The sequence below is a fragment of the Panthera leo genome, chromosome A1, assembly GCF_018350215.1.
Source record: "Panthera leo isolate Ple1 chromosome A1, P.leo_Ple1_pat1.1, whole genome shotgun sequence".
Taxonomy (NCBI): domain Eukaryota; kingdom Metazoa; phylum Chordata; class Mammalia; order Carnivora; family Felidae; genus Panthera; species Panthera leo.
Window position 1 is genome coordinate 169,129,329 of NC_056679.1, and position 144,179 is coordinate 169,273,507.

Consider the following 144,179-nt stretch of genomic DNA (forward strand, 5'->3'; position numbering starts at 1 on the left):
AATGTAGTAAATTTGGCAAGTTGACAGTGGTGCTTACTCCCTGTCAAGCCTTTAGTAAGATAGTTTTTAGGGTATGTTAGTTCCCACATGGTTACCAAAATGTGTAAGGTATCTTGCCCCAGAGGCTACACAGCCAGCAGGAAAGCAATGCTTCAGAAACGCCTGCTTTATGTACCAATTTCAGGGTAAAAACACACTGGATGCTTACTTGTAAATGCCACAGAACACATGGAGTAGGAGGGAAAAGTAATAAAAGTAGAGCACGGGAAATAAGGTAAAACACTTTTAGGTTTTCTTCTTCCCTCCATTCTGCTCAGCCCCATCTCTGGAAGATCAACTTTCCAACTTCCCTGGTTGTGAGATATCACGATCTGCTGGGAGTCACGGGGCCAAAACCTCCTAAGAGATCTTCAACCTACAAACATAGCAACATAACTATAGATTCCTCAGGCTTGAGGGTACTTGGAATAGCTAGTCAAAAGGAGGAATTATTTGTTGAGGCCAAAGACTGGTTGGTCAGGATGATGGTATGTAGTGAAGCCCCTTATAATAGCCATTAACACTTGGGTTCTATTAACAACAGCAACATAAGTAAAAGACAAATGGAACTAGGGCATAGCTTAAGTGCCTGGAAAGAATTTAAAATAGCATTTAAGGATTGAAATCAAAAGGAAACGCTCTGTCAAATGTCTATTCCTACTGATGAAACCATTTGTGGGTAGGTTCTTTACTCTGACGTGATTACAATTGTTCAGGGAATTAAGGAAAAAATCCAGAGACTTCTGAAAAGGGTAGGGCTAAGTCACTTACAGACAGGTGTCTACATTAGTGAGGTCGCACTGGCTGAAGAGACAAGAGCATGCCATACATCTCAGGCCAGAGTCTCGGCAGGATAATTTAAGGATCCCAAACTGTCAGGCAGCTAGGAGGTTCTCATCAGATCTTAATGATGACTAAAAAACTTTACTAAAGAGGACATTAGAGCTTTAGTCAGCAGTACATTACTTAAGGCAAAAATATCTCTCTGTAACAATTTACCAAAATAATATGGCAAGGAAAAACGAACAAAATACTTTCTAGAATTTTCAACAGCTCCCCCACTCCATTTTTTCCCTCATTTTTAAAACTCAGACTTCATTTCAAACAAATTACCTAAATATTAACAGTGATCAGATAGGTTGCTCCTATCCAGGAAGATGGCATGAATTATAAAGAATCCTTGAGCTCTTAAGAACCAGGATTCAATTTTTTAATTTGTAGAGTTGGAATGAAACAACCTTCCCTGCAGATTCATTATGAAGATGAACTAAAACAGAGAGCCTGAACAATGTCTAATACTTAGCATGTCGTAAGTGGGAACTAGTCTTATAATGTAAAAATGCATTTTTTCCAATGAATTTTGTTAACAAGAAATGCTGCGTTATAATGAAAAGAAATCATAATGGCTTGCAGAATTTCTCTTACTGACAGTGACTAAGAGGTGGAATCTTCCTGAAAAGATAAAGACCTTCCCATCTTCAATTTTCACTATAAAAACTGCATATTGATTATAAACTAAGAATACAAGATGGAGGAAACTGCCATATCCAGGCATGAAGCCTTTTAGTAAAATTATTAAATTCTATTTAATAAAGTTCCCCTGTCAGAATCTTTCAACTTCTGAAAGGTGATTAAGACGCTTGTAAGATTTTCATCTGAAATGTTCATCAATCCTAAAAGGTAGTACCAAAAATCAAACAGTGATGGAAAGCAACCATATTTCCCCATGACTTTGCGTTATCAACAGAGAACATTTTTTTCAAACCTTTTCCCATGCACAAACAGTAGTACTGAACCTATAATTTAGATTCATTACTTTATAGAAAAAACAGAAGCAGAACAATTAAGTGACTTGTCAGGGTCATGTTACATCAAATATCACAATTTTTGAGAGGAAAAAATGGTAGGTTCTAAAAATTATAAAAATGAGCTTGACACTTATCAAATTCCAGGGCAGATAAATAAACAGACAGTCTGTGAGCAGTCGGAAAAGGAGGTACTGTGGTTTCAGTAAGAATATGGCACTTTCTTGGGGCACCTGGGTGGCTCAGTCAGTTAAGACTTCGGCTCAGGTCATGATCTCGCAGTTACTGAGTTTGAGCCCTGCGTTGGGCTCTGTGCTGACCGCTCAGAGCCTGAAGCCTGCTTCAGATTCTATGTCTCCCGCTCTCCCTGACCCTCCCATACTTGCTCTCTCTCTCTCCCTCTCTTTCCCTCTTTCTCTCTCTCAAAAATAAACATTAAAGACATTAAAAAAAAAAAATAAGGCATTTCCAGCTAACTTCATTTCCTTTCTTGATTTAATGTATTAGTAAGTAGATTAGGCTCCTTCCATAGACAGTGCAATCAGATTGTCAGCCAATTTCTTATGGTGTCCTTTTAGGCAAGATGAAGAACCATGAACACCTAAGTGACTGGTAGGCACTTCAACAACTGTAAAGTACTGATTAATGGATCAAAGTTGCCTAGAGTACAGTCTAGTGGTTTTCTTAAGAGGGTCTGTATTTCATCTTGTTCTATTTAATATTTATGAACAACTTTGACAAAGCCACTAAATAACTAAAGACATGCTTCATCAAAAACTGAAACTGACACAAGGCTAAGAATCAGAATTCATAAGGATTTTATGAGTTAAATTTAATAAGGATGAATGCAGTCCTTCAATTAGGTTAAGAAGAAATTGTGTGAGTAATTTTAGGATGGACTTGGCTTATTAGCAATGACTATAAAGTCAGCAAGACAATAGATATGCTTGCCTAATGATGATGGTGATGATAATAGGTAACATCAACATATTCCAATCATAACAGTCATGAGAATCACTTTGAAGCTGGCAATAACGCCTCTGGACCATACTCTCATCACACCACAGAAGAACTGTGTTCAGTGCTGAGCAACATATTTTAAGAGAGCGATTGAAAGAGCCAATGCCAGGTTGGTCTGGAAGGGTATCATGTTAAGAACTGAGAAAAACGCGAAGCCTGAGGGAAAGTATGAAGAGGTGACCACACAAAAGAGACAGGACCTTTCTGTCTAGTGTCACATGTGTGCTGTTTTAGGAACATTTGGGTGACACTCTTCTAACAATGAAATCCATCCCTTGTAGGAGTGCTGAGTGGCTCTAACTCTGGAGGCAGTGGGTGAATGAAAATCATATGACACAATTATAAAATGATTTGGCACTAACAAAGAGATGTAGCATTCCTTTCTTGCTCTGAAACTGTATTTTTCTAGCACACGTTTATTCTATTAAGGGAGAATCATAATTCTAAACATTCTAAAGCTTCTAAAAAGAATGATTAGTTTTCTAATGTAATGTGTGCATATCTATCAGCACTCAATTTACCTTTCTGAAATGGGTGAGGTCTGTGAATCCTCGGGAAGTCACGGGGAATGTTCCTAAACAGGTAGACTTGGTAACAGTCCTATGCCTGATTTGGAGGAAACCACTGAGGAGAGGTGGACCTCTGTCCTGAAACTTTGAGGGTTTCTGCAGTCCTGAGTCAGTGTGGAAATCAGGCTCTGCTGAACCCACAGGATTGCTAAGATTATTAGGCAGGAGAAGGCAGACACTGCTCCTTCAGAGCCCGTCCAGAAGTCCACCAACTACTTCTGCACAGCTGGGCTCTCTGTTAGGGCCTTCTTAGGTCACAGTTCAAGGACTAAAAAATCATGTGCCCAGGAGCCTATTCCAGACTCTCTTAATAGCTGTGTTCTTTGCCATTAATGCTAAATCCTTCAGGGGTTAAATTATAGAAGTGATGTGACTGCACAATTAAATATTAGAAAGGACCACTGAGTACATCCTGTTTATTGTTTATGATTTACACGGAAAATGATGGACTGGGGTTGTTGAACAATAAACCAATCATTACATTTAGACTTGGGCTTTTGAAAAACTTGCATTCCATTTTAACAGTTCATACATATTTAACAGCTTATATATAAATCCAAATCACAAATAATCTTAAGAGTTAGTTAGCTCAGAGATAAACAATTAAGAAACACAACAGAAAACCACATGGATCTACCTTTAAATATCAGCATTCATATTACAAGGAAGAAGAAAATGTTAAAAAAAATTATTAGGTCAAGTCACTTAACATAGAGAAATAAGAGAAACAATACTTTTATCAATATTTATACTTATTCCTAATTTACCTTCATATATTCCTTAACTTTTCCAAAAGGATCCAAACAGTGTTTCAGAGAATCAAACTGTATTTTGGTATCTGAACTTTTCCGCCTCAGCCTGTATCAACTTGTTACAATGAAAATCCTAAAATCCCAATTTTCTTGAAGAAGATTTTTAAGCCAACTCTAATTCAACTTTTCTCCTTCATAGCAGCTGTTTACAGATAGTAGGGAGCCAAGAATGAAGGATAGGAACAGATGGAAAGCAAAAAGTACAACAGTTATCTTAAGTTCAGCTCTCAACACTGCTGGTTGAGTTTGGAACCAAAACCTCTTAACAACTGGCAGATAATAGCTACATCTTAACAGGCAAAGAAGAAATATTTTCTTTGGGACAGCTGCTATCTAGGAGAAGAAAACTGACGTCCCTTAATACTGCCTAAATATAATGTGTGGCTTACTTACTACAGAGGAATCTGTAGCAATGTCAGTTTAACGAGTGTCACAACTGATCAATATTACTTAAAGGAAGGAAACAACAAAAGAGAAAACAAGAAAAAGAAAAGAAAAAAATTAAAAATCACACCAGCCACAAAGTTCCACAATATACACATGAGAATTAATTTTAATCTGATTTGACTCTTTGACACTAACTGATCATCAATGAAATATGGTATGGAAAGATCACAGAGTAGAAAACAAGCAAAGATTAGTTTATACAACAGTGACTATATACATCAGAAGGAAAACATGCTAGCTAATGCAACATTAAGGCCTGAATGTAAGCACTTCCAAAGTCACAGAAGCCCCAAAGAACCCCTAAATTACAAAGTCACCACATTACATGCATGCAATGTTCAGTTTTGTTTTACCCATAAAAGGATACACAGTATTTTGCTGTAAATACCAGACACACATTTACAATATATGCAAAAATTAGAATGCAAGTGTTATGTTCCTTATATTTAAGCCTCAAATGTGCCAACAGTGAAAATTCATTTAAGAATGGAGAAATGAGATGGAATATAAATACTCAGAGAAAATTACACAAATAAAACGTAATTTTGCATTTGGGAAGCCATAGAAATACTCCTTTTATGTGTCCAAACTAAATTATCAACGTACTACTCAGATGGATGTACACTCATGACGTGCTTTACAATTTTACTTGCTCAAATGTGGCATTCTAACACACATCATTCTCTGGTGCTGATAGCAAATCACATCTGTAAGTTAAATATTATGTCCTTGTTTGTACATTATTTGCCTACTGGGTGTGATCACCTAAATGGAAAACTGTGCAATCTTATTTTGCGGTTATATAATTATGGATGACCCCAAGTGTCAACTTTCCCATAAAAACAACTAAGGAAAGCTCATTTCCTCACTTTTATAGAAATATGTGAACACAACCCTTTCAGAGGGCAAATCTGGGGTCAGGATCTTCTTTTCTCTATTTTAGAGAAAGACAAATAAGAAAGGAACTGTGTTACATGTTCAGTCCTGCTCATAGTCACTAGGTGATCATATAAATCTACTTCCTTTTCACCCAGGGCTCATTGTGGCTTACTCTGAAACTACCTATTTTTATCATTTATTTCCAGGTGAATAATTTTATTAGAATAAATTAGTGTAAAGAAATAAATGCTAAAAATGTAGTATGAATAATCCTTGTTCAGGAATTCTCTAAAGGAATAAATTATAACACGGTAAGGTTTAGGTATATTGTAAAAAATGTGGCCAAATCTTTTCTGTACCCCATCAATTTTATCCTTTATACAAGTTGGTACAATTAACCTTCTAGTAAGGATCAGATTTCCCCTCAGGATACAACAGAATGGATGTTGAAACACTTTATGCTTGTTTTCAGACTTTCTGAAGTATTTCAGAACCAAGGTTATTTTAAACTATAATATTTATAAATTTATAAATAAATACATATACTTAAATGTATTTACACTTACACTTATTATAAATGTATTTATTTATAAGTTTATAAATTAAGAACCAATATTTATTAAACAAAGGTGCCATGTTCTCAAGTATAACTGTAACCAAGTAGAAAGGATTTTGTAAGGCCATCTAATTCATCTCATCACACCAAGCACTAAGCACGCCAGATTGTTCATAAGCTTTACTAACCTTACTTCAAGCACCAACCACCGTAAAGCACTCACGCTTTACTAACCTTACTTTTAAGCACATCCGCCATTTAGGGAAAAAAAAGTTCATTTTACTACCTAACCATTCCAGGGGGATTACATTTAAGATTTAAACATTTTGTCATATTCTAGCTAAAACTCTGGCTTTTGTTTGGCATTCTAAAAAGTCCTAATTTTAAACAAGGATGAAAGAGCAGACACCTTCCTAAAAAACCACTCAGTATTATGAACCAAGAGGTTCTGATGTAGCAAAAGCAAAGGGACCAATGAAAAAGCATGTTTTAGAATTCTCTTTATTTCCAATGAAACCAAATTTTACTACTGTTGTGATCACAGTTTTCACATTTGATGCAAACAGGAGAGCTTAATTACAATCACTTAGTGGCAGTACTTCAGACAAAACCAATAATGTGTGCCACATACGTGATTATTTCTTCCGGAGAGGGTTAATTGGTAAGCTTGACTTTACAATTAATATCAACATATGCAACTAAAGAAAATGGATGCACTGCTTCAACATTCAGCTTGAAAATGTTTAGTACTTTATGCGAACCTAAATTTAGTTTAGAAAGGTTAATATTCTTCTTTCTAAACTATGGCATAGACTATATATAGCATTTTAAATTTATTTATATATAATTATTTGCACATCAGATTTAGAAGGAATTTGCAGATTTACTTTGATAGAATGATCTCATTCAAGTGTTGAGATTTAGGGGGCTTCCGCAGAACTGTCGTTTGAAGGTGGGGCATCCTGGTCAGGCTCGGAGGAAGCAGAGGCAGATGCTTCGATGACGGCAGGTGGGAAATGGCGGCGGCACACGGGGCATGTTCCGGACTGGAGGGGAAAGAAAACAAGTTCAGAGCCAAAGGAAAGGTCTTACCTGCCACACAGTATCTTCATCAAGTAAAAACAGTATCATTATCCTAAAAATAAACCAAATAACTTAAAAACAAAACTTCAAATCCACACAAACCAGAGAGGCAAAATTGTGATGCAATTTCCTCTTCATCCCAATCAGATTCTAATTTCTTTGAGGGTGAATAGTGTCTCCTAATCATGTTTGTATCTTTCAGGTCAGTCATATTTCATTCAGTATTAACCAAGAGTCTACTACCCTCCTTGCTCAGCACTGGTGCTATGGTAGAAAGTGAGCAAGAAGTCACAGGGCATGTCCTCACCTGAACTGAATTAACTTTATTATTTGATCCATGATGCCTACATTAGAGAAACCACGGACCTAACTAATCCACCTATTCATGACACCAAATCATCTCCTAGGGCTTCCCTTACATACACTGAAGCCTTACTTTAGTGCATGTCAAAACACATGGAGCTCAGACCTTCTTTATTAGCCATATAATTCCTTTTCAAAAAGATACGGAGAGTTAAGTGCCTTTTAAATGATAAAAGAAATCTAACTAGGAGGTTAGATAGGACAGGGAAAGCAGTCATACTAAGAGTACATTTTTGGACCAAAGATTATAGGGATGTATCATCTGGTGATAGATTATCCCCTCACAAATCTGTTTTTTTCCCCCCAAAGAGATACCCTGATAAAAGTAGGCTGAAGAAATCATGCTGATGAAGGACAAAAATTTGTATCCTAGGGATCTTCTCCCCAGAGGAGAGGCTTCACACAGAAGCCTCTTGACAGAAAGAGACCAAGGAGATTATTACCTTGGGTTATAGCCAAGTCAATGACAATTCAAGGCTGTACAACATATATATATATATAATGTTTACAATTCAAGAATTTAATTTAGTAAGCATTTATTGTTCTTGTTCACTTGCCATACAGACTGGGACCTAACAACAACATTTTATTTATTTATCTTTTTTATTATTGTTTAACGTTTGTTCAGTTTTGAGAGACAGACAGAGCATGAGCAGGGGAGGGGCATAGAGAGGAGACACAGAATCTGAAAAAATAAAAAAGAGAGAAAGCAAAGAAAAGGAAGGGAGGAAGGAGGCGGAGGAAGGGGGAAAGGAAGGGAGTGGTTGTAGGGAAGAGAGGGAGCTATATCCTTAAGTAAATAAGCTGTGAAAGTGATTTGGCAATTTCTACCTTACTGTCTATAAATGTCCTTATGCAAAAATAGAGATCAGAGAGATCATTTAAGTAAAACTCTTTCTTTTTTTTTTTTAAGTAATTCAAATATCGTTAAAAATTTTTGGGTAAATATTTAAGGACAGTATATAAAGTTGGAATAGGAGGTACCTGGTAGGTTATTATACCATATTTCTCATATACATTTTCAGAGACATTGATCTGTATTAGCAGAATATCTCTACATTATTACAGTACTTTGAGTAATGCCAAAGGCTTTTTGCTTGCAATACTTTGGAAAACACAAATTTCAGGGATATGATGGGAGATCTAATTAGCTTCAGCATAAAATAATTGCTTGACATATTTCATCATTCTTGGAAATGATGAAATATGTCAAGCAAGTATTATCGCCTATATTGTTTTTTAGACAATGTTAGTAAAGTAAAATAGTTTCATGTTATCATTAAACTCTAAATGTTAAAAGGTAATAAATTTTTAACACTTAATTAAAAATAAATATAAATATGTAGCTGACTAAAATAGGCTTAAAAGATACTATCACCAGTAACTTTCGGGAGGAACTATTAAAATATTTTTTAAAAATGTAAAAAAAAAAACCTCACCTTCTGTAGCCAAATTGAGACACAAGGTTTGTGAAAGAAATGGTGGCAGGGTAGCTCTGTTGCTATATCATCCTTAATATACTCACTGCAACAGATTGGACAGCACTGCTCTTGACCAATTGCTGAAAACAACAAACGATCTGATCAATCCCACAGAGTTCAATTTTAATAAAACTGAAAACCAACATATTAACTCACAGGTGATACCAATGACAGACAAAAGAACCAGACTTTGATTAATTGGCAAACATGTTTCTGCAATACATGACAATTTGGAATTTAATAAATACTGGTTTTGTAGAAAAGCTGACTGGGGAACATTTATTCTAGCCCATCACTTAATAAATTAAAAATACTCTTCTACTAGATGAAAGTTTGTCAGAATCTGGTTTCACAAAAAACTAATGAGTTTCTAAAGGTCAGTATTTTATCTTTCAGGTGCATTGATAATATACTTACACATGTAATGTGTCATATGACATTAGAGACCAACTTTGCCCTTACCAGTATGGTCTTCAAGAACAAGGGTCTCTGGAAGGCCATCAATGCTTTCCTTACTGGCTGGTGGATTAGCCACCTCAACATCCACTGCAAGAGACTCTAAATGTGCCAGTGCAGTCTGAAAAATAAAAGTCACAGTTTCTTGTTAGAACACACTTAATTGTTATTATTTTTAAATTTCTCCCCCCACCTTTTTAAACTTACATTTTAGTTAACATACAGTGCAATATGGGTTTCAGGAGTAGAATTCAGTGATTCACTACTTACATACAATACCCAATGCTTGTCATAATGAGTGCCCTTCTTAGTTCCCAAGACCCATCTAACCCATCCCCCACCCACCTCCCTCCATTAACCCATAGTTTGTTCTCTATCATTAAGAGTCTCTTTTGGTTTGTTTCCCTCTCTTCTCTTTCCCCTCGCCCTTCCCATATGTTCATTTGATTTGCTCCATCAAATAGCAACTAGCTCCATCCACGTTGTTGCAAATGGCAAGTGTTCATTCTTTTTGATGGCTGAGTAATATTCTACTGTAGGTATGTTTACATATATGTATAACATATATATAAGCATACATACATACATACACATACACCACATCTTCTTTATCCATGTATTAGTCGATGGACATTTGGACTCTCTCCATAATTTGGTTATTGTTGGTAATGCTGCTATAAACATTGGGGTGCATGTACCCCTTCAAATCTGTATTTTTGTACCCTTTGGGTAAATACCTAATGGTATTTGCAATTGCTGCATCATAGGGTAAGATCTATTTTTAGTTTCTTGAGGAACCTCCATGCTGTTCTCCAGAGTGGCTGCACCGGTTTCCAATCCTACCAACAGTGCAAAAGGGTTCCCCTTTTTCCACATCCTCACCAACACCTGTTGTTTCTTGTGTTGTTAAGTTTAACCATTCTGACAGGTGTGAGGTGGTATCTCATCATGGTTTTGATGTGTATTTCCCTGATGATGAGTGATGTTGACCATTTTTTCATATCTGTTAAGCCATCTGGATGTCTTCTTTGGAAAAATGTTTATTCATGTCTTCTGCTCATTTCTTCACGGATTGTCTTTTTGGGTGTTGAGTTTGAGATGTTCTTTATAGATCTGGATACTAACCCTTTATCACATATTGTTTGCAAATATCTTCTCCCATTCCATAGGCTGCCTTTTATTTGTGCTGTTTCCTCCACAGCACAGAAGCTTTTTATCTTGAAAAAGTCCCAACAGTTCATGTTTGCTTGTTTCCCTTGCCTTTGGCAACATGTCTAGAAAGAAGCTATTCTGACCAAGGTCAAAGAGGTGCTGCCTGTTTTCTCCTCTAGGATTTTGATGGTTTCCTGTCTCACATTTAGGTCTTTCATCCATTTTGAATTTACTTTTGTGTATGGTGTAAGAAAGTTGTCCAGTTTCGTTCTTCTGTATGTCGCCATCCAGTTTAGAAAACACTTTAAAACAGTAATAGAAAACTATTTTTTAAGGTGTTATCCAACATTATATGTACCACAATTCTCTTCCTGTTAATTTCTACTGCTTCAGTCCCCTGCCCTTTAGCCTCCTTCTAAAAGGAACCACCATCAAACCAAAACATCAAAAAACAGCAAGAAAAGCACCCTACTTTTCACAAGAATGGCAAAAATCTATCTTGTCTCAATAATATCTACTTGCCCATCATATTTATATTTTCAGAAGAGTGGTTACCTCTTTCAATTTATCAGTTCCTGTGTGGAATCAGTAACATGAAAGAAAGTAAACATTTTAGACAAGCTCAACATATGAAAGACAAAATATGATTAGGGTTACCAGATCAATATTCAAGGTATAGAAGCAAATAACGTAATCCTGAATGGTTATATCTACTACTGGCATAGAACCAGCACACACACACATGACTAGCTCACTAATATTACTAGGTTACCCGGGATGTAAACCTTATTTAGGGGTTCTGTGTCTACATAAAGTTACTATTCTAAAGAGGATGAAAGGAACAACAGATCATATGACCACCTAGTATAATCCTTTTGTGCCTTGATTAGCCCTTCTGGCTACAATAAGATTAGAACTACAGGTGGGACTTGTAGAAACCCAAGTATCCATCAATAGATGAATGGATAAACAAAATATGGTTGGAAAAGGTACGTACAGAGTCAAATTCAGAATATTCAGTGATTACTCTAAATGTAAATAGACTAAATTCTCTAGGGAAAAGGCACAGAGTGGTGATTGGATTAAAAAAGCAAGACCCAATTAACTATATGCTGCCTACAGAGACTCACTTCAGCTTTAAGGACACAGAGGCTCAAAGTAACGGGATGGAAAAAGATATTCCATAAAAATGGAAACCAAAGAGAGCAGGGGTAACTATACTCCTATCACAAAAAATAGACTTCAAGCCAAAAAAGGTAACAAGTGACAAAAAAGGTTATTATTTAATGGTAAAGGGTGAATTCATCAAGAGGATATAGTAATCACCAACAAATATGCACCCAACATTAGAGCACCTAAGTATATTAAGCAAATAAGTGTAGATCTGAAGTGAGATTACACAACAGTAAATAACAGTAGGGGACTTTAATACCTCACTTTAAACAATGGACTATCCAGATAGAAAATCAAAAACAAAATATTAGACTTGAGCTACACTTGAGATACAATGGCTCTAACAGACATACAGAACATTCTATAAAACACAAACAGACTATACATTCTTCTCAAGTGCACACAACATTCTCTAGGATAGATCACAGTACAGGTTACAAAACAAGTTTTAGCAAATTTAAGAAGACTGAAATCATACCAACTATCTTTCTGACAAAAATGGCAAGAAACAAAAACATCAACAGGAAGAATATTAGAAAATTTATAAGTACATAAAAACTAAACAACACACTCATGAACAAACTTACGGGTCAAAGAAGAAATCAAAAGATATCTTGAAACAAATGCAAATGGAAACAACAACATGTCAAAATTTATGCGATGAAGCAAAAGCAGTTCTAAGATGGAAGTTTATAGCAAAAAAATGCCTACATTAAGAAAAAAGATCTCGAATAAACAACCCAATTTATACCTCAAAGAAACAGAAAAAGAAAAAAAAAACTAAGTAAAAAGTTGGCAGAAAGAAAGAAATAATGAAGCTCAGAGCAGAAATAAATGAAGTAGAAATGGGAAAATAAAAAAATAAACAAAAAGCTGTTTTTTTGAAAAAATAAACCAAAATGATGAACCTTTAGCTAGACTAAGAAAAAAAGAGACTCAAATATAATCAGAAATGAAAGAGAGGTTACAACTGATACTATAAAAATACAAAGGATCAGAGGAGACTACCATAAACAATTATACATCAACAAATTGGATAAACTACAAGAAACGGGTAAACTTCCAGAAACATATATTTACAGCATACTGACATGAAGAACAGAAAATCTGAACAGACTAACATAAGAATATTGAATCAGCAATATAAAATTTCCCGACAAAGAAAACCCCAGGATCAGATGGTTTCCCTGGAAAACCCTACCAAACATTTAAAGAATTAAAGCCAATCCTTCTCAAACTCTTTCAAAAAACTGAGAAAGAGGCAATACTTTCAAACTCATTTTATGAGGCCAGCATTACCCTGATGCCAATGCCAGATTAGGACATGAAAAAGAAAATTAGAGCCCAATAACCCTGATGAACACACAGATGCAAAAATCCTCAATAAAGTACTAGCAAGATAAACTCAACAGCACATGAAAAGGATCATACATCATGATTAAATGGGATTTATCTCTGGATGCAAGAAAGGTGGTAACACACAAAAATCAATAAGTGTGATATACCACATTTAGAGAATGAAAGATAAAAATCGTATGATCATCTCAATAGATGCAGAAAAAGCATTTGACAAAACATATCATCCTTTTATGAGAAAAGCTCTCAACAAATTAGGTACAGAAGGAACATACCTTAACATAAAATTAAGACATCCATATTTGACAAGGCACAGCTAATACTATAACCAACAGTAAGAGGCTGAAAACTTTTCCTTTAAGATCAAGAACAAGACCAGGGTGCTCATTCTCACCACTCCTATTCAACATAGTATTAAAAGTCCTAGCCAGAGTATTCAGGCAAGAAAAATAAAAGGCATCCAAATGGGAAAAGTGGAAGTAAACTTGTCTTTATTTGCAGATGTGATTTTTTTATATAGAAAATCCTAAAGACTCCACCAAAAAACTGTTAGGAATAATCAACAAATTCATGGAAGCTATATAGTACAAAATCAATATACAGAAATCACTTGTGTTTCACACTAATAATGAAATATTTGAAAAAGAATAAAGAAAACAATCCCATTTGCAATAGCATCAAAAGCAACAAAATACTCAGCAATAAACTTAACCAAGAAGGTGAAAGATTGTGTATACTGAAAAATGAAAGATAAAAGAGACTGAAGATATAATAGAAAGATATTCCATGTTAAGGAATTGGGAGAACTAATATTAAAATGTCCATACTACCCAAAGCAATCCACAGATTTAATGCAATTCCTATCAAAATTCCAATGGCATTCTTCACAGAAATACAAAAAAAAATCCTAAAATTTGTATGGAACCACTAAAAACCCTGAATGGCCAAAGCAAAGAACAATGCTGGAAGCAATACAATTTATTTCAAACTATACTACACAACTATAGTAATCAAAACAGTATGGTACTGGCATAAAAACAGACATACATACAAATGGAAAAGAATCAAGAATCCAGAAATAAATCCCAGCATATAGGGACAATTAATATTTGACAAGGGAGCCAGGAATATTTATTGCAGAAAGGATAAGGTCTCTAATAAATAATATTGGAAAACCCACATAATCACATGCAGGATAACTGCATGCATGAAACTGGACCTCTAACTTAATACCATTCACAAAAATTAACTCCAAATGGATTACCAACTAAAACGTAAGACCTGAAACCATAAAATTTCTTTGACACTGGTCCTTGATACTGATCATGGCAATTAATTTTGGGTATGATAATAAAGACACAGCAACAAAAGCAAAAATAACTAAGCAGACTACATTAAACTAAAAAGCTTCTGCGTATCAAAAGAAACCATTAACAAAAGGAGAGCCCACCTACAGAGTGGAAGAAAATATTTGCAAATCATGTATGTGGTAAGGCACTGATATCCAAAACATGAAAACTCATACAACTCAAAAGTAAATAAACAGATAGACAGATATAAAAATGGGCAGAGGGACTAAATAGACATTTTCCCAAAGAAGACATTAAAAGAGTAAGTACATGAAAAGATGTTCAACATCACGAATCATCAGAGGAATGCAAATCAAAATCACAATGAGCTATCACTTCACAACTGTTGGAATGGCTATTACCAAAACAATAAGAAATAAGAAGTGTTGGAGAAAATACGGAGATAAGCGAACCCTTGTGCACGGTTGGTGGGAATGTAAATTGGTACACCACTGTGGAAAACAGTATAAAAGTTCCTCCAAAAATTGACATAACTGTCCTATGATCCAACAATCTCACTTGTGGGTATATATCTAAAGGAAATGAAATCAGGATCTTGAAGATATCTGCACTCACATGTTCAATGCAGCATTATTCACAATAGCCAAGGTATGGAAACAACTTACGTATATATTGACAGATGAATGGATAAAGGAGATACACACACACACACACACACACACACACACACACACACACACACGAATATTATTCCAGCCATAAGAAAGAAAAAAATCCTGCTAAGTGAAAACAGAACCTAAGTACTATATCATATAATTTATATGTGGAATCTAAAAAACCTGAACTCAGAAACAAGAGTAGAATGGTGATTGTCAGAGCGTGAGGAGTAGGAAGCAGGAAGATGTGGTTAAAGGGTACAAACTTCCAGTTATAAGATGAATAAATCCTGGGGATCTAATGTATAGCATGGTGATTATAATTAATAATACTGTGGTATATAGCTGAAAGTTGCTGGGAGTAAAAATCTTAAACATTCTTCCCACAAGCAAGAAACAGAAATTATATGAGGTGTCACTAGCCCTACAGTGATAATCATTTTGTTCTATATAAGTGCATCAAATCAACATGCTGTACATCTTAAACTTACACAATGTTATATGTCACTTATACTTCAATAAAACTGAAAAAAATGTGGTATATACATACAACGAAATATTACTCAGTCTTTAAAAGAAAGGAAATTCTGGCATATGCTACAATATGGATGAAACTTGAAAGCGTATGCTAAGTGAAATGAACCAGTCACAGAAGGATAAATACTGTATGATTCCACTTATATGAGGTCCCTAAAGGAGTAAACTCAGAGAGATGGAAAGCGGAATGGTAGTTGCCATGAGCTAGGGAGAGGAGGAACAGAGAGTTATTGTTTATAATGTACTTGATGCGAATTAACTGTATTATGGTTAGAAGGGGTAAATTTTACACTATGTGTGTTACCACAATAAAAAGCAAACTGGGCCTCCCTTATAGGAGGAAGATTCTGCCTGACAGTTAACCCTGTGTTGTCTTGGATGGCAAATGTTAACCTTTTGTATACTCTTTAGGATTTAGCCCAGATAATCTCACAATGAATTATGTCTTTCCAAAAAAGGATTTGAGATGACTTACAACAGAGCGTAGGGCCGAGACAAAAGCAAAAAAAAGAGAACGCAAAAAAGGTTCATCGTAAGAGTTAGCAAATACAGTTAATAATACTGAATGCCAATTTGACTCTGGGTTTGCAGAGAGAGCGAAGAAAAAGTGTGCCAGAAATTCAATTAACTCTTAGCTCCAAGTTCACCTTTCATTTCTGTTCTGTGAAATAGATCTGGGCCTTCTGAACACTTTTCCCTTGTCAGCTGGCATGACCTTAGGCTTTGTCAGTAGAGAGCTCTGGACAGACATCCCAGAAAAACTTTGCTGCTTCTTCTAGTGGGCTTCCTGGGCAGGCCCCTGTAGTGTGTAAGGGTTCGCTATTGTGGGCTTCTGCATCACAGATGGCTTCTCCAGCGCCAAGGTCCTCCCGTGCAAGCAGCTTCTCCAGTGCCTGGCTCCAGAAGTACATGCAGTTTCCCCAGTGCCTGACAGCTGCAGTGTAAGGTAGCCAGCAGCTTCCCCTGGCACCCATCTCAGGTGGCTTTGCAGGAGTGTGCTTCCAGTTAGTCACCTCCCTGTGAACAGTTTCTCCAGCACTCCAGTGGGCAGATTTTGCCAAGTTCCATATGGTAGATTTCCAGCAAGTTCTGCCAGCACAGTAGTACAAACATTTCTCTAAGCGCCATGGCTGTGTCCTTCCCAACACAGTCTGGATCTCAGCCCTGGTAGAGGGGGTTGCACTCTATCTCAGCCCTAAGGGTTATTCCTTAGATCTGCTATTCCTGCTCCTGGCCAAGAGGAATGGAATGTTATCGATACAAACCCTGATTACAAATAATCTTATTAATCACAATCAAACTACCACTGTGATCCACTGCAATGAAGTGCCAACTAATACATGTGTCTTGGGAGCCCAGGTGGTTACTGCACTTGACCTTATGGCAATAATGATGACTGTAAAAACTAACGTGGGATGGAACCTTTTTGAGTGCACTTGCTCGCATACAAAGAGAAAAGGACAAACTCAGGCCGGTTAACTCTCAGAGCAAGGTACTGGATAAGAACTAGAAAGTATCCCTGACAGCCCTAAAACAAACATATTATTTCTGAAAATCAAAAACAAAATTTAATTGTGTGAACTGTTGAATTAAAATCAGAGTTTAATTATGTCTTGTGAAGTTTCTTGAAAGTTGAATCATTGACTGGTTAAATCAGGATTCTGAAACTTAGAAATGGGAATATCTGATTGGACTCAGACGAAACAGTGGACTATGCTGAATCTCCAAGCCACTCTGAGCCTCCTTTTACCAGAAGTAGTCTATCCTCCACAGACCAACCTTCCTCCACTTAAAAATCCCGTGATCATCTCACTTGGAGTGTACATGTCTTATTACTTATATACCCACAGTAGTTATCAGGTAAGGACATCTCCCAAAAAGGCATGATGACCGAGTACACATACTCTTCAAAAATGTAGATTTGGGTCACTCCACCAAGTAAAGAATCTTAAGCAGCTGAGATTCTTGCTGAAGGTACAGAAAATATGGAATGGGTGATGGATGAAGGAAACCACAGCTATCAGTTATAGCCCGTGACCAAATATAAAAACAAGGACAAGTAGGCTTTGCATATTTTCTGTTTGTTATGTGTTTATTTGTATCTGCTAACCATTGTCTTTTTCTCTCTCCTTCCCATTTTTATTTCATATAGCAGTTAATTTTACAATTTAATCTTATATAAGAGAATATTCATTGTGACTGAATGAATTTGTGGAGTGATTAATATTTAGTGATAGACATAATGACTCTTGGGAGTCCGTTCACATTTGTTCATTCTGGAGAAAGGGTGAAAACTTCATTTTAAGACTAGCTGTGGGGTGCCTGGGTGGCTCAGTTGGTTAAGCACCCAACTCTTGATTTAGGCTTGGGTCTCAGTTCATGGGATGGAGCCCCGCATCAGGCTTTGTGCTAAGTGTGGAGCCTGCTTGGGATTCTCTTTTTCTCTCTCTCTCTCTCTCTCTCAAAATAGATAAACTTTAAAGAAAAAAATAACAAAAACTAGCTATATCTTGTTAGGTGCAAATAAAGTTGCATTGCTGTTGAATAGAGTTCAGATGTGTGTAGAAAGGTGCATATGGGATCCAAGTAATCAAAGGGATGGACTGTTCTCCAGTTATTGATTACTGCTCCTCAAATCCAAATTAGCTATTTTTGTCAGCTCTGTGAAAAAGGATTTGGGCTATTTAAGTATTTTCCTCTGATACCTGTCACAATGTTAATTAAGCTTTGTTCACAGAGGATGCTGAAAAGACACTGCAGGAGGAAAAGGGCTTTACTTCTAATCCCAGTGAGCCTGTTTCACCCAGGCTTCCATGGCATGCATGGTTTTCTCCAGCAGCAGACTTTCCGACGCCCACAGCTTCTCCAGCATCTTGCTCTTGTAGTGCATGCAGCCAGCAGCTTCCCCCAGCACCCACCTTGGACAGTTCTGGAGCAGAGTGCTTCCAGTGAGACATCTCCCTATAAACAGCTTTCCTCAGCAGCACCCTACAGGGCTGATTTCCAGCAAGTTCTGCCAGTGTAGCACTACAGTGACTTTGTTGCCATTCAGTGAGCCACAGTTGTGCCATCTCCATCAAAGTTTGAATCCGAGCCTTGGAGGCGGAGACTCTTTCTTAGGTGATCTTAGCCTAACGTGTGGGAGCCATTCCTTACATGTGCATTTTCTGTATTCTTTAGAAATATCTTTAATCCTTACTAAGCAAATCTTTGTTACTTTAATCCCCTATTATAGTTTATAGTTCTTTATATTAAAATTTCCCCTCAGGAAATAGAAAATAGAAGGTAATAGCCTATTATTTGTCCCTCCTTTCTCATATAACTATAACCATAAATCTCCTCCAATTCCTTGTGTACTTCTCAAGACAGACTGCAAGAACTCCTCTGTGCTACTCCACACATAAAAAAAGAAGGGATATTATTTACAGTAAGTTCCATTTGGGGATGCTACTTATGCTTCGACACATGTTTGTTGCAATAGGTTCATTATTCGTTTCTGATGATGATTTGCATGTCTGTAGTGTTAATAAATACCTGGAATTTATATATGTAAAAATGATTTATTGCCTTGATACTGACAAATACTTAAGGTGATCTGGAGTCACGTACAAGCAACAAGAGTTAAGAGAGACCATTCTGAAACCACTGCTATGAAATCTGTAAAAATATAAAAATCTATCTACACTTTAGGCAGTATAGTGTATTTTCAAAAGTCACTCCAAGTGTCAGAAAGACAATTAAATAGGCTAAAGAGCACAACTGGAATATATTTAGATTTAAAGTAGCATAATCCTTTGTCAGAACAAAATTTAGTTTTTAAAGAATAAAACACAATTCAGTTTTTAAAAAGTGAAGATTTATAACAAGTGACTTAATACTGATTTTCAATGATCACTGAATCCACATGTGCTAGATGATTACCACCTGGCTGACTACTGATTTGAATAAATCTTTGAATACAGCCATTTATAAGAGAGCTTATCACTGCACCAGCTATTTCGCTAAGTGCTTTATCACAGTGTCACAATCCACAAGGTAAATTTTATTACTCCCATTTTGTAGATGAGGACCTGAAGCTTAAGGAGGTTAAGTGAAGACTGCAAGGTCACAAACCTAAAGTTCATGTACTACCTTCCCAATGTCTATAACCCAGTGTATAGGCAGTGTTCTGTAAGTGTGTAAAGACTTTCTAGGGAGCCAAGAGCATGGAGTCTTAAGAGACTAAATTTCAATTCATTTAACTTTCTTATGTAACCCTTCCTCAAACTGACCTTCTGAAGAATATGCCCGCAAAGTACCGTGCTGGTTCTCTGTTCCCATATTCCTTTTTATACTAACCTTTTCTCCACTTTATAAATAAAAGCATACTTCTTACCCATTCAAAGGGGCACTTTCAAATACTGGGGTCACATTGAACTAACAACTAAATAACAAATTTTGTAGGTGGCTTCCAGTCATCTGCTTTCAAAAAAAAAAAGGAGGATCTAAACAATCTGTCAAGTTGATGTGATTTGGGCAAATATCTCAGAAAAACTAAGTGACAGTGCTATGATAAACTCCTTCCATTCCTATCAATTTATTTATGTGAACAAGGTTTCTCAAGTTTACATTTATAAATATGAAAAACAAATAAAATTGATGCTCGACTAGATCTCATTCTAGGAATAAATAAAATTAACTCATAAAATAATAAGGAAGGAAAAAGTCTCCCTCTATCTTATTAAGAGATATATTTCCAGTAAAATTTTACATTTAAATATTTATCAACATTTAGAAGTCTGTTTTTGATCAGTTAGATGCTAACAATTTTAAATCAATCTAAACTACTTTATTTATATTTAAATTCTTGAACATACTTTTATTGCAAAGAGGTATAATAATGTAAACAATATTACTTAGGGTTTATGCTAAAAAACTTTAAATGTGAACATAAATGTGCAAAGGGAAGTATTTTTCAAAACTTGTTCAAAGTAAAAAGCTTTAATATCATTGTTTCAAACAGTTAAAGATCTTAAGTATTTTGTCCTTTTCTCACTCAAATTTGAGACAAAAGTATAGGCAAATATTTGTTGCCAATATTTTCACCAATAGCCACTACCTGAGATAACAGATCAGTCTGGTATTGGGAAAATAAGAGAAATGAAAACAACCAGTGCTGAAAAGAGATCAGGCTGCTTGAGAGAAAAACAAATAAAAGCACTCAGTTTGTCTTATTGCTTTTCTGTCATTTAAAGAATGCTGTTAAATTTAAAAGAAAATATCATAAATTATAAATTAATATGGCCTCACTTTTCAAAATGATTAAATAACTGCATAGTAGGCAGAAAAATAAAGATTTCTAGAGAGTGATAGGAAGATGGAACTGTATTGATTTTCAGTCAAATTCAAATAAAATAAAGAGCACTAAATCTGAGGAAGCTGCTAAGCTGTAGGGAAGGAAGACACAACACCACTCATTAGTCAGAACAGAAGGACAGATGGTTAAGAGTGACAAGTGGCAGTGTCACTGGGTTCCCAAAGAGCAGAAGTCATGTGGGGACTGTAAGTTCCCTGGACATACTAGTCTTTCTTGACTCTGGTCTTTGCACACACTGCTAGTGCCTTCACACGGTATGATGCCCTGCCCCCGACCAATCCTTCTGGTGCTTCTTTCAAGACACCAACCAAATGTCACAATTCCTACTGGTAACAAGAAAACTTCTATTAAAACTTCTATTTTAATTTTCAAAACATGGACCACTAGCATAATAATGGGAAAAACTATGTAAACACTGTGAAACTAGACTCTAGAATGGATATATTCCATTGTGGTCACTTAAAATTTATTTATCTCAAAAAAGTTAGTGATTCTTCATCTTTACATATTATATTCCTGACACAAGTTATCACACTGTGCCATTATTTCATGTGTCAGAATTGACTAAGGCAAGTTAAATAATCTGGGAAAAGTCCTAAATGTATTGTCTTAATATGTTCTTTCTGACTTTCCTCCTACTACACAGTATTTCTATGGTTCCTTTAAAAAAAAACACACCACACAAAGCATAATCAATCAGTGATCTCCATGGAAGATTACTCAGATGTAAAAAAAAAGTGATCTCACAGCAAAGCTAACTTAAGTGTGTGTGCGTGTACATAAGTGTGTGTAGACAGGTCAGTCTGTCTACCTACCCACTGTATACTTTATGAATCTAAACTGTACTTTCTAACCTCAGAAAATTTCAAGATAAAATGCTGTTATAGTCCCTGAAAGTTCTCTCATTTATTTTTGTTCTCTCACTTTTGACTCATTCACATTATTACTGTTTTTCTACTTTGGAAATCACTTCAGAAATAGTAATTTAAAGAAAAGATTTCTAACAATGAAATCCACAAATGCAGTGAAAGTTCCCAAACACGAAAATGCTTGGGCTTTTGACCTTAGGCAAATACAATCATGAGTATTTGTATTGCAATCAAATAAGGAAAAGAAAGCCAAACAAAATTATGTGCTACATTTATTTAAGTGTATTTGTATATGGAGATAATGGAAATAAAACTGCTATATTCATTAAGCAGCAAGGTAGTATTTAGAAACTATGAGGACAAAAAAGTGGAAGTGATGTATAATATATCCTTAGAGATCTTCAATTTCATTTACAAATATACCTGTGTCTGTGTAAAGCAATCAGATTCAGGGGTGCCTGGGTGGCTCAGTCGGTTAAGCGTCCGACATTGGCTCAGGTCATGATCTCATGGTTCGTGAGTTCAAGCCCTACACTGGGCTCTGTGCTGACAGCTCAGAGCCTGGAGTCTGCTTCAGATTCCCTATCTCCCTTTCTCTCTCTGCCCTCCCCCATGCACTTGTGTGCACTCTCTCTCTCTCTGTCAAAAATAAATAAAACATTAAAAAAATATTCAGATTCACAGACCCAGATAACTTAATAAAGGAAAAGTCTATTTTCTAAATGTAAGCAAAACATTCTCTATTCTGCAGTAAAACCTGGGAAATAATGCAATTAGGCAAACTGGCAGGATGTCTAGTGTGATTTATATACACAAACTAGTGGCAATCATTAATCAGGAAATGCTATTAAAGTGATGAAAAATTATTCACCTTTTCCTAAAAGCAATTAAAAAAGCCTTTAATTTTTATCATTTTGTATCCCACCAACTTATATATAGGCATCAGAGTCACTACAATACCTCCATAGCCTGAGCTAAGCGTTCTTCTAGAGCCATGTAGGTGAGGAACTGAGGATCCACATAGGAAATAGCTTCAGCAACTCCTAGTCCATCTGCAAAGCCGTCAAACAGGCTGGAAAAAAAAAAAAAAAAATACAACCATGATTAGGGAAATCTTTATGGTGAAGACATAATTATATTAGCATACTGATAAACCAATAAATATACTATAAGCAGAAAACCTTAAAATATTTTAACATAAATCTTATGTGGTGAGAGGCAGGATGAACCCAACAGAAAAATGAAATACTAAGCATAAGGAGCTAAGACACCACTACCTCTCCTAATAAGCTGTCACAATCACACACAAAATTTGTGGGAAAATTCTTTTTATGTTTCTAGTTCTTAGTTCCAACTCGGGTGATTGCTTAAGGCTGGTATAAAGGTAGTATTTTTCTCCCCAATTCTGTCTCATATACTTTGTTTGTTTGAGTTTCCAACCTAAATTTAGAGGAGAACATGGTAAAGACAATTACTGCATTTATTTCAATTCTATCATTAGACAAAGCCTCTTTTCCTTCTCTTACCTTGTACTGCTTAATTATTTTGGGCTTAAAAATATTTTATTTTCTCACATCTTTCTCCTTAATCTCTCTTCTATTCTTCTGAAAACTAGGCCTCCTCCATTATTATTCAGATTGAAAAATACTTAGCTCTTGACTGCTCATTTTTATTGTTTCTTTTTACTAAAGGATTTCAATCCCCTTGAAGAAAACATTATGTTTTATTCTGGTCCCAATCTCCTTCCTCCACCGCTAGACATACACAGATTCCTTCTTTTCCTCTAGTCTTGGAGATACCTATTTCAAAATTCAGAAACCCTAAATAACTCCTCAGTCCTCTTCTTTCTAATCTTGCCTCCTTGGCAATGACATTCAAGTCCACGTCTTCAGTTATCTAAACCTCCACCTAATTCCAAACTCCCTCTTGAGCTCCTGACCTACATTTTTAGTTTTCTATGGGGCAGTTTACCTCATTTAACACCCACCACCTCAAATCTAGTATCTCCAAAACTGAGCTTATTATGTCTACCTAAAGGCAACCTTCTGTTGACTTCTACAGTCCTATCAAAAGTTGAATACAGTCAGGAACATCCAGTTACACAAACCAATTCAAAATAATTTTGATGTCAACTTTTGTGCCATCATTAAAATTATAAATCTACTGCCAAGAAATACAAGAGTGTTATTATGAAGATAATAGCTTAGTACCATCTAAAAATCAGCAGACACCACATAGTGCAAAGAAACATCCTCATACCATCACAGATTTTAAAATTAGAATTTAAACCACAAATTAGCAAATCCAACCTTCCCTGCGACACTAGAACCCCTTCACCTAGCAGTGAGACACAAGGCAAGGAAGGAGAGCCCTGGAACCAGTAACACAGGGATTTACCTCTACATTGAACTGAGTCAGAGTCAGATAATGTGAAAATTTTATTTAACTGTTTTTTTAGCTATAAAACAAATGAAATGCATTGATGCACACACACGCCTGGCACAGAGCTGGCACCATGGTCGTGGCATCCAGGAACCAGCAGGACTCCATGTGGAAGAAACACTGCTCTCTGGGGTGGTACATGCTGTGCGGAAGAGCTCTATCAGAAGTATGAAGCTTGTGTGAAGTTAAGTGCTCTAGTTCTGCCTGCTGAAGCAGTGCAAACTATGTCCCCTTTTCCTTTGCAGAAAACTCCTTCAAACGGTTAGAGTCAACCATCTCTAAATTCTTTTCTTCTCCAGACTAAACAAATGTAGACATTCAAAGAATATTATCTGCCTGTAATTTGGTCACTGCAAAATAATCAGCTAACATTAAAAATTCTAGCATCATTCATCTGGCAATCACATAGTAGTAAGTGTTTGAGACAAAAATCACTAATGATACTAAAACCAGTGGATGGAAGTTTGATAGTTTGAGAAGAAACAGGTTATTTAACGTGGTCTCAAAATATCTTCCCACTAAATGCCTATTATTTGTTTTAAAAAATGGCAACAGTACAGTGAGGAAATCTGAAAGATATCCCCTCAAGCAAATGATCGCAATTAACATCACAGAAATGGGACAATTTGGCATCACATGTCTTCTGATACGAACTAAGAAAAATAAAACACCGTTTCTGTGGCGTTCCTGCTAAAAAACTTTTAACTTGAATCTAATCATGACATCAGGAAAATCTACACTAAGAACATTCTAAAAAATAAATGGCCTATACTTTTTAAAAATGTCAAGGTTATGGAAAACAAAAACCGAGAAATGTTCCAGATTAAAAGTGACTCACGAAACATGTTAACAAAGTACAATGAGTAGCCTTGAACTGGACTAGAAAAAAATTTCTCTGGTGACATCAGTGGGACAACTATAGACATTTGAATAATGTCCGTAGACTAGATAACAGTACTATTAACAGTGTTAATTTCCTGATTTCGAAAATTTTACTGTGTTATATAAGAAAATGTCCTTGTCCTTAGGGACTTCATGCTAGACTATGGGTAAACAGGCATCTTGTTTGTAACTTACTCATAAATGTGGGGGGGAAAATACCATAAAATAAATATAGGGAAAGAAAGGAAAGACAGAATGATAACAGAAATGTGGTAAATGTTAATATTTGTGGAGTATTAGTGAAAGACATATGGAAATTCTTTTAAATTTCTGTTATTAAGGGGGGCACCTGGGTGGCTCAGTCGGTTGAGTGTCTGACTTTGGCTCAGGTCATGATCTCATGGCTCATGAGTTCGAGCCCCATGTCAGGCTCTGTTGACAGCTCAGAGCCTGGAGTCTGTTTCAAATTCTGTGTCCCTCTCTCTCTCTGCCCCTCTCTCGCTCATGCTCTGTCTCTCCCTCTCTCAAGAATAAATAAAACATTAAAAAAAGACATTTTAAATTTCTGTTATTAAGCCATGGTTATAGCCACAGGGAATTAATTTCTCACAGCCTTAATAGGTTAATAATTATAACCCCAATTTCTTCCAGGAAAATAGAGAGTTAAGTAGTTATCAAAAAATAAATAAATGGTACAGTTGAGATTTGTCTAAATCTGAAACTCATGTTTTCTCCACATCACCTCCCACCAGGCCATTTTATATAATATTCTCTGGGTATTCTACAACACTTCTGTGATGTCATCAAAACAAATAAGTAAACTTTGATAAAGCATTTTTTCCATTTCCTTTTTTTTTTTTCCCATTTCCTTTTAAAGAATCAAAAAGCTTTACCTTTTTTTTTAAGTTGTGGTAAAACAAACCAAAAAAAAAGTCACGTTTTAGCTCTAGAGATAAGAACTGCTGTTTGCCATGACTTTTCCTTTTAGTTGTTAAAATGACATGTTACTTTAATATGAAAGTCAAATCCTATTTTACTTTATCAATCTGTAGCTACTGCCATATAAATTGACATAGTACCATATAAGCAATAATGAGGTGTTACATACCTACACAAAATTCAAAACAGTAACCTTCAAAAAGTCTGTCTTAAAATTAATGCTAAAATGCTTTCTATGTTAAAAAAAAAAACAACAAAAAAACAAAAAAACAAACTACTGAAGCTCCCCAAATTTGGAGACAATCACAAACATCTCTAAAATCTTAACATAACAGATGTAACCAGAAAGATCATCAATGAATTAGAACCTAAAATCAAGTTTTCAAGTTTAAGTTAAAATTATATTCAAAAAAGACCTCATTATTTCTTCAAATTTTTATATGGAACAACCTTTTTTGAAAGTTATTTAGAAATATATATCAAGATCTTAATAAATACCACTTATCTCAGTAATGTCACCTCTGTTAATCTGTCCTAAAGAAATAACCTGAAGTACAAAACAAGTTATATGAGGGGAAAGGTTCACTGTACTATTTCACTGGGGAAAATGAACAATTAAATTTTAGTGCAACTACAGACTGGAGCATCTACATAATGGAGCTATAAAACATTACTCTGATAAAATTTTGAAAATGTCCAAAAGAAAACATTTCTTCATATTAAACCCTAACTGCCTCCAGACATGCACAGATGATGTTACCTAAATCGACAATTCTGTCATCTGCTGAGCATTATGAGGAATGACTTTGCATAGTGGAGGCATAAGACATCATCAGCATCACAAGGAGTTCAGAAAGAGGGTAATAGGCAGACATAAGAGAGGTGGGGGAGAGCTAGTGGTACCAAGATCAGCAAAACTGGGATCTGGTGAGCCACTGCTCTTCCATAAAGTTAGGAAGCCAGAAAATGGGTTTTGGAGGTAAGAATGTTTAAGATGGAATTACAAATTGTTTGTGTGGCTGTGATAAAACACCACTTCTACTTCCACAAATGGGCAATGAAAGTCTGCTTCGCACATCTAATTTGCTGCCCCCTAGGGAGTGAGAATAGGAAACAGTAAGGAGGATTTCAATGAGATGCTGAGTTTCATATCTGGAACAATTTGGAGAAGCACAAACAAGTAGCTAGACACATGGAAAGAGACTCAAAATCATAACTTCTAGAAATCTGCAGAGTTATCAGGTGATGTAAATGAGTTTTTCTTTATTTTTCTCTATTTTCTGTAATGGAATTTTAGCTGGAAAACCAAAACAAATTCTTAAAAATATTTCTGGGTAGACATGAAAACAAAAGTAGTACCAAGCCATTATTTTCTCCAGAAAAAGTAACAAGAGATCTGTTGAACCATATATCCTTTCTACATCTCAATAACCAGCTACTTCCAGAGGCCGACTGCATGTTTGAAAGATAAATCTAACTATAAGCCAAAACAGTTAAATTCTGACCTTTATATCATGAGACCTAACAATTCAATAATCCACTTAATTGTTATATGCTGCTTTTCCCTGAAGCTAATTATTCTTTGTCAGCATAAACTGAATACTTTCAGCATATCTGGGAAGATATAATTGTCATTTTCCATATTTTGCATACAGAGAAGGATAACTACATTCTTATGATTCTTCTGGTTTAATCACATGTTTTGAAATTCCTCAAGTACTATTTATTAAAGACTCTTCTTTTTTTTTAAAGGATTATACCAAGTGCTATATTTACCATATAGAGCTAAACTTACAGGTTGGAAACCTCAAACCATGAGTTTATAAATAACCAGGATATAAGGTGGGCTTCAAGAGAGCCAAAGGTCAAAGAGGAAAAGAGGTCACTGCCTGGAGTAGTAGGAAGGAGTCCATGTAGGAAGTGACATCCAGAATGAGCTCTGAAGGAGAGGAAGACTAACAAGATGGGAAAAAACACTTTTGAGAGATCAGAGATTCAGTTTTCATAATTTAGAATCATGAACGAATTCTACTCAGTGAACAATTAACCATGGTAATAATACTGCTACATACCTCCAGTCCACATCTAAGTCTTCACTCACACTGGAGTCATCCTCAAGGTTATTGTTACCATCCAGCATGAAAGCTTCTGGCTGTGCAAATTCATTGGCAGGCTCATTTCCCTCATCACTGCTGCTTTCATTGACTTCATTGTACTGTAACCAAGGAATTTCTCCCTCTTCCAAGGATGTCTGTTCCCTAATACAAACATTTTAACGGAAGAAAAAAACATTATTTTAGAACACATCATAAAATTGTTCTCTAAAAAAACAGTTCTAAATATTTAGTGCAAACAGATTCTTTATTCTTTAAGTTCTAAACTCTTGGTACTTACATGATTCTAAAAGTCTGCTTTCTTTAACTGTAAAGTTATTTAAAAGGGAAGCAAATTTGTTATAGGGTCATATGTATGTAGAAATAGCTCCCAGTTACATAAGAACCTATTTATTTGATATACAAATTACCTACGCTCCTATACTTCCTCTTTGTGCAGAAGAAAACTAAGAGAAGTTCATTCTAGACAACTTTAATTTTAAAACACTGCTCTTGAGTAGTTTCCCTTCACAGTTCAAATAAAATCAAAATTCCTCAGCCTGGCCTACAAATCCCTACATCATACATGCTTTCTCCTTAGCCCTCTTCTCCAATTGTTACCTCCCACCACTCTTCCCCCTATTTACTCTATTTCCTATAATTCTTTCTACCTGTGGAACACATAGAGATCATTTCCACCTCGGGGCATTTCCTCTACCTGAAATGTTCTTTCACCAGATTTTTGCTATTCCCTTCTTGATATTCAGGTCAGAGTTAATGGCAGCTCCTCAGAATGCGTGGTCTTGACAACTCATTTTAAGGAGCTGTCCAGTCACTACCACATAACTGTTTATTTTCATTATAGAAATTACTTCACTTATCATTTTCTTACTCGTTTATTGTTAGTCTTTCTCCCACTAGAAAACAATAAGGTCACAGGAACAGGGACAGACAAATGGTACAAGGAAGAGAAAAAAGAAGCATTTCAAAACACCAGAAAAAAATTATTTCATAAATGATATCAGGACAACTGAGTATTCATCTGGATGGAAGGAAGTTAAATCTCTATGTCATTATTTACCCTTTAACAAATTCCAAATCCATATTTTAAAAATGCATGTGCACCCCACCACGATTTCTAAAACAACATGTACATGACTCTCAAGAATCATGAGAAATTTTTACAAAAATCTGTGTCATTGTATGCATGATGCAAAATCTAGAGGCCATAGACAAGATTGTTAACTCATACAACTTACACATTAGAGTTAAAACACCAAAACTTTGGACACAAAGATCAAACTGAAAATAACTCTTTGTAATACATGAGAAACAAAAGTCAAGGCTTCAATGACTGGACAAAAGGTACTCTATGAATTTATAAATAAGACATACTGGTAGCATTTTCTTATTTTTTTTTATTTAACAGAAATAGTATATCAAAGTATATCAAAAGGAAGTTAAATATGACAGCATAGTTTTGGCAAAGCTGAATTTTAGTCTGGGTTTTAAGAAGAAAAATAATGTTATACAATAGCTTACATATTTCAAAAGCAGGTCTAATTAGAATTTTATTCATTCTAACATGCAAATTTAACTTTGGAGATAAAAACATTTATGCAAGAGATGTAGATGATATCCACATATAAGAACACATTTAAAAAAATTTTTTTAATGGTTATTTATTTTTGAGAGAGAGAGAGACAGAGAACAAACAGAGAAAGGGCAGAGAGAGAGAGAGAGAGAGAGAGAGAGAGAGAGAGACAGAGAGAATCTGAAGTGGGTTCCAGGATCCAAGCTGACAGCACAGAGCCTGACGTGGGGCTCAAATTCACAAACTGCGAGATCATGACCTGAGTTGAACCAGACACTTAATTGAGCCACCCAGGCGCCCCTGAATCAACACATTTTACATACACAAAAACTGTAGCTCTCTACACACCTAAACCCATAATTGTTTCTTTAATCTCAGGTCCTAAACAACACCTCAAAATAACAGGTTTGTAAGATTTAGTATCCAGTATCACTTGTCTAGTAAAATCAGAGAAATTAGAATAAAATATGCTTAATTTGTTGAAGGTTTAATATCTACTATACACTTGATCTCAGCCAAAAGGCTGAGAAGCGATTAATATCTACTATATAAAGTGACTGGATATTTTCCTTTCATGCATCATAATTAGGTCCAATGAAAAACTAAACCCAAAATGGATTCAAAATTCAAAATCAAAGTATAAATTCCTAAGCAACAGTTCTTTGTTTACACCATTATGAGAACACGTGCCATACTGTATTATAACTCTTCTAGTGACTCATCTGTGTCCTCCTAGACGGGAGCTTTCCAAAAGCACACACAGTGCTGTCTCTCAACATCGTAGCTTCACCCCTTGTAATAAGTGCCTAGCACACAGTAGGTACTCTATTTGTGTTGCAAATGTTACCAATAAATCCTTGAAAAACAATCTTTTAAAAAACAAATAATTTGGAGATCAAGCCTGAAATAGCCCTTAGGAACTTTTGTTATTTCTGATGTACTCCTACAAAAAAAATGCTCTTCTTTTTCCTATTATACAGATAGCAAGTAAGTCAGTTACTACTCTGTACTCAGACATAGAACATAAAACTCAAATATGTTGGTGAAAATGATTCAGTATAAGAATAAATATTAATTTTTGGGTTTTAATTCAAAGAAGAATAAAACTAAAGAAATTATTCTGAATATAAATAGTTTACAACATGTCATTAATACTTTTACTATATAAGGAATTCTTGGCTACGTATGTTGCTTAAACATTTGATTCTGTCTATAATGACTCATAATAACAGTTATAGAAATAGAAAATAAGTCACATATGGTATATGCTTTCAACCTATTACATAAAGTTCACATAAATTCTTACCACTTAACACAAAATTTACCAGGCTAGAAGAGTGGCACTGTGCTGGGCCAGAGTTGGCTTGATATTACAACAAAACGAATTCTGCTCTTTAAAAAAAAAAAAAAAAAAAAAGATTCTCAACAATAATGTCAAAAGAATCTTTTATTTTCTGTAGCTAACCAAAGAAACAAATATCCCCATGGGAATGTAAGACTATAATGTAAGTTTAAATACTTCAAAAACCTTGGAAATATTTAAAGCAATAGCTCAGTCTTCTTTCTCTCTCCTTATACATACACATTTACACATATACCAGACATACCATGTGTAACAACAAATTCACAAAAATTTAGACCTTCAATGTCCTTTCTGAATCATTTTGGTAATTCAAATATTAACAAGATGCCATTATCATGCTGCACAGTAATTTATGAGATTTAAAAAGACATATTATCTAATCATGTCTCCAATGGTCTATTCCAAAAAAGTATTCCAGTAGATGGAAGACGTGGAAGCTTGTGCCTGCCACAACCACCACTAAAGTCACAGGTATTTCAACTGCGAAGGGAAATTGCCAAGTTGTCCTTTCCTTCTGAGCACTTTCAGCACCCCCTGGAGGAAATCAATGCTGCTGCCCTGAGAAGAAACTGAAAATGCTTCTTAACTTAGCCCCACAACCTACTCCCAGTAGGTGAAAATCTTAGAAAGCCATCAGCATCATCTAATCTGACTACAGGCTACACCGTTAACTCAAAGCTTCAGACAAACAGACAGAAGTTCCCTTTACGATACATGATTAAAGATCCATAGTCTTCAATAATAGAAACTAAATTTAATATGTGAATAGCAATATTAAAATTATCAAAATATACAATAAATTAATATGGAATATTTTAAAGAAATTTTCATTAAAAAGTTTTAGAATATGCTATCATATAACCATGCAACATAGAATTTTCTGTGAAATGAAGAAAATGAAAGGCAGACAAATCACATAAAACCGAGTCGTTTCCTTTAGCTAAATGATAAGCAATTTGAGTATCCATTATTTGCAGCACAAAATTTTAGACCTTTGGGTTAATGCCAACATTTTAAAGAGCTGAGGCTTTCATAAAATAATCTAGCTATATTATAAGAAATTTTATAAAAATCCTGGACAGCATGGTTAAGATTCCTAATTAACTGGTATTCGATTAACCAGTTTTCATTTTATAACTCAAGACACATGTAAGAAACTGCTAAGCTTTAGGTATAAGCTCATTTTTAATAATTCTAATTGTATAGCAAATGGTTAAGATTTCAAACCCCTATCTTGGAGGTAAAGCAGTAAGAAGGGTACCTGGGTGGTTCAGTTGGTTAAGCATCAGACCTCAGCTCAGGTCATGATCTCATGGTTCATGAGTTCAAGCCCCACACGGGGCTCTGCACTGACAGCACAGAGCCTGCTTGGGATTCTGTCTCCCTCTCTGCCTCTTCCCACCCTCAAAATAAATAAATAAACACAAAATAGTAATGAAAAAAAGTAGCAAGGAAAGTAACAGAGGGGCGCTTGGGTGGCTGAGTCAGTTGATTCTCCGACTTCCACTCAGGTCATTATCTCACCATCCATAGGTTCGAGCCCTGCATCAGGCTCTGTGCTGACAGCTTGGAGCCTGGAGCCGACTTTGGATTCTGTCTCTCCCTCTCCCTCTGCCCCTCCCTCACTTGCACTCTGTCTCTCTCTCTCAAAAATAAACATTAAAAAAAATTTTTTAAATAAATAAAGAAAGTAACTGAAATTTTAATTAAGAATCAAAAAAGCCTCAAAGGGAATTACAGCTTATAAAATCAATGGTACTCTGGTTCCATGTCATCCAGTCACAAAGATGGAACCCCAGCACCTAATTTGAAGAAATGTTTCCTTATCCTAATAAATTCAGTGTTAACAGGAAGGGCAAAATATTTATTAAATTTTTAAAAAAAAATTTTAAGAGTAGTTACATAAAGAGTTTGTAAAGTTAACAAAACAGTGGCAAAAACTTAAAAACACGTGTGATGTATTAATTTAAATTCAAAAACACAAATTTTAAATGGACATTGAATATTGTCCAGTAATTATTCAATGTTTACCTAGTAAGTTTGTTGTCTACCTCTCTGAAAGCCTATTTCCAACCTTTTCTTCTTTCCTTCAATTTGACAATCTTCCTATCCTCCCCATCCTCAATATCTAGTAACAATGAGGACACTGAAGTCACCAGAGACTCCTCTTTTCTTCCCACCAGCGAACCTACAGATTTACCTACACTTGTACCTACCTGCTACCTTCCCACTTAATTACACTGCAAGTCTCACCTCCTAAAGGTTCTCTCTTTGAGATATGGAGCCTAATCCTTATCTTCTCAAGGACTTCACTTTATCTTTCCTATAATTATTAGTCAGTTATTCTCTGGAACATTCTATAAGCAAACAATCACGTGTCCAGTGTAGCGAAGTGAAGACAACATTTTCTTAGGCCCAGCATCTATCTATGGCTCCTTCCTTTTGTAAAGAGTTAGGTATGATAACTGTCTCTGCTCTATTACCTTCAATTCCCTTCATTTTTTTAGTTCTTTTCCCCAAATGAAAAAGATAAACAATCGATTTAAGTTATAAAGTACATTATACTGAATATCCATAAACCCAGCACCCAAAGCAGAAACTAGAATATTATCACTGACTAGCATACATCTTGTGCCCCATACCTATCCTATCCCTTTGACTTCACCCCCCCAGAAAAAAAGTACTATCTGAATGCTCTTATCATTCCATTGTTTTCTGAAAGAAGTTTTCACTAGTTTTGTATAGTTTAACAAGATATTTAACTTCTTGTTTTTAAACTTTGTGAAACAGAGATCATACACATTATTTTTCTAGAAATGGTTGCTTTCATTCAATATTGTACCTCTAAGATTCATCCATGTTTTGCATATAAGTGGGGCTCATGCATTCCCACTGCTGTGTAACACTCCCTGTATGAATACACCACTAACTTTTCTCCTGTTAAGTAATATTTGGGTAATATCCAGTTCATAGCTTTCATGAAAAATACTGCAACGAACATTCTTGTACACAACTCCTGGGCCACATGAGGAAGTTTCTCCAGAGTATACACCTAAAAGTGGAACTGCTGATAGTGCACGATGCAAAATGTTAAAATTATTATAGCATTTTAGTTAATATGACCTACTTCACATCTCAACAAGCATTCATATCCTCCAAAACACCTGATATTGTTAAATTTCCTGTTTGTTAATCCAATGGGTAGCTAAAAAATGATACCTCCTTGTGATCTTAATTTACTAATGATCTATGTATCTTTTGATATTTTTATTCATTAATATTTCCTCTTCAGTGAATCATCTGCTCAATTTTTTGAACATTTTGCAATTAGACTATCAGTTTTTCTTCCTGATTTCTAGGAATTCTTTATATCCTGCACATTAACACTCTGTATTCTATAAATACATTCTACTAGTTTCTTTCCTTTTCATTTTCAGTTCCTCTTCTTTTATCTTCCCATCATGCCGTGACCATCAAGATCTCCACGACAATGGCTACTGAAATGGTGCTATGAGCAACACCCTTGCCTTGCTCCTGATTTTGGGGGGCGGGGGGGGGGGGGGAAGTTAATGCTTCATTACTAAAAATTATATCTACTGATTTATTTTGGGAGATATATTTTATCAGGTCAACTGTTCTGATCTTAGTTTCTGAGTTTTTATCACGATGAGGTCTTGAACATTACTAAGTGATTTTTTTTCCTGTATCTACAGAATTTATCATATGAATTTTCTCCTGTATTCTGCTAATGTGGTGAATTACATTTACAGGTATTCTACATTAAATCACTTTTGCATTTCTGGAATAAACTCAGATTGGTAATTGAGTTTTATCTGTAAAGAATATACTTACAAATTCAGATTTCCAATAATTCTGTTTGAGATTTTGACATGTATGTTAATGAATGATATAGGTTTATAATTTTCTTCACATACTCTTTCGGTATTAGGGTTATACTGGCCTTAGAATGATTTGGAGAAATAGTTCTTTTTCTATTATCTTGAAGAGTGGATCCTTGAAAGTTTAGTTTAAGAGAATCTGGCTCTAAAACCATCTGGATTGGGTATTTTCTCCACAGTAAGATTTTAAACTACTAATTACATATCTGTAATACGTATAATATTATTCAGGCTTCCTACAAGTTTTGGTGAATTGTATTTTTCTAAAAATTTCTCAATTTCTTCTAAGCTTTCAAATTTACTGCTACAAAGTTCATAGTACTATTCTTAGTCTATCCAATCTTTAATGTACTTGTGGCTGTATACACTTCGTGGCTGTATACACTTCTATATGTATTATCTATTTGTGCCTTGCCTTTATTTTCTTGTTCACTATCCAAGTGGATTGCCTATTTTTCTTAATCTTTTCAAAGTATCACCTTCTGATTTCTTTGATCCTCTCTATCCTGTTTTCTAACTTATTGAGTTTTGCTTTTATCTTTCCTAATTCTAATTTTTATTCCCTTATTTTCCTTATTTTAATGTTTCTTTTCCATTTTAAGTTAAATGCATGGCTTCTCCATTTTCAAGTTTTCTTCTTTTCTAATGTACGTATTTTGTAAAGATAAATTTCCCTTTACCAATTTCACTCCAATCCGTCAAATTCTGATTGGTGGCATTCTCAAAACCGGTAAGTTATGAGCATTTTAGACTTCAATTGTAATTTCTTTTTTGTTTTTTACTGGTAATTTAGAAGGATGAATAATTTTAAATGCATGGATTTTTAAATTTTTTATATTTTTGCTGGTCTGTAGGATATTGATTCTTTGAAATGTGTTAACCTGTGCTCTGCAGCCTAGTCCATGCTCAGTTTTTGTGTGTTTGTATATTCCATAAACTGGACTGTTCATTAAACCGGGCTTAAATCAGTTGTTCAAATCTGCTAAAGACGGATGAAGTTCTTATATCCATGAATTACAGGCAGTTGAGAAAAGTATTAAAAAGTTTCCCAAAATGATAGTAAATTTGTCAATATTCTCCAGTTTCGTTACATTTTGACTTACATATTTTGAGTCTATTTTATTAGATGCATTCAAATTTAAAACTGTTACATTTTACTGGTAAACTGGACTTACTACATACTGACCCCTCATTCTCGTCAATAATGAAGTCTACTTTGCTAATGCTAATGTAACTGTTCCGTTTTTGTTTAGTTTGCATTTGCTTGAAATACCACTGTCTATCCTTTTATTTTCAGTCTGTATACCTATGCTTTAAGTTCATCTTTTGTAAAACACATTTAACTTAAAAAAATTCCAACTGATTTGAAGCTTTGATTTTTATAAGCAGAGATTAGGCAATTATATTTATTACAGGACTTGTTCCATATTACTTTTACCATTTCTTTTTTTTCCCCGTTTTAATGATTTTTTCTCTTTCTTTACTTTTATTTGGATTGACTGTAAATATCTTTTTCCATGTCTTAATTCCTTTTTTCCTCCTCTACAGGTCTCTAGTACATATACTCTTTATTCTTATGTCAAAAGTTAACTTTGAACCCTCTCCCAAACAATACAATTCAACTTTGATCTTTCCCCTTTCAACTTAAATACCATTGCTGTCCACTGTTTAGTTCTGTCCCCTCACTTTTACTTTTTTTTTTTAAGTGTATTTATTTTGAGAGAGAGAGAAAGAGCAGGGGAGGAGCAGAGAGAGAAAGAGACAGAGAGAGAGAGAAAGAGAGAGAATCCCAAGCAGGCTATGTGCTGTCAGTGCAGAGCCCAATGAGGGGCTTGATCTCCTGAACCTTGAGATCATGACTTGAGTAGAAACCAAGCATTAGACACCCAACCAAATGAGCCACCCAGGCACCCCAACTTCTATTTTTTTTTAATGAATTACTGGGCTTTATTACTGTAGGGTATCAGTGCAAGTAGTTGATGACCTCCACATCACATATCTATATATCTCTATCTCAATCTCTATATATCTCTATATCTATCTATATCTAATTACAGTCCAGGATCTTTTAAACTTAAATATCAAAGTGTCTACTTACCATCTACACTGTATGTCTAAATAGCACTTAAAACTTTCAAAAAAAGTTTTTACTTCCCATTCCTCTCCCACACCTTCTCATCTCAGTCAGTACAGTAATAACTACCTAAGGCTCAAACCAAGAAAACCTGCCATAACTGATTGCTCACTCTCCCTCATCTCACACCCAATCTACCTTATTATTGATCACTCAAAAACATGCTCAAACTTGTTTACTTTTTTTAATCCTCACTACCATCCCCCAGTCTAATACCCTAGGCCAACCTTCCCCTCTTTTGTACTTCAATCTCCACAAAGCAACTAGAGTGATCTTATATAAATGTGTGACAATTAACTCTTCACTTAAAATCTCCCTGCTCTATGAATAAATTCCAGAGGCTATCTATCCTGCATAGTTTGGTATCTGCGCACCTCATCTCATGTCACTCTTCCTTTCACTCATTCACTTCAGTCCCACTACCTTCATACATGGCAAGCCTTTTCATTTTCAGTATCTCTGCTCTTACCTTTCCTTATGCCTAGAGAGCTCTTCCTCAACCACTAATTCTCATCTTTTAGAGCCCAGCTCAAAAGTCAGTTCCTGAGATAAGTAGCCCATGGCCACTCTAATTAATGTAGGCCCTACCAGTTACCTTCTCTGACACAAGGTTTGCTTTCCTTTACCGTAACCATCGCAGTTTATAATTTAGCATGTTTGTATTTTGTTTAATATCTGCGTCTCCCACCACATTTTGAGCTTCAGGAGGGAATCTTAGTTTGTCTTGTTCATGGATATAATCATGGGATCCAGCACAATGCTTGGTACATATTAAATGCTCAATAAATATATGTTGAATGAATAATTGTATCACAAATTATATATAAAAAATCTACTAATAGTAAACTAATAGTGATTCAAGAAGATCAAACATAAAATCAGAAAAGAAAAATAAACACCATTTCAATCACTGTCAATATCAATTATGTTTGTAAACTTCTTTCTTTACAGATTTTCTAATGTATTTTATTTCTTACAGAATTAATTTCAAGCTGGAAACTTAAACCTTTGAGAACAAACTTTACCATTAGTCCAAGTTGAAAGAGTTAAGAAAACCCATTTACCAAAACAGATTCCATGAGAGACTAAAAATTAGAACCAACCAATTATCAGGAAAAAAAATTTAAATTAACAAAGACAAACTACCTCAGAAAACACAAAGCCAAGGTTTCACAATACCAACAACCTTTAAAAGAATAAGCTGTTTAAATTTTTAAACAACCTTTAAAGGAATAAATAAGCTAAACATCAAAGGGTTAAAAAAAAAAGCACACATTGTTTTAGCAAAGCAAGTATTAAACTGTTTTTGAGACAAAAAATGAGACAATCTGCACATATGAATCTCAACATAAAAATCCTATGTCAAATATTAGCAAGCAGAATCCAGCAGCTCAAACATTTCATGACTATATGATCATGTTTATGTCAAGAAGCAAGGGTAAGTGGCTATTAGGAAATCTAATAATAAAATAATTCCTCATGATCATTAGGTCAAAGGTGAAAAATCACTATGATCATTTCCACTGACACTAAAAAAACTTTAATAAAATTTAACAAACATTCTTGCTAGAAACCTATAAAATAGTAACAGGGGATATTTCCTTAGTGTGATTTAGAAGAAAACAATTGTGTGTGTGTGTGTGTGTGTGTGTGTGTGTGTGTGTATAAAATCAACCTAAAAGCCAGAATCATTCTTACTTGGGAAATATTAGAGCAAGGGTTGTGAACCCATGGGTTATTTCCAGCCTGCCACCTGTTTTTATAAATAAAATTCTACTGGAAGACAGCCACACTCATTCATTTACATATTGTCTATGACTACTTTCACACTACAACACTGGAGATGAGTAGCTGCAATAAGACACTGGCATATGAACTGAAAACACCATGCAGCCCTTCACAGTGTAAGTCTGACAACCCCTGTAGTAGAGCATTCTCATTAAAACCAAGAAAAGACAAAGGTGTTTACCATCAATCACTGATTTCAGAAATACCATCTGATGCGATTAGGCAAATATTAAAACCTCAACATTTGTAACTTTCTCTGTTTCTGTGAATAAATCACCAATTTCCATCTTGAGGCTGCCCTTTCTCCATTGTTTGGCAACGGCAGCTCTAAACTCATACCTAACTCAACCAAAAGAATCTTTTAAATGCCCTAATTTTCTTTAAAGCAAAGTAGAAATGTATACTGTATCTCAATAAAAGATAATTAAATTACTAAAATTTTCAATTTAATTGTTCTTTGTAAAACACCAAAAGCACTGGGGTGCATTGATCTCACGGTTCGTGGGTTCAAGCCCCATGTCAGTCTCTGTGCTGACAGCTCAGCGCCTGCAGTCTGCCTCAGATTCTGTGTCTCCCTCTCTCTTTGTCCCTCCCCCGCTCACACTCTCTCTCTTTCTGAAAAATAAACACTAAAACAAACAAACAAACAAACAAAACACCAAAAGCATAATGAAAAAACTCAGTAGGACTTACTGGTCCTACATAGGGCTTGTATATGGGATCAACAGCATATCCAACATTTGGAAGTGACGTATACCATTCTTGTACAATACATATAAATAAACCTCACTGTTAAACAAAACATACCCTTCCTGTAGAGATAATTCTTGGTTTTCTTCTTCAGGACCACTGCTATCACTCTGTAGTTCAGGTTCATTCTCATCTTTTCCTGGCAAAGTCTCCCAGCTTTCATCACTTGACGACTGATCTTTTTCAGTACCAGAAAATCGATGAGGCAAAGAAGCAGACCACTCTCCATCACTGCATTCTGAACTGCAAATTCAGAACAGAAAGAAAATAAATTGTCATTATAATCGTCATTATATGTGCATTTACCATTTGAAGACATCGTGGTATCGAGTGGATGACTGATGCCACACGATTCATCAGGTGCTAATTCAATTTAAAAAATATTTTAAAAATAAATACATTCAGCAGAATGTAACTTTTTCAAATGAATATAGCACATGGCAAGTTACAGAATTATCGATTTATGATTTTCTTCACTAAAGTAAGTAATTCCATGTTGCTTAGATAGAAGTTCTTCATTTATTAGACATATTTCTAAATAAAAATTTAAATATAATTTGGCAACCATAAATTAAATGCTCTGGAATAAATAATAATAGATTTATTACTCATCTGACCTGACTAAAACAACTCACTAATTACATATTGACAATGGAAATCCTATCCTCTATGAACAAATTTCTATTACCATCTTTTAAAAGCTTAACTATTTGTTCCTTCCTTTTTTACACAAGATTTTAAAAGGAAATTCAAATTCATAAAAAGCAGCAGAGACAAATCTTTACTGAAGTCCTTTGGTAGGACTATGAACACAAAATAAATTTCAATTCAAGAGAACATTTAGATAAGGAACCAAAGGGATGATAACAGGGTTAATGAAGAACCTCAGAAAATGACTTGGTTGTATTTAACTTTGGTTAATTTGGTTTCATTTAATGACTCTTTAAGTACTAGTCATCTTGTACTACAAAGGTTAAAATATTATTAATGGTGAAAATAAATCTTAAATGCCCCTTCCAACCGTATCAACCATTCTGGTCAAGAATCCCCTTAAAAACTTCCCTTTGTGCCTTGATTTTTGAGAAACAAAAAATTAATAAATTTTAGTTTCTGAAAGAAGTGATAATCGGTAAGAAATTACCTTTTCTTTATGATGATAAATTACTAATGGTTATATTATTGATATATTAACTAGTCTAATGAGTTCCTCCTTCTCTGAACAGATGAATCCAGGAGATCAAGATGCTATTAAGAAAAAGCGGCAGTAATGTAAGCTCTGAGGAGTTAGAAGTAAAAAAAAAAAAAAAATCAACTTCCAATTGTCAGTAAATGATGGGCAGCAGGTCACGTTCTCGAGAAGGAATTTTACATAGCTCTGGCATAGCAAGTAAAAGGTGTTCTTTCAGTTGGATAGAAGCCCAATTGCTTATATTTTGTAAAATTTTCTCTAACCCAAAAAACAATCTAAGATCAAATAAATCAGTTCTATACTTGCTCCAGTATAAAAATTTAACATAGAAAATAGTTCAAAAAGACTTTCTGAATGAAGTTTCCTGGCCTATGAAACCTCTCAATTTTATTTAAAAAAATTTTTTTAATGTTTATTTATTTTTGAAAGAGACAGAGCACAAATGGGGGAGGGGCAGAGAGAAGAGGGAGACACAGAATCTCAAGCAGGCTCCTGGCTCTGTCAGCACAGAGCCTGATGCGGGGCAGGAACTCACAAACCGTGAGATCATGACATGAGGCGAAGTTGGATGCTCAACCGAATGGCCATCCAGGCACCCCAAAACATCAGGGGTAAGCTCTTTTTTGTTTTAATGTATATTTATTTTTGAGAGAGTGAGAGAGTGCAAGCCAGGCAGGGGTAGACAGAGGGGGAGATAGAGGATCTGAAGTGGGCTCTGCACGGACAGCACAGAGCCTGATGCAGGGCTCCAACTCATGAACTATTAAATAAACCTTGAGATCATGACCTGAGCTGAAGTCCGAGGCTTAACTGACTGAGCCAACCAGGCGCTCCTTAGACTGTCATCTTTAAAGCTAAATTACTAGCTCCAATTTTGACATCTTTAACAATTCAGCTAAAATTTATTAATTTATAGCAATTTTACTTAAACAAAAACCTCATATTTTAAACATTTTATGATCCTGTCCAGAAAAACAACACCTAAAAAGTTTGTAATATTTTTTTTTTTTTTGCTTAATGAAATAACTGATGGAGTATTTACAAATTTTAATATAAAAAGCATGCTTATGATCAATAGTCAATATATTTAAGAAGCCTATGTCACAGACTGGTGACATAGCCTTTCAGACAAATTTGGTCCTTCTACCTGTTTTTTTATGGTCAGTGAGTTACAATTTTTTTTTTACAACTTTATCTTTAATTTTGCCTCTTAGCAAAATCTAAAATATTTACTATCTGGTCTTTTAGGAAAAAAGTCTGCAGATCCCTGGCCTGTATTATTACTACTCATTATACATAACCTTCACCTCTAAGTAACTAACTTTTAATATATCCTCAGCCCTGACCACTTGGCTTTCATAATCACTAACTGTGCACCAAACATTTTTAGATTTTCACCCTTCTTTTCAAAAGTTATAAAGCAAAACTCATCTGACAGGTAACTCCTTTCTTGAGTTTCTTTCTAAGGGTATTTCCCTACTCCCAAGCTGAAAATCACAGGTCTTTGACTCCTCACAAAACCCCATGTTTAAGTCCTTTTTATTTTCCATTCCTTCTGTAAAATGACTCCTTTTTCTCCATTTCTCCTAAAAACCCTGGCTCAAGTTATTTTCCTCTAAACCTACACCTAGACAGTCAATTGTTAATCGTTGTCCCTAAGTTTAATCTCACTCAACTCACTTAAAAGATGCATTCTGGGGCGCCTCGGTGGCTCAGTCAGTTAAGCATCCAACTTTGGCTCAGGTCATGACCTCACAGTTTGTGAGTTCGAGCCCCGAGTTGGGCTCTATGCTGACAGCTGAGAGCCTGGTTCGGATTCTGTGTCTCCCTCTCTCTCTGCCCCTACCCCTGCTTGCACTTTGTCTCTTTCTCTCAAAAATAAATAAATGTTAAAAAAAAAAATTTAAAAATGTATTCTGAATTATCGCTATTGCTTCAATTTATATCAAATTACTCCAAATCCTTCACTTTTTTCCTAAAGCAGTATTTCACAAAATTCAGCCATCTGCCTACTGCCCTCACAATTTTTGCTCCAGGTGTCCACTAATGCTGTGTCTTGAGGTTCAGTAGTTGAGGACACAGGTTCTGGATTCAGTCTGCCTGGTTGTGAATACACCACTTACTAAAGCTGTGACATTACTTAACTTTTCTGTGCCTTTATCACCTCACACATCAGGTGAATTTGATAGTAGTATCTAATAACTCCCTGAGTTCATATAAAAAGCAAATGAGTTAATATACACACAATGTTTTAACAGTGTCTGATAAATGATAACCCATCAATAACTGTTAGCAAATCATTTTTAATATTTTTTTAATTTAAATGCTATATTTCCTTTCCAGATCTACAAAGGTATTTAAGTGAACAATGTAGATAAAATGTTTAGCACAATTTTTGGAAAATGGTAAACATTTAATAAAGGTGACAGTTACTTTATTATACAAGCTGTGTGCTTCGACATTTCAATTGGATTTCCAACAGCACACCACCATTTTTCTTTCTTCTCTACCGCAGAAAATCTACTCTAAATCCTTGGTTTGTCTTACTGAATGGAAATATCAGCTTTCTGGTCACCCAATCAACTTTAGTTTTAGTGCCTCTTTATACCAGGGGTCAGCAAACTATGCCCTGACCCACGAGCCAAATCTGGCCACCTGTCTGTTTTTTAGTGGCCTGGAAGCTAAGAATGTTTTTATTTTGTTTTGTTGCATTTTTAAGTGGTTATAGAAATACCTGTATAATACCCTTGATTTTGCCTTTCGGTCCACAAAGCCTAAAATATTTGCAGACCCCTGTGGTCCATCCAGCGAAGACACAGCAAAGAAAAACCAAACACAGGTAAATGGAAGAGATATCATGGAGCAGGAAAGGGTGAGCAAATTGCTCAGTAGTAGCACTAAAGTAAAACAAACAAACAAAAAAACAAAAAATGGTACAAAGAAAAGTCAATTGGATTCGAGAAACAGGAGGTCACTGTTCACATTATAGAATATACAGATCCTACTAGGAGTTAAGATTTCAATGCATTTAAAAGTGCAGAGTGCAGAAATAGAGTGGGTATAGGACATTTATTCTGAGAATTCAACAATGGAAAAGAAAACAAACAGGCAACTGGTTAAAGGAAAAGCAAAATCAAGTAAAGGTTTCCCCCTCAGGATTTAGAAAAATTACAGAATGTGGTAGAAGGAAGCAACTTTGGCATAAGAATAATAAATTCAGGGGTCAGATATGACTACAGATGCAGAATGAGAAAAGTCACCACCCTTCACTGAAGAAAAAATTAAAAACAGAAATGGATACTAACATCGTAATATGGAGAAGAGGAAAACAAGAAAGTTCAGATTTAATTTTTTTACTATCTCTAAGAAAGCAAGAAACAAAGTTATCTACTAAGGGTGACAGGAGTATATGGAACTGAAAGCAGAAAGAGAAAAGATTTAAAAATAACTTTTCAAGGAGAATAAGCAACAGAATAAATAGCACAAAACAATCATGGAATAGTGAGAACCCTTGTCCTGGAATATAAATGCAAATTAGTTAAACATTTTTAAATTCTCAAGTACCACTTTGATTTTTATACAGTTTTTCAATAGGATTGTCTCCTATTAGCATTTAGAGCTGTATTCAAAAGCAGACAACTATTAACTTACTCAAATGTTACATTTCACACATTCAACTGTGAACAAAAAACCCACCTCTTTTCACATATTGGATACAATTACATATGATTTCTAGACAAAATAATTTATGTAGTATAAATCTTAAGTAGAAATAAGATATAGAAGTAAAAGCATCCAAAAGCAAGCTCTTATTCCTCAAATCCCCCAAGGAACTGGTTTGTTAGTCTTCCCTGGCATTTTCACATCGATAAAAAATCAACTATATAGAAGCTAAGAGAAAAGTGAATTTTAGATAATTTTGTTATCTGAGGATCAAAACCACCTTTTGAATTTTATTGAAAATACTCTGGATGGACATTATGTTAAGATACATCATATCTGCATTTTCAGACAGTATACTGAACATAATCTAAGCAGTCTGGGACATCTTACCCCTATTAACAGTGAACTGTTACAATACAGTGATACAAATGGTAGTTGTTCAAATCCATAAGGCTGCTTAATTTAGCAAAGTCCAGATGGTTCTTTCTGAATTGTGCCTGCCTTTTACAATTTTCCGGTCTTTTCCCTAAACATCAGAATATTGTAATCTATAACCCCTTAAAATGCCTGAGGAACAAAGCTATTTATGCCTAATATACTCTTTCTAACTTTCATGAACTTGGAAACAAGATAAAAAGCTAAAATGTGGGGCGCCTGGGTGGCTCAGTCGGTTAAGCGTCCGACTTCGGCCCAGGTCATGATCTCGCGGCCCGTGAGTTCGAGCCCCGCGTCGGGCTCTGTGCTGACAGCTCAGAGCCTGGAGCCTGTTTCAGATTCTGTGTCTCCCTCTCTCTGCCCCTCCCCCATTCGTGCTTTGTCTCTCTCTGTCTCAAAAATAAATAAACGTTAAAAAAAAAAAAAAGCTAAAATGTTAAAGCATATGCTTTCAGATCTTTGCTTTGGCTGCTCATAGTTGCTTCATTTGTTGGGAATACATGGATATCAAAGGAGCTCCTTCTTCATGGCTCTCAACTAACTTATATAGAAGAGGAAAGAAACTTAATTCAGTCTCATGATAATTATCTGTATATTCTGTCTTCCTCATAAGGCTGGTGAACAGCCAGGGAACGGGGATCATTATAATTTACATTTACAGAGTACCTGGGACAAAGTCTGACATTTAGAAAGATTTCAATAAATCCTTTTTGAATATATCAAACTGAAATCAACTAATTGGCAAATATTCCTTTTATTTTCCCAACATCATCAATAACAAAAAGTTGTCCTGACATTTTTATCTCAGGTAAGGTTTTTAACTTTTATTCAATGTCAAAAGCTCTGAAAGAAACCTCAAGTGGTATAAGAAATAGTCAGCGGATGGCATGCCTCTTCCTTCAAACAGTTAGGTCCAAGGTTAAAATGTGCTGGCATGGTTAAAAGGTTCTTTTAAACTCAAGATCTTGTCCTCAAACAGTCATTAAAGTTCTCAGGGTATATTTCAAAAGAGCAGGATGTTAACCTTAGCTCTTTGGTCTAATTCCAAGTCTGGTAATTACATACTGCCTATTAAAATTCCCCTCACAATTCTAATTTAATAAGGTGGTGTTCAGTTACTATCAAACAGCTCAGAGCAATTCTACCAGCTGCAATGTTTATTCCATAAAGTGTAATGTTTCAGGTATGATTAAGTGATCATTTAAAAGTTTTCAGGAAGAAATGGATCATGCATTCATTCAAATACTTTTCACTTTTAAAGAAAGTATGAGCTATACATATTTTTGAACTGTATTTTTTAAAAGTGGCTAAAATTCCTATAACTAAAAACGTCACAGTGATTTTAGTTATGTTCTGGATAAGAGGGTTCTATTTGCAGCTATTATAATACAAACATGGCAAAAAAATTTTTCAAGTAAAGCATCTTTAAGTTTTACAAAGCAGAGAAAACTCAGAAAGAATCTTACAGACTCAAGGGAAAGGATGTTTATACTTTCCTTCTCAAGACACTTATTGTAGAATCACTATTTCCCCATTTTTGCAATCTGCTATTATAGAACTCAGCCAAAGTATAGTAAAACATCTAGTAGATGAACAAGTGGCAAAATGAAACTAAGTTGGAATGTATGGTTATTAAACTTCAACCTTTATCTGAAACCATATTAAAAGGCATTCTGGTAATTGTGATCCTTTGCAGGGAGCTGAGAGTAGAGGAACTGGAAACAGTAGCACAGAAATAGAATTACTCCTCAAAATTGTCCAGACTACTGAAGTGAGGTCCTAATCATATCTCAAGGCTTGCAGATGCAAATGTAGAGCCATTTTCCTTGAGAAGTTATTCTTGTGATGGTAGTTTTCAAAAAACAAAAACAAAACAAAAACCCCTAAGTATTTCTGGTATTTCAATGTGTCTTAAAGATTGCCCCCAGGGGTGCCTGGGTGCTTCAGTCAGTTAAGCATCCCACTTCAGCTCAGGTCATGATCTCAAGGTTCCTGGGCTCGAGCCCCACATCAGGCTCTGTGCTGACAGCTCAGTCTGGAGCTTGCTTCAGATTCTGTGTCTCTGACTCTCTCTGCCCATCGCCCGCTCATGCTCAGTTTCTCTCTCTCTCTCAAAAATAAATACACATTAAAAAATTTTTTTACAAAGAGGTGCCTGGGTGGCTCAGTCAGTTAAGCGTCCAACTTTGGCTCGGGTCATGATCTTGCAGTTCGTGGGTTCAAGCCCTGTGTTGGGCTCTGTGCTGACAGCTTAGAGCCTCGAGCCTGCTTCGGATTCTGTGTCTCTCTCTCTCTGCCCCTGCCTCACTCACGCTGTCTCTCAAAAATAAATGGAGAAAAAAAGAAAAGATTGCTCCAAAATTAGTTCCATCTTTTAAGCACACCCTAACTTCAGGCTCTTTAAGTCAATATAGTACTAAAAAGTCAAAAGAAAAAAAAGTTTCCATTAACTGTGTTTTTCTCATCTGTATATTGTTCGTAAAGACCTATCATTGTTTAGAATATTGACATATCACTTAAGGAGACAAATTATAAATAAACATACTAAAACAATACCCTATAACTGTTAAAAGTCCAACCGTCATTCCAGGCAAATAAAATGCTAATGCTACTGACCAGAAAAAAAAAACAAAAAAACAAAAAAAAAAAACCCAAAAAACAAAAACCAACAACTTCAAAACCAAGAGCCAAGAAAATTACTCTTGAGGTTGCAATGCAAAAATTTCATCAACTGAATTAGATGACATTAGGCCTGACTATAAAACGCACACACAAAAAAGAGGTTTTTATTATTTTTGATCAGTGGTGCCAATGATGAAGGAATGGCCATATAAATTAGTTCCTTCAGGAAAGCAGAAATGTAACTGTGGGAAAAAAATCTTATACTTTCAAAAAGGTAAGTTATCTAAGATTAAAAATTGATGTTATTATTTTTTTCAATAGTAATCTAGAGGTATACCAAAGGTTTACAATCAAATCCAAAAATCTTAGGACTGAGTATGTTTTGGAATTCAGATTCTTTTTCTCCGAGATTTACAAATACTACTTAATAATTCCCAGTGGGGTCCAAGTCAAAAACTCAGTAATCAAACACTTTGATATTTCTGCAGCAAACTGTTATGACTGCTTCAAAAAAAGGCCTTATGTTAGTTCAGATCCAGATCTGCACCAAATTAACACCAATTTAGGTTTTGTTGTCAATTTCCATTTTAAGAATTTTGTGGACCTTAACTGAAAAAACAGAATTAAGTTAGGCCAAAGTTCTTAACTCATTTTACCTTAAGCTTAAAAAATAGTAGGTTATATAAATATTGTCTGCCAACCCTTGAAGTTTACAAACTTAAAAAGACAGTTGAAATTACGTTTCATTTGTTTCTACAAGTCACTTACACTGTATTATAGAAGCTTTATCCATCTGCCCAAAGAAACCAGATATATTTTATTAATTTTATGATGTGAAATAAAATATATAAAATGTATTCATATTCAAAAGGAAAAACTTCTTTTGTAGTACTTTCTAGTTGAAAATAAAGTAATCGTATTTCTACAAGTTAATAAAATCGTGAAACAGCACTGTAACTGAGCATAGGCAGTTACAACTAGCTCAAAAGGTTATGTGAAAGTTTGGACTCTAGGGTAATGAAAAGAAGATGGACAAAGAAATTTTCCATTTCTCTCTTCTTTCTATGGTCTTACAGTTTGGGGGGAAAAAAGGATTCTATGTAAGAAGAACCAGAATGCTTATTTTAAGAAAGGTTGTATGTTCTCTTAAAAACTGTAAGTTTGGATTGGGCAGTAAGCAGATATGCAAATTCCAGCTCCAAAATTTACTAGCTTTGTGACCTTGAGAAATTAACTCTCTTGTGCTTCAGTTTCCTCATCTATAAACAGGGCAAATAATAATATACACCACATAGAGTTGTGACCAAAAATCAAATGCTAAATAAAAATAGGTGAAAACAAACAAACAAAAAAACACAAGTGACAAAAGGAGCAACAGGAGGAACAGAGAAACAGGTGACATTAATAAATATTAACAAAGTTAATCCAATATTATCAAAATTTGCTGTGATCTTACTTTTTAAACCCAGAATGGGTTAACATAATTTTTTTTAAAATACAATAAATGTTTCCCTGCATTTTATTAGCTGGAACACTATGAACTAAAATAATTAGTATCTGTATCCTTTGTAATAACTAATTATCATTATCTGAACTTACAATTTCTATGAACTCCTAAAATGCTTCAAAGAAAGTTTCTGTGAAAAACTAACCAGTAGTTTGCATGTATGGTTAGCATTCAGTAAATAGGCATATTTGCTAAGTCAAAATATCTAATTCCCTGACCATGTCAGAGCCCATCCATCAAACATAATGGTACCAGAAATAAACCACCTTGCTTATTATGCAATCTGACAAAGCACTGCATGAAATCTTACCTATCTTCATCTTTGTCATACAGTTGGTAATAATCTCCACAACCATTCCAAAAGGTGTTATCCACAACTTCTTGCCTTCCTGCTGTGGCTCCACTTTCTGCTGTAATTTGGTTATGTTCTGTTTCCCTGTGTGTAACTCTTGAGTAAGGTGGATCCAAGAACATGCAGTCATGTTCTCCATCGTAGTCATCACATTTTATTAAGAGGTCATCTGAGCCATTTTCCTCAACTTCCAAAGCCTCCCTCCACCTCTGAACACTTCTTTGTTTAGCCTCATGCCTATTAAAACCTGTTTCTTGGTCCACCTGGCTTGAACTTATCAATTTCCTAACTTTGGGTCTCACTACCTGTTCAGGAGAACTTCCCTGGTTCTTGTTCTTATCACTAGTATTTTGTTCACTGCAAATATGCCCAGGAGCACACACTGAATCTTCAGTTGCATTTTCTCTCTGACTCTCCTGGCTAGTATTATTTTCTTGTTTCTTTCTAACAACGTCATCTTCAGAAGAGGAGCTCTGAAATTCCTGATTGCTCTGATTGACAAACTCAGTATCACCAGTAGAACTTTTGACTAACGGTGCTGAATCTAACTCTTCAAATTCATCTCTTACTTCACAGTTAAAAGAGGGAACTGGTGGTGAAAGACCAGTGTATGCCTCTACCTCTCCATTTGCCAATTCAAATACTGTATTGCTCAGTGCTTCCTGATATCCACCACCTTCCACAACTTCTGCAGAAAGCTGAAGACAGTCATTGGCCTCTCTGTGTGTACCATCTGGGTCGTAAGAGTCAGTATGAACCAATGAAATTCCATTTTGTACACTTGAAGCATCACAAGCTTCTGGAGTATATTCTCCCTCAGGGTGATTATGAAGATTTGTACTGCTTCCTAAAGTCTCCCTGCCTTCCTCACTATGATGTACTGCAGCAAAGGATGGACTGCTCTCAATGGTTTGATTTAATGTTGTATCACAAATGGGAATTTCTGTTTCACTTTTTTCAAACAAAGGGCCGTTGGGTAAAGAAGAATGAACTTGATCCGATGGACTGGAACCTTCATAGAGAACAAAGAAAACATTTTTGGAAACATTAATTTTAGATACAATTTTATTTAATAATGACTATTTAAATAGATATTATGCCAATCATTACTCACTTGAATATGAGTGAATTTCTGACAGGTACTTCTATGCCCCTGAACTTAACTGAGAGCGCCCACTGGTCACCCTATGAGTTCATTTATGCCATTGTATAGCCATTCAATATCCTCTCTCAGATGTCTTTTGGAAGTCTTTTAGCTAACTGCTGATACCTAAAACATTCTGTAAAAGACATTAAAAGGAGAGGCTACTGAAAAACTACACAGTGAGAGGCATAAGTCAAGTCATAGGGTAACCAATGTGCCCTTCTAGTTGTTAAGGTGCACAATTCAAACTTCATTTCTTTTATTATGTGCAAGTAAAAAAACTTCACAAGTACTTTTGATAGATAAAGGAACAGGTTACACATCTAACAGAAATGAAACTCTATTGTGTTTGATGTCAATTCAGAAAATTATATCTCAGTCTCTAGATATATTAGATTTCTACCCCAAAATGGATTTTTTAATACACCTATAATGAGTTACCCTTAAATTATGTTACAGCTATGATTGCAAAACAACAAAAAAATCAACATGTTGACTCTGCCATAGTTTGTCAGAATCTTGAGAAAAGAATAAAATCAGATTTGTTTCATAAATCACTTTAAGCCTATCTTTTATCACTACTAATGTAATAATAAATAATGAAGACATCTGAGATTTGCTGGAATAAAAATTTATAAAAGGGCAGTCTTGTCATATCACAGAAAGGCTTCTTTAACAGAGTGAACTCATTAACTAATAATTCAGATTCTTACTTATAAATGACAGTAAAAATAATTTACAATTACCAAATTTTCTCAAGACCAGAAGACTATACTCTAGTCCAAAGATGTGTAATTACTACCTGGATATCTTCAAAGTACTTTTTTTTTTTTTTTAAGCTTATTTATTTACTTTTTGAGAGTCAGAGAAAGCATGAGTTGGGGAAGGGCAGAGAGAGAGGAAAAGAGAGAGAATCCCAAGTAGCGTGGAGCCCAATGTGGGGCTCAAACCCACGAACCATGAGATTGTGACCTGAGCTGAAGTGATGCTTAACTGACTGAACCACCAAGGCACCCACTGCAAAATACTTTTTCAAACTACTGAATAAGAGATTTTAATTAAATAACTATTACTCGACACTTGTATTTCATAAAATGGTTTTAAGAGATTAAATTAGCCAAGCTAAATTATTTAGGGATACAATTAACACAAGAAAGCTATTAAACATAATATGCAGAGAAAAATATATTCAGTTCACATTAAAAAGTTTTTGATTGAAAAATAAATCTCCACAGCAGAAGGATGTCATGATACAGTTATATTTTAACAACTAGCTGTATTCTATTTTCTTCCATATTTAAATGTATATATTGTTCATATTAAATTTAATAAAAATATCAGAATAGAATTTCTTGATAGGATATGTATATTTGTATTCATAGACACATAAAACCCACACATAATTTCTAATATTATAAGATAAATTCCTACATGCTTATTAATAGCTCTTCTATAACTCCATGTTGCATACCTGAGGAATTTTCCTTTGGAACATCATCTAGTTCCAACACTTCATAGTCATCACCAGCCCGACCTAAACTTCTTTCATGCCTGGTCATACATGGTTTAAAACTGACATATGCATGTCTTCTTCCGTATCTCCTGCCTGTGATTGTCTGATATCCTCCTGCTGGTTTGGGCCAGGCAGCCTTGCTGGATTCTTGATCCATTACTGAAAAACAGAGTTAAAAATAAGAGAGGCATGAAATGACCTTTACTCCAGTGACCAGTAGAGGTAATGTTTAAACATATATGCTATTGCTTGCCAGATCATCTGCTACTGAACATTACATGCACCTTACTAACAGTGTAAGTGTAAACACGAATATCAGGTTATGAGAATTAATTGGCCTCTTTACCCCCCAAATTAGCTTTTAAAGTTTGGCACTTTTAAGATGTCTCAGAGTTTTATAATATAACCTACCCAAAATGATTTTTCATATGCCAAATTCGTAAGTCATACTGCAAAAGCTCATTAAGAATTAGACAATGATCCTCCAAATTATCTAAGTAAAGTACCTTATGTATAAATGCTTAACACATATTTGCTGGATTAATTATTAGCATATTACATTAATTAGCACATCTGCACAATTACATTAATTGTGAATACATTTCTATCCAAGGTAACATGCAACTTCTTTAAATGGCATCTGTACTATCAGGAAGAAATAACTGGACCATAATAAAACATCCCAAAGACTAGGGTCAGATAAAATTATCCATAAGAAAACAGCAATGAGCCAAGTCAAAGACATGCTACCTCACCTTTCAAAACTACAGTAAACATTATGGTAGCAAAACCCATCAACACTTTAACAACTATTTAAATACTAAGTTCTGACAGCTGAGGGATACACAGTAGTAAACAGTAGCACCTGTAACTAAGTAGAACATTACCATATCTATATATATATATAAAAGTGTAAGTTTCTTTAATCAACGATATTTTACATATACTATACAAGAACTAAACATAGTATTTAGAAAACAATTTTTAATGTTATTTTTGAGAGAGATATAGCATGAGTGGCGGAAGGGCAGCGAGAGGGAGAGACACAGAACATGAAGCAGGCTCCAGGCTCTGAGATGTCAGCACAGAGCCCAATGCAGGGCTTTAACCCACTAACTGTGAGATCAGGACTTGAACCGCCATTTGGGATGCTTAACTCACTGAGCCACCCAGACACCCCTAAACAAAGTCTTATCTCACAGTATATGAAATAGTCAGTTAATGGAAAAGTTACATATTTTTGTTTTACTGCATTAAGTAAGTAGAAATGCTTCCAAGCACAAATAAAAAACAAACATGTATTTATACAGTTATCAAGTTTTACATTATATTATTTAATCCCTTCAAAAGCCTTATGAGGCAGATACTGTACTTCATTTTAAAAATCAAGAAATTAAGAGTAAAATTAAGTATTTAGTAACTTGTCCAATAATCAAATAGTATGACTCCAGAACTAGTGCCCTTAACAACTCCTCCAAAGGAATAGTCTCCAAAACGGAAAGCACAACAGAAGCCAAGGGAGGGTACAAAAAATATAACAATTTTTATTTATACTTATTTTCATATCAAAAATTAGAAATTAAGCTTTAGAAATATTCAATAAATGGATCAAAAATGGCCTTATATAAGCCCATGATCCCAAATGGAGGGTATTATGCTAAGTGAATTAAGTCAGAGAAAGACAGATCATCGTATGTTTTGACTCATATGTGGAACTTGAGAAACTAAACAGAAGACCATGGGAGAGGGGGGAAAACAGTTACAGAGAGGAAGGCAGGCAAACCATAAGAAACTCTTAAAAACAGAGAACAAACTCAGGGTTGATGGTGGAGGGGAGAGGGGAAAATGGGTGATGGGCATTGAGAGGGCACTTGTTGGAATGAGCACTGGGTGTTGTATGTAAGTGATGAATCACGGGAATCTACCCCCAAAACCAGGAGCACACTGTATACACTGTATGTTAGCCAACTTGACAATAAATTATATTAAATTAATTAATTAAAAAAAAAAAGACCATGATTCCATGTCATATATGGTACTTAAGGTATCCAGGGAGAAAAATATAAAATCCTTAATGTAGAGGGACTGACAAAGACACTCTGCTTACCTGCTGGCTCTTTTTCAGTATATTGTGACATATATGGCAGTTTTTGTGTGCCCAGTTCAGTGCAATTATGGATGTGAATTAGTTTTTATTCACACAACGAATAAGCTGCAGAAGATTCCTACAAGGAAACCGCAGATTAAACAAAATATTAATAATATAAGCACAAAATAAAAATGACAAAGTAATACTTCTGGTGAAGCACTGTGTTAACCCTGTAATATCAGAAAAATACAATCAGATCTGACAATCCATCAAAAAAACCTTAAAACTATCAAGATAGCTATTTGAAAAGTTACATCTCCTCTTGAAAAACCTCTTGCTGTAACCATGTATCATCCTTAAGACTGACATGATTAACAGTACATTTATAATTTAAAAGTAAATAAGCAAATATATTGGAAGAAGTGCTGACTGAAGTATGTGACCAAACTATCTGGGAGTCTACTACACTATGCTATCTTTGCTTCTGCATCAAGCGCTAGTTTCTTTAGCTCTGGCATTGTTAAAAGAAGTCAACCCTAGGAATACAGACCGTATTTTCAAAATATATAATGGCTTATGACAATTATAAATTAATGTGTGCAAGGGCACCTGGGTGGCTCAGTCAGTTAAGCATCAGACTTCAGCTCAAGTCATGATCTCACGGTTCATGGGTTCAAGCCCTGCGTCACGCTCTGTGCTGACAGCTCAGAGCCTGGAGCCTGCTTCAGATTCTATGTCTCCCTCTCTCTCTCTGCCCCTCCCCCATGCACACTTGCACACATGCTCTCTCTCTCTCAAAAATAAATATTAAAAAATATTTTAAAAATAAAATAAAAAATGTGTGCAAATAATAATATACTTATTCTTTACAATAGTCAATTAACTATTCAAATATTTTGATTCCAAATAAGAACCTATTCTACATTAGAAAAACTAAAATTTGTCATGTAACAAATATAAAAAGACCTTCTGGTTTGAAATTAATCCATTTACTACTTCAAAAGTTGCAACCTAGGCTCTTTTAAAAGTTTGGTAAGGGTTATGTTTTTATTTAAACAGCTTATTTACTTAAACACTGAAGCTATTGCTAATTTTATACCACCACTTATTAGAAGATGATAGTTCTGCAAATGAGGTTAATTGTATTGTTATCTGTGTAACCACAGATAGCTCTATATTAACATACATCAGAGTACAAACACACATTCTCCCATATAAATTATAAATTCAGCAACATGTTATGATCCTCTAATATGTCTGAACCAAATGAGACTGTTAGCAACAATCTTACCAAAGAATAGCTTACCAAAAAATATTCTTAACATGGAGGCAAAAAGATAAGCTCTAATTAATACTGTTTTAATACTAAGAAAAATGATCTGAAATAACTTGAATCTTCAGTCATAATATAGTACATGACAATCGTAAAGGATGACCATGCATTTAAATTCATAAGTATTTCACCCAAAGTCTTTTCTTTAGAATAAAGCTTTATTTTACTATGTTCCCGGCATTATTTTCAGTGCTGAGGCTTCAAATAAATGAACAAAGTAGACAAATATCCCTGCCCTCCTAAAATTACAGTATGTGGTACACACACTAAACAAAACAAGGAAGTAAATATACGTTAGACAATAAATACAATGGAGCAAAAGAAAGCAGTGAATAAAGGGTTGCTGGGGGTGTGCAATTTAAAATAGGGTGGTTAGGGAAAATCTCTCTGAGAGGGAAGCATCTGAGCAAACACCTGGTAAGGGAGACAGCCATGTGTAAACCTAGGGAGAGAACATTTCGGGCAGAATAAATGAAAGTTCCTGAGGTGACAACTTCCAGAAGTGATCATAGCAAGAAGTGTGGGATGGAATGAACAAGACAGAAAGCAACAGATGAGGTTAGAAAATTAATTAGGGTGAGTGATAGGGGGTGAGATGGAACAGGTCACATAGGCCTTTATAGGTTAACACAAGAAATGTAGGTTTTATTCTGAGTGAGCTGGAAAACCATTGAAGAGTTCTGAACACAGAACAGACATTACCTAACTTCTGTTTTAATAGGAACACTCTGGCTTCTATTTTGAATAGAGTGAAGGGGAACAAGGTCAAAGGCAAGGAGCCCGTTTGCAAAGCTATCGAAATAATATTGGCAAGAGATCACAGTGGTTTAGACCAGGGTAAAACTAGAGGTGGTGAGAAATGCAGATTCTGAATATACTGTGGAGGAAGTGCCAACAAAGTTTTCTGATATAGATTATAAAAGAAGGTAAGGAGTTGAGGCTGACTCTAAGTTCTATAGCCTGAGCAACTGAAAACAACAACAACAACAACAACAACAACAACACAGTTACCATTAACTAAATGAAGTAGGAAAATTTGTGAAAGATGCAGGCTTGGAGAAAGTATCTTCAGTTCAGTTTTACATGTATTAAGTCTGAGATATCTATCAGACATTCAAGCAGAAATGTTAAGTAGAGGGGCACCTGGGTGGCTCAGTCAGTTAAGCGTCTGACTTTGGCTCAGGTCATGATCTCACATTCATAGGTTCAAGCCCCATATCAGGCTCTGTGCTGACCGCTCAGAGCCTGGAGGAGCATGCTTCAAATTCTGTGTCTCCTCTCTTTCTGCCCCTCCTCTGCTCACACTCTGCTTCTCTCTTTTTCTCCCTCTCTCAAAAACAAATAAACATTAAAAAATTTTAAGAAAGAAAAGAAAGAAAGAAAGAAAGAAAGAAAGAAAGAAAGAAAGAAAGAAAGAAAGAAAAAGGTTAAGTAGAAGCCTGGAGTTGACTAAAAGAATTCTGGGCTGCAAGTATAATTGGGGAGTTACCAGTATATAGATACATTCAAAAAGGCATGAACTTGGACAGGACATCTAAGTGTACTTGGAGAAGGAAAAAGGTTCAAGGACAGCCTTGAGACAATCCAACATTAAGAGACCAGGAAAGGAGTACCAGAAAGCTGACAGAGGCCAATGGAAAGAAAAGGAAAATCCAGGAGTATGGATGCCAAATGAAGAAAGTGCTTCAGACAGAAGAACTAATCCACTGTGCCAAATGCTAAGAAATAAAGTATAAGAAGGATCTGTAACTGGCCACTGAACTTAGCAACATGGAGGATACTGAAGATCTCTGACAACAGCAACTTTGGTAGAATGGGAGGTGTAAAAGCCTGATCACAGATAGTGAGAGGAAAGGAACTGGAAAGAATACATACGTCCTGAAAATCACCGTTTCTTAATAATTTTCTTTAATGTGATTCCACTTGCTTTCTAAAGGTGTTCCAACAAAATTTAATCTACTTGTTTTCAAGGCCTGTGACCCCCGCTGTGATAACTTTTGACTGTACTTCTGAGCTCAGTCCCCTGATTTGAATCCCGTGTTCTTGTGTGTGTGTGTGTGTGTGTGTGTGTCTCTTTACTAGAAGATCAAGTATTTGTTTCAGAAATTTTATGTAAGGAGGTAAACTTTGGGTCCTTGCATGTCTGAAAAAATTTTCATCTATCCCTCAGACTTTGGGTATAGTTCAAGAAAAAACATTTTTTTCCTAACTCTGAAAGGCATGGTTTTCCAGCATCCCATGTTGCAATATGGCATCCCATTCTGCCAATTTATTTCTCAGTTTTTGGTAAGTAAACCAATTTTTCTCCCTGGAATATTTAGGATATCTTCTTAATAAATGGTATTCTATAATGCCACAAGGACTTTTTTAGGGACAGGCCATTTTATAATTTCTCCTACACTGCCACTATTAGGCTGTTTTAAATAAGACTCATATCAGTTTGTCTCAAAGATGTCCTTTTTTAATAATGGCTATTTTCACTGTATTTGGCCTACAAAGATTAATCCTTTGTCTGTAAACTTTTCTAATTTTCACTCTATGAGATGGTAAATTTCATCCAATTTTACTTTGAGCCTTTCAGTATTCTCTGTAATAATCTTCTAAATTTCTTGTAGTTTCTTGTTTTCTGCTTCTTTTATTATCATTTTTAACAGTGATTCATGCCTTATGACTAGAATGTAGACTAGAGTCTCTCTAGTAGATACTAATTATTTCTATTTCATTGAAGACCAGCCATGCTCATGTATCTATAACAGTGGTAGATACTTTCTCATTTCCATATAAAAAAAGGTATAAAAGAGAGAAAAAAAAAAAAAGCAGAACAGAGAGGGGAGAGGATGAATAATAAGAAATAAAAACCACAGTGGTATATCAAGATTAAAATGGTTAAATCATTAGTCCCAAATTTGTATCTTAAGTGAATCAGAAACATTGTCTCTGAGTTCTCTCTGAAGAGATGTTGCTTTGCTGAATTAATCTCTTGCTCCTTGTACTAGTCACTTAATAAGTAACACATGACTTCTTTCTATTTGTGATGATTATTCATTTCAAATGCAATTATTCATATTTCTTACTAATTGTCATAAAGTAAAATATATAAATGTGTTGTTGTCTAAGAATTAAAGAAGTAAATCAATGAAATATTAATTCTAGATCTTATTTAACCTACAAGTCATCACTTTATCATTTTAATAAGCCAGCAGCTATAGACAGGCAATAAAAACAACCTTCAAAACAATACAAGGGAAAACGTGCGTGTAGGACATACACCTCCAACAGCAGAATTGAAAGAGTTGTGATTTTAAAGACAAAGGCCTTATTTTATTTGTACTTGCATACACTAGGTCTATTAAATGCTTGTTTCTACTGCACTAACACAGTATGTATGTAAATGATTGGACAAATGAATCAATGAACAAACATGTGCTCCTTTCTCTGATGGAAATAAGGAAATATAATGAAAAGAGAGGGCTAAGTGTTGGGTACACTTGGATCTAAATCCCAACTCTGATACTCAGGCAAGTTAAATGAAAGCTAGTGGTAGTTTAAGTGATTTAAAAAAAAAAATATATATATAAATAGTAATGAATGAAAGGAACTTAGGCAAACAGAGTAATGAGTGCTCATATTCCTATATGGACACAATATATACTAATACCGGTACACAGTAGACCTACATCTTGAATTGTCTTTGGTATCAACATATTTCTACTCCAGTGAGTAATCAACTAATAACAAAGCTTGTATAATATTTAAAAATAACACATTTATTATTTTTGCAACATAGCCTACCTACTTCAGTAACATCATCGAACCTCTATGAGAATAATACAGTAGAATAATTAAAAAATAATTCTTTGATAAAATTTTTTTAACACTTCTCCCTTCAAAAAGCACAGCCTAATCTGCTCCCTATCAGGGTGGGTTGTACTTAGACACTTGTTTCTATTGAATACAATGTGACAGAAATGACAATGTATAATGAACAAAATTATGGCATAAAAGGCATTATGGCTTCCTCCTTGCTCTCTCTCAGCTCCCTCTTCCTGGGAAAAGCAAGCTGCTACATCATGGGATCATTTAGGTAGTCCTATGGAAAAGTCAATGTATTCTGCCAAGAGCAGAAGGAAGTGAGGTATTCTGACAACAGCCATGTGAATGAACCACCTAGGAAGCAGCACCTTAAGTCACGATCAAACCTGCAGATGACTGCAGTCCCAACCCACATCTTCAGGGTAACCTCATGAAAGATCTTGAGACAAACCACCCAGTCAGGTTGCTCCTGAATTTCTCACCTACAGAAACTATGGTCTACTGAAGCATAACAAATTATCCTGTAAAAATTAACAAACACAAATAACTTAAATTATATTATTTTATATAGAGAGATATGGATAGATAGGTATGTGGATACTGAATTTTGCTATATTTCCACCTATTATGAGAACGAAGCTCTTTTAAAAAAATGTTTGAGAGAGAGAGAACGAGCAGGGGAGGGGCAGAGAGAGGAGGGAGGGAGACAGAGAACCCCAAGCAGGCTCTGTGCATTCAGCACACAGCCTGACACAAAGGGCTTGAAACTCAAGAATTGTGAGATCATGGCCTAAGCCCAAATCCAGAGTCAGACTTTTAACCGACTGAGCCACCCAGGTGCCCCAAGAACAAAGATTTTCTAATGCCATCTCATGAAAGTATATTTTCTCCCTTTGAAAGAGCTGCTTATTCTCAGCATAGAAAGTGCCAGGTTATGGCTTACAGAATTAAAATGAATTATACTTATGTTTTGTTTGCTGGCAATCTCAGAACTGTTGCTTAGCTCTTACATTCTACCTATCACCTAATAAATATTCACTAACTAGCTACTGAATCAGGAACACTTACTTTTAGAATTCAAATCTGATTTAAATGAAGTTTTAGGCAAAGTGAGGGAGAAATCAGTTGAACCTCCAGAAGAAGAGCTTCAACTGAAAGCTTGGATCTATACACCTGTGACCCATTTGCTGGGAGCCAAAAATAACTCACTTTTTTTTAAAAAAAGCTGAGACATAATTCATATATATTAGATCAGGTATACAACATAATGATCTGATGTTTGTACATAGGGCTAAATGATCATCAAAGTAAGTCTAGTTAACATCCATCACCATAAATAGTAACAAATGAGAACTTCTAACTTGTATTTTGTTAGTAACCTTCAAATATACAATATGGTATTAATAACTACAACACCATGCTATACACTACAACCCTATGACTTATTTATTTTATAACTGAAAGTTTGTACCTTTTGCCCCCGTGCTCAACAATTTTGCCTGCCTCCCACTCCCACCTCTGGCAACCACTGATCTGTTCTATGTATGAGGTCTTTTTTTGTTGTTTTTTTTTTTTATTCCACATATGAGATCATACAGTATTTGTCTTTCTCTGATTTATTTCGGTTAGTATAATGCCTTCAAGGTCCATCCATATCCATATTGTTGCAAATGGCAACATTTCATTCTTTTTTATAGCTGAATAATACTCGATTTTGTATGTATGTGTCTATACACACACAACCCACATCTTTTTTTTTTTTTTGGCCTGAGGAAAATCAATCAATCTTCCTTCTTTTTTTTTTTTTTGTGTGTGTGTGTGTGTGTGAAGGCTTTGGAGGAAATTCTTTTGTACTTCTAGCTGGTGGTGAATGCCAGCAAACCTTTGCATTCTTTGGCTATATACCACATCTTCTTTATCCATTCACCCATCAATGAACACTTAGGTTGTTTCCATATCTTGGTCATCGTAAATAATGCTGCAGTGAATATGGGAGTGCGTGTGTCTTTTCAAGTTAGTATTTTTGTTTTCTTCGGATAAATACCCAGAAGTGGAATAGCTGGATCACATGGTAGTTCTATTTATTAATTTTTTGATGAATCTCCATACTATCTTCCATAGTGGCTGTACCAATTTACACTCCCCCCAAGAGTATACAAGGTTTTCCTTCTTTCCATATCCCTGCCAACACTTGTTATTTCTTGTCTTTTTGATAAAAGTCATTCTAACAGATATGAGTTGATACCTCATCGTGGCTTTGATTTGCATTTCTTTGATGATTAGTGATGTTGAGCATCCTTTCATGTACCTGTTGGCCAGGTATATGTTGTCTTTGTATGTTGTCTTTGGGAAAACGTCTACTCATTTCCTGTACCCATTTTCTAATTGGATTGTTTCTCTGCTATTGAGTTTTATGATTTCTTAATATTTTAGATATTGACCCTTTGTCAGATATATAATTTGGAAATATTTTCTCCCATTTATTAGGCTGCCTATAAATAACTCACAGTTAAAGCATCTTTTCTAGAAATAAAAAAGTTGAGACACAAATACAATTTAATCCAATAATATGAAGAGCAAAGATTCTTGATTATTCTTCTCAGCCCTCTGCAAAATCTGTTTTATATTCTCTCATATTTCCCTTTATATATATGTGCCTGCAAAATGCCCTAAAAATGGCTCTTAAAATTCCTTACAAAACACAATTCTAAAATTATCTGGCCTGAAGTTCCTTTCAGTAAAATATTTATTTATATAGAACATTGGTGATTATTATCATACTTGAGCTATAAGTTATAGAATACAAACTTCATGACAAAATGACGTTATGATAAACTACAACAAATACAGCTAGAAAGCTGTTCCATATATGCTGGAACTAATTACACTTTACCTTAGTTTACTAACATTATCTTTCTATTTTCAGCTACTAAGGCAAAGCAAATATTCCAAGAGGTTAAAAAAGTATCTCCTCTGAACAACAATCTAAGCTTGCAATTAAAGTACTTCTCACACTTATATATTCTTTTTAATCTATCTCTAGATTTATCATGTCTTCTAGTCACAAGCACAAATGGTTTCTTTTACATATAAAGAATGCACAATATTCCACTAGATGTAATTAATGGATACACAATTAATAAGGACAGAGGTGATATTATTCCTATATATTGCTATAAACAAATAGACACATGAATAAAATCAATTGCAGTAAATCAAATAACATATTACCAACCACTGGACTTCTGGTTATACACAAGAAAACTTCCAGGATATGACTACCAGACTCTGTACGTGAACAACTGTAGAAATGATAAGAGTACCTAAATCAGAGAGAACTTTTAAAAGTACAACTGTTAAACTTCTCAGATCAAATGGGCTTGCTATCCCTAGTAATGTGACGAGATAATATGATAAAAGGTTAAGCGTATTTAACTATTACCTTTCTTGACAATGTTTCTGTAAATTATTGTAAAAGAGGAACAATAAACTCAGCACTGATACAGTGAAAATTACACTGAAAAACATAAAATATATGTAATCAGAAAGAGACCATTTGATAATCCGAACTTTTTGTATTTAAGTAGTTATAAAACTGTATTTCCAATTTCTGTTATGGTAAAGCCTCTATCTCACCAAATGATTATAAACTGTTACTCTATTTAAAAAAATTGTTACAAACTGCTATTTCTAAAAGACTAACCATAGAGAAAAACCTGTGAAGAAAGAACTGAATGAGAATATAACCAACACACTAGAACAATAAAGATTTTCTCTGGTTTACTGGCAATATAACTGGCTAAGGGGGAAAAAAGATTAAAGTCGAAGACAAATTGAGATGGAAGAATAAAATATCAATCCATCAAAAAATAGGATGAAGAATATTCTTCAAATTTACCTCTCATTTAGATAGGAAGATCTGATTCAGATGTGGCACAAAAAGGACCCTGCTCAACTCACCCTCCTATGGGATGCCAAGAAAAATCAGTTTCAAATCAAGAAACAGCACAGATTTATTTCCATGTCAATGAGTGAGCCAAGAAAAGAAATAACAAGAGTACAGGAAAAAAAGGAAAATAGAAAATTCAATGTTATGCATACCAAATGTAGCAAATTTCATTTGATGATAAAAATTCACAAAATGTGCTCAGAACAAATTAATACACCTATGATATTTAGACACTTGGATGCCTGCTAACCACAAAAAAAAAAAAAAAAGAGCTTATGTGTGTGGGTTAAAAACAAGCATGACAAAACGCTGATGCAAGATGTTGTGTAAGAGTGGTTCCTTATACTTCACAAAAATTTGTTTAGAAATTTTCATGATAAAAACTTTTCAAGTATTTTCCTTTTCTCTGCAGTCATTTGTTGAAGAACTATTAAGTGCAAAACTCTTAAACATATGTTACAGTTCAATGGATTTTTACATATATTACATATCTGAATAACTACCACGTGGTTCAAGATATAAAACATTACCATCATTTCAGAAGGTTCTCTCTTACCCCTTCCAATTTATTAACTCCTCTCAATCCAGAGGCAACCACTTTCTGGACTTCTACTCCCCCAAATTAGCTTTTACTGTTTTAAAATACACAAGTGGAATTATACAATGTGAACTCTTTTGTGTCTGTCTACTTTTGATCAACACAATTCATTCATGTTGTTATAAATGTTCCTATACATAAATTCTGATGCAATATTTTGTTGTTTTTTTAGATCGAAATGTTTTCTAATTTCTACTGTGACTTCAGATTAATGCACTATTTAAAAATGTCTTGCTTAACTTCTAAACATCTGGAGTCTTTCCAGTTATTTTTCTATTACTGAACTGTAATTAATTCTACAATGATCAGAAAACATGCACTACATAATGTCAATCTGAAATCTGATGATACTTCTTTAAGAATTAGAATATTTTGTCAAATGTCCCAAGTGCACTTAAAAAAAAAAAGGTATAGTCTTCAGTTGTTAGACACAATGTTCTAGAAATGTCAATTAAGTCAAGGTGATTAATCATGTCATACAAATTTTATTCCTTTACTGATTTTTTTACATAACTGTTCTATCATTTACTTAAACATGTATTTAAAATCTCAGCTATGAATACATAACTATCTTTCCTGTTAGTTATACTAATACTCCGTTCAGAATCTATATTATTAAGTGAACACATACTTACAATTATATTTTCTTGATGAAGTGACCCACATATTATAATATATTCTTCTTTACTTATTATAATACACCTTGTCTTACATCTGTTTTGTACAAATTAATACGATCAGCTTTCTTTTGATGTTTGCAGACAATACTCAATTTTATCTTTTTACTTTGATCTTACATGCATTTTGCACTTAAAGTGTTCTTTATAAATAAAACATACATGAATCTTATTTATAAGGCCTAACAATATTTGTATTGCCACTGAAGTGTCTAAACCATTTACATTTAACATAATTACCATAATACAGATTAGCTTAAGTATCACCTTTCTATGTGTTGTTTCTTTAGTCTTCCTTATCTATGAATCTCTACTACGTGCTGAAAAGATTGGAAACAGGCTGGAGACTAAAGAGGCCTTCTTTCAGGGTGAAAGGAAGGTACTGACTGCCAACAAGTGAATAAAATAAAGTCCTACCTACACCTTTCACACATACAGGAAAAAAAAAAAAAAAAAAGCCTTACCCTACTGACAGAATGACACCAATTACCGTCCTCCATTGTGGCTAGAGGATAGGTAAAAGAAGAAAAACAAAACAAACCACCTTTACTACTGAACAGTGTTAGGAAATAGATCAAGGATTTCAAGACATGGAAAAACAAATGCAAGAAATAAAAGACATTGACAAATAACAAAAAGGCATTTATGGGCTCATCAAAGGACCAGGGGGAGAAGGTATAAATGAACTTCAAGACAGGTCATGAAAAAGTACCCAAACTGAAATACAAATTAAAAAAAAAAAAAAAAAAAAAAAAAAAAAATGTGTGGGGAGGAAATTAAACAGAGCCTCCAAGAAATGTAGGACTGTATGAAATGAACTACCACCTACATACCCGGATTCTCACAAGCAGAGCTGGTAAGTGGTACAGATGAAATATTAGAAGATATTCTGAGAAATTTCCAAATATTATTTAAGAGATTAAATATAAATTTAAGAAAGGCTCAGCAAACAATCACAACAAGCACTATATATAGAAAACACAAATACCCCAAGACAAATCATTTTCAACCTGCTATAAAAACCCAACAATAAAGGAAACATTTTTGACGCAGAGAAATGAAGAATTACACCTGACTTCTTGTCAGAAACCATACAAGCAAAAAGACAATATAAATGGCATCCTTAAAGTAACATAAGAAAAACACTGTGAACAAATAATCCTATACCCAGCAAAATACTGTGCAAGGAAAATAAAAAGTAAAATAGAGTATGTTATAGCCAACCCAAGAGACTTTGTTACCAGTAGACCTGAACTACAGAAAGAGTACAAAACAGACATTTGATTCTACAAAGGAATATGGAACTCTAAAGATAATTAAAGTGAAGGACATGCAAAATTTTTTTTTCCTTATTTTTAGTTACTTCAAACCAGAACTGTATAAAGTAGCACTCACTGATAGAACTTTCTGAGATGATGAAAATGTTCTGTATCTTACACAGTTCGATCTGAAAACTAAAAGCTACCTGTGGCTACTAAGCACTTAAAAAAAATGGCTAATATACAGAAATTAATTTAAACTTAATACTAACTACTTGAAATTCAAATTAAATAGTCACACTGGCTAGGACATACTAGACAATGCAGGTCTAAAGCAAACATAGTAGCAAGGTATTATGAACTTATGGCATATATAAAAGTAAAACGTATGACAATAGTAGTGCTAACAATAGTAAGAAATTGGCAATATAGTGTTATGAAGCACTGATACCATATAAAAAGTGGTATAACACTGCCTGTATAAAGACTGGAATTAAAGATGTATAATACAAATCACAGAGAAGCCAGTATAAATTTTTTAAACAGGCAAACTTAAGTATAAGTAATGAGCTACTAATGAAGATAAAAATAGAGAACCTATTTTTATAGGTTAAATAAAAAACTAAGGGAGATTTAAATGTAATCACATTAATAATTACATTACACATAAACGGTCTAAACAACCAAATTAAAAAGCCATATTGTCAGGATGGGTTAAAAAGAAAGTGGGTTTCTATACCAAACCTACTTTAAATATAAAGGCATAGATGTAAAGTAAAAAGACATACTATGCAAACACTAACCAAAAGAAAGGTAGAGTGATATTAACGTCAGATAAAATAGACTGCAGAAAATGGAATACTGTCTTTATACAAAGTATGTTATTGGTCTACAAAAAAAAGAGAAACATCAAAATCAATTATAAAGATATATTTACGTATACATTTTATGTATTTATTATATATATATTTCCAAATATTTGGAAACTGAGTGATATGGTTTTTTTTAAGTATGAAATTTATTGTCAAATTGGTTTCCATACAACACCCAGTGCAAGAATGATATACTTCTAAATAACCATGGGTCAAAGTGAAAGTCACATTAAGTATTTAGAAAATATCAACAGAACAAAAGTTGTGGGAATATCTAAAGTAGTGTTTAGAAGGAAATGAAGGTCTCAAATCAATGGCTCAAGTTTATACCTTAAGAAATCCTAATAGACTGGATTTAAACCCAAAAGCATACAAAAAGAAAATAGTAAAGAGCAAACATCAATGAAACTGGAAAAAAAAAATTTTTTTTTTAATGCAATAAAACAAAAAACTGGATCTTTGGAAAAATTAATAAAATTGATAAACCTGGACACAAACTAGTAAAGGCAAAAGAGAGGACACATTGTCAACATAAGAAATAAATGAAAAGACATCATTACAGTAGCTATAGACAGTAAAGAGATAATAAAGAAACGACTTTATGGCAATGAATAGATGAAACAGATGAATTCCTTGAAAGACACAAAGCACTAAAATTCATATAGTGAGTAAAAGTGATTCATGCAAAGACGAAAAACTTTCAAGAATAGATAACCCTAATCATCTTATACCTATTAATTGAATGTATCCTTTAAAACCTTTCAAAAAGAGAACTCTGGGCCCAGAGGGGTTAGCTTGAAAACTCCAGCAAAGATTTATCAAACAAAGACCACTCTTATCGGAAATTTTTCAGAAAATTTAACACTTTCAAATTCTGAGGCCAGCATGATCCTAATACAAAGATTTACATAAAAAGTTATCTTTTGTGGACATAAATACAAAAAAGTACTCAACAAACTGAGCAAATCTAATCCACCAATTTATGAAAATGATAATACGTCATGACCAAATGAGATATCTAGAGAATGCAAGGCTGATTCAACATTTAAAAATAAAATATTAACAGACCATATGATCATCTCAATAAATAACAGTAAAAACATCTGACCAAACTCAGTGTCCACTTGTTAAAAATTCTCAGCAATCAAGGAACAGAATGAGAACACAGTTAACTTCATAAAAGGCCTAGTATACTTACAATGGTAATACAGAATATATAGAATATATAATAATTTGATAAAAAGGCCCTATTATACTTAATAATAAAAGACTGAAACCAACAAGTCACTTCTAAAAAAATTTTACGGAAAAGCAAAAAACTACAACAGCCAGGATGATTTTGAAAAAGAGTAGGTCAGGTGGCACCTGCATGGCTCAGTCGGTTAAGTGTCCAACTCTTGATCTCGATCTCGGCTCAGGTCATGATCTCGTGGTTCATGAGTTCGAACCCCGGGTCAGGCTCTGCACTGACAGTGAGGAGCCTGCTTGGAGTTCTCTCTCCCACTCTCTCTGACCCTACCTCACTCATGCTTGCGCGCTCTCTCTCTCTCTCTCTCTCTCTCTCAAAATAAATAAATAAACTTTAAAAATTAAAAAAAAAAAAACAGCAAGTCAGTCAAAGAAAGACAAATACCATATGATTTCACTCATATGTGGAATTTACAAATGAGCAAAGGGACAAAAAAGAGAGAGGCAAGCCAAGAAACAGACTCTTAAATAGAGAACAAACAAAATAGAGAACAAAAGAGAGGTGAGGAGGGAATAGGTGAAATAGGTGATGGGGGTTAAAGAGGGCACTTGTGATGAGCAATGGGTGTATGGAAGTGCTGAATCACTATATTGTACACCTGAATCTAATATTACACTGTAGGTTAACTAACTGAAATACAAATAAAAACTTAAAAATGAAGTAAGTACTGCAAATAAACAAAGTTGGGAGTACTCACACTACCTGATTTCAAGATTTACTGTAAAGCAACAATAACCATGACAATGTGGAACTGGCAAAACGACAGGTATAAAGATCAAGGAATTAGTCCAGAAATAGACCCACATATATGGACAACTGATTTTTAACTAAGTTAATTCAATGAGGAAATCAAAGGTTTCCTAACAAATGGTGCTAGAACTGAGAAAACAAGCCTTAACCCTTATCTCCCACCATATATAAAAACTAACTTAAAATGTATGATACACCTTGTCATAAAAGCCAGAACTATAAACCTGTAGAAGAAAACATAATCGGTACAACTTTCCACTAAGCAAACTTAGAACACAGAAACACAAATCCTAAAAGGAAGATTGATGAACTGAATTTAATCAAAATTAAAAACTCTTCTGTTCTGAAAAGTTAGGAAAATAAAAAGGTAAGCTTCAGACTGCATTATGTGTGTATGTGTCTGTGTGGGTGAAAGGACTTCCACAAAAAAACATACAAAGAATACGTACAACTCAGTGAGATAAACAATGTTTACAAACAAGCAAGATTTGAACCGATACTTCACAAAGGAAGACACACAAAGGACCAAAAGCAAATTCTCAGCATTATTAATCTTTAGGTAGATGTAAATTAATATTATAGTGTGATATTACTACATACCCACTAGAAGGACTAAAATGAAAAAGTCTGAAATAACCAACTGTTGATGAGGGTATAGAGCAACTGGAACTGTACCTCGGAAGCTGTGTGGCAGGTTTTTACATGTAAACATTCAGTTACGCTACAATGCAACAGATGCATTTCTAGGTATTTACCCAAGAGAAACACAAAACTTCATGAACGGATGTTAACAGCGATTTATCAATAATACCCCCAAACTGGAAACAATCCATTTATCCATAAATATGTGAAATAGTCAACTGTGGTAGATCAATACCATGGACTACTACTCAACAATTAAAAGTCATGAATCAGTTAAACACAGAAAAGTATTTAGGATTCTCTAACCCATCATGCTAACAGAAAAAAAAGCTAGATGCAACAGAGTATGTAATTCCATTTATATGAAACTCTAGAACAAATGAAACCAATTTACAGTGAGAAAGAGAGGACAATGGTTTCCTGGGGCTGAGGGGTAAAAATGTCACTGCGTAGGGCAGAAGGGAACTTCTGGGAATGAGAGAAATATTCTCTATCTTGATAGTGGTAATGAAAACATTCTACTGTTGAATGTGGTACTGGTGATAGGGGTGTACGTGTTCGTCAAGACATACTCAATTGTCTATTTTAAATACACACATTTTATTGTATGTAAATTATCCTCAAAAAAGGTGACTCTTTAAAATGGAACTCTTTTGGGAAAATATAAAACAAGGAATATTGGTAATGCCCTTATATAACCACTAAAAAGAAGTCAAAAACATCAATAAAATTCAATACCCACTATGGTTTTTAAAAATGTCATCCGAAATTAAAAATAACAATAAAATCACCTTGGAAAGCCAAGAACAGAAGAAAATATTTTAACTTAATATTCTCTTTATCAGAAAGTTTCAGCAAACATCATAACCGATGTTTAAAAAATCAGAAGCATTCCCCTCAAAGACAGAAACAATATGTTTTTAGCTATCACTATTATTCAAAATTATATAGGAAGTATACCAGCCAAAGCAATGAGGAAAACACCTAAGTTATAAAAAAAAAAAAAAACGAAAAGAAAGCCACAAATCTGTGAAAACTTTGAGACAATCATCAACTCAAGTGATTAGATACATGATAAACAAAAAAAATTCAAAAGTTTTCCTATAACCAGAAAGAGAAAGAGAAAATTTTACTGAAAGTTTCCATCCACCAGAGCAAATCAAATCATAAGATAGCTAGGAATATTAGAAAGGAATGTGATACATATGGGGGGGGGGGGACGGGGGACCTATAAAACTCAATACTTAAGAATATAAAGCAAGATGTGAATAAAAGGGAAAGACATACCATACATGCATACTTTTCTGAGGGGAGAGGCTCAGTATCATAAAGATCAGTTTGCCCAAAATCAATCTAAAATTTCAATATGACATCATTCAAAAAACCTAAGGATTTTTCATTTAATTTATAAATTGAGTCTGAAGTTCATCTGGAGAAGAAATGCTTAAGAGTCAAGTAATTTTGAAAAAAGGGAAAAATAGTTATCAAAATTTAAAATATGCATACCCTTTTACCCAGCAATTCCATTGACAGGAATCCATGCTCCAGAAATAATCACATACAGAGGAAGTTTCCCTAACAGTTGACTTTTAGGATAAAGGTAGGACTACAAGGGGGGTGGGAACACACTGTTTGAATTTTTTTTTAATTTTTTAAGATTTAAAGTTGGTAATTAAAAACTAATCAATACATGAAAAAGTTGGTTTCAAATAAAGCATTATTTGTGATTGCAAAAAAACTAAATGTGTTCCAATAAAGGAATGGTTAATTACAGCTCATTCAAACTAATGAAATACCTCTTAACCTTGGTCAGTATCCGAAAGACCTATATATAACAAATAAACATATCCAACACATAAAAACAAGTGAAAGAAGCAAGTGTATACCAATGTGTCTGGTATTCCTCCCACTTCTCCCCCCAAAACCCAACTTTACATGTATGTAAATGTGTTCAGAAATGCATTTAGAAAGATGCACAGTAAATGGTTAACTTTAGACAGTGGAGTGGGGCTGGGGGATGAAAAATGTTGACTTTTACCTGACAGTCCTTTTTCTAAATTGTTAAATTTTACATCAAGTTTGCATTTCTATAATTAATTTTTAACACTTAAAATTATTTTATATAAAAATGACATGAATTCTAGGAGAAAAAAACTAAAAAAATAGTTTAAACGTTTATTTCTGTTATCACCATGTTTATTTACATACTCTTCCAATGATCTGTAGTCTTCAGCAGAGGTGACTGCCATTTTAAGGAAATTCAACTGACCAAATAGATTATGATAAAAAATAATACAGTGCGCCTTTTTTTTAAGTCGTAAACTTCACAGAAACATCAGACTCAAAGCAGGGTCCATGCATACGCAAAAAATTTTTAATGCCTTGGAGAGGGAAGTCTCCTAAACAGATCATTCTTCCTCCTTGCAAAAAAGAGTATTTACCTCCTCCTTTTTTCTTCAACTTGGTCTGGGCGACTTTAAACTCACCATTTTGAATGTGCGCAAAATGATTTACAAGCAGTAATCTTAGGGAGGCCAAAACTGAAGGTGGATCTGCGAGAGGGGGGCTCAGACCTGACATCGCTAACCGGCAGAAGCATTGATGGAATGGCGGTAATATCGGGAGAAAAACGATTGTTGTGATTTGTACAGGGTGTGCTGCGTACCCGAGCCTTGGTGACAATCGGAGAAAATGCAAATACAGCCAGGAGAGCGACCGCAACGGAAGGCTTCCTGGGGGAGGGGGGGGTGCAGGCCTGTGGCGTAAGATGGATCAGCTCTATGTGGGGTGACTGGAAACGGACAGAGAAGGCGGCTGTGAGATTTTGGTGGGGGGCACACTCATACAGCCGCCAGTTTCGGCAGAAAGGCAGCGGGGTCCTTGGCCAAGGCACCAAGGACAGCAGAAGCGGCAGCAGGGAAGAGCGGCGGGTGGACACCCCGAGATCAATCGATGCCATTCGCTGGGGCCAGCAGGCGCGGTGGCCACGGACTCGAGCGCGGCCCCAGGTCCGGGTTGGACCGGGCCCAGGAGGCGAAGAAGGCCTCTCACAGCCATCAACCCCACCCACCATGGCCGGCGCAGCGGGCAGGGACAGGCCCCACTCCTTCTCGAGGAGAGAAATTAAGAAACGGAGGGGGTGAAGGCAGCAATTTCCTCGCCCCGACCCTGATATTCCTGACATCAGAACAAGCCAGATTAAAAAAAAAAAAAACCCTCACCGAACTGTGCAGCGGCTCCGGAGCGAGAACAGCGCTCGATCCTCCACCCGCCACCACCGCCTTCTTCTCCGCCTCCGACTCCTCCCCCGCGGAACGCGCAGCGGCAGGCGGCAGCGGCGGCGGTGGCGGCGGCGGCGGCGGCGGCGGAAGCAGAGGCGGTGGCGGCGCGTCCCGCCCCTTGCGCCGCGGTAGAGGCGAAGGAGGAGGGCATTCAAGCCCCGCCCCGAGGCCAGCACCGACCAATAGACTCAAAGGGCCTCTGCGGGAAAAATCCACATGTCCAATCGGAACCCGAGGAGTGGGCTCACGTCAATGGTTGGGACGTGGCAGAAAAACGGAAAAATACTTGGACCGTATGTACTCCCTGGTACTCCCTTCTCGTTCAGTAGGACTTCACCGATTGGCCGAAGAGCGGAAGGATGAAGGCACACTCCCCCCACTCTCAACCCAGTCCGGGTCTGGGCGCACCTCCTTTCCCTGCAGCACTGCGACGTTCGGGCAGGAGGCGGGGCACCGTGATGGGGCTGGAACGGCAAGGCCTTTTGTGGTTCGGGCTGGGAGAAAAGGCGGGGTCTCAGGGAAAGGGAAGGGGGTGTGGAGAACCAAGGGAAGAACTGGCGCAGCTAGACTTTTTCAGAAAACCCGAAGCAACAACCAAAATGGAGGCGTTAAAATCAATCCTAATTCCACTGGAAACCTGACTAACAAGGTTAAGGTCTCCTGACACAAAGTTCAAAGCGTTGCAGTTCAGATATGAGTGGGACAAGAAAAAATAGATGGAAGAAGGACACATTGGCCCATCCTGACTCGGCTTACTATCTAGTGGGTTTTCCCCTCCCACCCTACAATCACACCCTTGCATCCTCATTTCTCATTCTGTTGGAAGCGGAGTATAGCGGACGCCTGCTTTCGCTCTCTATAGACCTTGCCTAATTAGAACCTTCCAGTTTGCATCTAGAGGCTAACCGGCTGTCAAGGCGAGAAGTAACAGCTCCCATCACATGTAACCAAAATAAATACAACAGCTGTAGTCCCTGGACATCTTGCTTAATTTAAACACGGGTAACAGTTTACTTAATCATGTCAGTGATGCTAAATTGTTTCTTTGTCCGGCACATGTCCTTTCTTTTTCATCCTGAACATGTCCGCTTCTCTGATTACAGTCCTGCTTTCCTGCCACCTTATTCCCCAACCCCCTCAACTCCTTTCACACATATGCCCAGTGCCCAGGATATATTTATCGTGTCCCCTCCCCCAAGGATTAAGAGCCCCACTTCTTGTGCTGTCCCTGGCAACTGCAAAATCTGCCAGTGATCTCAGACTTTTTTTTTTTTTTCCTGTTGGTTAAAACAAATTATCCAAAATTTACTATGGGAACTTAAGTTATGAGATTTGCTATAGGCATTTTGTACAATCAAATCCAAGTCTCAGCCCACCCATGTAGTACATTTCTTACCAAGAAACCATTTCCCACTTGATATTTCTCTCCTTTACACACGTTGTTCTAGAAGCTGTGGCTCTTTTTCCATCCAAGTTTTCCCACTTTGAAAGATAATTCATACTTTAATCACATTTCTTTAATCTCCCTTAGGATGTTGCATACTGATCCAATTGGATATACCAACATGTTTGTTGGGGCAGGTTTCTCAACTTCAATCTTTTTCATACTTGTGTATACTACTCACAGTATTATTTATTATTTTCTTTAAATGTATTTTTTTTTTCAATTTCTTTAGAGGGAAAGTTTATAAAAGTACTATGAATGGAAGAAAACCTCCATCATCGATTCTAGTTTGAAAGTAACAGTAAGAAAAGTGAACAAAACAATTTTTTTAAATGATGGCTAGAAACTATTGCCTACTAAAGTCTCTGAGCCTAAACCCCACTTCCTGTTAAAAGGGTCTGTTACCCAGCATTAGACACATATTAAAGATCAAGCACACAAATGGCATTTTTATCATGATGTAATCAAAGAATAGAAAAATAGAGCTAAAATAGGAATCACTTTCTCACTATGAGTCATTATTTTTAATCCTGCAAGCATGCCCCAAGTAAAGTCATCCAAGGCATCAGAAGTGATCTGTGTTACTTTTTGGGAAACACTGCTGTGGAGGCTTAAATCATGTATTCTATAATCAAACAGACCGTATTCTCATAATAGCTCCTGCATTTATAGCTGTGTGCCTCTGGACAATCTATTTACCTCTCTGGCCTCTTATTTCCAATTTAAATATGGGAAAAGTAATAATATTTACTCATGAGTCACTGAATACATTAAATAGCCTAATAAAGGTAAAGCATATCATACCTACCATGTTGTAAGTACTAAATACATATTAGCTGATGTATTATATTATGTGTAAATAGAGATGATAATAATATGTATTATTGCCTTGTACATATAATTCTTATTGACTCCAGAGATGAGAAGCATTCCCCAAAGCAATGAGTTAAGATATGATGTAAAACAGTGGTCCTTAAAGAGTGATACAGACCAACAGCATCAGCATTACCTGGGAACTTTTAAAAATACAAATTCTCAGGTAGGTCCATCCTCAGACCTGAATTGGAAACTCTAACTGTGGAGTCCAGCAATCTGTAGCTTAGCGAGTCTTCCAGACGATTCTGATGTATGTAAAGTTTGGTGACCACAGATATTGTAGAAAGAGGACTGACTAGTCAAGGAGTGGGAGGGCCTGACTTTTAATTATAGTCTTAAAGTGACATCAGCCAAATGGAAGCATAAGGACCTCTGAAAATTCTTTTCTCCACAAAAGCAGTGAGAAAACTGGCAATTTTGTCAGAGTCAACTTTTTCCAAATTCTAGATATTAACCAAAGGCTTGCAGCAATCCAGGAAGCATTTATGCTGGGAAACAGCTGAATTTCTCAGTAAGAACAGTAAGCTTTGTGATGTTTTGACTTATTCTACCCCAATCCGTCTAGCTCCAGTTCTGCTTTTGCACTGAAAAACAATAGCCCACAATCATGGGGAAAACCAGCAGCCTGGCAGCCACCTGATGAGGCAGAGTGAGACTGGAGAGCCTTCAAAACCTAATTCTTAGAGAATAATTTCACCTACCTGTGCTTCCCTAGAAGATCTCACTTGCAAGGCTGTCTTCATTCGATTTGATTCAGAGCCAAACCAGTGCAAAAAGCCTTCTCCCCAGAAGCATTTGTCAAAAACAATGAGAGGGAATCGATTAACTTTCCTGTCACCTTAGGTAGTAGAAACAGCTGGGACAAAAAACAGATTAACCAAAAAGCTTAAAAGGAAAAGTTGGAGAAGGTCCTATAGGACTTTGAAAAACTCCAACATATTCATAGGAATCTAGAAACCCAAACACATTAGAAACCCACACACATGCCCCGGGGCTGCAGTAAACTGTGCATAAGATCAGGCAAGACCTGAGGGGGCCCAAAGCATTCACCATAGGCTGACTTTGAGGCTCTGTAAAAGTCAGAAATGAAGGCTAAGGGAAAATTGGCAATCCCTGGCTTAGCGTTGAAGCGATGACTCAGCACACACAGACTCTCAATAAACACTGGGAGATATATTGGTTCCAGACATTTAAGGAAATCTATCTAATTATTAGCTGAGCCCTAAGCTAACCAAGCAGAATCTTCCCTGGCCACACATGACAAAGAATACAGACTGTGCAGGTAGTTCAGCAATGTCACTGAACAAACAAAAAGCATCTATAACAAATAGCAACAACAAAAAACCCCAGGGGAGGAAGAAGAATCTGATTGTTCCAGAGTTTCCACATTATGTTTTTTAAATGTCTAGTTTTCAACAAAACCAAAAGTTGGTTCTTCAAAAAGATCAACAAGATTGACAAACCTTTAGCTATACTGAATAAGAATAAAAAGAGAGATGACTTAAATTACTAAAACCAGGAAAGAGGACATTACTACTAATGTTACAGAAATAAAAAAAAATTATAAGAGCAAACCAAATATTTGTATGCTAACAGTTTAGAAAACCTAGGCAAAAATGGACAATTTTCTAGAAAGACACAAACCATAAAAACTGACTCAAGAAGAAACAGAAAATCTAATCTTAGCCTTGTCATTTATGAACTGAATGACCTTAGTTTAGGTTGGTCATTCAATTATCTTGAGTCTTAGTTTCTTCAACTAGAAAACAGATATAATAATCCCTATGCCATATATTTAAATCAGGTGATAGAGAGGTTTTATTAGGTATATATTAGGTATATTAAGACACTTTAGCCACTCTGTGCTGACAGCGTTGAGCCTGCTTGAGAGTCTCTGTCTCCCTCTCTCTCTTTGCCCCTCCCTTCTCCTGGTCTCTCTCTCTCTCTCTCTCTCTCTCTCTCTCAAAAATAAATAAACATTAAAAAAAAATAAGATACTCTAGCCACTGAAACAACTCTTAAAATCCTTAAGCCTCAGTAGCATCTACACAAGATTATTTATTATTAAAAGTTCATTCAGTAGGATTGGTGGGAAGCTCTGCTTCACATTTTGGGACCTGAGCTCTATCATCTTTAATACATGGATTTCATTAAAAGTCTGAGTACCAACAACCAGCCAATAGAATAAAGGAAGCATGAAAGGGAAAATGTGAAGGATATCAGAGATTTTTATTAGCCTACCGTAGATATAGTCTAGCCATTAGTGATCATGGTCTTCCAGGAGATCACCTTGAACTTTTGGAGGCTTGGTTTTAGGCTCTGTTAGACTATATTTTGGTTTTGTCCTTACTATTAGTATGTAGTCCTTATGCCTAGGGTGTCGTTCTGACTCTTAGAATATCACCCTTCAGGGTCTCAACTGGAAGCCTGGGATATTTACTGAGATCTCTCACTCTTGACAGGAGTTAAATTCTTGTTTTTGACTCCCAGACTGTACAACTACTGAAACCTCTGCTTAGTTCTTCATAATCAGTCACTGTTTCCTGCTGGGTTTCTTGGAGTTTTGCTCTTTGCCTGAACCATTTACTAGTCAGCCAACAACTTAAAGGGAATTTATTGGGAGGTTTTGAGGTTCCTTATTTGCAGTTCCTTCCTCTTGGGAAAGTTTCCACTATAGTTCAGCCATTTTGGCAACTTTGTACTCTGACCCCTTTCTCCTCTGTGTACTAAGAATACCACATTCTGCTTGAACTCTAGTCCCTGATTCCACAATTTGGTACATATTCTCAGGGGAAAAGCCACAATAATGTGAAGCTCACCTTGTGTTTAACTTCTCTCAAGAATAATAGGCTCTCAAGTCCTACCTGCACTGCTAACTATTCAATGCCTTTAAATATTTGTTTTACATATTTCCCCAGTTTTTATAATTGCTTTCAGTGGGAAGGTTAGTCTGATGGATGTTAATTCATTGTGGTTACAACCAGAAGTCCACTAAATGGTTGTTTTAAAGTTTGACAGGGAAATGTATTTCTAGTCTAGACTCATAGTTCTTTATCAATATAATTTCTTTAAAATCTTAAAAGTTCTGATATTGTTTTATTTCAATAAGTTTTATGATTTATTAGCCATATGCAAATCCCAAATTTAATTCTTAAGTCTGCTTTAATTCTTTGCATCTTAACCTCCATGCCTCTCTTTCAATTTAATGGTGACTACCATCAAGCTTGGTGGAGAAATCTATAGTCTTTTTTTAAACATTTTTTTAAAGCTTCTTTGTATTTATTTTGGGAGAAATAGCAAGCAGGGGAGCGGAAGAGAGTGACAGAATCCCAAGCAGGCTCCACGCCATCAGCACAGAGCCCAATGTGGGGTTCAAACCCACGAACTGCAAGATCATGACCTGACCCAAAGTCAAGAGTCAGATGCTTAACTGACTGAGCCACCCAGATGCCCCAAGAAAGCTATAATCTTAAACTGAATTTTTTTCATAAATATTAGTCATAATTGGCCTGTGTTGATCAAAATCTTTCTTAGTCTTTTATCCATAGTATTAGGTCTGGTGGAAGTCCACTGTTCCAGTCATTTGCAGCCCCGAAGTTTTTTAGAATTTCTCTATTTCATTTCTATTTGCATACAACCCTTTCTTGTCTGAGTTCACATCTTTAATCTTATATTTTGCTAAACAGTCAGTGGCAACAATATACACCTCCAACATTCTGTTTTCAAAACTTTTTCCCTGGAGTTACAGACTGCAGGCACTTTATCTGCTCCCTAATACCCTCAGTGATGGAGGTGTTTTAACCAAATGCTTTGGTATTGCATAGCATGGATCTCCATCTTTACAGAGTCTGAAATAAGTTGCTTCACCATTCATTGACCAACTGCTAAACCAGTGTCCTGTATTTACAATATTTTGTTACAAAAAAATCATGTATTAATTAGGCAACTCTAGATAATGTAACAGATAAAGACTAAACTGTTATGAAACAATCATTGGAAATCTATTCCCTGAAGACATAAGGTCCACCTAGTGGTGAGGGAGAGAGTTAATGGAGGAGAGGTACTTCTTTATACTGTAATTCAGTGACCCATGCTGATAGAGGAAGAGCCATCTTCAATCATGTGTTCCAAGTTTATGCTGAGAATCCCCACCAAAGAGTTAAAGAACTTTGACCAGCTGCATCCTGGTTAAAAGCAAAAGAACATGAAATGGGTAATTGAAAAAAGAAGGTATAAATACTCAACCAGTTACAGCCTGTGACATAATTTACTCTATTGGTTACACCTGTGGTTCTCATGCTGCTGAAACTTCACAAGTAACATCAACATCACCTAGGAACTAAATGCAAATTTTCATGCTGTATCCTAGCCTTACTGAGTCAGAAACATTGGGATGGGCCCAGTACTGTGGTTAATGAACCCTCTGGGTGATTCTAATGCAGGCTAGGATTTGAGAACCACTAGGTTTCAGTACATCAATATTGGGCTGAGAAGCGGGTGTGGTGATTGATAAGATTTTGTTTTTCTCCTTTCCTAGACAAACTAAATGTAGTTTATAGTAGCTGGTTTCGTGTGAAAGTTTAATCGTGACAAGAGTGTGATGGCTGCACTACGATAGACAATACTGACTGGCTTCTTCAGCCTTCATTAAACCTTATAACATAACTTCCTACGTTGGAGAAACTAGAAAGTTGACTTCACTTCTTAGATGTTATTGTTGCTAGGTTCCAGATGTGATTTAGGTTCTGCCAATTAGATACATCCATGTGAGATTTGCAAGGTGAAAATGAGTGTCTCAAGTCAATGTACTCTTTTACGGTTTTGGTTATTTCTGCTGCAATCCCAGGTTACAGGAAATAGAATTACCTCCATTAGCTGTGGCAGAGATACTAGTATCTGGTGTCCAGTTTTGTGGCAGTCCTGTTAGGGTTTGAAATATTCATTTTGTTGGCGTGGATTGTGGTGGAGGTGATGGGGCTCTGGAGCTGGGAACTATAGTCACCGTTTCCTTGCATTGCTGAACAGCTTTTGATTCTCTGTTTTTCTGGTCATGGCAAGGGCACAAGTTCTCTTGGTGACCCAGTTTTTCAGTGCAACTTGGGGGGTCATACTTGGATGACCAAAACAGAGCCTATTTCATCAACTCTACCAGCTATTTTGTATATCTTTTTTTTTTTTTTTTTTTTTTTGCTTAGACTTGAAAGCATGTATTAAGTTTTCTGAAACTGATTCTGAATGATAACGGTAAGGTGATCTGTTTTTTCTCTCTGGAAGCTTTTGGCACATTTTCCTTATCTTTTTTGTTCTAAAATTTTATAACAATTTGTTTTAAATGTGGAGTCTGTTTTGATTCATGTGCTCAGGCATTAAGTAAATTTTTTTCTGTATAAAGAACTAAATCTTTGAGCCCAGGGAAATTTTTCTATATTATTAGATAGCTAATTTCCTCCTCTCTCTTTTCTTGGCTCTTTAGATATATTCCAGTTCTTTTCTTTCACCCTTTCATCCTATTTTTCTCCAGATTTCTTAGAGCTCTTAAACTCTATCTTTAATTCCTTCCATTGAATTATTGTTTTCAGCCATCATATTTTTAATTTCTAAGTTTTCTCCCTTCTGGTGTTATACTGCTCTTTTTTTTTTTTTTTTGGGTATAATCTTTTCTTGAATCTTTCCAAAGTTTCTCCCTCTCCCCACCTTTCGTGAAATATGACTGACAAAATTATATACATTTAAGGCATACCATGTGATGTTTTGCTATACATACACATTGTAAAATGACTACCACAGTGAAGCTTATTAAGATATCTATCGCATCATATAGCTATGTTTCCTTTTTTTTTTTTTTGAGATATACCCTCTCAGCAAATTTCAAGTATACAATACATTGTTATTAACTATAGTCACGATGCTGTACATTAGGTCTCTAGAATTTATTTATATTATAATTAAAAATTTGTACCCTACTACAATTTTACTCCCATTCTTCCACCCCAATAACCACCCTCCTGCTCTCTATTTTACTGAGTTGAGTTGAGTTTCTACATTTAAGTGAGATCATGCAGTATTTATCTTTCTGTGTCTAGTTCATTTCACTTAGAATAATGTCCTCCAGGATCATCCACATTGTACAAATGGCAGGGTTTCTATATTTTTGATGCAAATATATATATACTTATATATATATATTTGCATCAAAAAATATATATATAATGGAATATTATTCACAGGTAATCATTCACTATGTTCTCACTTTCCCCAATGGGAGAAATTGTGGATTAAACAGATCTCTCTTGGCCCTAAGATGTGCTGCCTTGGGGGAGGGACATCATGGGTAAAGTGAAACTGTTCTTCTGACCTTCTTCAACACATGCATTCTTGGATTTTTTGCTCCAATGTTTCCATTGGACTCCTGGACTCCCACAAAGGTGCTCTGATCTGTGGGTGGTTGTCCAAAATCAGTGTTCTGTGGGGGAATGATAATAGCATACTCCTATTCTGCCATCTTACTGATCCCAAAGATTCTAATTAGAGGTTTATTTTATTGATTTTGAAGTTCCCTTCTGTTCTTTGAAGTATTTCTGTTTCCTTCAGTGTTGAATTTCACAGTATTTTAAAATCAGAATTCCTCTTTCTTGGGGCGCCTGGGCGGCTCTGTCAGTTAGCCGTCTGAGTTCGGCTCAGGTCATGATCTCCTGGTTGGTGGATTCAAGCCCCACATTGGGCTCTGCACTGACAATGCAGAGCCTGCTTAGGATTCTTTCTCTCCCTCTCTCTCTCTGCCCCTGTCCTGCTCTCTCTCTCTCTCTCAAAATAAATAAACTTAAAAAATCACTATTCCTCTTTCTTAATACAAACTTTCTTCACATATATGATAACCCTTGATTTGAAAATAATAAATTATAAGTTCAGGGAATGTGAATGAAGCTTGTTGAGTGGAAGACCTCACCTTAAGAGGCACTAGCTCTTTTGCTGAGAGAATCATAAATACTAAGATGCCAAAAGTTTGCTCTAAGGCCATCCAGTTTCTTCAGAGGAATGAAAACATATTTAACTTCTCTGTCTTCGAGAGACACTTGACTGTTTTATTTTTCTGCACAGAATTTCATATAGAACTACAATATAATAGCCATTAGCCACCTGTGGCTTAGCACCTGAATTGTAGCTCTTCTGAATTAAGACGCACAGAAGTGTAAGATACACAGCAGATTGTAAAGATTTAGTTCAGTAAAAAAGAAAAGAAAACATGTCAAATAAAAAGTATTAAATTTTTATATCGATTACATGTTTAAATAATATTTTAGGTATGTTGGGTTAATTAAAATATATCAACATTAATTTCACTGTTTCTTTTTATTTTTTAATTTGACTTTGATAGTATTTAAAATATACATGTGGCTCGAAGTATATTTCTGTTGCTCAGCATTAATATAGTAGAGCTTTCAGTGATCTTTCTTCAGTTCTGTATCTTCTGCTTTTCATACTACCAATACCTAGCTTTCTGAAATATCAAGTATCTCTGAGATTCTTTTCTTAAGTTTATTTATTTATTTGGGGTGGGAGGAGTGGAGCAGAGACAGAGAGGGAGAGAGAGAGAGAATCCCAAGAGAGAATCTGTACTGACAGTGCAAAACCAAATGTGAGGCTCAAACTCACCAACTATGAGACCATGGACTGAGCCAAAATCAAGAGTTAGATGCTTAACTGTCTGAGACACCCAGGCACCCCATCTCTGAGATTCTTTTAGTTTGCTAGTTTCCCAAGTCAGCTATACCTCCTTCCAAGTCTCCTTGAATTGTTAGCTTTTTTTCTGCTTAGCTCCAATCAGTCCATTCCTCCCTTTGATTTCTGTTATCTAAAATTTTTGAGATCTCATGTGCTGATGTCCTTATTCCCATTATCTTTCTAATTTAGGGTTTACATTTAAATTTAATATTACTTTCATGTAGATTCAGGAAGAAGAGGAAAGAACATGCTGTTATGAACGTACTCTTTGACACAATAGATTATTCCAGTCTAGAGGACATTCTCTGGATATATACTGTATGTGTCTTCAGCATTGCCTGGCACAAGCACTAAAAACAGGAGAGATTCGGTTAATTTCTAATGAATGTCATATTTGTAAAAGAAAGAAACTATACAGTTAAATGGAAAGTGATGAATTCTGTTTCCTTCTGATGGGGACTGTATCAGATAAGGTTGTAATTGACCAAAACTGGTTAATTGAAGAAAAAAAAAGAAAATTATGGAAAAGATACTCAGTAGCTATAGAGAAGTATAGAGAAGTGTAGAAAAGACTGGAGAAGCAAGCTTGGGAAATTGGTGGGAACAAACACAGGCTAGACATACAGAGTTATAGCCTGAGCCATGCTACCCAACCAGGCTGGTGAGAACACTGCTGTGACCCCACTGAGCACTGGATGATACAGACTACATCAGTACAGGATGATGCTCCATGGCAAGTCTGCCACTCAGAATTGGCTGCTGTTGTCACCAAATTCTTCCCTGCCTGTGCTTCTTTACAATTGCTAGCTTCTAAGTCCAAATCCCTGGAGGGGCCACCTGATTACTAGAGCCCAAGTCATACGCCAGTAAAGTGTAGGAAAGCAAGTATCTGGCATTTTCTGTGACTATAATGGGAATCTCTGCCTCCCCTTAAGATCTGTATCACAGGGAATTCCTCAAACAGGAAAGAGGTTGAGATTTGAGGCAGCCAGAAGAAATGATACAGATGATTCAAAAGAAATGACATGTCAGAGCAAATAGCCAATATTCAGAACCAACATTCAATATGACTTTTAGAAATGTAAATGCTTAGATGCCTCTAGAAAATATATTCTTCTAAGTATAGTAGTTGCAAAATGAACAAATAGGCTTTGAGATCTACAAAGCTATCAGCCAATTACTGAAAATATAAAAGATCTGAAGATTTAGAAGGAAGAGTTGGTACCATTTGGTTCAGCTTCTTACTTAATGTGGAAGTCCTTCTTCCCCAAGATCCATTTCAACATTTATAAAGTACTGGGGGAGCTCATTGAAACAGGGTTTCATTTCAATTCTAAATTGTTAGAAGTGGAATGTTAGAAATTTCCACCTTATATAAGATGAAAATTTCCTTCTTATAACATCCACCCATGAGACCTAGATCTGATGCCTCTAGTTACTTTGAACAGAGCACAGTAGTTAAAAGTTTTATTTTAACTACTGGAGTCAGACCCATATTTGATCCTGGCTTTGTTTCCTGCTGGCTGAATGACCTCTTTAATTCTTGTTTTCTACATCTCACAAAATAGGATTATAACAGCATCTACCCTAAAGAGTTATTGTCAACTATACGGAGATAACTTGGTGCTTAAATGAGTAACCAGCACATAGTGAGCATTAAATAAATATTAGTAATGATAATGATTGATTGATTGACAACAACAGCACTTCTGAAGTTGAAAATCAGCTGCCATGGAAATTTAGAATGATATTGGAGAAAGAACAATGACCTGATGTGAGATTTCAATTGTAATCCTGATTCTACCACTAACCAATTCCATAACCTAAAAGAAATTACCATACTATTCTTTCTGCAAAATGAAATATTTGGCTTAAATATTTTTGTAAGATCCCTTTCTGCTCTAAATTCCTGAAACTCTATATGCACTTACGTCATTTTTATTACTGAACATTACCAGTTTCCTCAACTGTACCTCATATAACTTGATCAACCCATTCATCATAGCCTCTGTCACTTTTCCTCAGCAATGCTTGTTAGTGTTCAGGCTATTATTTTATTAGCATGTTTGTTCTACAGAATCCTTATCCATATTTAAAAAATTGAAAGCATAAAGCTATATATACAAAATACAGCAATATAAAGCTATGAACCATATGGTGTACACACACACACATATATATACACATATATACATATATATATATATATCATATAGTCTATATGTTTGATCCCACTTATTTATAAACTGTATGGGGGCGAGATAATGTTCACCACTGTACCCTGGTATTTAGAGAGTATATATGCATGTACACACACACACACACACACACACACACACGATGAATTGAAAATGTACACAAGGTACATACACTGTACCTTGTATGGGGGCAAGATATGTTCACCACTGTACCCTGGTATTTAGAGAGTATATATGCATGTACACACACACACACACACACACACACACGATGAATTGAAAATGTTCAGCATTTGAGCAACTTTAACTCTACCTCTAAGCAAAGACTGGCATTTTCCTCTTCAAGTGTGACCTTGCTTTTGAGGAGTGGTGTTATTTAGAATTTTGAATGGCACTTCAAAAAAATATATGGTGCTACATATTTTGCTAAATTAATTTAAGCCAAACTTTTCAGCCATTACCAAATCTTTGAAAAGTCATTGTTGCCTGGACTATCTGTTACCAAAAGTTTGGAAATGTTGACTTAGAACTGGGAATAAGTAGTCAGAAATTGCTTTTGTAGAATACCCCCTAATTTTGTTTTGGAGAGAGACTAAGTGTGGATGAGGACACTGAGAAAGAGAGATATTTTGGACTACAGGGCCATCATTACGCAGATAATATTCAGCTTTATTCAGCCATACATCTCCCTTTCCTCTAGCCCAGATGGTGAAATGACTCATCTATTCCACTGGCCAGAAAAACAAGGGGGATAGAAGAGGAGCTGTTATAATCCAGATAAAAATGGATGATGCTTCAGAAGCAAGGGGAAAATATTTCTAGGCAATGATGATGGTACATTGATAGTACTTGTTAATACTTTACATTCCTTTTCAGATTCACAGCCTGAGTTTCACATTGCTTCTAGGATTCCTCAGTAGTTCTGACCAGGAATTATTTTATCCTCATCATGTGTGCAAGTTGTAAACATATTTGACTTCCACATAACTTACTTTACTGATCTCTCTTTTTAAAGCCTAAACGTCAACCTTCAAATGTGTGGCTTTATTACTTTCCTTGAAAATCATCTTCAATTTTATGTGGAACATATTCTGGTTAAAGATATGATTAAGATGAATGTGTAATTCTTTTACTAATTAACTGGGGGAAATGGCTACTGGATAGGATGAAAAATAAGGTAAATAATTATGAGATCTGATAGACAAAAATGAAGAGAGAAAGATAAAGAATGCTTGTGTATGCTTGCCTTTGTGGTTGCTATTATAGGGGATTATGCTGAGTCTGTGTGCAGGGGTTTTTAGATATGTCATCACAGAAATTCTTGAATCTTGCATCCTTCTCCAAAGATCTGAAAAACATTTTGATTTCCAGGAAATCAGACTTGTCTTTCATGAGAAATTCAGCTTCTAATACAAGAGAGACTAGAAATTACTAGGTAGCATTTGTTCTTAGCTATTAGGGGCATACCTGTATCTCTGAATGTGACTTTCTATTTCATTTGTTTGCAAAGGTATTAACATGAACTTCCTTAACTAGTTTCAGTTGTATTATTCCTCAATCCAAAAACATTTTATGGCTGCATATTCCCTGTGACACTAGGTAAAATCTTTCACTTGTGCATCCAGGAGAAGTGCTACACAGCTGAGCCTACCTTCCTGTTGTTATTCTGTGAGTGCTATTTTCATGCTGTATGCTAGACAAACTTTTTCATAAAATATATACATTTTTATGATTCTATAACAACATACCTGACACTATTATTACCTTTTCCTACCACAGTGAGCATCTCCTGTTTTGTTTGTCTAACATATATTTCTCCTTCTTCTGGTAATAATATCTAGATTTTTTTTGGTGGGGGGGTGGGGAAGAGCCTCCTCTCATTGTGTAAAATCTTGGTGGGTCCGTCAGTCAAGATAGTCATCCCAACTCTGGCCAAGGAGTGGGCACACTGCTTAAGGTAAAACAGTCAGATTCTATCTTTCCCTAGAATTAGAATCTTTTTTTTTTTAATGTTTATTTATTTATTTGACAGAGAGAGAGGGAGAGAGAGTGGGAGAGAGAGAAAGAGAGAGAGAGAGAGAGAGAGAGACAGAGAGAGAGAGAGAGAGAAAGAGTGTGAGCAAGGGAGGGGCAAAGAGAAAGGGAGAGAACCTCGAGCAGGCTCAAGCTGTTAGCACAGAGCCCGATGCGGGGCTCAATCTCAGGAACTGTCAGATCATGACCTGAGCCAAAATCAAGAGTCAGACGCTTAACCGGTGGAGCCACCTAGATGCCCCTGGAATTTGAAACTTGAGCAGCATGAGAGTAAAACACAGTTGGAGCTAATTCATTAAGATAATAGTGTCTATTAAGAAGATTATCTGTTATCTCCTTCTTTCTAGATATCCAAAGCTGCTATTTCACATCTTTTCCAACATAAAATTATGTAGCTTCTCTGTAACTTGATTAGCTAAACCTTTATCCACCTAATAAATTCCCCATATGCTTAAATTAGAGATATTTTCTATTGCTTGTAAACAAAGAATACACGATGGACTTTGTGGTAGGCAGAATAATGGCTCCTCAAAGGTGTCCATGTCCTAATCCCCAGAACCTGTCAATATACTATTCCACAAGGCAAGGGGGAATTAAGGTTGCAGATGAAATTAAGATTCAGTTTACTCTAAAATGAAGAGATTATCCCAGGTGAGATTACTGTAACAACATAGCTCTTCATTGAAGATGAGGGAAGCAGAAGAGTCCAAAAGAGAGAGAATACATCTTCAGAAAGATATGGCCCACTATTGCTGGCTTTAAAGATGGAGGGGGACTATGAGCCAGTGAATGTGGGCAGCCTCTAGAAAAGTTGGAAAATGTTATAAAATGGATTTTCCCCCAGAGCATCCAGGGAAACACAGCTTTGCTGACATTTTCCTTTTAGTCCAGACCTATTTTGGACTTCTGACCTTCAAAATTGTAGGATAATAAATCAGTGTGGTTTTAAGCCACCAATTTTGTGGTAATTTGTAACAGTAATAATAGGAAATTAATATATACTGATAAAACATGACTCTGTAAATCCTATATATCTTTCAAGGCAAATAATACTTTCTCCATGAAGTCTTTTATTTTAAATTAATTTTTAGTTGTGAAATGTATCCAACATTTGTATGAACTTAGAGAAATTTATCATGAATATACATGTTTAGGTCCCATGGTGTAATGGTCAGCATTCTGGACTCTGAATATACATGTTTACCACCCAGTTTTGCCAAATTCTAAAATTTGCAATATTTGCTTAATGTTTCTAAATAAATAAGATACAACAAAGTCCCTTGAATGTAGTTTACCCATCTTCCATAAATGTATCTCTGAAACTGAATGTATCATTCCTGTGTATACTTCTCATAATTTTATATATATACACATGTATGTATATACACACGTATATACATATGTGTATATATACGTATATATATATACACACATATATATATGTATATACATATACGTATATATATATATATACACACATATATATATCAACAATGTAACTTTCTCTTTCACATTTTCACTTACACAAACCTGTATCAATCATTCAGCAACTTACCTCTTTTCACTGAAAATTGTATTTTTGACTTTTATTCATGATGAAATAATAAATCTAATTGGCTTAAAGCTAGATAAAAGTATAATTCTCTCTCACATAATAATCTAGAGGAAGGTGGTGCAAGGCTAGTCTTCTATCTTCAACATGTGGTTTCCATCTGTGGGATGCAGACACCTCAGTTCTAGTTCTTCCCTCTTCTCAGACAAGTAAGAGGGAATGGAGAAGAGGAAGGTAGTTCCATTGTTGTTTGGTATAACTAGGAAGTCAGATACATTACCTCAGCTCATATCCCATTGCTGGAACTTAATCACAAATTCACACTCAACTGCAAAGAAGCCAGAAAATGTGATCTCAAGCTAGGAATAAAAATGCCCAACTATAATTTGGAAGTTTTGTTACTGAAAAAAGGAGAAATCTCAACATTCCCCTCTCTCATTAAGATATACCTAGTAGAAAGGAAATTATCAAGGAAGGACAGAAAGAACCTGAATCCTATCAACTGACAGAATCCAGTTGTCATTGATAAAGCATTTTACCCAACAATAGCAGAATACACTTTTTTTTTTTATTTTTAAAAAATATTTATTTATTTTTGAGAGAGACAGAGCATGAGTGGGGCAGGTGCAGAGAGAGAGGGAGACACAGAATCTGAAGCAGGCCCCAGGCTCTGAGCTGTCAGCACAGAGCCTGATATGGGGCTCGAACTCACAGACCGCGAGATCATGACCCAAGCCAAAGTTGGATGCTTAACCTACTGAGACACTCAGGCGTCCCTGGAATACACATTCTTTTGAAGCACACAAACACTTACCAATAAAATCATATCCTGGGTTATAAAACACTATTAACAACTGTAAAAGAGTGGAAGTCGTGCAAGATGTATCCTCTAGCCATAATGGAATTAAACTAGAAATTAGCAAAAGAAAAATGACGGGAAAATCCTTAATCATTTGGAATTTAAAATACACTTCTAAATCCATCTATTTAAAAATATTTCGTATTATCTTATTCTTATTCTCAAAGGAAATTAAAAAAAAAGTTGAACTAAATGAAAATGCAACATAGCAAAATCTGTAAGATGCCACTAAAATAGTACTTAGAGGTAATTTACAGCATTAAATACTTATATAAGAAAAGAAGTTTCAAATAAATAATCAAAGTTTCCTCTTCAAGAAACTAGAAAAAAACCAAAATAGCTCAAAGCAAGCATGAGAAATTAGTAACAAAGTTAAGACAAAAAGTTAGTGAGATTGAAAACATAAGACAATACAGAAAAATCAAAAAACATAAAAGCCATTTGTTCGAAAAGATTAATAAAACTGATAAATCTCTAGTGAGGCTGACAAAGAAAAATAGAAGACATCAATTACCAACATTGGGAATTCAAGAGAAGAGATACTTAGAGTCCTTGCAGAAATTAAAAGGACAATAAAGGATCACTTCAAAAAAGCCTCTATACACATAAGCTCAATAACTTGATAAAATGGACAAATTCCTTAAACTACAAGATGAAATAGGGGCGCCTGGGTGGCTCAGTTGGTGAAGCGTCCAACTTGACCTCAGGTCATGATCTCACGTCCCATGTCCGGTTCTGTGCTGACAGCTCAGAGCCTGGAGCGTGCTTCAGCTTCTGTGTCTCCTTCTCTCCTTGCCCCTCCCCTGCTCATACTCTGTCTCTGTCTCTCTCAAAAATAATCAAACACTAAATTTTTTTTTTAAACTAAAATATGAAGTATATAATGACTAGTCCTTTAACTACTAAAGAAATTGAATTCGTAGTTTAAATAATCTTCCAAAAACAAAAACAAAACAAACAAAAAAGCAAAAGTCCATGCCTAGATGATTTTATTGGTCAAAGATGGAATAATGTAAACAACAAAATAAAGTAGTAGTGGTATAGTTCAGAGTATGAAATAAATATCTGAGCCCAAACAATGTAAGTAAATGATTAAATAAAGTAATAAATAGTGGATAATAGACAAATCTATGCAGAAGAATTCCAAATAATTTATGTAGCTACTCCGCTCTCAAGGATGGGTAGCGTAACTCCCCACTCTTTAGGTGTAGGCTATGCACAGTGACTTCCTCCTATAGAGTACTCTACAGAAAGTGGGGAATAAAGGGTAGCTTTACAATGGAGAAACCTGACAAACACTAACTCAGCCAGATAATCAAGGTCAATATCAGTATTCATAAATCATTTGCTGACAGTAGGCACCCTTGATAGGATGTGATAAAAATGACTCTTTACCTGGGTGGTCTTCCTCCAAAAAGCCCAATCACCCCAGTCTTATGAGTAAAATAGAAGACAAATTATAATAGTGGGGCATCCTACAAAATACCTGATGAGTACTCCTCAAAATTATCAAGGTAATCCAAAACAAGCAAAGGCTGAGAAACTGCAGAGCTAAGAGGAGCCTAAAATGATATACAACTGTTATGTTGTAACCTGGATGTGATCCTAGAATAGAAAAAATGGACATTAGGTAAAAACTAAAGAAAAATGAATAAACAATGGGCTTTAGTTAATAATAATGGATCAATATTGGCTCCTTAATTGTAAGGAATGTACCCTACTAATGTAAGATGTTAATAATAGGGAAAACTGGGTGTGGGATGTATGGAACACTCTGTGCTATCTTCTCAAGTTTTCTGTAAATCTAAAATTGTTCTAAAACATGATGTCTATTTAAAGAAAAAGATAAAAAATAGAGGGGAAGAAGATCAAAATCACTAGAAAATGTGGGCAAGATAGAGACAGGCAACTCTCAAAAAGGATATAAAAATTTCCCTTAATTACATTGAAAGCTGTTCAATTCCATTCACATTTAGAGAAATGCAAATTAAAACATTTCTTATTTTATCTTTCCGAACGCTTTTTCTCTTCTGGAAGCTTTGCCCTCTTTTGTTAAAAAAGTGCTCTTCTACCCAGCTCCATCCCTGTGGTTCCAGTTAAATCTATCAAAACCACTTGAAACATACTAAGCACCCAGTCATTGTTAGCTAACAAATGGTTATGTGGCTTGTAGCAAAACTCACACTTGAGAAAACTTCTATTCATGGATGTCTTGAAATTGAAACACGGTCCTCCTCTAGGTCTGGGAGATTGGAAAGAGGTTAATAGTCACTCTAGTGGTCATAATAGAGGCAGCAATGTTGGCAGTGGAGTTATAGGAGTATCAGGACATATTTTAGTACACATATGTCAGGATGCTATGTTGGGTCAAGGTCAGGATATATGATATGCAGCTACATAGGGAGGCACCCAGATTCTGCTCTCCCTTTCCTACTTGGATGATGGATATCTATCACATTGGCCACCACAGTGAAAAGTTACACTGGTATTAGTTTGATTTATAGGCTAGCCATCAGGAAAATCTATTTTGGGATTTCCTCCTACCCTCCTTTCTCTCTATGTCTGTCTCTGTCTCTCTCTTTCTGTCTCTCTCTCTCTCTCATACACATACTCTTTGTTCATCATAAACTTAAGAGATATGTGGGCAGAATATTTCACTTCAAAGGCTGCTTAAGCCACATTGATCTCTGTTCCAGGCTCTGAGAAGATGCACTTTTGTAGGTTTCACATGATTGGGCCGTCTACCAGTAATGGATATTGAAATCCAACTTGAGGTATCAGCTATCCACAGTTCTTTTTTTTCTTACTAAATTATAATTTCTCACTTTGTTTACAGACCCTTCTTTGATTCATAATATTGTAGCCATGGTGGCTTAGTTTTAGATTCCAGCATAGTAACCTCCAGATAGATCAGCATTTGCAAGTGGGCCCAAGGAGAGGCCACTAATAACAGTCAATTTCTAGAAATCCTGTGACACTAATTAAATCTAAGGTACCCAGGAGGCTGAAGGAGATATCAGAATGTGAATTTATTAACTTCAAATGAAAAAACAACTGTCCTAGGAAATAGAAGACCCATAGTCATAATGAAGAGCTTATTCTCTCCCTGTAATCAAGGTATAGGTATATGTGATTAAAAGACTGTCTGGTGAACACAGAGATTTTAATAAGAATCATTAGATCAGTCAAATGTTTGTTACTATCAGGACTGAAGTGTCCATATCTCTATGGACATAGTTTTTCCATAGGAATTGGGGTCCTCAAAATAAGATGCCTAAAACTCCCTCTCATCAAGAACCTGTTGAGATGGATACTGCCAACATTATCTGCTATAATTCTCCTTTGCGTGTGCAGAGAAGGACCCCAGACCACCTTCCAAGACTCTCTTTGTCCAGGTTATCTGGACTGATATCAGTTCAGGCTGATCTGACATGTATGTATGTAAATATCACCTTTACATTATATCTCTGAAGGCCTAGAAAATTGTCTATTTCACGGGAGACTTTGCCTATTAAAGATATGGTAATTATGCTCATTTTACAGTTTGTCTCATGAAGCAATCTATTTCCTTTATTTCTAAGTTCTTGAGGGCCACGTCTATATATAGCTCTCAATACACACCACATCCAGTTTCTGACAAGCACAGCACTTTCAATTTGTTGCCATATGGAGAAAAACTTGTAAGAAACTGATGGATAATAGCCTTAAAATTTTATCTTTATATCATGAAATGCATTAGACAGGTGCAAAAATGTTGAGTTGCCAAGTTAAATGAATTACAAAAGATATGTATGTTAAATAATCAAAGCAGACATTTGTTCTTAGCCTAGATGGCATGCAATCCCTTTGGATCATTCCTCATGTTTTTCTGTGGCTTAACTGATTTTTAATATTAGATGCATTTTATCTTACTAAGTGTACAGAAGAGATCAGCATCAGATGAGATTAAATTTGTTTCTAGAATGAGTGAACAATGTCCTAAAACCCTTTTGTGAAGACCACAGTTCATATTTGAGTGGGAGATCCAAATGCATTAACAATACCTAAGGAATGATATTATCAACTAAAATCTATTCAGATGCTGTTGTCTGCATGTTATTTTTCTTTTCCTAAATGTTCGTGTAAGAGATAGTGATAAATCTCAATTATTTTTCAATTAGTCAAAGCTTAGAATTATGAAATGTCATCAACTCATTTGCAATTTATATTTTGACTATTAGCCAAGTTAACTGCATTTCTCACATGGCTTTTATTTTAGAACATTTTAAAAAGCTCATAATATGTTAGTTGTATGAAATAGCTTGTCTGCTGGAAGGGTTCCTTCTGTCTTGTTTTTGGTTCATACAGACCAAAATTCTGACTCTGCAGGCTACAGCAAAACTATGCTTTTGTGTCCAAATAGGGCAATTCGTTCTGAATTTAAGCCAGTAACTCCTAGACGGTCACTCTGTGGGGCCCCAGGTAGGGAAGAAGGAGTGATTTCATTGATGCAACAAAATGTCTAAAACTTTTATGTAGAAATTAAGTCCAGTGAGGAAACAGACAGGTGACCTAGATGAGTTCACCAATCACTTGGTCATGTGAGACTCTGGGAACTCAGCAGCTCAAGGAATGAAGGTCTGGGACCCTACTTGGCTGGTGAGGAGAGTGACTGAGATATATGGCTTTTGGGGTGGCAGTAGTTGCATTGTTGAGTTTCTGGACCTGGATTGGCCCTGGTACCAGCAGCATTGAAGTCTTTGGCACCAGTGCAAACAAAGGCCCCCAGCGTTGCTGGTGGCAGTGGGAGAACTAGTGGTAGTTTCTTTACACCATTCTTTTTTGGAAGTTTGGCTGTCGGTGTAGTTTGCCAGCCTTTACAACAATTCTGTAGCCCACAAAGCAGTCTTTTAATAAACCCTCTTTCTGTTTAATCCTCAGAGTCAGAGTCTATAGTTATAAGTAAGAACTCTTGGCTATATTGTAAAACTGGTAGATATAGACCTGGAATTTCAGGGGTTCTGACATGGAAATAGATGTTTGAAAATGAAGTCAGCATAGAAGAAAGGAAGGCTGAGAGAGTTAGAGACTGGCTGAGATTTGACGAGTGCCTGGATCCAGCCTTTCCTGATGCTAATATGAATAGATATGTAAGCCAATATATACAATCTTTTTTTTTACACAAATCATTTTGGTTTCGATTATCTGTCATTGTAATTGAAGGCATTCTGATTAATATAAGTTCTTGGTTAATAACTATGTCTTTATATTTATGGAGTGTCAAGGAATTTGTGGGTGTTTTTAAAACCATGACAGTAGAATGGCTGGTCAGTGACAGAGCTGGGATTCAAACCCAGGAAGTGAATCTTCCCTACTAACCCAAAAGGGAACTATGGATCAGAATATGATACGTATATGTGTGCCAAAAATTACAGACATTAAAAATGATATAGACCAGTGATTTTCAAGTTTTCTATTTTATCACCAGAACCCTTTAAACAAATGACCTTTTTTTTTAAGGAAAGCATATTTTTCAAAAAGCTGCCATTAATAAAGGTGGGATCCAGGCTGGAGAGGTAGGGATGGAACTCTGTCCACTCAACCACACTCTTAAACCTGAAAACCCCTCCTGCATCTCACAGGAAGCTCTCGGTCTTAGCATGCCAATTTGAAACTATCTCTTTACACGATATAAAAATCCAGGGATAGGTAACAAATGTTCAACACATAGTGTTGATAAGAAAGGCAAGTTAAAAAGCAGTAGGTGCCATGTAGTTCTATCTTTGTTAAAAAACAAGTATCCCCATTTGTACATGAAAAAGAAATTAAGAAGACTCATAAAAATATGAATGCACTAATGGGCTTGCAGGTGATTTTAATTTTGTAAATTTGTTATTTCTTGTTTATCTGAATTTACTATGATTACCTTTGTGTAGAGAAAATCAAGGCTTTTTTGTTGTTAAATTTAACCTTTGTGTGAGATGACTTCCCCTGTACTGAAACCCTGATCTCATTATCTTAAAGTAAATCTTTGATGCTAAAGTAAATTAATTTTTCAAAGTTATGCGCAAACTGAGAGACACGGCGATGTCTGGAAAGTCATGCATATAGCAATATTGGTAGCAGGCTGACATTCAGCGGTGTTCCAATTCTGAACCAAACTTAGAATTCTTGGTTCTTGCCCTTTATTCTATTGAATAGAAACCCCAAACTGCTTAATAGTTCTCGAACCAGCCAAGGAATATCTGCCCCTTTCAGAAACATGGCATTTGAATAGACACCATGACTTTTTGCTGCAAATGGATGATTTATTCCATACAGAGACCTCAGCCCCTGTCATCTCTCTTATCAATGCCTTTTGCAGTCTCACTGAGATAGACATTCAGACAGAGTCATTGGATCTGTTCTGGTTCAGTGGTGGACAAAATTAGCCTATATGCAGATTGCATCCTTCCACATTTGCATGAAGAAGAGAAAATCGTTATCAGGCCTTTATTAGCACCACTAAAGATTTTGCCTCTCTGTAGTTTTTAAAACTCATTGACTCAAACTCCATTCTGTTTTCCCCTTCAACACGTGACATCAGGATTCATATATTTAAAGAAAGCTGTCATGAGAAAACTCACGGCATGTTGGAGTTGTAAGGGATCTGGGAAATCCTACAGACTTGCTTTGCTGGTGAAGAAACAGATGGTGAAGAAACAAATAGTCTGTGGTTTGTCAGGGTTATGCAGTACAAAGTGGGATTACCAGATTTCAGCTTTTCTCAATTTGGGGCCATTTTGTCCCATCATGCCACACTACTTGTTATGAGAGAGCTTCCTGAAAACTTCCAAATGGGCTCAAGACCTTTGGCATTTCTTTGTAATGATATTTTTTTTCTTATGGGAACAGAGAATTATTAGCTCATGACCATTGTTCTTTGGCAAAGTATGCCAGGGTCACTGGGCCCTTTCTGAAACACAGGCTACATGTCTGCAACGAGGGTACACGAATAATATCAGTGCCTCTCCTGAAATGAAGCTATAATTGAATATCTCATTGAGGTCACAGTTTTGCCTAGTGGAAAATAATACAAAGACTCAGAATACACCCTTCTTTATGTGGAGGTGCCACAGAGACTTGGTTTTAGAACTATGGAAAAAATTTTCTGTCATGTATTCCCCAGTTGCCAATAAACAGACTTCAGTCTGGGGGCTCAGACAGACAGATGAAGATTCTCACCTTCAGGCAGAGGAATGGAGATGATCTGGCTATTGATTGGAAATTCACAGGGAATGAAGTATGAAATGTTCTTCGGGTTCGTGCTAATTCCTTCTCATTGCAATGAAGAGAAATTTAACCCAAATGAGAGGTAACTTCAAGTTTAGGAGATCCCTACAACTGTACGATAGAATTCTATGATTGATTGAATGATTGATTTAGAGTGTGAGTGGGGAGACGGCAGAGGAAGAGAGAGAGAGAATCTTAAGCAGGCTTCACTGACATGGGGCTCATCCCCACGACCCTGGGATCATGACCTGAGCTGAAATCAAGAATGGGACACTCAACCAACTGAGCCACCCAGGTGCCCCAGAATTCCATTATTTAAAAAGAAATTTTATTTCATATGATCCTCTTATTGTTTCTGTGTGTTAATACAGATGAAGACAATGAGGCCCAGAGAAATGAAGTGACGGGACGTAATCATAATTCTGGCTGTGTGTGAGGAACCACTCCATAGGCCCTTACTTCATTGTTGATGCAGCTGTAGGAATCTTATAGACAGAGAAACAATCAGTTCAGAAGAACATAAAGATTAAACCACAGAAAGTATTCTGTTAAGGGCAAAAATCCCATCACCTAGACAGTCAAAACTCTCTCCTCACAGGGGCAGGGATGGTCTTCAGTAAATTTACTCAGAGTGGTTTCTTTTCATTCTGGCTTTTAGGCATGACTTTGTAACTTTGGGAGACTATTAAATGTTTATTTTTTAAATTGGTTCCAAAAAGGGAACAAATGCTTTTCATACTGTTTAACGTGTCGTTTGGGGTGTTAGATTAGAAAGCAACTGGGCTTTGACATGCCCTCATTATGGCTGATAGACTTAAAAAGCAGTACAACTGGAAATGAAGGTCTTCCGCCCTGCAGAGAAGCGTACTTTCAAGTTCTGCTGCAAAATCTTTTATAGCATCTGGAGACAGGTTTACAGATTGTCAACCTGTAAAGCTGTCTGGTTGACCTTGGCACATCGTAGTGACTTAAAGCAGAGCGCTATGTTGGGAATAATCAGCAGACTGAGACACTAGTGTAGTATGTACTAGAGCATGTGATAGGTTTCACTTCTATTCATACTTCACATTACTCATAGCCCCAGTTCATTTAGGTTTAGTTTAATCTTATTCAGTTTCTATAGTTTCCATGGCTGATTTAGCAAAAATAATTACTTTTATTCTGATAAAAAAAATTCCTTGGATATTATTCATTCTTTCATTCAGTATTCACAACAAATATTTATCAACCTAGACTCTGGGCAGATCACTGCCAATCTTGCCCCTCTCTTATCTATTTATGTCTTTCTATATATGCCTCCCTCCATCTAGATGTCTCCCCACCCTCTTTATTTCTTACCTAACTCCTCCTTATCCTGCACACTCTGGCATTCTGAAAAGACTTTCTTAGCCCACAAAGTACTTTGATGCCAATACTTTTATTTACTCCCCAATGGGAATAGATGAAATCACTTGCAAAAAACAAATCATGTGAAGACAGAAGAACTGGTTTTAGGGGAGGCATCAAAGAAGCAATACGTATGGCGGAGATGGAGCAGGAGTGGCTGGTAATGCAGGAAAAAAAAAAAAAAAAAAAAAAAAAAAACAGGAGAAAAGCCAAGGAATGACTGTTTCCAGGTGCGGAACATAGTGAGCCCTGTTCACTGCTACAGAGGAGACAAGTAAGCTAAAAGTGAAAACCATCACTGGTCTGTATGTGTACCTCTACATGCTTGTATGCATGAGGAGCAACACTGGAATGAGTCATAAAAATCCAACAGTGGTTATCTGCAGAGCAGAGTAGGTCTGGGGCAGATGAGGAATATGGATGGAAGGCTGACTTTTATATTTTGCATACCTTCTAAAATTTCTGAATTTGAATTATGTAAATGTAATACATGTTCAGTAAATTAAAATAACATTAATTAGACTCACTGTAACTCTCTTACTAATGCTCATATCAAATTAGCAAAATATACAAACTTCCAAAATTTTCCTGTGAAATTAAAATTGTGTTTAATGGGTCAAATGATCTAATCAACACTTCTATGAAATTTGTGCAACGAATCCTTTGTAAAACTTTGTGAGGTGTACCAGGAATATCAGATTTACATATATCTAATGAGGGATCAAGTCTTTATGCTCTTCATGGAGTTTGTCTAAGAATTAAGAATGTTTAAAGAGACAACATCACATTTGGGGAAATGAGGTAAGGAAAATATTGAATTTTTTGCTTTCCAAAGAATATTTCTGAAAGTGTTAGTATTCAAAAGAATTCCATCAGGTAGGCTAAGGATTTTTTCTTGTTTTCTATGTGGTATATACTATCATTATGGATTCTTAGTACTGCCTATTGAATAACTTCTTTTAATGTATTGGTTACAGGTGGTAATTACTGTGAATTAAAGGTTTCACAAATTCCATTCAATTTTTTGTAGTCGATATCACTTTCTGTATCAAAACACCCTTGTGGAGTCTTGGGATGTCACCCAACCCATCAGATCCTCCTTTCTGGGCTTATTTGTATCTAAAGAGAATGTTTTTTACTGATTTTAGTTGAGCAGCCTGAAATAAATTCTAATTTTTAAAACATTTTTGGATAAAAATTCAGAATTAGGGAATTTCCTAAAGTTCAGTAAAAATGATAGTACCTATTCTTTTTAAGAAGTATATAAAATATTATGTTTTGTAAAAACTTTTCTAAAACTTCCAAAAGGATTTCTAAGGACCTAACACTTAGTTAACTTTCTAAAAGTAAGACTTTCTCCAGATGGTTAAATTTCATACCTTTACCTAAGAGGAATCCTTAGGATGTATAAATGGACATGTATTATATGTCAATTTAGTAATTCCAAATGGTGATAAAGGGACATACTCCATCTTCAAATAATTTTGTGAAGCCTAATAGGCACATATGAGTCCTTAAGAAAAAACATGTCAAGGGGCGCCTCGGTAGTTCAGTTGGTTAAGCGATTGAATTCAGCTCAGATCATAATCTCACAGTTCATGGGTTCGAGCCCTGTGTCAGGCTCTGTGCTGACAGCTCAGAGCCTGGAGCCTGCTTCGGATTCTTATCTCCTGCTCTCTCTGCCCCTCCCCTGCTCACGCTCTCTCATAAAAAACAAAAACAAAAACAAAAAACAAAAAAACAAAAACAAAAAAAAAAAACAAAAAAAAACATTAAAAAAATTTTTTAAAGTAAAAACATGTCAAGGGGCACCTGGGTGGCTTAGTCAGTTAAGCGATCAATTTTGGCTCAGGTCATGATCTCACAGCTCGTTAGTTCCAGCCACACGTCAGGCTGTCTGCTGTTTGTGCAGCAGAGAAACATTTAAATAAGCATTTTAAAGAAGAAAAAACATGTCAAGAAATGCCTGGCAGCTCTGTCAGTTAAGCATCAGACTCGATTCCAGGTCAGGTCATGAACTCACAGTTTTCGGCTTAGGTCATGAGCCCCACATTGAGCTCTGCACTGACAGAGCCGAGCCTGCTATTGGGATTCTCTCTCTCCTCTCTCTCTGCCCCTTCCCTGTGCAGTGTGGTTGCTCGTATTCTCTCTCTCTCTCTCTCTCTCTCTCTCAATAAATAAACACTAGGGGCGCCTGGGTGGCGCAGTCGGTTAAGCGTCTGACTTCAGCAAGGTCACGATCTCGCGGTCCGTGAGTTCGAGCCCCGCGTCAGGCTCTGGGCTGATGGCTCGGAGCCTGGAGCCTGTTTCCGATTCTGTGTCTCCCTCTCTCTCTGACCCTCCCCCGTTCATGCTCTGTCTCTCTCTGTCCCAAAAATAAATAAAAAACGTTGAAAAAATAAATAAATAAATAAACGCTTTAAAAAGTGTCAAAATCCCAATATTTGATTCCTTCACTATTTTAAGCATAATTATAATAACAGCATAATCTGTATTTTATTAACTATAAAAGAAAATGAACTGATTTTCAACCTTTTTTTTTTAAAGGTAAAGTTCCAGTCAAATCATTTTTTCTAGTACTTATATTGAAAATTTGTTATCCCAGTTGATTTAGGACAGTAACAAACTAATCCTAGAATCTCTATCACTTAACACAACAAAGGTTTGTTTCCTGTTGATAACAATTCTAATGTAAGAATGATACTGTCAGCTATGTAGTGACTCAGTGATTCAGGAAGCTTCCATTCTGTGGTTCTGCGGTCTCAACATATGACCCTGATTTCTGTGCCAGAGGCACCTTTAACTCCACTTACAGATCACCAACTACAATCAGCCACAGGGCCACAATCTAACTACAAGGAAAGTTGTAAAATGCTATTTTGCTGGTGTTCAGGAAGAGAAAATGAAATAGGACTAGGTGAACACAAAGCATTGCCCCTTTGAAAGTACTTTTTCTAAAACCAAATATCCTCGGAAAAAGAGAACCTCCATGAATGACAACAAATGAGAGCTGTTACTCATCTCTGACTCCTCTTCATGATGGAAAGTGTTACAATAACCATGTATTTACATATAGTTGACCACAATTCATGGGATTTGTGAACATCGCTGGCTTATTATTGCCTCCAAGATTTAATGTTACCATTTGTTTCATTTGGAATGGCTATTGCAAATGAGGAAGAACCAGAGATGTAAGAATGTATCAGATTACAGTATTGCTAAGCAGAGAGAATCTCTCATCGTGACTTTAGTTTCGCTTTTGAAAATATTACCATCAAAACTGATGCATGCCTCTGATAATAAATATGGTCTTAAAACTTTTACTGCATTAAGCATTTGATGGAGCTGAGAGCCTACATTAACAAAAATGAAATTATATCTAATAAAAATACTCTATAAATGTCACAGAGATAAATGAGGTATTTTCATAACTTAAAATTCTCTCTCTTCTGGGAGCATTTTTAATGTAAAATGAGAATCAAAATTGTCCCCACATTTTATAGTTTCAGGTAATTTTGAACTCTACCAGAATGAATTTTTTTTAAACAAAAGTTTCCTTTCCTTTCCAAACTTTAAAGTGCAGTCCGAGAAGGTTGAAATATTTGCTGTTGGTTTGCTTTATTAATGTGAAGATATCCTGGATACAGAAAAGAATCAAAGGCTATATATCTAACATACCTAGACTTTTCCTTGGCACACAGGTTACTTGGAACACACCATATAGCTGTCATTTGAGGTCTGTGGGTTGACCTACTGGGTACAACATAAGGGTTATATATGGTAGCTGGCCTGGCAGGTCTGAGCATTGGTACAATATTTATGAGTTCCAGCTTTGCTCCTAGACTCTTTATGGTCTCAAATAAGTAACAGGTGAAATCCCCAAAAAGTAACTTTAGTGTTGGAAGTGATGCAAAGTTTTAGTTTAGCCATAATAATAAATAAATACACAGAGAAAGAAGCACAAAAATAAAGTTTTTTAAAAATTCCACAAGAGGTTTCTTCTCTCATTTTGCTATTAACAACACTGATGACAAAAGCTAAGAAAGGAGGAGAAACATGGCTCCCATTGAGTCAGAAACAGTGAGTCAAAAAGACAAAGATTTTCATTTAATTCCTGCAGCCTTTAGTTCCAAAGTCATAACTGTGGACCAGGGTGCTAGGGAAATTGTTGCATGAAAGAGGAAAAGAACTCAGAAAAAGTAACTCTCATCTGTAAGCTATTCTTCCTAGCCTCAAAACAAATAACAGAAAACACATATCTTTGCAATGTTCTAAAGCATAAGCCACAGCAATCATTAAACCCAATGGTCAGAGGACCCAAGAGTGAGCCAGCCATGTGACCAAATTGGTTTAAGTATTCCAGTGGTCAGCATAGCCATTGGAGTCAAGTAGAGAAGAATGATAAGAGAGATTTGGGAGAAGTCTGGAAGTGTCCTTAAACCTAAGGCTTGAAGAACTAAGTCAGGGATCTTATCGCTGATGGTTCAAGGTTGTAACCCCTTTTAAGATCAGTAGCAGACACACCAGTCATTTATTGTTTGAAAAATGTATGTATGTATATGCATATTGTAGTCATAGAGCTTTCAGGTAAAGTGAGATTAAAGTTAGTAAAACCGTACCTAGACTAGACATATTATTCTCATAAGCCATCCTGTATGGTTTATATATACATAGCCCTATACCTAAGTTGGCAGTTTAGTATACATCTTACTATTTACTTAATCCATTTTCCAAAATGATGAATTAAATAACCCTTTGAGATATTATAAAAATCCTAACACCCACCTGACATAGACGCAGCCATTCGATAATCTAGGGTCCTGATAGCATTCCAGAGTCAGTGGTTGTTCCATCATTGACATACCTAGAGAGATAGGTTCCTCAGTGTCTTCCGAGTAGAGGTTGGGTCTGGCTTTGACATCTTCAGGGTGTTGCACCTGCGAAGAATGGCTCTGGCTGACTGATAATGCAGTAAGTAGGGTAACCATGGCTAGAGAAGGCCTTTTGGAAGGAATGTATTCACCCCTCCACCCATCATTTTACCGATTCAGGAATACCTTCTGATTGCCTACGTTGTACAGGCATTCGCATGAGTAAGACTGACTCCTTGCTTTTTAGATGGTTACAACTTAGAAGGAAGATAAGTGATCAATGTAAGGCAAATGCACAATTAATTTGAAGAAATGAGCAGAGTTAAGATTCAATTTTGGAGAAAATCACGTTTTGAGAATTCAAGCAAGGATGGTGAGATGGGGAGGGATGTGACATCAAGGGGCCCCCACATTATGGACCCTGATTCGTCAACTTTTCCACCCCAGCAGAACTGACCACTCCTGACCTTATCCCTTGTTGTACCATGAACAGCTTTCAGTACAAAATACCTTTAATTTTGTCTCTTAGTTTTATTTTTTCCCTCCAAATTCTGTCTTGTTCATTTTGTATTACCATAACCTAGTGTGGTATTTGTTCCTAATTGGGATTTAGATGATGGATAGTTTTATCTGCCACAGTGGTTGATAATTGACTAGTGGCTGTTTGCACTTTAAGAGTGTTGGCTATGAAAGCAGCTGGAATAATTAGGTTGGCTCCACACAGATTAATCACTGTTAGCGTAGATTTTTCATCTACTTCATAGCACTTTGCGCAGTGCTCTGCAAGGTCTAGTTTTTGCTCAATAAATACACAATTACTTGCTATTTAGACAAGCAAGAGCTAGTGCCTTTTCTACTTGACAGCTCATGGTTGCTCTTTAAAGCAGATGTAAAGGATGTGGAAAAAAAGAGTAACAGGAAATATACCATTGGTTCTTGGGAAAATGCTCAATCTCTTTCACAATAAAAGAAATGTTAGTTAAAAACATATTGAGATATCATTCACCTATCAATTGGCAAAGATCAGGAAACTTAACAGTATTTTTAAGAACATTCAAGTGAAAGCTTGTTGAAACTAGACTAGTAGGTTCTGGAAAGCAATTTGACAATATGTATCAAACTTACAAATGTATCTACTCTTTGACTCAGGAATTCCATTTCTAAGGACGTTAGGATCAATATTCTTTTATGTGGGAGATGATGAGTCAACAGAGTTCTTCAATACAGCATTGTTTGTGAGATAAGAATATCAGAAATAACCTAAAGGTACAGTCAGCAGGTGTCCGGTTCAACAATGGTACTTGGTACAGTGGAATACTATGCAGTCATAAACAGAGTGGAGTTTTCTGTATTGGTGCAAGAATCTATATGCTAAGGAGAGACAGGGAAGGTCCAGAACGGTGTTATGCTCCTTTGTGTAAAAGAAGGAAAAAGAGAATGTGTGTGTCTATACTAGAATATGCAGGAGATATCTTTAGAAGACAACAGAAGAAACTAGTGATATTGACTTGCCCCTGAGCAGGGTAGCTGAGAGGCAGGAATGGGAAGCAGAGTTTTCACTGTGTGCCCTTTATATTTTTGAAATGTGAGACCTTATGACTATATGACCTATACACAAATTAAATAAAAACAAACACACTGCAGCAGATGCAGTGGTTCCCAGCAGGGAGCAGCTGTTGCTATGGTCACCTGCTCCAGCTGTCACACTAGTGTGGTCACCTACAGTGACATCTGCTGGTGCTTCCTGACAGCTATTTTAGGTCCGTGTTTTTCAAATTGCTATTTTGAAAGTGGGCCACGCAATCAAGTTAGTGAATCCAACTGGCATTCAAGAAAGAGAGAAAATCACACAGAACAGAAAATTTCAGAGTACGTAACCAGTAGTAAAGGTAAGTCCTGTTGTGTGATCTTTTGCTTGATTTTTTTATATGCATATGTGTTCTAACATATCTCTCTTACTGCGCTCAAAAATGTTAGAAAGCCGTTATCCTCAGTGGTGACCCTTCTCAGCTGGTCTAGATTTCGATAGTTCGCCGTGAGCAACCAATATATAATAGGCACGTTTTCCATCATGGTGGGGCCAGGAGTTTCAGACTGTGGATGTGGGTTCCCACCTTATAGGCTGGTCCCTCTGCTTATGTCTCTATTGCCAGTGTACACAGATTCTCTAGACTGTGTGTCTCCTCACATGAAAGCACCTTCATTCTTTTTAGAAGAGTAAATTCCACACCATGGAGTACTGTGCAGTTGACAGGGCTGTTTGGAGTCTAGATGGGGTGACTGGGACCAAGATGCAACCTGGGGTCATTCATGTGTCCTGATCTTCAGTGACCCTAGGGCACCTTCCCTTCTCAGATTGACCCCAATGCCTTGGGTCATGCAGCTGCACCATCAGCAATGCCCTTCTCTCCATCTCTGCTTACTCCATTCTAGTTTCCTTCAAGATCCTGCCTAGTGGTATTTCCTCCATGGAACCTTCCTTTATCTCCTCAGCCTAAAGTGACTTCTCATGTTGTTGTCATGCTCTGTTGATGGCAACTGAATGAAACTTGGTCCAAACCGGGCTTAAGCAATGAGGAGAATTAGCTCAACTGATTAAAAGTTCAAGAATAGATTGGATCCACAAGCTAAAGATAAGATCATTGTTCAATTTCTCTTTATCTCTCTTTCCCCTTGCTCTCCCTTCCCTTGATTTTCACTACGTTGTCTTAATTTTTGAATATATACTTCTTTCATGGTGGCAAAATATCTTCCAGTAGCTCAATGATTAAATCCAACAAGTTGAATTTCAACAGGCAGAGAGGCCTTGTTTTTCTCATGACCGTACCAAAAGCCCCAAGAATGCGTCTTTCTGCCTAAGTTAGGTCATGTGTTCAGTGCTGAATCAATCATTGTAGCCATGAGGTTAGAATTCACTCACTGGCCAATCTCAGATCACATACTCACCCCCCGAGACTTGGCAGGTCAGTTGTGGAAAATAGCTCCATGGAGTGTAGAAAAGGATGGTTCCTCAAATATATATTAAAAGTGCTGTCACCTGAAGGAGAAGAATGACAAAACAGGCAAAAACAACAAATGTCCTTGTCAAACTGTAATCTCTACAGAGAAAATGCCAATTACCTAAGTATGTTTTCTTGTGTTAATACCTTACCAATGTGACAGTGAATTATTTAAGACAAAAATAAAGCAAATGAAAGTAACATTTAAATTCTTATTCAGTTATCATATTCAATTGTTTAACATATTTTGGGCCTCTCCATGATGTGTTTTCCCTCAGGATTCTATTTTGATCTCCCACTAACCAATTTTTATGGGGAACTGAGTAATTCATCAGTTTCTAAAATCTAGAGCAACCATAGAAATATTGAATTCATTGTTTTGGCTTTTTGACCCATCAATTTCGGTCAAATATTTTAATCAAAATAGAAACTTAAAGTCTATGAAAGAAGACTAACATACTCTGAGGAGTACATCTCACACTCCTGCTTTAGCTCATTCTTTCTCAGGAAACAAAATGTTTTTAAAGACAAACATCTTAACACATCTGGTGTGGTTTTCTAGTTATCCCGTTTAAGCCAAAGGAAAAAAAAAGTGGTATCATCTGTTTTTCTTTTATACGTTTTGAAACATGAGTCTCCAAAAGCTATTTCCTAACATATGTCAATTTAACATCTGCCAGTTGCTAACTGATAGCCAGAAACAGGCGCACTGGCGGTACCTGCAATAGTGTCAAGGTATTTCCCATTAAAACTGTCTTCGCTTTGGCATTGTCAGTAATATTTTTGCTCTAGGGGTAGCCTATTTCCCTAACTTGAAGGAGACACGTGAATTAGAAGCACAGAGCAGGAGGAATAAATAGGACGATGTCTTGACAGTTATGTGGAAGTGTAGCAGAGAAAAGTTTTCCAAAAAAAGTACTAGATAAGAAAATCTATGTCATGGGTCACAGATTGAACTGCTTCTCCTGGCGGAAACATGCTTTTCTATACCACATCCTAATTTCTCCTTGTTATCTACTATCAAGAATATTTGCAAACAGAATTAAGATGTAGTAACCATATCTAAGAGTACCCAACCATGTCCAAAGCTTCTCTTACATTTTTCTCATTTCTGTTCCTTTGATGGAACTTAAAGTGCATCAGTGAGCTTCAGTTTCTGTCTGGAAATTCATAACAGAATGGTATTTTGACAGAATGATTATTTTGAAAGGGGTGGCCTAAGTGTCGGTCCTGAGAGAGATCAACATTTTTACCTGCCCTAAAATAATCTGGTGCTGAATTTAGTAGTTCAAAAATTTTAAGATCTCCAAAAAATTTTAAGACCCCAAATTTTCAGGGCCTCCAAATGATTAGTGTCATTTGCTCCCTTTGGTAAATTCTCCCTACCCCAATAACATTATTGCATTTTGTTTCATTGGACTTTAAAGGAGAGGCCTCACTGTGGGCCCATTAAGGTCAAGGCTACCTGTATGTCATTATTATTATAACCTCTGTGTCAAATCCTGTGCTTGACACATAGTAAGAGTGGAAGAAATGAACCAATCCTGTCCTGAAATTCTGAGATCCAGCATTTGCTCTTCGAGTCCTCAAATTTAGGACATAAATTACATAAATTATTAAAAAAAACATCTAATTGACTTTGATAAAGAAAGAAGAAATGTGTTCTCATGATTGGACTTTCATAGGAAAACTTTAATGGTAGTTCTCTCTAAATAAATTTGGGAGCTCACAAGTACTCTATACCAAATACTCTTCATGGTAATGGTTACTTGACAATTTCTCAGTGAAGATAGTGTTTTTGAATATAAAGTAGGGGTTGTGGAAAGAGAAGGAATTTTGGGGACTACAGGTCTAGAGTTGAAATCCTAGATCCATTCTTTACAAAGTTATTTAACCTCTATTTCCCTATCTTCAAAATAGGAGCTCAACAAAGTGCCTGGGACCCTGGTACTTATGGCCACTCACTAACTGGTAGTTATCATGATCCTTGTTATAACTACTCCTGGTATCAACTGATCTGATATTATATAGTACAGAGAATAGACTCAGTTTATGTATAACCCAAGCCCTTTAAAGCTTTATAAGTGAAAACCCAGCTCTGCTCAGTGCTATGTTAGTCACCTAGCAGAATGGTAAATGGTATTACTTTTTCTGTCATATCTGCAGCATCAATTTTTGGCATGGTTATGAGGACATAGCCCTAATAAAAGTCATGCCATCTAAGCGACAGACCCACACAGCATTAATGGTAATGAGGGAAGAGACATGCTTAGTATTTCAAACCAGATTTCCCCTGTTGAAATTATACCTTCCCAATCTATGACATATTATCCTACAGGTACAAGTGTCTATTTGCATTTTGTAAATCACAAAGACTTAGCACAAACATCTCAGGTTAAACCTTAAGGTAATACAAAAGCAAGTTTCTAAGGGAGCCCTCTCTGCCTCCTTCCCCGTATTTCTCCTTTCTTTCCTAAGATGTTCCAGGCAATGTGCATATAAAAAATATTTACAGTTGATGAGATAGGAGATGAAAGGGATTCCAATATTTTTTCTTATTTCGACCTATTCTGGAAAAGGTGAAAGCCATTCCACATAAAGTTAAGTGCTGTAAAAATACATTGACTCTTAGTTCACTAGAATGATGCTGTGAGTTATGTCCTTAGAGCTTCCTGACACGTGAAAAGATTAAATAGAAATAACTCCAATTTCAACTTTATAGTCTATTTACTGAAGTCTTTTTTTTTTTTAAATCGTTGCCATAATCCTCTCTAACAAAGTAGATAGAGTGCAGAATGCAAATCTCCCACACTGAATGGGTTGATGAAGGTTATTTCTTGGAAATTATTTGACCTTATGAGCTATAAGCAAGGGTGAAAGTTGTAGTTCTACCCAACTGTTTAGTTTTGTATTATTCTAGCAATGGTTTATCTCTAAAGTTATTGATTAAAGTGATAAATTACTTAATGATTACCTACTTTTAGATAAAAAAGAAGCTTAGAATTTTCATACAGTTACAGTGCATGACCAAGTAGAGCATTTAAATGCAACCACCTACAGGGATAATTTCAGCAAAAACTTTTTAGATATATTACTTATTTATAGATAATATACCAATATATGATCTGCAGGACATTAATTAGGTGTACAAAATCTGAAAGCCCCCTTAAACCTGTCAGAGACAAAGAGAAAGTTAAAGAAGTTTGAATGCTGCCATTTCATGAATTTTATGCTAATTTGCTTCCTCGGAAGAATTCAAGACCAATATTGATCTGATTCATTATTTGCATAATTCATATCTTATAAAAGGTAATTATACACTCTCCAGTCAAATTACTTAATGGTCCAGTATTATTTTCTGAAAAGCTTCCCCTTCCTGTCATGTATACTTTTAAATAAACTTGCAATTCACATTAGATTTAATTGGATGTTATAGAGGCTGATATGCTACTATGGATAATAAAGTAAACAATACTAAATCTTAACTATAATTCTCACTGATCCCCAGCAATACCCTTCATACACCCAAGTTTTCCATACTATTCCAATCAAATGTTCTACCTTCACTGTTTTCCATTGACTTCTCTCCTGGAAACAGTATTATCCTTTTGTTCATCCAGGCATGAAACATTAAAGTTTTCTTCTCTTTCGCCCCCTTCCGGTTATCTATTGCTGCATAACAAAGCGCCCTACAATTGTGTTGTGGCTTCAACCCACAACAATCATTTACTTCTATTCTGTTAATTGCTCATAAATGTGCCATTTGGGTAAGACTCAGCAGGGACTGCTCTTCTCTGCTCCACATGGTATCAGGTGGTATGGTGGAAGACAGTTCATTCTTGCAATATAGCACACTTTGGAGACTGGGAGCTTAGCTGTTGGTTAAGGGCCTCTGTTCCTCTCCATGTGGACCTCTTCACAGGGTTTCTTGGGCTTCTTCACAGCACAGAAGCTGACTAACAAAAAAGAGTCCTCTAAGGGGCCTAGAAAAAAGCTGCAAGACTTCTTATGACCTAGCCTCATGAGTGTCAGAATGCTACCTTTGCCACATTGATCTAGTAAGTCACTAAGACCATTGAGATTCAAGGCAAGGGAGAAGAGTCTATGGAAAGAGTAGCAAAGAATTTGAAGACATTTTTAATCTACCATGTCCTGTCTTTATCCAAGTCTGAAATCTGCATTGGCAGTGCCAGTGGATCAGGAAGGAGATGGTATGAGACACCTGCAGCAATGTGGTGACCTCAGAACAGCCACAAAGGTAGCTTTGAATATGCTGAGGCACTGGGAGACGTTAAAGGGAAAGGAGGTCCCTACCATTGCTATTATCATCTTTTTTCTTATAATCATCTTTAAAATCACTCACTAAATTCTCCCTTCTACTCTGTGGAGGGATTTTCAATAACTGTATATAGATATTTATAAAGAAAAAAAAGTGGAGACACATTTGTAGATTCCTTGTTTATTTTTTAATTTTTTTTAAGATTTAGGCCAGTCAAAACAAGTTTTCCTCCCTTTTGAATTTCTAGAAAGGAAGAGAAAATTAATGCTAATTGAATTTATTAAATTCATTTGTGATCAGTCTATGATAGCTGAATTTCATTTTTTAATGTGCTATAGGTACATTGTCTACTGTATAATCAAAGTATATGGAAGCCCCATGTTCATTTTATAAGATATGAATTATGGTTTTCTCTGTTCAAATTATTATGGATGTATCTCATTGTTGAATCTTTGCTTTTACGGTTAGTTAGCTGAAAATAGCTACAGTTTATTTGTTTTTGTGTCCCTTATTTAGGACTATGACCCTTATGAAACTAGTCTTAAGGGGGAAATGATCTGTGTTACAAAAGATCCCTATATGTTGTGGTTTCCAGAAATGCACTGTGTACATAAACGAGGACTGCCTGTACTGTTCCAGGAATTGGAAATGAAACAAATAAGCATTTGCGCAAACACTGAAATGCACCCCACAACCAATCACTGGATTAGTGTGCAAGACAAATAATGATTCTAATGGAACTTGGGAAACAGCACCAAATGGAATTTAATATATTGCTCCCTAACTGATCTTTGTTTATGACTCTATAGGGGGCTAATTATTTTTCTCAGTCCTGTGACAAAAAGAACTAGAGGGGACAGGAAGAGCAAGAACAATTTGGCTCTCAGTGAATTCCCAATAAATGATTGCTGAACTGCACTGAGACTATTTAATACTTCCAAACATAATAGAATGTTATTTTTGAGAAGTATTTTCAAGTACATCCAACTATTCCAGTAAAACATGACTGGGGCATATTTATTCATTTTATTAAAATTTTATTTCCATTTGGGTCTAGTTTCAAATCTGAAAACTTTAAAACTTTTAAAGACTTATTCTTATTTAATATGTTGTGTTTACAATGCAAGGCTAAGTGAAAACATCATAACCTAACTATGTTTTCCAAATTTTCTACACTAATCAGAAAAAGATTATAAATAACCAATTCCATGGGCAACTCTTAGAATATATCCAACTGGCAAATCTGACCCAGAGTTGACCCTTACTTAGCATACCATATAAACCAGAAGTTGTGACATCCATCTCCTATTCTTGTAAACCTCAGCCACAGTTGAACGATTGACATCCATGTAATACTCCAGCAGGTGAATATTCCCTAAAAGCAATGTTTTTAAAGGAAAGGGAAATGTTACTTCTTCCACACAAGCACATTCTCCCTTAGTGATTTTCATATTTCCTCCTTTTCTTGCAAACTTTCGAGATGAGGAACAAAGTTGGCATTTATATTTTGAAATTTTCCCCAGATCAGATTTAAAAAAAGCATGTGAATTGTATGATGTTAAAGAACAATGACAGAGCGGACAGTTGATTTAGGGTGAAGATATGTAGGGAGGGATAAAAATGTCAGTCTAGTTTCTCATAAAATATAAATGAATCACTAAAATTTCCCTCCCATTACTTCAGGTAACTTAACTGGGGTACAATTTATGGGAAACTGAAAGTAGAAAAGTGTCTTGCAAATTAATTTTGTTTGGTGGAGACTTATAACAGCACGGGAGAAGTAGCTCTTGCCATTCGATCCAGGTTCCTGGAGAGCTATGGCTATGATTTTCTTCCTGTTTACTCAGTGTATAATTTAATATGATTATTTGTAAGTTGGAGGCTGAAATTTATTACATAAAATGGCATGTAGTGGATATGAAAGAGAAAGAAGCGTGAGATAGAGGAATCTGGTCAGCAGAACTGTATCTTTCTTGCACAAAGGGTATGAATATAATTTCTTTTTCTTGGCTGGCCTAGGGAAGCTGCAAGATGAGGGCTCTGATAGCTAAACAAAGAACAGAAAATACATTTTTTAAAACTCTACCAATGATATTATAGGGTTCTGGTAAAATGATTTTAATAGTCTACATGACTCTAGAAATAGAAAGTAATACCACTACTTCTCAAAAAGAAAAACTAAAATAAAAATTCTAATTTTTGTGAGAAAGCACTAGAAGTAATCACCTTAAAAGACAAAAAAAGGGCACGTGGTTGGTTCTAGGCAGTAGGGCACGTGACTCTTGATCTTGGGTCATGAATTTGAGCTGTGCGTTGGGCATAGAGATTATTTAATAAAACAAAAATTTTAAGATCAAACAATAAACAGAACCCACTTTGCTATTTTTTATTGATATTACTCCCTAAACACAAAAATAAGATAATATTGCAAAAATGACTATAAAACTGTAAGGCCGGAAGGAATAGATGAACTGACATGTCAGAATGCTTTTATTTCTTTAAAAGCAAAATTTGAATGTTGGAGTAAAAAGATTTTTTTTAAATTTTTAAAAAATGTTTATTTATTTTTGAGAGAGAGAGAGAGAGAGAGAGCATGTGCCAGTGGCGGAGGGGCAGAGAGAGAGGGAGACAGAACCCAAAGCAGGTTCCAGCCTCTGAGCTGTCAGCACAGAGACCAACGCAGGGCTCGAACTCATGAACCGTGAGATCATGACCTGAACCGGAGTCAGATGCTTAACCAAATGAGCCACCCAGGCACCCTTGGAGTAAAAAAGTTTTTTTCAAGTTATGACATATTTTAAATATACAATGAATACTCATATACTTTCTACTTAAGTTTACCAACATTTTTGTTTTAGATTTATTGTTTTATAAAAGAAGTCAAGCAGTTGAAGTTTCCTGTGTCTTTCTTTCCATCCTGTCCAGAAATAACATGATCATGAACTTGATACTTATTTCCAAAAATTTCTTTATAATTTGATAAACAAATATCCATAAACAACTTGTAATGCTTTTAAAATTTTATATCAATTGTAAAATAATGCAACACTATAAAAACCAAACTTACTTACCCACTAAACTATTTTAGAACATTTAGGTTGTTTCCAAATCTTTGTTGTTACAAAAGATGTTGCCTCTATAATATACCTAGAAGTGGAATTGCTGTGTTGTAGAGTATGAGCATGTTGAATCTTACTTAATATTGAGAAGCTGCCCTAGAGAATGATGACAAGTTACATTCTACCAGTAGTGTACAGGAGTTCCAGTTTCTACCCATTATCACAAAATTTAGAGTTAGCAGAGTTTTAAATTTTCATTAGTGTGACAGGTGACTTTCTGTAGTTTTAAGTTGCATTCCTTTAATAATAGTGAACTTAAAACATCTTTTCCTATCTTTATTGGCCATTTAGGTTTCCTGTACTGTAGACTATTTAGGTTTCCTGTACTGTAAAGGGATTGTCCATTTTTATATTAGATTATTTATTTTAAAAAATTTACCTGTAAGAAGTACATATATATTTGTATATGTATTGCAAAATACTTGGTCCAAGTATTGTCTTTTCTCCTTGTGATATTTTGAAACACAAACGTTAATATGGGAAAATTTAGCAATTTTTGTTGTGTGCTTTGGTGTCTTATTTGAGAAATTCTTCCCTATCCTGTGATAACACACACACACACACACACACACACACACACACACACACTACATTTTCTTCTTACAGTTTTAAAGGTATGGTTGAAAATATGTAGATCCTTAGTTGTCCTGAAATTTATTTTTGGCTCACGTGAGATAAATACTTAATTTTATTTAAATTTAGTGTTTTCTCACATGAATAACCAACTCTGTCTTTGATTTTGGGGATGCCACCATGGATTTTTTTCTTGGATTTCTACTTCATTTCATTGGTCATATAACGTATGTTATCCCCTACCTCCACACTGTTCTTCTTCTTCATAAAATTCTATTTTAAATCATGTGTTATATATATGAGTTATATATGGATTATTATATATGGGTTTAATATCCACTTATTAACTTACACAAGCAATTGGATTGATATTTTGGTTGGAATTATATTTAATATGTAGACTAATTTGGAGAAACTAACATTGGTATATTATTTAGTCTTTCCATCCATGAACATTGTATATCTCTTCATTTTTTTCAGGAGTTTTTAATTCTGTTTAATAATGTTTGACAATTTTCTATAAAAAGGTTTTGTATATCTTTTGTTAGAGTTATTCCTGAGTACTTTATATCTTTTGTATTTATTGTGAATGGTATAATAGCTTATATTATATTTTCCAAATGGTTATTATGAGTGTATATATAGTAATATTATTAATTTTTGCATGCTCATCTTGAGAAGAAACTTTTAAGGCCAAGTTGTAATACTTATTAGCACTAAGTTTTACTAAATAAATTTGACATTCATTACAATTCAGCTAAAGTCATGGTTGTCTAAAGATGAATTAATTACCTGTATAGGAAAAAAAAAATTACCTGCATAGGAGTGCTGACTAAAACATTGCAGATCTGTTGCCTTAAGATCATTACATTATATTAGATCCAATTTGGTAAAGACCTAATGACTCCATCTAGTGGTAGTTTGAAGTTCTAAGTGAATTGGCAAATGTACTTTCAGGTTTTATTGGATATTTGTGTTTAAAATATCATGATAGTAATCAATATCCTTGTTGGAAATGTCAAGAAACAGCAAGGATTAATTTGACACATCAAAATTAATTATGTGTGTTGTCGTAAGCGTTGTTGACCTCAAGATTAGAATGAGGCATGCTTATAGAGAAAATTATGTACAACCTCCCATGTTGGAAGCAGATTGTGTGTGTAGAGATTTAATTTTCAGGATTGTTATTCAAGGAGTTATCATAGGTCATGTTCACAGAATGTTTTAAAAATAACATCAACAGCTGGCCAAAGTCAATCCATATGACCTTTATAGGATCCTCACAGTCTTTCCCACGAGAACTAACTTATAGATAAGGACCCTTTAAAATTAGGCTTAGTTTTATATTTTACTAATTAGAATTTTTTCTTTGTGCAGAAAATAACAAAATTTTAGGCATAAATGTGCTCAATTTCAAAAAATATTGGGACAACTTGCTAATCACTTGAAAAATGTATATTTAACTCTAAAATAAACTCAAGATGTATTTAAAATGTTATGCACACAAAAAGGTTTTAAAAGTGCAATATGAATGATTATTTAATTTTGAAGTGGGGAAGACCTTTCTAAGGATAGACGGAACCTCTAAGAGTAAGGTTGATTGAAAACTTCTATAGAATAATAACAACAATTAAAACAACAGTGGCATATCTTTGGTAAAAATTTAAAATTGATGATGTCCTGCATTAATGTAGGTTAATGATGAAGACATCAAGAATAGGCTTTATTATATTACTAATTGAGAATAAACACTTGGAACAAACTTTCTCAAGGGAAATTTGGCAATGGTATCAAAAGCATTAAAATATGCACAGCCTTTGCCCCAGAAATTCCACTACTCATAATTATAGGCATGTAGCAAAGAAATGATTACAAGAATATCTTTATAGCACTATTTAAAATATTTAAAAATTATAAAAAAATAAATGTCCATTAGTAGGCCGATTGGGAAACTAATTTTTAGAGTATATACTTACAATAGAATTCTATGCTATTATTAACTCTAATGCTACAGAATAATATTTAAAGACACTTAAAGTATTTTTACATACTTAATTGTGTAATTACATAATTAAAAGGGAAGTTATTCTCAGAATATACTAAATGAAAAGTAGAGAGTACATTACAAATCAGTGTATTTTCATTTATTTGTAATATTTGTTTTTGTTCTTATGCAAAAAACAGAACTAAAATTCAACAGTGTTTATATTTTGAGTTGTGATGTTATGGGCTAAATGTTTGTGTTCTCCCAAAATATATATGTTGAAGCCCTACTGGCCAATGTGATGGTATTTGGAGATGGGGTGTTTGGGAAGTAATTGGAGTCAGATGAGGTCATTATGGGATTAGTGCCCTTATAAGAAGAGACAACAGAAAGTCCGTTATCTCTCCATCATGTGAGGACGTTGTGAGAAGAAGGCAGCCATCTAAAACAGGAAGAGAGGTCTGACCAGGAACCATGTTGGCCAGCACCTCGATATGGGACTTCTGGCTTTCAGAAGTCCCACAAAAATAAATTTCTGTTGTTTAAGCCACCCAGTCTGTGGTAGTTTGTTATGGCAGCTCAAGAAGACTAATAATACACAAGAGATGTTAAAATTTCTTGTCTTCCTTTCTTTACTTATCTGTATTTCCAAATTTTTTCCAATGAGCATACTATATTTATAATTTTAAAAGGTATTGTGAAATACATTAAATAGTATTAGAGAAAATTTCCAATGCATACAGATTATTCAGTGAGAAACTCATCATTAGTAAAATCAGTTATTTAAACCTGGTTTGTGATTACCTTGCCACATTTTCACTAATTCTCTTCATACATTAATTATTTGGCTTACAAGTATTTAACAAAACAGATTAAGTCCATTTTTAGCTATGAATGTCAAAGATTGATAAGGTTTCTAAATATACCACTGGAAAACAGTTTTGTTTTCTTCCCACCTAACTACTCTACAGTTATTATTTGGAAACATTGACCGTTTTAATCATTATATTTCCAATTAGAGTCAGTAATTAGCATTTTGTCTTAGGACAGCATGCCTAATGATGGTGAAATTATGTATATATATTTTTGCATTACAAGGCATTTTCTAATTATCTTAATCATCCATCCTATTTCCCTTGTATGCAATCAAATTTCTAAGAAACAATGTACTCCTTTCACTTTTGTTATAAACCAGAGGTGAGGTCATGAATTCCTCCATGGTATCTAGTACACACACACACACACACACACACACACACACTTTTATCAGTTTTATTTTTATCTTCTCAATACCTATGCTAACACTGGGTATGCTGGTAAGGGGAGAAACGGAGGAAGCAGGGATACATATTGCAAGAATGGCAAATTTTCTTTGAGGCAGCAAAGGGTTTGAAAACTTTTGGCATCTCAAGAATGTGGAGTCCATCTCCAGAGAGGTGAGAAATTGGCAGCAAGAAATTTCACCTCAGGGACAGAAATCCACTATCACTGTAGACAGAACACTCAAAACGATTAACCTTGTAATGTGCATTCATCACTTGAGCTACTTGACAGGTTTGAGCACTCTTCTTCCATTGTGATAATTCCCCACATTATGTCTCACTTTCCCAAAGAGGAAGTCAAAAACTTGCAGTCTCAGACTCCCTCAAGTAGGGGGCAGGCATTTGGCCTCGCTTCCTCTAACCAGACTATCCTTGGGAGACATCTCTGGAGAGAGCACAGAGGAAAGATACACCTAGGTTTGGGGGCAGTCCAGGTGGTAGAGGGATCCAGTTCTTGGTGACAGGGAGTGGCAGTGCTTCTGGAACCAGTTCTGAGCACCATAAATGCCAAGTGTCAGTGGTGTTTCTGCCAAAAAAGAAGTGCTTGACCATTGCTCATGGATGTTCAGGTTTACTGTTGGATTCTCTGGCCCCACCAGATATTCTGTGAACAGTCTAATATCTTTGCATCAATTCCTTTTCTGCTCAAATTTGCAAACATGGATTCTGTAGATTGCAGTTAAGCACTTTGCCCAATCATAATACTCTCTCCCTCCTCAAAGCAAAACAAAACAAAACTGCCCAACCCTAGTAAAATTTCACTGTTCGTTGTTTAATAACTACCAAGACCAACCACATTTATAGATACTAATAAAATTCTTTTAATGTTTATTTATTTTTGAGAGAGACAGACAGAGACAGAGTACGAATGGGGGAGGGGCAGAGAAAGAGGGAGACACAGAATCTGAAGCAGGCTCCAGGCTCTGACCTGTCAGTGCAGAGCCAGACATGGGGCTCTAACTCAGGAACCGTGATATCATGATCTGAGCTGAAGTTGGATGCTCAACAGACTGAGCCATGCAGGTGCCCCTTAATAAGAAATTTTTAAATGTAAATCAGTGCTATTTATTTATTTACTTACAGAGCTTTGGTAACTAAAAAAAGAACTTTCTGGCCAAAGCCTCTTCTGTCTCTTTGCGGTGATCAGCAGAATTCATTCTTCCTGTTGCCTTGGTTCCAAGGATTCAAACAGAACCTGTGAAGTTGACAACTTCCTCATTAACACACATTTGATATCCGCAAAACCCCTATTCATTTACTGGGTGCTTAACCACTTATTTCCCTGTTATGCAAACATCCTGAAATTCTACTTCATATTGCATGCAGTGTTGACTATCACATGAAAAACCTGGGGATCAGCCCATGAAAATCTTCAGTGTAAACATAAACATCAGCAGGCGAATATTTTCATTAGGAGCAATGTGTATCCAGGATGAAGGAAGAAAAGGACACTGGGGGAATCAACCAAAGTACATTCTCACATGCCAGGGCTGTAATTAGAGAAACCACTGCACTCAACGGTAGATGAGCATCAGATTCAAGTGGCTGAAATTAGAATTTTCCCCCCAACTTTATTAAGATATATTTGGCATAGGAGTGCCTGGGTGGCTCAGTCAGTTAAGCGCCCGACTCCAACGCAGGTCATGATCTTGCAGTTCGTGTGTTCGAGCCCTGCATAGAGCTCTCTGTGCTGACAGCTCAGAGCCTGGAGCCTGCTTCGGATTCTGTGTCTCCCTCTCTCTCTGCCCCACTCCTGCTCATGCTCTGTCTCTGTCCCTCTCTCTCTCCCTCAGAAAATAAAAAGTAAACATTAAAAAAATTTAAGATATATTTGGCATAAAACATTGTGTAAGTTTAAGGTGTACAACATAATGATGTGATATACATTTATACCGTAAAATGTAAAATTGGAATTTAAAGAGATTTGGGTGCATAGTAAGTATTTCATCATATGTTAGAGTGGTTCTATCTCAAAAATAATTTCTGCTTTCCACTTTCCACTTGGAATACTATACCACATAAACATTATATTTTATGAAGGTTATTTTTAGCTAAAATTTATTGGACATTTAGGGTAGGCCGGCACCAAGACTTTGTGTCCTATAACTCATTTATTAATCCTGACAGCATGAGGCAGATATTGTTAACCCTATTTTAGAGACCAAGTGATTCCCAGAGAGGTTAACTAATTATCCAGGGTAATACAACTCCTAAATGACAGAGGTGGTACCTGTTTCCAGGTCTGTGAGACCAATACCCCCTATGCTGAATTATGAAAGCTATGCAGCAACATGGAGATATTGCTTTTGGTCTCATGCTAAATGCCAAAAGAAGAGCAGAAAATTGTATACACACTGTGATGCAACGTTGTGAAACATTATATAAACATGGACAATGGCTTGGAAGAAAGCATATGTCACATGCCACTTGCTTTTGTGTCCAGGAAGCTAAGAGAGTCAGGGAACACACCTGAAAAGAAAAAAAGAAAAAAAAAGATTGAGTGTGTACGTGTATGGGTGTGTATGCACAATGGTTTTAATTGGACAAGGTAAAGGGGTCAGGAAACTTGAACCCATTTACCAAACACGTAGAATACATAGGCTCAGACTCACAGACTCTTTTCTATGCAGTTGGGTACTGGGATTTTTGGAGTTTTGTTTTTCCCAGTAGTTTTTTTTTTTTCTTTTTCAAAAGTTCTTGAAAACTGCTACATTGTTTTTGTAGTAAAAAGACAGACAAGAATAAGCCATCCACAGAAGCAGAAAGGTTCAGGATTTCAGCCCCTGAGAAGCGCTGAGCTAGTAAAGGCTGAGCAAACGGGGGTCAGTCCCACTCCATTGCCTCTAGGGCAATTGCTAAACTGCCCTCAGTGAAGCCAAGTTTGGATTGAGAGTCCATAAGGTCACTGAGCAAACAGCTTTAAAAGGTCATGCTGCCTATTGATAATCAGGGACCTGCAGGAAGGTAAACACACCCTTGTTCCAAGAAGAGAAACATGTTATCCTAGGAGCCTAGGGATGAACCCTTCCATGACTGTTGAGAACCTGGCAGTATTTTTTTAAATTTGTGATTGACGGGGCGCCTGGGTGGCTCACTAGGTTGAGCGACTGACTCTTGATTTCAACTCAGGTCATGATCTTGTGGTTGCTGGGTTTGAGCTCTGCTTTAAGCTCCGCACTGTTAGTGCAGAGCTTGCTTGGGATCCTCTCTGTCTCTCCCTCTCTCTCTGCCCACCCCCCCTGTTCTTTGTCTCAAAATAAATGAACTTAAAAAAAAAAAAAAAAAACAACTTTGGTGATTTCTTCACCTGTGCCTCACCATGCCTCATATCTAACAGACTGGCTTCCAGGACTACCCCATTACAGAGTTCTGCTATATGAACTCTCTAATGGGTAAACAACAGAAAAAGAGATCTACAAATGAAATGAAAATGCAGCTCGGAGAAGTGAGAAATGAAGGATCAGAGGAGGGTGCCTGAAGGAGCTTTCACTGAAATGAGGCCATGAGAGAATATGAACACCTGGGGAATGGACCAGAGAAAGATATTCTGAATGAATAGAGAATGAATGGAGAGCAAAGACTCAGAGAAAAGATAGTTTAAGGCAAGCATTACCATCAAAGCATTATCATCTATTGATGACAATCATAATTATTTAGAGTCTCAAAAAAATGAGGATGTTAGGTGCCGTATCGTCAGTTACAGATATCTGATCCTTGAGCTCTAGTAGCTAATGCTATTCAATAAATATATTCAGGTTTACTTGGAAGAATGACAGACTTTAAGTACTTTAGCATATGTAATAGGGTAAATGTTTTGGCTTGTGCTTTGAGAAAGGAAAACTTGAGCATCATTCAGTAGTCCATGATAGTTTAGCTTGGAAGGAACAGAAAATGAGAGACAAACTGGATCATACTCATCAACAGGCTAAGCATGCCCAGGAGTGGCCAGGGCTGAAGAAGAGCTACCCACAAGGGGATGTGGCATCCAGCCTCCCAGATGGGCCCAGGGCTCCCTTCCTCCTTCACACCCTTGCCACATTCACACCCTTGCCACATTGTACAAGGGTTGGTCTGGGTGACCAATAAAACAGGGCAGAAGTAACAACATGTCACTTTGAAGATTAGATTATAGAAGTCAATGTAGCTTCTCCCTTGGTCTCTCCAGCTTTCTTGGATCCTTATTTTGGGAAAAACCGGCTCATGCATCATGAGCAGTCCTTTGAAAAGATACACATGGTGAGGAACTGAAATCTGCTGATAGGCACATGAGTGAGCTTGGAAATGATTCTGCATCCTTACTTAGCAGCTTGACTTTGTAAAGACCTCTTGAGAGACCTTGGGCAAGAACCACAAAGCTAAGCTACTCCTGGATTCTTAATTTCCCTCAGAAATTGTGGGATCATAAATGTTTGTTGTCTTAAAGTGCTTAATTTTGGGATAATTTGTTACACAATGATAGTTAACTAATACCAGAGGAATGATGGACACTGTAGGCTCCTACAGGGAGGACATGCATGGAAATCATCTGATAGGAACCCACAAGGCCACAGAGCAGAGCATAATTTAGGAAGTCCATAGAAGCATGGAGAAGCAGTGGTTCTACAGCAAGGCCTCCATACTTGCTTGTGATAACGGATGAACTTATGTACCCTAACTTCCCTTATGAACCTCTGTTTTAAAATTTTTTTTTAACATTTATTTATTTTTGAGAGAGGCATAGACAGAGTGCCAGCTGCGGAGGGACAGAGAGAGAGAGAGAGAGAGAGGGAGACACAGAATCAGAAGCAGGCTCCAGGCTCTGAGCTGTTAGCACAGGGCCGGACGCACTATCGAACTCATGAGCCGTGAGATCGTGACCTGAGCTGAAGTTGGCCGCTTAACCAACAGAGCCACCCAGGCACCCCTCCCTTATGAACCTCTTAACCAAAGGCCTACCCTGGATCTTCTGGCAGATTTTAAGGAGTGTCAGTTTTCTGTTGTTTTATCTTCTTTTTTTTTTTTTTTAAATTTTTTTTTTCCAACGTTTTTTATTTTATTTTTGGGACAGAGAGAGACAGAGCATGAATGGGGGAGGGGCAGAGAGAGAGGGAGACACAGAATCGGAAACAGGCTCCAGGCTCCGAGCCATCAGCCCAGAGCCTGACGCGGGGCTCGAACTCACGGACCGCGAGATCGTGACCTGGCTGAAGTCGGACGCTTAACCGACTGCGCCACCCAGGCGCCCCTGTTGTTTTATCTTCTTGATTGCAAACCCAAAGTCATGTGACCTCAGAGATTCATACCCTTGACAACAGCATCCCTGGAGGCAGGTGGGCAAGTGGCTCACCCTAAGTGGGAAGTGCTCTGAAGTGAATCCTGACTACTTTATCTGAATGCCATTGGGCTTTGACAAATCTAGAGGTTCTCACTGGTGGTTCTGGAATGCCAATGAGGACTCAGACCTCCTTTTCATACCTAATATTTAGCATAGCTAACATTTTAAATGGCTGCACTACTGCCCCTCTGCTAAACATTTCATATAAATTTTGTTATTAATCCTTATGACATCTTGTTTCATATTATTGTAATTCTCATTTTAGACATGAGGAAACTGAGGCAAAGAAAGGTTCTACATTGTCCAGGACCATCCAGCTCTTAAGTGGATCTGATTGATCGGTCTGATGTCATTGCCCATGTTCTAAACTACCATGCTGTAAATACTGGAAGAGGGAAGTTGCCACCTGTAGAGGTGCCACTTCAAGATATGCAACATATTTTGGAAGACGTTTCATTCCTCACACAGAACCCCTCATTCTTTCTGATTGATTGCAATATTCAACAAAGCATCCTAGAATTCACCTTTATCAATACCACAGCTTAACGCATTCTACTAAAAGAGAATGGTAAGTGCTTCATTAAAAAAAAAATAAGTGGGGAGAAAAATGGTTTTCTTATCAATGTCCAAATTTCTTACACCTCATTTAAAATTACACACTTTGCTATACTTCTTCATGCTCTCTCCCACTGCTGTTGGCTTTATGATAGCATACTTTAATTTGCTCCACATATAGTATCTTTGCACCACTGTTTTCTGTAATTTATACCACATGCTGTCCACTTTCTTGTACTATTTTATTCAGTAAAGCACTTTGGATATCAGTTTATATGAAAGATGTTATTTGAAATGAAGTTGTACTGCAAGCTACATTATTATAATTTCCTTCTTGCTTTGGTCCTGCTTCATCTTACACAGTTGCCTGATGTTTGATGCAGTGCTGAAATTTAAATGGAACCAGTGTTTGGAATTGATGCTCATGTATTACTTATTTAATCTGCTGCCAGAGTGATCCACTATTGAGTTCTTTGTTTTCAATATCTTCCCAGGCCTGCTCTGACATTCATCTTACTTGTTTCATGGAGAAGAATCTGTACAATGTGCACTGTTACAAGTATAAGTGGATGTTATTTTGGCTTTGGGATAATGGCATAGGATACAACTAAATAACACTGAACAATTACGGGTAATAGAGAAGTTTGTCAGATGTCAATCATTCAGGGGTAATTGCCTTAGTCCTGTTTCTGTTCTTTTTCCATTCTGTCCTTTTGTATTTCATTCATTCCAGTGTTTTACTTTAGTATTTTGGGAAATTAGACACAGAGGAAGAAAAATTTGAACTGGTCACTTGAATGACTTTTTGGCAGCTCTTGATAAAGACACAACAACAACAAAAAAGAAAGATCACTTTGAAGACAAAAGTGAAGGTGGTGCCTAAAATTTGCACGCTTTCTTAGATTTGTAATTCTCTGGATTTGAGTATACATATTAATCATATTTCAGGTACTGAATAAATATTGCCTAACTATTTTACTAGGAGGGCTACAATGATAATGAATAACAATAAAGGTAACAATACGGGGCGCCTGGGTGGCTCAGTAGGTTAAGCATCCAACTCTTGATTTCAGATTAGGTCATGGCTCAGTTTGTGAGTTTGGGGGCCGTGTCAGGCTCTGCACTGACAGCACGGAGAGTGCTTGGGATTCTCTCTCTCTCTCTCTCTCTCTCTCCTCTCTCTCTCTCTCTCTCTCTCTCTGCCCCTCCCCTGCTCATGCTCTCTTTCTCTCAAAATAAATAAAATTTTAAAAAAGATAACAATAATGTTATTATTTACAAGAAAAAAGACATTGTCTTTTTTGGTAGAAAAGAGACATGCTAATAAGGTAGATAGCAGACAAGATTTTTCTGGGTTATCATTCTTCTGTTTCCTTGCTCCAGTCTCTAGGTGTTTAAACCGATCCTGCGGTTTAAAGCTTAAAGCCCCCTCTCTACTCTGACTCTCAGAACACTTTGTCTGTGGTGCTTTTCTGGCAGTGGATGTATATTTTATTTATTTTATTTATTTATTTTTTAATATATGAAATTTACTGTCAAATTGGTTTCCATACAACACCCAGTGCTCATCCCAAAAGGTGCCCTCCTCAATAACCATCACCCACCCTGCCCTCCCTCCCACCCCCCATCAACCCTCAGTTTGTTCTCAGTTTTTAACAGTCTCTTATGCTTTGGCTCTCTCCCGCTCTAACCTCTTTTTTTTTTTTCCTTCCCCTCCCCCATGGGTTTCTGTTACGTTTCTCAGGATCCACAGAAGAGTGAAAACATATGGTATCTGTCTTTCTCTGTATGGCTTATTTCACTTAGCATCACACTCTCCAGTTCCATCCACGTTGCTACAAAAGGCCATATTTCATTTTTTCTCATTGCCACGTAGTATTCCATTGTGTATATAAACCACAATTTCTTTATCCATTCATCAGTTGATGGACATTTAGGCTCTTTCCATAATTTGGCTATTGTTGAGAGTGCTGCTATAAACATTGGGGTACAAGTGCCCCTATGCATCAGGACTCCTGTATCCCTTGGATAAATTCCTAGCAGTGCTATTGCTGGGTCATAGGGTAGGTCTATTTTTAATTTTTTGAGGAACCTCCACACTGTTTTCCAGAGCGGCTGCACCAATTTGCATTCCCACCAACAGTGCAAGAGGGTTCCCGTTTCTCCACATCCTCTCCAGCACCTATAGTCTCCTGATTTGTTCCTTTTGGCCACTCTGACTGGCGTGAGGTGATATCTGAGTGTGGTTTTGATTTGTATTTCCCTGATAAGGAGCGACGTTGAACACCTTTTCATGTGCCTGTTGGCCATCCAGATGTCTTCTTTAGAGAAGTGTCTATTCATGTTCTCTGCCCATTTCTTCACTGGGTTATTTGTTTTTCGGGTGTGGAGTTTGGTGAGCTCTTTATAGATTTTGGATACTAGCCCTTTGTCCGATATGTCATTTGCAAATCTCTTTTCCCATTCCGTTGGTTGCCTTTTAGTTTTGTTGGTTGTTTCCTTTGCTGTGCAGAAGCTTTTTATCTTCATAAGGTCCCAGTAATTCACTTTTGCTTTTAATTCCCTTGCCTTTGGGGATGTGCCGAGTAAGAGATTGCTACGGCTGAGGTCAGAGAGGTCTTTTCCTGCTTTCTCCTCTAAGGTTTTGATGGTTTCCTGTCTCACATTCAGGTCCTTTATCCATTTTGAGTTTCTTTTTGTGAATGGTGTGAGAAAGTGGTCTAGTTTCAACCTTCTGCATGTTGCTGTCCAGTTCTCCCAGCACCATTTGTTAAAGAGACTGTCTTTTTTCCATTGGATGTTCTTTCCTGCTTTGTCAAAGATGAGTTGGCCATACGTTTGTGGGTCTAGTTCTGGGGTTTCTATTCTATTCCATTGGTCTATGTGTCTGTTTTTGTGCCAATACCATGCTGTCTTGATGATTACAGCTTTGTAGTAGAGGCTAAAGTCTGGGATTGTGATGCCTCCTGCTTTGGTCTTCTTCTTCTTCAAAATTACTTTGGCTATTCGGGGCCTTTTGTGGTTCCATATGAATTTTAGGATTGCTTGTTCTAGTTTCGAGAAGAATGCTGGTGCAATTTTGATTGGGATTGCATTGAATGTGTAGATAGCTTTGGGTAGTATTGACATTTTGACAATATTTATTCTTCCAATCCATGAGCAGGGAATGTCTTTCCATTTCTTTATATCTTCTTCAATTACCTGCATAAACTTTCTATAGTTTTCAGCATACAGATCTTTTACATCTTTGGTTAGATTTATTCCTAGGTATTTTATGCTTCTTGGTGCAATTGTGAATGGGATCAGTTTCTTTATTTGTCTTTCTGTTGCTTCATTGTTAGTGTATAAGAATGCAACTGATTTCTGTACATTGATTTTGTATCCTGCAACTTTGCTGAATTCATGTATCAGTTCTAGCAGACTTTTGGTGGAGTCTATCAGATTTTCCATGTATAATATTATGTCATCTGCAAAAAGCGAAAGCTTGACTTCATCTTTGCCAATTTTGATGCCTTTGATTTCCTTTTGTTGTCTGATTGCTGATGCTAGGACTTCCAGCACTATGTTAAACAACAGCGGTGAGAGTGGGCATCCCTGTCGTGTTCCTGATCTCGGGGAAAAAGCTCTCAGTTTTTCCCCGTTGAGGATGATGTTAGCTGTGGGCTTTTCATAAATGGCTTTTATGATCTTTAAGTATGTTCCTTCTATCCCGACTTTCTCAAGGGTTTTTATTAAGAAAGGGTGCTGGATTTTGTCAAAGGCCTTTTCTGCATCAATTGACAGGATCATATGATTCTTCTCTTTTTTTTTTGTTAATGTGATGTATCACGTTGATCGATTTGCGAATGTTGAACCAGCCCTGCATCCCAGGAATGAATCCCACTTGATCATGGTGAATAATTCTTTTTATATGCTGTTGAATTCGATTTGCTAGTATCTTATTGAGAATTTTTGCATCCATATTCATCAGAGATATTGGCCTGTAGTTCTCTTTTTTTACTGGGTCTCTGTCTGGTTTAGGAATCAAAGTAATACTGGCTTCATAGAATGAGTCTGGAAGTTTTCCCTCCCTTTCTATTTCTTGGAATAGCTTGAGAAGGATAGGTATTATCTCTGCTTTAAACGTCTGGTAGAACTCCCCTGGGAAGCCATCTGGTCCTGGACTCTTATTTGTTGGGAGATTTTTGATAACCGATTCAATTTCTTCGCTGGTTATGGGTCTGTTCAAGCTTTCTATTTCCTCCTGATTGAATTTTGGAAGAGTGTGGGTGTTTAGAAATTTGTCCATTTCTTCCAGGTTGTCCAATTTGTTGGCATATAATTTTTCATAGTATTCCCTGATAATTGTTTGTATCTCTGAGGGATTGGTTGTAATAATTCCATTTTCATTCATGATTTTATCTATTTGGGTCATCTCCCTTTTCTTTTTGAGAAGCCTGGCTAGAGGTTTGTCAATTTTGTTTATTTTTTCAAAAAACCAATTCTTGGTTTCGTTGATCTGCTTTACAGTTTTTGTAGATTCTATATTGTTTATTTCTGCTCTGATCTTTATTATTTCTCTTCTTCTGCTGGGTTTAGGCTGCCTTTGCTGTTCTGCTTCTATTTCCTTTAGGTGTGCTGTTAGATTTTGTATTTGGGATTTTTCTTGTTTTTTGAGATAGGCCTGGATTGCAATGTATTTTCCTCTCAGGACTGCCTTCGCTGCGTCCCAAAGCGTTTGGATTGTTGTATTTTCATTTTCGTTTGTTTCCATATATTTTTTAATTTCTTCTCTAATTGCCTGGTTGACCCACTCATTCGTTAGTAGGGTGTTCTTTAACCTCCATGCTTTTGGAGGTTTTCCAGACTTTTTCCTGTGGTTGATTTCAAGCTTCATAGCATTGTGGTCTGAAAGTATGCATGGTATAATTTCAATTCTTGTAAACTTATGAAGGGCTGTTTTGTGACCCAGTATATGATCTATCTTGGAGAATGTTCCATGTGCGCTCGAGAAGAAAGTATATTCTGTTGCTTTGGGATGCAGAATTCTAAATATATCTGTCAAGTCCATCTGATCCAATGTATCATTCAGGGCCTGTGTTTCTTTATTGACTGTGTGTCTAGATGATCTATCCATTTCTGTAAGTGGGGTGTTAAAGTCCCCTGCAATGACCACATTCTTATCGATAAGGTTGCTTATGTTTATGAGTAATTGTTTTATATATCTGGGGGCTCCGGTATTCGGCGCATAGACATTTATAATTGTTAGCTCTTCCTGATGGATAGACCCTGTAATTATTATATAATGCCCTTCTTCATCTCTTGTTACAGCCTTTAATTTAAAGTCTAGTTTGTCTGATATAAGTATGGCTACTCCAGCTTTCTTTTGGCTTCCAGTAGCATGATACATAGTTCTCCATCCCCTCACTCTCAATCTAAGGGTCCTCAGATCTAAAATGAGTCTCTTGTAGACAGCAAATAGATGGGTCTTGTTTTTTTATCCATTCTGATACCCTATGTCTTTTGGTTGGCACATTTAATCCATTTACATTCAGTGTTATTATAGAAAGATATGGGTTTAGAGTCATTGTGATGTCTGTATGTTTTATGCTTGTAGTGATGTCTCTGGTACTTTGTCTCACAGGATCCCCCTTAGGATCTCTTGTAGGGCTGGTTTCGTGGTGACAAATTCCTTCAGTTTTTGTTTGTTTGGGAAGACCTTTATCTCTCCTTCTATTCTAAATGACAGACTTGCTGGATAAAGGATTCTCAGCTGCATATTTTTTCTGTTTAGCACACTGAAGATATCGTGCCAAGCCTTTCTGGCCTGCCAAGTTTCAAAGGAGAGATCAGTCACGAGTCTTATAGGTCTCCCTTTATATGTGAGGGCACGTTTATCCCTTGCTGCTTTCAGAATTTTCTCTTTATCCTTGTATTTTGCCAGTTTCACTATGATATGTCGTGCAGAAGATCGATTCAAGTTACGTCTGAAGGGAGTTCTCTGTGCCTCTTGGATTTCAATGCCTTTTTCCTTCCCCAGTTCAGGGAAGTTCTCAGCTATAATTTCTTCAAGTACCCCTTCAGCACTTTTCCCTCTCTCTTCCTCCTTTGGGATACCAATTACGCGTATATTATTTCTTTTTAGTGTATCACTTAGTTCTCTAATTTTTCCCTCATACTCCTGGATTTTTTTATCTCTCTTTCTCTCAGCTTCCTCTTTTTCCATAACTTTATCTTCTAGTTCACCTATTCTCTCCTCTGCCTCTTCAATCCGAGCTGTCGTCGTTTCCATTTTGTTTTGCATTTCGTTTAAAGCGCTTTTCAGCTCCTCGTGACTGTTCCTTAGTCCCTTGATCTCTGTGGCAAGAGATTCTCTGCTGTCCTGTATACTGTTTTCAAGCCCAGCGATTAATTTTATGACTATTATTCTAAATTCACTTTCTGTTATATTATTTAAATCCTTTTTGATCAGTTCATTAGCTGTTGTTATTTCCTGGAGATTCTTCTGAGGGGAATTCTTCCGTTTGGTCATTTTGGATAGTCCCTGGAGTGGTGAGGACCCACAGGGCACTTCCCCTGTGCTGTGGTGTATAACTGGAGTTGGTGGGCGGGGCCACAGTCCGACCTGATGTCTGCCCCCAGCCCACCGCTGGGGCCACAGTCAGACTGGTGTGTGCCTTCTCTTCCCCTCTCCTAGGGGCGGGATTCACTGTGGGGTGGCGTGGCCCATCTGGGCTACTTGCACACTGCCAGGCTTGTGTTGCTGGGGATCTGGCGTATTAGCTGGGGTGGGTAGGCAAGGTGCATGGGGGCAGGAGGGGCAGGCTTAGCTCGCTTCTCCTTAGGTGATCCACTTCAGGAGGGGCCCTGTGGCAGTGGGAGGGAGTCAGATCCGCTGCCGGAGGTTTGGCTCCGCAGAAGCACAGAGTTGGGTGTTTGCGCGGAGCGAGCAAGTTCCCTGGCAGGAACTGGTTCTCTTTGGGATTTTGGCTGGGGGATGGGCGGGGGAGATGGTGCTGGCGAGCGCCTTTGTTCCCCGCCAAGCTGAGCTCTGCCGTCCGGGGGCTCAGCAGCTCTCCCTCCCTTTGTCCTCCAGCCTTCCCGCTTTCTGAGCAGAGCTGTTAACTTATGACCTCCCAGATGCTAAGTCGCGCTTTCTGTCAGAACACAGTCCGTCTGGCCCCTCCGCTTTTGCCAGCCAGACTCGGGGGCTCTGCTTGGCCAGCGAGCCGCCCCTCCACCCCGGCTCCCTCCCGCCAGTCCGTGGAGCGCACACCGCCTCGCCGCCCTTCCTACCCTCTTCCGTGGGCCTCTCGTCTGCGCTTGGCTCTGGAGACTCCATTCTGCTAATCCTCTGGCGGTTTTCTGGGTTCTTTAGGCAGGTGTAGGTGGAATCTAAGTGATCAGCAGGATGCGCGGTGAGCCCAGCGTCCTCCTACGCCGCCATCTTCCCAGGATCCTGTCTGGCAGTGGATGTCTATAGATTATGCCCAAACCAGAGGATGCACTTTTTGAGGATGGAGAGAGGTTTTTGTTATTTTTTGTTCTTTACACCCCACTTGTAGAAAGGAAATGTCAGAAAGTACTTTCATAACTAGATTTTAATTTTATTTTTTATTCCAAATATTATACAATTCATTAGTAAAATACTATAGATGCAAATAACTCTAGAGTTTCCCAGTCTTTAAAGTCAGGCCAGATAGAACTGGAGGAAATCTTAGATGGTATGTAACCCAAACTGAGATTTTGACATTTCGTGATAAGGTGGTGGCTTAGAGGTCTTGAATGGAGACCTGCATCCAACATTTACTGTCAGCGTGATCTTGGGCCATTTATCAACACGAAATTTAAATGTACTCTATTAAAAAAATAGACATGTTTTCCTTATACAATTGCTATGAATAGGAAATGAGGTGATGGATGCAAAGTGCTTTGTAAAACTGTAAGTGCTCTATCAATGTTAGTTCAGGAAACTACTGCTTCAAGAAGGTAGGGACTACTCCCAGGCGTATATGCCAGTTGGTGGCAGAGCCAGATTTCTGTTGGTGGTACAGCGTAATTAAATAAGAACTAAATTTGGACTGAGGAGGAAGATGCATTTCAAGCAAATTGTAGTTTTGCTTGGAACATGCCCAGAAATTCCTTGTCAACAATTCGAGAGTTTTGAAAAATAAGACTGAACTCAAGGTACTATTACTCTTTAGCCTAGCTTGTTAGCGATATGGAGAATGGAGATGATAGCGTACACAGAGCATTGTAACTATGAAAGCAGGTAATGTGTATAAAGGTATTTTGGTAAACAGTAAGGAGCTATGTAAATGTCATTATCACTGTCTCCTGCTTCCTCCATGTAACTTTATATTGCCTTTCTCACATCAGGAAGAAGAAAAATAATTCTGATGCATATTGCACATTAAGTCACTGGAATAGCCTAGTATAAAAGTTTTGGGGAAATAACATGATTTTTTTTCCATCATGATGAGCCCATTCAATCTCCCTTTCATGATACCCATTTCATGTTTCAAAAATTCTTTATTTTAGTCTTTTATTTTTCTCTCAAAGACCATTGCTATATATTTGTTATTATGTTTTGGTCCTGCCCTGTCTCCTACTGTTAATCATTTTGTCTGTTTCCTATCATCAATCTGTAGCATATACTCTTTTTTCTCCTACCACCTGAGGAACTGTTTCCTTCCCTCCACACCCACTGATCTTGTGGTATCTTATAAGTAAGTGCTATGAATTAAAACAAATTATTTTAGGACTTCTGCAGTTGTTCCTTTGGGAAAATGGCTGAGATTCTGAAACTTGTGTTTCTCTTTAAGAGAATGACTATAAAAGAAAACTATCCTGGATTGTAACTCTTACTCCTCCCCAATTTATGGAGCTCCCTCTGCAGAAGGAAAGAATCCATAAAGAATCTCAAATAAACACCTAATAAAAGAAATTTAGCTCACATTAAAATACTAGAATACCAGATGGTGGAGTTTAAGTATTATTCAACTACTGTTTATCCTACCCAGTGCTCATTTTAAATTCAACATTTTTGAGAATTATTCATGGAGCCACGGTTGTATTTCATGTAGATAACAAGCTTAGTTTGGAGTGAATTACCAGAATGCACCCATAATTTCCATACTTCCTTGGTTATTGTTAATTTGGATTGCAACTATTAGTTAAAGTTGAGAGGCTTTCGAAAGCAAATTGACATCAAGCTATCGTGGACAATAATTTGTTCAGCAATCTGCGGGGAGGGCAAATCATTAAATTTTACAGGGTGGAGGAACTCACCAAAGAATGTGATGTTCCATCTGCCAAAGCTGAAAAACACAACTGTTTGATGAGTGTGTTTCCTCCTCTGTAGCAGCCTGCCCACTGAGCAGGCAATTATTCTTGCTTTTATCTAATGGCTGTGGCGTAACTTTTAAGTGAATGCAAAATGCAGTTTCATCTTCCAACACCTCCCCATGTGAATGGATAAAAGATCAACAGAGCTGTCTCTAACATAGCATACTTCCCTATGAAAAGTCAAAGTTCCCTTTGAATTGATCACTAGGACACACATGGCAGGTGTAGATTACTGGGCTCCTCCCATCTCTGATTCCCACCATACATTTGTATTTTATTCACACTGTGGTAGGGAAAATGACAAGCTTTTCTGCTCCAAGTGATTAAAAAAATATACTAGGAGACCTTTTAAAAGAAAAACATCCATTCCAATGCTAAAAGGTAATGCTTTGACAGCTTAAAGAGTTTTCACCCCATATTTAAAATTAATCTTTGAACAACAAAAAAAAGTTAAATTCAATATGACACATCTCCAATGCCTACAAAAGCTTTTACATGGAAAAACAGGGCTTGAAAATCTCTTTCTGATTTTATTGTTGAGTTTTGCAAATTTTGAGAGCAACAGAAATTGAAAGGACTTTGCTAACAATCACCCTACAAGTCACCATTATTGCTTCCTACTGCTGAGCACGTACTGTTTGCCGGTGTATGATGCTGGGAGCTTTGCACCCATGATCTCATTTAACTCCTCCCATGACCCTGCAAGGGATTCCCCCTTCACAAATCAGGAAACACCTTACAGAGGTTCCAACTTGACATTGTCTGACTTCAGGGATCATGCTTTTTTTCTACAGCAGCATACTTTCTCCTTGAGCATAGTAGATGTGAAAATATATATGAATGTTGATACTTTAATTTATTAAAAGTGACATCACAGAGGAAAGCACACTTTGTTTTTCAAAACACCTAATGAAAAGTTTACCTACGGTGCACCTTTATGCCCAATCCCTCTCCTGTACCATTTGCAAACTGATGCAGGTGCAATTTGCAACACTTTATGGGGAGCATGTAAATACTAACACACTCCCATGGAAAATCATATACCTTATGTCCTCGTTGAATGGCTCCTGAAGTTCTAAGCTTAAAGTTCCTCATTTGTAAGACAAATAATGACAGTACCTACATCATGGTGGGATGTAATTCTCCACGAGTGTCCTGCATTTCTGTGTGTCTTGCCAGCAGAGTCACTGCCTGCCTTTGTTCTGGCCTGTTTGTTCAAGGATGTTTGTATAGTAAATAGCCTCAGAAGACAGTGGTAGTGTCCCCCTCTGGAGCAAAGAGTGGCATGGTTACTGTTTATTTATTTTTATTTATTTATTTGATTACTGTTTATTTTTAAATATTCCGTTTCCCTGGAGTGCAAGGGTGACTCAGTTGCTTAGGCTTCAGACTCTTGATTTTGGCTCAGGTCATGATATCATAGAGTTCATAATCGTGAGATGGAGCGCTTCGTCGGGTTCCATGCTGATAGCGTGGAGCCTGCTTGGGATTCTCTCTCTCTCCTTCTCTCTCTAACCTCCCCTGCTTGCACTCTCTCTCTCTCTCTCTCTCTCTCTCTCTCTTTCAAAATAAATAAATAAACATTTTAAAAAATATTCACTTTCCCTAAATTCAGGCTCCTCTCCTGTAATGCAACCCACTGTGTGCACATGTAATCTGACCTTCTTTCTGCTGTCCTGTGGGAATTAGGGCTTAGAGAATTGGCCCAAGAAAATGCTGATATTCTCTGGTTACTACTACTTCTATGGGTAATAAAGCCCTTTGTCTCCGACCCAAGAGTCTTATGTCTTCTGTCAGCATCCATAAAACTGGCAGGCCATCTTGTTAGCTTACAAGTAGGGTGACATTTCAAACCCTTCACAATTCTTGATACCTTATAAAGCTGTAATTAATGAACAATTAAATGAGATAATATGTGTAAAAAACGTAGTGACTGGCACATAGAAAGTACTAAATATGTATTAGATATTGATGCTACTACTGACTCAGAAAAAAGCAGTACATAATTGGTTCATTAATAACATAGATATTTTGATATTTTATATACATTTCAAATTGCTTTTTTATGTGATAAACTGATAGTAACATTCCTTTTTATATGCTGTAGTTAATTCATTTGGGACTCGTGGAGGGTCAAGTCAATTCTGCCAAGACAGGATTCATGAATTTTTCACCTCTTATGGCTGGGGCAGTTGGTACAGAATTAATTCTGAAGAAATATTTTACAATGTGAATGGAACCTAGGTCTTGCAATGTTAATAACTGAATGTTGGGAGAAAATCAACAAACCAATTATACAAGAGGCATTCAGCAGTCTGCCAAAGTTTAATGATAAAAAAACCCCAAAGCTCATGGTTCTTTATGTACAATGATCTGAGGAACCCTGGAAATACGATTTTTAAACCATCAGTGAACCATATAACTTACTGGTACAAAAATGAGTTAAGAAATACAAGTGATAATGTAGCTCCGATAACTATGGAATCTGTCTGGAATTCCTTCTGTTTCTCTTCACAATTTATTTCTTAATTTTAGCGCTGCCCTTGAAAAGAGGAAGGTTGTTGTTGTTGTTGTTGTTGTGTGTGTGTTTTAGTACAAATGGCAAATTGTTTGACTCCTTATTCCCTTTTTATGGTGCCTCTGGTTTTACATGTTATGTCTTTAGCAATTTGAAGATTCTCTACTTTAGGATTATCATAAGAGCCACCAATTACTTATGGCTTTTAGAGTCACTGGTAGAGTTCTCCTATCTGTGGGGTATGTTTTCTTCAAAAGTGAGCTGTTTAGGGGGTGAAATTTAAGGAGAAAGAGGACATTTGAATAATTTCAAAGTATCTCTTACTAAAAGTAAATGAAGACTTAATCACAAGGGGAAAAATAGGTGATCTGTGGTGTGGACATCTGGCAGACACAGGCTTAACCAAGATTACCATCACCAATATGACATATCCACATCATGTACCTTCTATCACGGTAAAGTGAGTATGGGCACGTCACTTTTCTGGTATTCTTTCTAATAATGCATAATCTCAGTCTAACAATGAGAAAACATTAAACAGGGGCGCCTTGGTGGCTCAGTTGGTTAAGCGTCTGATTTTGGCTCAGGTCATAATCTCACAGTTAGTGAGTTTGAGCGCTGTGTTGGGCTCTCTGCTGTCAGCATAGAGTCTGGAGTCTGCTTCAGATCCTCTGTCCCCCTCGCCCTCTAACCCTCCCTTGCTCATGCATTTTCTCTCTCAAAAATAAATAAAATATTAAAAAAAGAAAACATTAAACAAACCTAACTTGTGGAACATTCTACAAGATAATTGATCCATACTCTTCAAAAGCCTCAAGGTAATGAAAGACAACAAAAGACAGAGGAAATGTTAAAGATTGGAGCAGACTAAGGATACATGACAAACAGTACAGTGTGGAATCTGAATTAGATCCTGGGACATAAAAAAGACATTAGTAGAAAAACTGCTGTAATGTGAATAAAGTCTGTAGTTCATTGCATTGTATCAATGGTAATTTCTTAGTTTAGAGATAAGCACTCTTATCTCTTTGGTTATGTAAGGTGTTAACATTAAGGGAAGCTAAGTGAAGTGTACATGGGAACTCTATGCGTTATTTTTCAACTCTTTTAGAAGCCTAAAAATTATCTTAAAATGAAAACGAGTTTTTAAAAAAAGAAAAAAGTGAGTTATTTATTAGCTCTTGTGATAAAACCCTGGTTTTATTTCCCATGCTAGGAAATAAGGTGAAAAGGTGAAAAATATAACAGATTATTCTTCATAAGTAAAAACAATTATGTAATGCAAACACAGGATAAAGTGAGGCCATTTATGGAAGACATTCAGCAAAATGGAATCCACTTTGTTTTGTTCTCTTTTAATGTGTAGGTGGGTGTACAGACATACTCTGTCTCCCCAAAAAGATTTTAGGACCTCCTACTCTATTTTCTCACTGTCTGGTTCAGATTTTGATACATACTAGATGTTCAAAAAATGTTTGTTTTGGTTGTTGAGAATGATAACCAAGTGTCCTCTGCAAGCTCAGATTGTGTGCATTTTTTTTCTGAGTGCTAAATATCTGATCTATAGACTTTTCAGTTGCATATTCAATTTAAGGTCTGAGCTAACAATTTTTCTACGTAAGCTCGGAAAAATTTTTTTTTCTTTTACTTTCAATTTGTAATTTCTTTCAGCATCACCAGTACATACAGTTAAAGAGAATTGCATAACACATTTTTTTTTTACCTACTGACAAGAAAAATGTTTCATTTCCACTACTCAATTATTCTGAATGTGCATGCTAATGAATTAGGGGTTGAAAGGGATAGGTGGGGTTTTTATGTTTATAGTGATATTTTTGAAAGACTGGGAAAAATACTATATTGATGTTCATACAAAGGAATTCTCATTCTGCTACTGTCTCCTCCTTCAGATGTATTTTTCTCTTGAAACTTCAATACAGTTTTTCATCATTTCTCATCAGAAGATATATTTTAAGGATGTTCTGTCCATGTCACTACAACAGAGATGGACAAAGACACGTAGCCCCTGACTTCAGGATTTCCAATTTTTTTAAACTTTTTAATTTTAATTTTTATCTTAAATGTTTATTTATTTATTTTGAGAGAGAGAGAGAGAGAGCGAGAGAGCATGAGAGGGGAAGAGGAGCAGAGGGAGAGAGAGAGAGAGAGAGAGAGAATCCCAAGTAGGCTATGTGCTGTCAGTGCAGAGCCCGATGAGGGGCTCAGTTCCACGAACTGTGAGAACATGACCTGAGCCAAAATCAAGAGTCTGACTCTTAACCAACCGAGCCACCCAGGTACCCCAACTTCAGGTTATTTTATAACTGAAACTCTTCAGTGTCCCACCAGACACCTCAGCCTCTTCTTCTGAGACTGTAAGTGTGTAACATCTCCTGCATCAATCTGTCACTGATATCTAAAATTTCACCGCTCAAATTTCATTTGGTGGTTGCCTCCTATTCAAATCCAACCAAATCTTTAAAAGGTAATATACTGTAATTATATTATTAAATTCCTTCCAACATGGTAGCAGGTAGAAAGTCAATTTGAACAGGAGGAACTCAGAGAAGAGGGGGCAAAAAGATGCAAATAGTATGTTAAAAAGGATATGTTAAAAGGGGTTTCAGAATTAATAAGACCCAAGATCACATTTTGGCTTTTCCATTTACTAACTGGTTAACTTTAGATACATTGTTTCCTTTCTTTTAGCTCAGTTCCTTCATTTGTGAAAGTGGCAGTTAGCTCACCTCCCTGGAATGTTGTTGGATTTAAATGAGCTAAGAAATGTGAAAACACCTAGAACGGTACTCAAATTGGAGTAGGTGACGAAGGATCTCTCTCTATTTTTTTTTAACTGAAGACACACTTCGTCCTCTCCATAATTTTGACTACAGAACCAAAATTTTACTAACTGTCAGCACTATCGACGGAGGCTTAAATACAGGACCAGAGGCATCCTTCAAGCCCATCTCTTCACAAGTTTGTCTTAGAGACCGAGTTCTGAATGTGCAGCCTGCCATTGCTCTGTCTATGCAGAAAACAAGTAAAACAGTTGCTCTCTCCTTCCCACGAGGTGTGAGCTCATTTTCTTACATCAGCCCTCTAGGCTGGCTTGACGTGGAAGGCTGTCAAGTTGGCTGATGGAAAGAATTCACCAATGACAGAAGAAAGTCTGTGTAACCCAGCACTGAGGGAGGAGTCCCAGGTGAATCACGAAGGATGCCCACAGTTGGAGAGGCCAGGCAAGCACTTCCCAGAGGCTAAACAGATTTATGGGAAGTAGAGTCCTATTTCCAGTGTCTCTTCTTAAAGTTTATTTATTTATTTTGAGAGACAGAGGGAGAAGGTGTGCTCCCATGAGTGGGAGAGAGGAATACAGGGAGAGAGAGAGAGAGAGAGAGAGAGAGAGAGAGAGAGAGAGAGAGAGTCTTAAGCAGGCTCCACGCTCAGCACAGAGTCTGACACGGGGCTCAGTCTCACCAATTTCTGAACAGCACTCTCCTAGCTGAAGGAAGTTTTTCTTGAGAGCCACTTTTAGAATCCTATTTTGCTATTTTTTCAAAAGACAATTAAAAACAACAAAAAGGAATGCTTGTTTTTCTCAGAGGCTTTTTCATTGAAGTTTACTTTATTCATCTACTTTTACATATTTGCTTCAATTTTGTCTCATTATGTAAAAAACGCTAACCAGCATGCACTTCTGTCATCATGTGAGTGTTCTCTTCTTTTGGGATTCCTCTTAATGGGTATCACCTTTGGATAATCTGAAAAAACCACCAGCAACTTGAAGAAGCCACCAGAGGAAATCCCACATTATCTTCCATTTGACTTCTATAATAGTTGTTCTCTATGCTCACAAGTGAGTATATATCTGTATTCCAAAGCCTATTGGCAATGTACACAATCAGTGTTATTACTTTACAGTCATATTATTTTAGCTTAAACAGCATCACCCAGTTTGATCACTGACCTTATTTACCAAGAACTAATACAAAATTACTTTTTCTTGATGTTTTGGGGAATACAAAAGGTGAATTTTTAGAAAAGTGATCTCCAAGTTCAGAGTTTATAATCTATGAGTCAAAGTAGGATATCTACTAAGGAATTTAAGTGTTTCCAAAAATCAAGTTTTGTCAATTCTGAGTGTATTCAAAAGTATGAAATGTGGGATGCTGATGAATGAGTCAGTTGGAGAGTAATTGGTAGTAATAAGAGTTTTAAAAAATATACATTCTCCCTTTTCCAGAAATTCTACCTCTAGAAATTAAAATAACTTCTAGAAATTGAAATTCTACTTCCATTGAAATAAATAGATGTGTACAAAATTTATATAAGTTATTCATTACAATGTTATTTTTAAAAACAAATCATGGAAAACATTAAGCTACACCTGGTAATGAATTATTATACATCTGTTGAACACTATGAACCTATTAAAAATGATAGTGACAATTACATTTAATGATAAGGGGAGATATTTATAACATATTAACTGAAAAAAATCAGGTCACAAAATGTACAGTATATTTTCCAAATTTATACATACATGCATATGTAGGTAAATAAGAAAAATAACTGTAATATATACCCACACTCTTTTATGATTATTTCTGAGTGGTAAGATTAACATTGATTCTGTAAATGTTTCATATTTTTCAAAGTTTTCAATAAAAAGCATGTATTATTTTGTATTTAAAAAACAGGCATACATTTTTAAGTGATTTGAAGTTTGAGGGTGATTACAATGGAGGAATTTCAAAAACATTTTGTTCACGTGTGGGTTATTATGTAAAAGCTTCATGCGCTGATCACTCAGGACTACCTCTACATCTTGTCAGTTTCCAAACACATTCTACAAAAATATATTTTACGTATTTGTTTAAATATGGAGAACATTTTCCCAAAGAAAATAGCAATCCAGATAATTGATAAAGAAGCCTCTGGGTGCCTACTCTCTACAAAGCTCTCTGCTACACACTGTGAAGCATACAAAATGAGAAACAGCTAGGCTAACGGGGCATGCAGATTAGCTGACTTGTCCAAGCTCACCCATCTATGTTCAGGCAAAGCCAGAAATTAACAAACAAGACACAGCTGGAGGCCAAGGATGCTTAAGTACCATCAATGACTCCTGCACTAAGCCATGTGCCTCTGCTCTGCTCACCACGTGGGCAGTGACTTCTTTCTTCCCATGTTATCGATACTGGAGACACTTGGAGATCTAACATTAAACCATCATCAGCCCAGATTTATTTCCCTTGTATTCACTGATCCTGAGGCGGGTCACTGCCTCCACCACGTCTCCACCCACCTTTTCCTTTCAGTTTTTATTCATAGTTAAGGTCGATCATATACAGTATCTGACGACTCTCCTAGTTTATAAGGTTTGCTATGGAACACTGCATAACTGCACCCCTTCTTCAACTTTTGTCCACCCCAGAATTAATCATTTTCATCTCTTTCACCTGATTATGTTGTCATTTGGCTTCCTGACTCTAGTAGCATTCTTCGTTGCTCCTTTTCAAATTTTCCATTTCTGGCATTGTTAACTGACTTCCTATTATAGAAGATGAGACCATGTATCTGTGTTGACTCTTCTTCCTCCCTTCCCTCTCCATATACACATGGTCTTCTCATTTCCTTCTCCTCCAGTACAGTTATATTGTAGTCTTGGTTAAATTAATATTTACATGTTAATACATTGTTATGACTACAAAAATTCTGTTTCTAGATGAGACACAGTTTACACTATGAGCACTATTCTTTTCCTGCACAGCATTTTGTTTTCCCTAGGGTTACAATTGTTTTCATTTGCTTCGTTTTCTATGTGTGTAATCACTACTCAACCTCTTTCCTACCATTATCTAAATCTCTCAGGAGTCTTCCTGAAAACTCCTCTCTTTTCATTTTTAACTATAATATTTTTCATTTGTAAAAGGTCTTTTTTGTAATCTGACTGAACTGAATCTGTATTATAGCATCCTGTTCTTGCTTTTGGCTTCACGATCTCTCATTTCTGTAATATTAATGCTGTTTTGTTTTTATTTTTATGTTTCCTTTTTCCTGCACAGTCTCCATTATCTCCAAGTTGCTTTAAATCTGTTTGTTTTGGTTTCTAGCTTTCAAATTATATGCTAGTTTCCACTGTCTGGTAACCCCTGGTTGTCTTCTCATATTTTATAATATTTTTATATAATTATATATGCAGATGTATTATTGTCTTCTCACATGGGCATACATTGTCTTTTCATAGTTTCTAGTACTGAGTGCATTAATGTGTCTTATAGATTCTGAATGTCATTGGGGGGTAATCGGGTTGGGTTATCTACTTGACTGATTTCTGATGGCAGCATCTTTAGAACTTCCTCTTGAGTTGATATTGTTTACAAGACCTTTAATCTCTTCTCTGGATGGTGAAGGCCTGGCTACCAGCATATGGGAAGCAGAGTGGTGGAAAATGGCTAAATTTACTTAATTCTCCAATTTTCGATATAGTACTCATACCCTCAACTTTTTATTTTTGTTCCCAGACCAAAGATCCTCTGCCTTACACAGTTCAGAAAATAAACCTCCAGTCCTCAATAAACATAACTGACGTCCATTCAGAAATCTTATATAAAAACAGAATTTGTCCAAGCGTGTCTGACTATAGTCTTGCCACATTTTGGGCAAAAGCATGCTTCAAAATTTCTAAGGGAAAATAATAGATTAATAAAAATGACAAAAATATGAAGTATCAAACATACATATCTATCATGATGGTTTGTATTCTAAATATATATTGTGTTAGTAGCAAACTTCAAATTAGATGGAAATGATGATGGGTATTGAAGCCCTTGTTTTCTTAGTATTCAATCCTGAGCATTCTATCCTTTATGAGAAGGTGGCCCAGAGTAACTTGTCTCCCATGAGCAGAATGACTCCATATAAATCACATTCAATCATCTATATTGCAATGTGCTCCTGCCCCAATCACTTAGGGTAAGTTGGAATGCCTTTTCAAACTACCTCTCTGAGATCAAGGTGAATGTTAAGGTAAAAATAAATATTTGCTGTCGAAACTAAAGTAAAATTCAGTCCCTGGCATTTATCTATAGTAGTAGTGCCCCTAAAGCTCTTGGCTCAACAGAATATTTTTTTCCCTAGGGTCCTATTTATAAAGACATCAAAGGGTTGAGGGAAAAAAATATTTCTCTTCAACCATCAACCATAGTGATGAGACTTCTTTCCTGTTTTGAAAGATCTTAACTTTAATTTGGGTTTGAGTATTGCTTTCTTTCTGATGACATCTGACATTTGAATAGGTCTTGTTAATAAAATATTCCATTTGACTAAGTGGGAATGATTAATTTCATCAATCAGGCTTTCTAACATTTTTCCCTGTAAATTAAGTTTGGAACTTTGAAAAATATGAAACAATCAAGTTACTGTTATTTGAAATAGATACCGTGTGTCATGCTGTAGTTTGGTTTATAATTGGAACATATAACCATACTCATTACTGTGAATTATAGGAGTTTCCTGGCTGGCCTTCATTAACCATCTGGTTTTAAACATTGATTTGTGGTTATGTATGTTATTTTTAGGGAAGAGCACCTGAACATCTACTGCAAACATTTGTTTCATCTTGTTCTACATATTTTTAAAGGGCATGATTCTCAATGTTGTTAAAATCTCATAGATTCTATTGTATCTTCATCTTTGACTTATAATCATGCATTATTTATCCAAAGAAAATGCCGGTCATGTCACCAAGGCTTGGCCCTTTAAGATTCTTTTCCTCAAGAAATTTGATAGAAAGTGTGATAGGAAAGGAGAGTAGATGGAAGACAAACCTAATCTTATAGGTTTCCATTCCAATGTAGTGAAAAGCTTTACACAGTTTCAGGACTTGGATATTGGAGTGCTTTAAATTAGAGGATACCAATATCATTCATTCAATAATTTAGTCAGCAAATCGTCACTGAGAACCTTTCAGGAAATAGGTGCTGAGAATGCTGGAGATACAACAGTATCAACAAACACAGGAAAGGACAAATAATCTATAGATAAAAGTATGAAGGAGATAAATTAGATTCTGTCCTAGAAAAGAATCAGGGGAGGAAGGCTATTTTCAATTTGGTAAGGAAAAGCCTCCTTGAAAATATGAGAACACAGACCATGTGAACAACCAAAAGAATAAACTTCCTGGTATAAGAGGCAGTGAATTGCAAGGACCTCAGTCTGTAAAAAGCTTGATGTGGTGTGAGACAGGAAAGGGGCCTTTGTGTTGAGAGCACAGTTAGTGCCAGCAGGTAGCGGTAAGAGATGGGGCTGGAAGTGCTGGCAGGAATCGTATCCTATAGGAATATGGTTAGGAGTCTGGATTTAATTTTCATTGTGACTTACATTTAAAAAATATTATTATGATCCTGATGTAGAAAAACAACTCTAGGGAGGAGAGCATTAAAAGACAGAAACCACTTAGAATGCAACTTATAAGAGGCAGAGTGACAGATAATGATAACCTAGACTAGGGTAATGACATGGAGATGGAAAGGGATAGACAGGTGTGTGGTTTTGGAGGTGGGTCAAGATGGCATACTGATGGATGTCACTGGATGTGAACAGCCAGGCAAGGATGGGAAGCGAGGGTGGCTGCTAGGATTTAGGATTGAACAAATGAACGGATTAAACAAATGCCGTTTACCAAGATGGCAAATTTTGGTAGAGGAAAAGATGGGTGCACCAGGAATTCATCTTTTGACAAGATAAATTTTGAGGTATATATTAGACACAAAGATGTAAGCAGCAGACAGGAAGTGGCGTATGCATTTTGAGGGGTATAGATGGGTCAAGATTAATGAAGTTTGCCCAGGGCAAGAGCACAGACCAAGAGAAGGCCCAGAATAAGTATTGCACTGGTGACTTTCCAGGAAGGAAAAAGAAATCACAATAATTAGAATTAAATTGAACAATGCAGGGGTTAACGGTGCCAATCCCTGTGTAGTCAAAAATCCACATAAAACTTTTGACTCCCCATAAGCTTAACTACAAATAGCCTACTGTTGAATGAAGCCTTATCGATAGCAATCAATTAATACATATTTTATATGTTATCTGTATTATATGCTATATTCTCACAGTGAAGTAAGCTAGAGAACAGAAAATATTTATTTTTTTATTAAAAAAGGTTTTTTTAAACAATTTATTCATTTTTGAGAGACAGAGACAGAGTGTAAGTGGGGGAGGGGCAGAGAGAGAAGGAGACACAGAA

General features: G+C 36.2%; 1 protein-coding gene across 1 annotated transcript; it reads right to left on the minus strand.

The window, feature by feature from the left end:
- Nucleotides 1-3,832: 3,832 nt before the first annotated feature.
- On the minus strand, nucleotides 3,833-72,781 carry PJA2 (praja ring finger ubiquitin ligase 2). The gene is made up of 10 exons (XM_042944853.1): nucleotides 72,681-72,781; nucleotides 54,336-54,453; nucleotides 52,187-52,387; nucleotides 49,530-50,583; nucleotides 39,861-40,046; nucleotides 28,255-28,440; nucleotides 22,880-22,991; nucleotides 9,517-9,631; nucleotides 9,013-9,134; nucleotides 3,833-7,173 (listed from the first exon to the last, which is right to left on the minus strand). Exons 2-10 carry the CDS (start codon nucleotides 54,364-54,366, stop codon nucleotides 7,048-7,050), a joined length of 2,133 nt encoding a protein of 710 aa, XP_042800787.1. The 5' UTR covers nucleotides 54,367-54,453; nucleotides 72,681-72,781; the 3' UTR covers nucleotides 3,833-7,047.
- Nucleotides 72,782-144,179: the final 71,398 nt, after the last annotated feature.

Coding starts and splice junctions, on each gene's coding strand:
- PJA2 (XM_042944853.1), bottom strand. CDS start 54,366: ATGTCACAATATACTGAAAAAGAGCCAGCAG. Junction 28,441..39,860: donor GAATTATCTCTACAGGAAGG/GTATGTTTTGTT, acceptor TGTTTGTATTAG/GGAACAGACATCCTTGGAAG. Junction 9,632..22,879: donor GCTTAGCTCAGGCTATGGAG/GTATTGTAGTGA, acceptor TTTATTTTTCAG/ACTGCACTGGCACATTTAGA.